The 144,179-nt window shown below is 47.2% G+C and overlaps 1 protein-coding gene across 1 annotated transcript; it reads right to left on the reverse strand.

Moving 5' to 3' along the window:
- Positions 1-13,438: 13,438 nt before the first annotated feature.
- On the reverse strand, positions 13,439-104,485 carry C1QTNF6 (C1q and TNF related 6). The gene is made up of 3 exons (XM_069653015.1): positions 104,360-104,485; positions 26,780-27,032; positions 13,439-14,674 (listed from the first exon to the last, which is right to left on the reverse strand). Exons 2-3 carry the CDS (start codon positions 27,024-27,026, stop codon positions 14,124-14,126), a joined length of 798 nt encoding a protein of 265 aa, XP_069509116.1. The 5' UTR covers positions 27,027-27,032; positions 104,360-104,485; the 3' UTR covers positions 13,439-14,123.
- Between the last annotated feature and the right edge of the window lie 39,694 nt (positions 104,486-144,179).

The following is a 144,179-nucleotide window of genomic DNA, read 5'->3' on the forward strand; positions in this document are numbered from 1 at the left end:
GTTTTGCGTTGCATGGAATTGAATGTGATTTTCAAGGCAACACATGTGCCAGGCAAGGATAATGGCATCGCTGATGCGTTATCTTGTTTTCAATGGCCGAGATTCTGTGGATTGGCTCCAGATGTGGAACAGGAGGGACAGAGGATTCCGGAGGAGCTGTGGAAATTAGGAAGCGGAGAGCGCTTTCATTGGTGGAGGGTTCGCTGGCTCCGGCATCTCGAGAGGCTTACAGGAGAGCGTGGGAGGATTTTATAAGAGGAGGAGCTCGTAGTTGGAAAGGTTGGGGGGATGCGGAAGAGCAGAGAAGGGACGATGTCACTCATTTCCTATTGAGGTGCATGGATAGGTGTTGGTCCAAAGCAACTATATCGGGAAAAATGGCTGGGATTGCTTTCTATGGGAAGTGGTTTTGGGGTTTTCAACCGAGCAGGGGAGAAATGTCAAGCAGGATGATTGAAGGTTGGGCAAGGGAAAGCAAGAGGGAAAAAGATAAGAGGAGACCGATATCGGCCGAATTACTAGTTAGGCTGTGTCAGGCCGCAGTGGGAATTTGTTGGTCGGCCTGGGAAGGTGAATTGTTTGCAACCTGTTTTACTTGGCTATTCTTTGGGGCTTTTAGGGTTTCTGAGTTGGTGGAGGGAAGAGGGGAGTTGGTGGTCTGCAATGGGAAGATGTTCAGTTCACTAAAGGGGGTTTGGGCATCAAGATCAAGAAGTCTAAAACAGATCAGAAAGGAAAGGGTTTTGCTGGGGCAAGGGAGTAAGGAGTTATGCCCGGTTCGGACAGGTTTGGCGTGGAAGGAGCGTTGTGGGGATAGGTTAGGTTTAGTTTATCGGCACGAGAAAGGAGAGCCACTGTTAGCGCAACAAGTTTTAGGGGTGTTAAGGACAGCTTTATTAGCAGTTGGTGAGAAGGCAGAGGATTTTGGAACTCATTCATTTAGGATGGGGGCAGCATCTGAAGGTAGCAGGTGAGGCCATTGTGAAGACAAGGTGAAAAGTTTGGGGCATTGGAAGTCAGAAAGATACAAAGGGTATGTCAGGGATTTGGGTAAACAGGATGTTTGAAAGAATAGTTTTCAGAAGTTTCAGGAGTGTTGTATTAAACATAATGTTGGTTTTGTCAGTAATTTATAATTTCTTTTTCTGGTGCTGCTCGGAGGCTATGGGTCATTCCATTGGTAAGTGGGCTGGGAAAGAGGCTGAGAAAAGAGTTTTTGGCAGGAAATTGGGTTGCAGCTATGGAGATGTTTTGGTAAGATGGTCAGGGTTAGGGGGGCTTCGCTGGGATTAGTTACTCACAATGTTGGCTGGGTTGAGGGAGCGTCACGGGACTCCAGGTGGGCTGATTATTCATGCTGGGGAAAATGACCTGGTAAGGGATACTGACGTGGCTCTTCTTAGAAAAATGAAAAGGGATTTGTTATGGGTTCGGGAAATGTGGCCACAAGCATCTGTAGTTTGGACCAAGTTGTTGCCTAGGAGAGTTTGGAGGGGAGCGAGAAGTGAAGGAGCGATTGAGTGAGCAAGGAAGGCAAAACAGGGAGATGGTAAAATTTTGTGCCTCTGTGGCAGTGCAGGTTTTAGACCACAAGGCTATAGTTCAGGAAGGATTTATGTTATTTAGGGAGGATGGTGACCACTTGTCTATGATTGGTAATACTTACTATCCGTCGGAAGTGATCTGGTTGGTGAGAGATATGTTAAAGAGTTGGAAGTAGGAAGGATTGGGGGGATGGCAGAAAGAACACCTCAGGGGAGGGCTTTTCTGGTGGCGGGGGCATGGCCCCTCTAGGTGTGGGGGGAGGGAAACACAATGGGGGAATGGCGCGGGAAAGGATGGGGTGGTGCTGTTTGCACAAGCGGGCTACCCCGGGGTAGCAGGTATTGAACCTGAAGGGGCATGGCCCCAGGGGAAAAACAGGACGCCTTGAGAAGTGGTAAGGAGACTGTTGGGAACAAGGGATGTTTAGGGAGCAAGTTGATTTCTTTATTTATTTAATTATTTAATTGTTGGGAAAATGAAAATTGTAATTGTTATTTGGTTGTTTAAATAGTTTGTTAGTTTGTAAGGCCAGGGAGCCAGGTAAGCGTTTATTTTGTAAGCTTTGACCTGTCACATTAAAGCGACCTTTTCCACTCTAACGAGTCTGGGTTTTTGTGTAATAAGTCAAAAGAAGACATATTTCCATAAGTGTTCAAAAAAATGATTGGTTGCTCGACGAGATATGCGCACACGAACGTCAACAAACAAGGAGAAGTGCCTATATTTATAAAGTCAGAAACATTCTACTTGTATTGAGAGTAGAGGTGGCGAGGGATGTAGAGCAATTAGTAATTGAAGATGTCTGTCATTTTACCCATAGAATCTGCTGAATAGGTCAGTCCCATTGTGGTTGCACAAAACAAAAATTCCCAGACTAGAGTGTGCTTGGATCTTAGCGAGGTTAACAAGATGTTTGGACAAATACCCGATAACCAGGAGATCTGAGAAGTTTCACTGCATCCACAATGCCACCTGTTCACATATTTGACCTGTTTTTCTGCTTACCACCAAATACACTTGACCAAAGAGAGCAAACCATTCACCTGATTCATAGTGCTGTTTGGTCTGTACGAGTACTGGACAATTTATTTTATTTTAGTTATTTGTAAAGCGCATATACATCAAATGGTGTTTCAATGCGCCACAAGACAAAAAAGTGTTGGGGGGGGAACAGGGGAGAAAGAGAACAAACACGGTCCTATTAGGCATTGTGACAGTCGGATAGTGCAATTGCAGTAACAAGAAATGCAAGGGAGAGGAGGTGGGGGGGTACCAGTCTGTGCAAGTGTGAAGTGCTAGGGTGGGAAAGGATGTGCAGGGTAAAGAGGAGAGAGTGCAAGTGAAAGGGAAGTTGGGGAGGGGAGAAGGGCAACAGGGGCTGGGCGACTGCTAAGGGGAGGGCAGGAGGGCAAGTGCCAGGGAATTGCATGGGGTGGACTGGAAGGGGGGTAAGGTGCCCTGTAGAACTCAGGGGGGAACCAGGCAGCCAGTCACTTTGGCAGTGTTAGCAGGGGAGGGGGAGGGAGAAGGAAGAACAGAAAAAAGGGTCTTGAGGAGCTTCCAGAACTTAAAGAGATCTGGCTCAAGCCTGAGAGGGGCAGGAAGACCATTCCAGAGGGTGACTCCTGCAGAGAAGAGAGATCTACCCCCACTCGATGCTTAGCGAAGCATCTGACCTGCAAAGAGTTGGAGCTAGAAGAGTGAAGGTCTCTGGCAGGGAGGTATTTAAGGAGAGTTGGATGCTGCGGGGTCCCTGGCCCCAGAAGTAATTTTGGATGGCACAGAGGACCTTGAATTTGATTCTAGCACCAACTGAGAGCCAGTGGAGAGATTTTATGCTGGAGAGATGCAGTCCCTGGACTTGAGGCCAAGGATAAGTCTTGCAGTCCTATTATGGTTTAGTTTAAGGGGCGAAGGGAGGATACAGGAAGATTGAGGAAGAGAGCTGTTGCAGTAGTCTATCCTAGAGAGGACCAGAGCTCTGGTTACATCGAGTTCCTGCCTGGGGAAAGGTGAGGAAATGAATGCCTCTGAGGAGGTGCAGCTGATAGTGGGCCTTCTTGCAAGATCTGCAATGTGAGGAGAGAAGAAGAGAGAGGAGTTAAAGATGACACCAAGGTTTTTGCCTCACAAGAGGGTGAGGGGGGATCCATAGAGAGTGGGCAGGGGGCAGGAGGGAGAAGGGGTCCTAATGAAAAGGATCTCAGTCTTACTGACATTAAGGCAGATATCACTGGCAGCACACCATGCCTGAATGTCTGTCAGATTGTCAGGGATGAGAGAGGAGGAAGAGGATGCAATAGAAGAAAGCTTGTAGGAGAGATGCGTGTCGTCTGCATAACACTGGAAGTGAAGAGAGAAGGAGGAGATCAGATGGGCCAGAGGGGTGAGGTAGATGTTGGAGAGCCACAGTGAGAGGATCAAGCCTTGAGGGACGCCGCAGGTGGAGAGTGTGATAGGAGAGCGAAAAGCACCCAGAGGAAAGAAGTCAACCAGACAAGTGCCAGGCCCGTGATGCCAAGTGTGTCACAGAGCCGATTATTCACGGTGGCATGATTGACCATGTCGAAGGCAGAGGAAAGATGAAGAAGGATAAGGGCAGATGGAGAGTTGGAGTCGAGATGTGAGAGCAAGTCTTCACGGGTGTTCAAAAGAGTAGTTTCCATGCCTCTGGCTGCTCTGAAGCCAGATTGGTGGTCGTGGAGACAACCAAGAGATTATGTGTGTTGGATCAGTTGAGGGATAACCAGCTTCTCTAGGAGTTTACACAGCAAGGGGGTTATGAAGATAGGGTGGTAGATAGCAGGACAAGAGGGTGTCCTTTTGGACTTGCATCACTAATAATCTTCCAGAGGCTAATAAGCCAAACCTTTAAAGAGATATCGGGGACTCTAGTGTACCAAGATGACATTTTAGTCTTCGGAAAAGGGCAAGAAGAGCATGATCAATGGTGGAACTCAGTCCTGAATAGGCTGAAGAAAAAAAGATATGATGACAGAACTTGCAAGTGCAAGTTTAGGGTTCTGGAAGTAGAATACTTGGGTCACAAAAATAGCAGAAAAGGGTAGAGGCCCAAGGAAGACACCATGAAGGCCATCAAAGATGAGCCCATACCTACCAATCAAGAGGAGATGCAAGATTTTCTAGGAATGGTGAAGTCATATAGTAAATTCCTTAGGAATGTTGCAGAGTTAAATCGCCCAGTAAGCATACTACTCAAGAAAGACATGGGGGGGTCATTCCGAGTCTGGAGGCAAGGTACAAACCATGCCGGTATTGATTTACCGGCATGGTTTTCCGCTCCATGCCATTCCGACCCCTCAGACTGTAAATTACGGCACCGTAAACTACAATGCCGTAATTTACGGTCTTGGGTCGCGCGCGCGCACCACCATGGCGAAATTAACGCCATGGCGTAAACCGGAGCTGATTCCAAGTAAGGACCACACGTAAATTACGTCCTCCTCAAGGCCGTAAAGTACCTTACCGGCATGGAGTACATACAGGCATCTCAGAGAAGGAGTAAAGAACCCTGAGCAGTGGGACCCAGAGCCACAGGTGCACACATGCAACACAGACGGAGGCCAGGAGTCTGGCATAGTAGAAAAGGAACACACCCACACACCACCACCCTCCCACACCAAGATGACACCAAGTGAACAATCAAGTCCACAACCACACAAACCCCTGCAACAACACCAGGCCCCCCCACTGAGGAGACACAGGGGTAGAAGGAGGGGGGAGACAGGCCCTGCATGCAGCACCAGTGCATCCTCCGTTACCACCCCTGCAGCCCCCATGCACACGTAGCATGACTTGACGCTCTAGGAGAAGGCCTACCAGACAGACACCCCTGACCACCTAGACTGTGACACCGTCACCACCATATTGCGGCACAGACACAAGACAAGCGAGCACCATACAAATGTACAGTGCCAACCCGGCACAAGTGATGGTGTTGCCTGTGCCCCACACCCATGCCAAAGGCACCCACCAGCACACAGTGGCATGTCACAACCGTCCATTATGCGGCCACATATCCAAGTGCCCTTACACACCCCCAAACACATCCCCAAACACACAAGGGTCCACCGATCCCCAACATGGACCACCCATGAGACACACAACAGTAAAGCTGGACCAAAAGCAAATGGAGGCATGGCAAATGACAATGTTGCCCCTGACAGCACCCACCGGTCGTATGTGGACCAGCTTGGCATGCACGTTGCGGACATCAACTGCAAACAATACCACACCCCCTACGTGCAGATGGAATGCAACACTACCAAGAACCGCACACATGGGTGGGCCCGACACCAAACAACTATGCATGACTCAAAGGGCCTGCTGAAAAGACATGATATGATATGATATGGCATTTGGAACGCGCCCATACACAAGTGTCTCAAGGCGCGATAAGGCAGGGAGGGGGGAACAAGGGGAAGACAGACAACGATCCCACTAGGCCAGGTGTCACACAGACCGCGCAAGTGCAGGGGTAGTGAGAATGGAAAAAGTGCAAGTGCAAGGGGACGGGGGAAGTGCAGTACAAAGTAAGTTGAATATCCAAAAATAAATTAATAGGGCCAGCTGGTGGCAAGTGCAAGGTAAGTGCAGACAAGAGCTGGGAAGGGGGGCTGTAGGGATAGAGAGACAGTCCCGCAGTGCAGGGGTTGCCAGGGAGGCAGTGCAAGTGGAGAATGGCTGGGCCCAGGACCGAGGTTGGCGAGAGTGGCCCAGATCCAGATCCTGTGCAGTTTCAGTGAAGAATTCAGCAGGGGAGAGGGAGAGAGAAAGCAGAAGCAAAGAGGAAGGTCATGAGGTGCTTCCGGAACCAGAGATGGATCTCCTCAAATATCAGGGATGCAGGAAGGCTGTTCCAGAGGGAGGCCCCTGCCGCGGAGAGAGATCTACCCCCAGCTCGTTGCTCTGAGAAGCGGCTGACCCTGAGTGAGTCGGAGACGGATGAGCAAAGGTCTTGGGAAGGAAGACATTCAGGAAGAGAGAGTAGAAGGTATTCATGCCCCAGGCCCCAGAAGGCCTTGTGGACAATGCATAGTGTTTTGAACTTAAGGGAAGGAGGGAGTGGGTGTGCCGATGAGGAGAATCTCAGTCTTACTAGCATTAAGGCAGTGTTCATTGGCTGCACACCATTCCTGGATATCAGACAGACAGTCAGAGATGAGGGAAGGAGAGGAGGACGCCGAGGGTAGGCTGAAAATTTGCCGGGTATCGTCCGCATAGCGCTGAAAGTTTGGGCAGAGGGTGGCGATGCGGTGGCCAAGGAGTGCCAAATACTGGTTGAACAGCCAGGGAGGGAGATTAGATCCCAGGGGAACACCACAGGTGGAGGAAAAGATGTCAGAGAGGAGGGCCCCAAGTTGGACCTGGGAGGGTCGATTGAAAAGGAAAGAGGTCAGCACGCTACCGCGCCACATGGCCCAACATGCAGGATGACCTGTCTGGCTGGCTGTTGAGTCGTCTGACTGTGTCATGCAAGTTCACTGGTGCCACAGGGTGGGTGCCTGCATGAACCAACTGCGTAGAAAAGATGGAGCCATTGTACGTTGTTCACCCTGACAACAAACCTGCCAAAGAACCAGGGCAACGGCACATATGAACATATTTTCACTTTGCCAGAATAAGGCACCCACATCACACTACATCTACACCAACTGACAAGGGATAGGCACACTACACCAGCACCTCTCATTGGCGGACACCACAACCGCAAGTGCATATCCGAGGGCACACTGCACATTCACATTGCGGCATCCCCCAGCCTGGCACCACATTGGAGACCCACCCCTGGAAGTGCAATTCACGGAGGACAGCAGGGGTACGATATCACGTCACCGGCATGGCAACCCCATAGGAGTGTTGGGAATCACCATAGAATGGATCAGAGCTGGATGATGGACATGATCCACAGCCAAATGAGAATGTACACAGTAAACAGCACCAGAATGATCCGACATCAGAACAGCAGCATGCGACAAAGGAACATGTACCCCAAGATGTCCACACCACCGTTCACGGACCATCATGTAGACACGACACCCCACAGCATTACATTGCATCGGACACATATTTGTGTCCCTGATCGTGCCGAATATATCTATGTACATGTACATATGGCCATCATCGAAAGCCTGCCATGACAGCCAAGTACTGTTCACCACCTTGACAGTCCACACACCCACCTCATTTTGCGACACATGCAGCTGTTGGTGGATGTACCCTAACAGCAAGCCACATGACCCCTGTCATGAACCCCCTGAACAGACCCATGGGGCAACCAGACTATGGCCATACCCGTGCATGCGTGTAGATGCAGCAGTCACCAGGTTTGTGTGATGCACATATGTGCCCGCGAACCAGGACTGGTGGCTGACCCCTCCACTGATATCTGGTGTCCAATGGGCCCATGCCATACGTGCAGATGGACAAAAAGTGCAATGAAGAATGTCCACAACGGTTCAACTTTGCAACACCAATTGTGTATTGAGATAACAAGAAATGAAAAAACAGTGCTTACTTCAGCAAATGCCCATGCCCTCTCCCCCTCCCCCAACCCCAGAACACAACATCACCCCCCTCCCCCCAACCCCAGAACACAACATCACCCCCCTCCCCCCAACCCCAGAACACAACGCCACACCCCTCCCCCCTCCCCCCAACTCCCGAGCAGTCGTCCCATGTAGGATCTGGGGACCACATGTGGCAGGAATGGCTAATGTCCCTTGGAGCCCATGTCTCGGGGAGGCAAATCCCGTTTGCGCAAGGAACGCCGGAGGCGTCTCTCCGGGCTGCCTTGCGTGGCCTCACTTGTCTCGGACGTGCCCTCCTGCTGTGGCTCCGTATTTTGACTCCCTGCCTCAAGGGCATTAGCAATGCGGTTGAGGACATGGCATAGCCGGGTTGTATTGTCAGGGAGTCGCACAATCTGGTGGTGCAGTCGTTGAGGGACTGGCGCATTTGATCGAGTTCCTCATGCAGTCCAGCCCTGGTCTGGCGAATATCCTCAATATAGTTCCCTATGAGATCGCTCAATTGCTGAACTCTAAACTGGTCAGGAGAAGGGGGGCCATCGGATGATCTACTTGCACCAGCATGCTGTGCAGGGGGTTGTATGGGTGGACTGGGGGGAATGACGTCACACCCCAGCGGGTCAAGTTCAAGGCTGTGCACTGGTGATGGTGCATCCCCGGAGTCACTGCATGACGCCAGTGTCACGAGGCATGGTTCCAGCATTTGCATGCTCTCCTGGTCGTCCTCCGACATGGGCCCCTGGATGGGTGGCGGGCTGGGCTCCCACTCATCTGGTGCGGTAGCGGCAGCCTCCCCTGAAATGCTCGATTGTGCTGAGGTAGGGGTCTGCTCGGCTGCTGCCGCGGATGTTGTGTGACTTGCTGGTCTGCCAGCTTCAAGTGGCCTTTCCGTAGGCTGAGGGGTGGTTTTCTTGGCTGCTGGCTTCGGCCTGGCCCTGCCAGTACCCGCGGAGGTGCTTGGCCGGCTTCCTTGGGGCTCTGTGCTGTCATGGTCTGTGCCTGTGGGGGTAGGAGAGAGGGACAACATTAGTGTATGTGCTATGTCCTATTTGCATACATGGTTGCATGGACATTTCAGTCATTCACGGGTTGTTCAGTTTGGGGGGTAGCTATGGCAGTGGTACATGTGCATGGTGATGACATATACACATGTTTGGGAGTGATTCGTTGTGCCCTGTTCATGTACATTTCAGCAGGTAAAATGCCTACCACGCTGGACGGTGTGCATGATGGGCTGTGCAAGTCAGTCCAGTATGGTTGATGTGCGTTATGTACTCGCACTTGGGCCAGCATTAGGCGGCACTTGCCTCAGCATTTGTTGGATGGGGGGATGCGTTGGATGGGGGGAGGGCAACACCAGAGGGTGCCTTCGATGGCCCCTGAGTCAGTTTGCATGATGCAATGGAGATTGCCAGTGTGCACTGTCAATACTCACCTCCTTCTGCAGAAGTCGTTCCACCGCACTCCATGGTCCCCACGCCCTCTATGGATTCCGTGCCAATGAGCTGCGCGCAGGTCTCCTCCCACGGCTCTAGTTGGACCTGTGTACTTGGCCCACCTCCCGTCTGCAGGGTCTGGCTGCGGTTGGTGGAGAGGAGGCCCCGCACCCGCACCCGCAGGTCGTCCCACCGCTTGCGGCAGTCCCTTGGGGTGCGGGGGGTGCTTCCAACAGCGCTCACCCTCTGTGCCAGTTCCGCCCAGATGGTCTTCTTGCAGAGGGTTGATTCCTTGCGCATGTCGCCACTGAAAACTACATCAGCATGCTCTGCAAGGTAGTCTACCATGAACTACAGTTCATCGGTGGAGAATTTCACCTTGCGGACGCGATCCGCCGCCCTTTTTGGTGCTTTCGGCATGTCCTGCGGTGCCTGGTCCGGTTCACGACTTTACTTTCCTCACAGGGCTGCTGGCAGCTGCGGATGGCAATGGATTGTTGTTTTAAAGATGGCCGCCGCTCTCCTTCCCGTTCCTGTGCGATGTCATAATTTCCGGATCCGTTTTTCAGCGGAGACCGTAATTTACGGTTTCTGTAAATTACGGTCACCGTAATTTACGGTCACCGTTATGCACTGTCGCTAATGCTTACAGGGCGGTGTAGTACTTTACGTGTGGGTTGCATGCCGGTAGGGGTTTTTCGGGGGGTTTTGCGGCAGGCCGCGCGGTCCTTTTCCGGCATGGCTGAAAGCGCATGTCCGTGAGCTCGGAATGGGCCGTAATTTTCGGACTTCAACCAGCACGGTGTCGTACTTTACGCCATGCCGGAAAATACAGATACTTACCGGCATGACTCGGAATGAGGCCCATGGAGTTCTTCTGGCATAATCAAAGTGGGAAGGATGCAAGAGTGATAAAAGAAGGGATTTGCCAAGGCCTCAAATGGGGGAGGTTGTGATGGCTTCCATTGTCACAGTAGGTGCTATCAGACAATGACTAGGGGCCTGATTCATGGAAGTGTTTTATAATGGCGCAATCCCATAGGAAAGTGTTCCATGAATCAGGCCCTAGGTGTCCTGCTAGCACCAAAGGTTAACGGGGAAGAGAAGGTAATCGGCCAAGCATCTAGATCAGTGTTGGACTCAAAATCTAGGAACTCAGTAATAGAGGAGGAACTGTTGGCATCTGTATGGGGAGTGGAGTTCTTTAGGTGGTGTATTTGGGGCAAGTCTTTCTGCATGCCAACAGATCACACATTCCTACTTAAAGTGCGCACAGTCACATGCATGTCGAGAGCTACTCCGAGAATAGCAAAGATGAGATTTAGATTATATGAATACGACTTCCTCATTGAGTATCTTTTGGAATTTCACAACAGAGTTGCAGATTTTCTGTCATGGTTACCCACTTATGTATGCAACTCAAGAGTGGTTCGGGAAGAAATTGTTGTGAGCATAATTGTTGAGCTCACCCAAGTGTTACATGGCCATATCACTAAAGAGGAGTGACACATTGAACTTGAATCATACCCATTGGAGGAAACAGATTGGCAGGCTAAACAAGGGAGATACAAGTGACAAGGAATTTCTCTACTCAGAGGCCAAGTACCAATTATCAGTAACAAGAGGTGTTTTGTTACACAGCCCAACAATTGGTCACACCAGCAATGGAAAGATTAATACAAAGGGCTCATGAGCGGGACCCTGTGATTACAGGAACTAAATGGAAAGTGCGAGAGAGGTATTGGTTGTTCGTGGGGTAGTCCTGTCCATGCAGCATGTAGTGATGGAGTGCTGGAAGTGTGTTAATCCTGACAAGAGTTTCAAGTAACAAAAGCAAGAATTGTGCCCCCTTGCCATTCCCTTGTTTCCCCCCACCCCCAGGGAGAATGGAAACATATGAGCATTGACATTTTAGGTACATATCACATGTTAGGGGAGGGATTTAATGCATAACGGTGATAGTTGTTTTCTTTTCAAAGTGGGCAGAAGTAAAAATAGCTATGTGGACCATCTGCATCAAAACCTTCAGGAGGGTAAGTGTATCCTCTTCAGTTTGTGGGTAACACAGGCCTAGATTTAGAGGTGTAGAAGTAGTACAATATGCCAAGAAAAAGGAATAAAGTTGAAGTTCCCTTCAAAATATCATCCAGACACTAATGGGATAGTTGAGAGGTTCAATGTAATAGTTGGGACCATTGAGCAAGCAACAAGGAACAACTTGAATGTAAATATAGCACTCAGACTTGGAAGGGATATCGGCTCCCAATACTTCCACAGGCATCCCACCATTCTGTTTCATGAGAGCAAGGAACCATAACTTCATCCGCAATGCATGGTAGGTGAACGCGTTACTATGGAATTTTAAGGTAATAGACCAAGAGGTCAGGTAACTATTGTGCCAGGCACAAGGTAGATACGAGATGTAAAAAGACTGAGGAGTTGTGTTCTGGCCAAGTGCAAGGTGAGTCCAGAAGAAGGAAGGTGGTTGAGGTTTTACCAAAGTAGGTTAGGTCCATATGGAATTTGAGTAGAGTGGTGAAGAACAAGTGTAGTGGAAGATTAAAGACTAGTTTCCACTTGACAAGACTAAGCAGAAGTTCGATAATCTGGTGTGATGTGAAGACGAGTAAGGGGGAACCAGGAAGGGGGTTGCAGGGCGGGACTGCCTTGAAACAGCTGTGTACCAATGGGGTAGCGGTGCTGGACCTGGAGGGGCCCGTTTTACATAGTGGAAGGGGCCGTCACCGTGTGCAGGAGCAGACCCGCCACAACAAACTGCCCTTACCTTATGGAGACGCCGGTGCAGACAGCTGATATACGCGTCTCGCCACCAGGACCTGATGCTGTGGGGAAGTGGTGCAGTCAGCCTGGCAGGTTCCTCTCGCGCCTAGGCGGGATCGCATGGAGAGGCGGCGCTGCCGGCGAGGTGAGCCTGTCTTCAGAGACGGAGCGGGACGCCGCGCTGGAGTGAAGAATCCTGGCACCAGGAGTCTCCAGGATGGGGCGGCCTCACGAGGCCGAGGGAATCCAAGCATGAAAGACTTTGAACACGCCATTTCAGATCACCGGGGCAGTCGGCCTTTAAGGGAGGCGGGATACAGCAAGGGCAACAAATGAAAGGCCTGCTAGGCGGTGTCAGCTTCGATTGTTGGGAAAGTGAGTCAAGCAAGTGGAAGAAAAGCCTGCAAACTCACCCGCTCTGTGTTGTTTATTTTAGAACGTCGGAGAGGACACAAGGAGAAGGAACGACTGGTGGGCCTATCCGGACACCAAGGAATAACAAAAAGCTTAGAAAAACAAAGTTCTACTTTCCAAAAGGGAAATCTGGACAGAGAGGGAACTGTCAGGGACTTTTAAGGACATTTCGTTTGTTGCTTTCGTGAGGAAATAAAATATAATTTCTGCAGCATCATGGGCTCCTGAGTCATAATTCCACATCTGGGAAGATTAAACCTGATTGAGCACTGTATCCTCCACTACACCTAGAAGTGTGATCAACCAGGGAGATCAAGAGACTTAAGCATGCCAGGTGGAGGTGCCAGTAAACTATGAAGGATGGAAAACGGGAGAGAAGGTAAACTTTCCCAAAAGCAGAACTCTAAACCTTGCCCAGACCTAGGCAAAACAAGATGATACGTCCATGTTCGTGATAATGACATGTCATGAATTGATGCTTTCTCATCTCATTGTTGGTGTATTTATCCGTATGTGGTTTTATTCTTCCTTTTTCTTGTGTTCCCTTTGTTTTCTCTTACCAGATTTATCCTTATATTTATTCTCTTTCCAAGAACTCCATCCCTCGTGGGAGTGTCAGTCTCTAGGAGAAAGTGCAGAGCGTTGTAATAAAAAGACACAATACTCGAGGCTAGGATAATGTGGATAGATGTTGAAGTGATCTGCAACTCGAACCATTAGTTTCACTTTAATTGAATGGTTTCAATCAGTCTTCGCTGTAGAACAACAAACAGATTGAAGAAAAATAGAGTACACAAAAACAACTGGATCACAGAATTTCAAATGGAAGATTGAGCGAGATGACATTGTCACAGTACAAATGTGTAAAACGAGTGAATATTGGTGATTCCGAAGGTGAAGTGATAGAAAGGTGATATGAGCAGAGGTGAATGAGGTGGAAAAACGGCGAGAAGCAGGTGGGGGAGAAAAGAGTAATAGTGAGGATGAATGCAATAAAGTGAGAGCAAGAGGAAATAAACAGTGCATGCAGTGAGAGAGAATGCAAGAATACAGAGGGAGATCAAATTGAGGTATTTACATATATAGAATTTCACAGGAAAAAAGTGGCTAAGTCCCTGTAATAAAGCACATGCTTTCAGGATCGGCTTGTTCTTATAAAGTGAAGGTCCTCTGCAGAAAATAGATCAGGTCTTCGGGTGGTTCAGAGGAAGGATTTATTGTTCAGACCTCCAGGCTGGACATCATCTTTATAGTGAGAAGGTAATCAGGCAGATGTGGCTCGGGGTTCAATAGTTTATTTTTAACCAGTGAGAGGAAAGAACCTCTGGGCACCAGGACACCAAACTATTTGTGATCCTTGGAGAGAACTGAACATGTCCAAACATGGATATTATGTTCATGGGTCTAAGCCGGGCTTGATCAGATAGCCACTGAACGTAATATAGGTGTCTACGTCATCACTGTAAATGGCATTCTCCCGTTCCTGCTTGAAGAGCCGCACCCAGACCTCATCATTTTCCTTGAGATCCAGCATCAGGCTCTGGCTCTGCATGATGCTGCGGTCACTGGGCTGGGCATAGAGTATCACCATTCCCTCCTCATTTCTCATAATATGCATGTAGGTTTCCTTGAAGTTCCAAGTATGGATGGTCAGGCTGAAAAAGTAAATACCAGGCACGAAGCAGTAGAACTTGCCCTTGAACATGCTGAAGTGATCATAGAGGTTGACAAAGACAGTGTCAAACACCAGCACCTGGTAGTACTCGCTGCTGTGCAACGCTTTCTTGCGGCCCACTGAGAAGGCAGCGTACTGTCGCTTGCAAGGCTCTCCAGGATCTCCAATTTGACCTTTGCTACCATTCTCCCCTGCTCGTCCACGTGGACCAGGTGGACCTTCTTTGCCCGATTTGCCAGGGGTACCTCGCTCTCCTGGATCGCCTTTGTCTCCTGTGGAAAATGGAAGAGATAATGTAATATTGAGACATTACAAGTTATGTAAGATGCTGATTGTGGTGGTAAATCAGAAAATTATACTTTTTAAATGTGAGGGGTAAAATGGTGAGCTTCAGAGGGCCCCCAAAATGTTTAGTGTGCTCTTTTTTCTGTCTTGTTTGGAAAGGCTTTCTGTAAAGAGTGGAGTTTTGTAGGACTCTCTATGGAATAATGTCACAATACCAAATCAGACATCATCAGTGTGACAGTAGCACCTTTACAACTAGAGGCAGCCAATCACAAAGGTAAGAATATGGGCATTATGAGCCCATGTTCTTAGCATTCGTAATGTTCTTACATCTGCCCCAGGACTATCCAGGAAAGCCGGTTGTGGAAGCCGGCTAGCTTCAAAGGTCCCTGATGTGTCTGGACAGGTAAGAAGACAAGGAGCAGGAATCAGACTGACCCAGATAAGAACAAAAGAAAAGGATGCTTTATTCTTCTTTGTTACAGCATAACAGGTTAGAGGAGGGTGAGAAGGTTACTAGCATCCACTCCGGTCCCCATCTTCACTCCAAATTCCAAACTGACTTTCTTTGAACCTCCAGGTCTCCCTTGTTCCACATACCTCATTACATTCTGCAAGGCCTCTAAAGGCAAACATACAGACACATACACTCAAGACACTGCGTTCTCCTTCTGTGGATTGTTGGGAAAGACTCCTAAGAACTGTGAGGTTGTTATTTGAACCCTTTTTTGTTAGTAAATTATTTTAGTCTGTTATGTTATTTACTTATGTTAGGAACATGTTTCAACTTGTTGCGTGAGTTATTTGTATTGGCTAGATGTTTTGCCAAGCCCATCATGGAGGTGACACTGCACGCCCCACTCAGTATGTGACTCTAGATAGCACTGAACTACTGATGAGGGCTGCTTCATGCTCTTGCTACACATTCCTGGGTGCCAACATTCTGGCCGGCATAGGACTTAGCCGAGCTGAGCAAACCAGATTTATTTCTCTAGGCATTTGGTGGCATAGGCATCAATCGCCTTGTTTTTTGCACCGTGAACATTCAGTGCTGAGGGAGACAGGTGCATAGAAAACTACATTTCCAAAAAGGGAGCGTCTTTGCTCAGCTGGCATCATCAGAAGGCACTTGACATTTGGCTCGTCCCAAATGCCAGGTAACCCATGGCATTCAGCTCCAGGACTGTTGTGCAGTCGTTCACACTAATGGGTTGCAACATTTCTAACCGCTATCCTTAAATGTTTTATAACCCAGAAGGAAAACTCAGCTGTATTAAGCACACAATTGGTTTAAAAAGAATTGCTGTCGCTCACAAAGTGCTACCTATACCCTTAATGCGCCAGGCACCTTTGTAAAATGAATGCGACAGGCTTGGCACCATGCAGGGCATTGAAAAGTAGAAGCTTCCAAGTAGGTCTCATAGTGGTATTTGCCAGCAATATTGTGCAACGTGATGCGGCAGCGGTGCGACGGCAATGAAGACGTCATGGTCTTTGCCTCTCGAAGTCTTTGTGGGGTTGAGGTAAACTACTGCACCATTTCCTGTGTCTGAGACATCATGTACTTCAGGTTCTTTCCGTGAGGGATACTTTTCAAAATGAATACCGACCACAAACCATTGGTGCAGGCTCTGTCCAATAGTTGAGCCCCTCATCTTCTCCCAGAATATGTTACTGGGCCCCTTCAGGGACGCAACTTCCATGTGGCCCAAGAACATAGTAACGGATTGCTTGTCTTCAGAGTTGGAGGCTGAAGGACAAGGACACCTAGGTAGCGATTGCCCAAGTGTTCATGAGCCCTGTCATAAAATTGAATATTTGGAAAGATGAAACCGCCGTCGATTTGGAGTGGCCTAAGGTCAAACTTTATCCTACTGACGGTGGCCTGTGTAGTCTGGAGAGGTTACTGAACAGTTCCACAGCTTTAGTGACAAACTGAGCTTGGCTGAAGAACTCTTGTTCAGGGGAGTAAAAGCAAGGCTGCCTAAGGCAGTGCATACTGTGATAATTGAGGAGGCACATCAGGGCCATTTGGGACAAACACAGAGTGCGTTAATGGTACTGGTGGACCTGCACGGATGCGGAAGTGCACTCTATAGTTATCTTCTGCCTAACTTGTTCTCAAAGAGATATGTATCACATTATTCATGAGCCACCCCTCCTTCCAGTCTCCCTACCTGAAGTTCTGTGTCAGAAGCAAGTCCAAGCACAGGGCTGATCTCTGGTATTGGAGCCTGACTCATGGTATGGCTTTGTGCTGATGGATTATGATTCCTTGTCGCTTGTTGTTGAGTGGTCCAGCGATGCCACAGCCACCAATGTGGTGCATTCCCTGCATCGTGTCTTCCAGGAGGAAAGATTTGCGGCTGTCATGCTGACCGAAAAAGTTGTACAATACAAGTCTGCTTTGCTCAAAAAATCGGGCTCAGGCTGGCATAGGGTATTCAACCATGGACCCAGACTGCCCTAGAAGAACAGCCTGGTGAAAAGATTGAACAGAGTAGTCAACGGAACCTTTTAGTTGGTTAACTATAGTTGGATCCCTACGCTTTCGTGAGAGACAGGTTAGAGGCATTCCGCACTAGGCCCCATTCTTCCAGCCGGGTCTCCCTGTTTGTATCTATTAAACGGCAGACATCAGTGTCCGCTTTGGCTCCGAAATAGTTGATCATATCTGGCCGTGTGCAGGTAAATCAGCAGGAACTATTGAGGTGGGCTGAGGAGTGCCAGGCAAGGTACGATCTATCTTTTGCCAAGAGGAAGGCAGTGCATGCGACCTTAGTGTGCGTTGATGATAGGGTAAAGACCCCGGAGCCAGGGGATAAAATGGCACACAGGTTGTCTGCAAGGGTGAGAGTCTATCGTGTTTTAAGTTTGGTAGTGGAGCTGGAGGATTGGTCCAGGTAGGGTTTGAGTCAGGTGGGTAAGTGTCAGACACGCCAGTGAGAGTGTGGCCCTTCCAATGAGCTCTGTAAACCTGTCACCAGTTGGCCCTCTGAGGGGAAGCAGATCTAGCTGGCATGCCACTCCCAGAGTGAGAAGGCATTCTGGGACCTGGTACCCTTCCCCAGCTCCCTGCCAGTGTTAACCGGGCAGATGATCCCAAAAAATAATGCTGTTGGCCATGATGGGTCAGCCATGCCAGCTTCATGGCTTGTCACTGCCTCCAATTCTTTGAGGCTCCATTGCCTACCTTCATGCTTCAAGAACTTTGTAATGGACTGTCTGTAAGTGTGGGAGGAATATGGTAGCCGGCTAGCTTCCCCTCTGGGTATTAGGGTTTTTGAGTGGTGGTTGGAGAGGTCATTGATAGTGTAGGCTGTGTGTTGTATTCTCATTGTTATTCTTTGTATTCATGTTGGCAGGCGCTCTCTTCAGTGTGCGGGTGGTGAGAATGTTATGATTGGAATGGAAGTGGAACGTGGAAGGGAGGAGTGAGAGTGAGGCAGTTGGAAGGTGTATGGTGGATGCGGAGTGAGCGCTGGGCTGTCTGCAAATAAAGACTCTTAAATTCCACTTGAGTCTCACCTGATTACTGGAGTAGATGCAACATTTGGCGACGAGGACGGCCGGCAAGAGAAAGGACCCACGTATGAAGCGAGAGCAATGCAAATAAGCAGCTCCAGAGGGAAAAAGCTTCCTCTGTGCGGATCCACCAGGTTCCACAGTCATTAGATGAACCCATCGTGCCCACAAGTAGGTATAGCAGCAGCGGCGAATAAAAGGAAGGACACTTTGCAAGTTTAAAGCATTAAAGCACTGAGCGCGCACGCCGGCAACGGGAGAACGCCATATTGAGTAAACATTAGAGGAAAGGACCTAAACGCATCAAATGAATGTGACACCATCTTGAAATTTCGATGCAAGTCAGGCAATAATCATCATAAGTTAAGCTCTTCCTCCTGTACCTGAGAATATTTGTTCTCTTTAGTTTTAATTGGTGTCTAACAAGGCTCATGTACAATAAGAAGAGATTTTAAACATTGTCAAGAGGGGAATTCTTGCAGAAAAAAATAAATATGCAAGGAATATCAGTACATCCACCAGCAGGTTTTTTGCCGAATCCGGGGGAACCAAGTGTGGTGTGGCCAGAATGGAGGGAGTACTGGAAGAATTATATGAAGACAGTGGAACAGGATGGATTTTCGCTGCAAAAGAAGAAGTTGCTGCTGTTACATGCATTGGGCCTTGAAGGACAGCAAAAGTATAGAGAGTTGCCCGAGTTGTCGGGAGATGAAACAGGTGATGTAGATGAGTATGGGAGAGCATTGAGACAATTAGAAAAGTATTATGCCCCGGAGGTGAATGTGGCAATAAACAGATACCATTTTTACACATGGGTACAAACAGAGGAAGAATCAATCGAGCAATATATGTCCGTTTTAAGAAAATTGTCTCAGACTTGCCGATTTGGCGCAGGTATCACACTCGATGACTTAATAAGAGACCAAATAATAATACACACCAAGGATTCACTGATACAAGATAGATTTTGTATGGTGGGCAATCCCACAATGACCGAAGCTATAGCCATAGCTAAAAGAGTGGAACACACGCATTTGTCCTCAAAAGAGATGAAAAACAAGAAGTTGGAAGCAGTTCAAACTCAGAGTGTCGGACAAAGCATGACTAAGCTAGCACAAGAATCAGGGATGCACTCCTCTGTAAGTGTGGTTAGGAGTAAAAGAGAAAAAGAAGAAATGGAGCATCTGAGCAAGAGGAAATATAAGCGTAGAGAACAAGACCACAGGGAAATCAACAGCAACATGAGAAGGCCGTGGTTAAAGAATGAAGGCACAGAAAAAGACAGATGTTTTAAATGTGGCCGGATGGGACATTATGCAAATTCAAAAAGCTGTCCGGGGATAAATTAGAAATGTGCAAATTATGGAATGAGAGGAAAGTTTGCGGTGGTGTGTAGGAACAAGAAAAGGGTGTCAGTGATACAAGATGATGAGGAGTCCGATGAGGAAAGGGTAGTGGTAGTTCGTGAACCACCTGGTGATGAATTGAAGTGTCCACAATGTGAAATATTATTGAAGAATTGGAAACTCTCAGTGATGGTGGACATTTGCTCACCGTACACCATAATGGCAAAGACATGGGAAAGGTTGGTGTATGAAGGACTGAAGGAAAAGATACATTCACCAGACATAAAAAATCTTGGAGGATTCAAAGGGTAGAAAATTCACACCACGGGTTGGTTTAAGAGCACACTTCAATTCAAGGATCGCCAGACAGAGGTCAAAGTTTATGCGTCCAAAAAGGGTGCGAATGTGCTTGGTTGGAACGGTCAAACAGCGCTGAGAATTTGGGTGGATACGTGTGAAAAGGAACCAGTGTTGCAAGTAAAGAGCAGCAGCGATACTGGACTAGAAAAAAACACAAAGGAAGACAACAGTGATGTATTTTAAAAGCGATTGTGGTTATTGAAAAATTATGCTCACAAGATAATAGTGAAGCAAGGAGCAAGACCTGTAGCGCATAACAAGGCTAGACCTATACCTTTCGGTTTAGTGGATAAAGTTGAACAAGAACTAGACAGACTTGAAATGGAGAATGTTATTGAGAAAATTGAGTCATTCCAATTGGTGAGTCCCATTGTGGTGGCAGTGAAGAAGAACAGCAAGTTGACGATTTGTATGGACCTAAGAGATGTGAACAAAAACAAAGTGGTGGACAAATACCCATTGCCCATCATTTCGGAGATGTTGAACTGTATCGAAGGAGCAGATACATTTACCATGTTGGACTTATCAAATGCATATCATCAAATTAGCCTTACTGAAGACTGTAGAGACCTCACTGCATTTATCACACCACTTGGTTTGTACTGGTATAAAAGGTTGTCTTTTGGTCTAGCCTCTGCAGCTGCAGTGTTTCAAAGGGTCATGACGCAAGTACTTAAAGGAGTAAAAAGGAACACTAGTCTACCAAGATGATATGATTGTGTTTGGTAGAGGGGAATGTGAACATGATTAGAGATTACAGAGTGTGTTGTCCAGGTTAAATGAGAAGGGATTGAAAGTAGAGAGAAGCAAATGCAAATTTAAAGAGGCAGACATTGAATATTTAGGACATGTTGCTAATGGAAAGGGGTATATACCTATGTTGGAGGCTATGAAAGCTATCAAAGAGACACCTGGTCCCAAAAGTAAAGAAGAACTCACATCAGTCTTAGGGTTTTGTGAGTACTATAACAAATGTGTACAGAATTTTGCCAGCATAGCAGAGCCCATGAAAAGGTTACTTAAAAAGGATGTCAAGTTTGAATGGGATAATGAGTGCGGAAGGTCAGCAGAATGCATTAGGAAAAGCATATGTGAGTCGATTGAGCTGGGTGGATTCGTGTTTGGAGCCAAACAAAAATAACTGTAGAGGCTAGTGGTGTTGTCTTAGGAGCAGTTCTTTCTCAAATGTTTTAATATGGATGTGAGAAGGTGATATGTCATGCGTCGCGAGCAGTAACAGAGATTGAGAGCAGATATTCTGTGATGGGGAAATGTTAGCTTGTGTGTGGGCAGTGAATTATTTCAGGAAGTATGTATAGGGAAGTACGTTTGTGGTGTGTACTGATGATAAACCATTGGTGGAAGTATTATCAGTGAGAGGAATGTGTAGGGCGTCTCCCAGGATAGCCAGGTTGAGTTTGAAACTATAAGATTATCACTTTGAAGTGAGACATGTTCCTGGGAAGAAAAACCAAGTAGCAGATTTTCTTTCAAGGTTGCCTGTCGACGTGGAAGGGGTAGTACAGAGTGAAGGTGTGGAAGGTGTAGCTGTGGTTTTGGAAGTCACTTCAAGAGAGAAATGGATTCAGGAAATTCAATGGGATGAAATGTTAGGTAAATTCATTGAATATACTAGAAATAGTTGGCCTGAAAAAAGATTAGTAGATGAAGTGTATTCAATTTTGGGAAATTAAGAATGAATGTTCCTTGGAGGATGATTTATTGCTGAGAGGAGAAAAATTAATACCGCCCCAGAGTTTGCAAGAAGAACTGATAGAGAAAGCCCATCAAGGATAGCCAGGTTCCTCGGGTACTAAACGCAATGTTCGTTCCAAGTATTGGTGGCCTGGAGTTGATCTCATGCTAGAGAGGTTTTTGAGATGTTGTTGGCCTTGCCAAAATTGTGATAAGAGTTGCAAGGTTTTGAAAACGGCACCTATAAACATGCATAAACAAGAACAGCCATGGGAGCAAATTGGTATTGATATAGTCAGTCCTTATGATAATTTAGCAAATGGAAGAACGTTTTTGATTGTCATGGTGGATTATTGATCTGGGTGGATGGAGATCAAATTGGTAAATAGAATTGCCACTCATGAAATTGTTAGATTCATGCAGCATGTGTTCAGAAGAGAAGGATATCATAAGGTGATAATCAGTGATAATGGGGTGCAGTTCAGAAGCAAAGAAATGATGGAGTTTGTCAGAATGGTAGGTATTGAATGGAGACTTTATGACAAATATCATCCCCATGGGTTAGTGGAGAGGTGTAACAGAATAATTGTGGAAACTGTGGAACAAGCTCTGAGCAACAATATGTCAGTTGAAAAGGCTTTAGATGAGAAGTTGTGGAGCTGCATAACATCAGTCAGGGTTGAAGCAGGCAAGTCACTGTTCGAGTTTATGAGAGTTAGGGTACCCAATACTGTATTGAGTCCATTATGGGTAAATCATAGGAGAGTGAAGATCAATGATGGTAAAAGTGGAGATTACAAGGAGACTCAGCGGTCCTGTGGAATGGGAGTTGTACCTGGTGATTTTGTCAGGATAAGGAAGGGGAGGATGGTGAGAAAGGGGGAGTGCAAGTATTCCAAGCCGGTGAGAGTCAGAGAAGTATTCAAGACTGCAATCAGGGCCCAGGATGGTTCTATATGGAATTTGGATTGTGTAAGTAAGTGGAGATGGCAAGGAGAGACTGTGGGGATTGAAGAAGGAAAGAGGAATGCCATTGAGTTATTTGAAGAAGAGGGTGGAATGCAGCCCTGGGCCGTCTGCAAAGAAAGACTCTTAAAATCCACTTGAGTCTCACCTGATTACTGGAGTAGATGCTACACTGTGTTCTGTCTCCCTGCATGCATGGGGCCCACATTAATGCCAATAAACGTACCTGAGACACCCCCTGGGTTTGTTCCTTCGTATGTCTCTCGTTTGGGGCCTTCCTTAGCTGAAGTCCATATTTGTGCAGGAAACATGTCAGTATGTTCCTTTTAACCTTAAAACATTTCTAGATTTAGTCACAATTTGACTGACTCAGGAAGCGGTCATTATTTCTGAGGAACATGAGTTGGGGAAGGGTCATTATCCCAAGCGATAATGACCCCTCCCGAGGTCTATAAGGCTCGAGGCAGGAGCAATACATGTTTGGGGTTTCAGTGGGGAAGTAAAACATTTCACTTAATAGTGGGGTAAGAAAATAGCCAAACTGTGTTAGTAAAGTAAATGTGGTTTTACTTTGAAGTATTTAGATAACATGTTGTCTTCATCGGTGAAACATTTTAATTGCAAACTTGGTTGAACTGAAACAGGTTTAACATGAGGTTGCATAAGGTGTCTTGAAAAGGAAACATTTTATCCATAAGAAAGTGAAAGTATTTTCCCATGGTACAGCTTTCTCTTTTGCGTGTTAAATATGATGTTGCAGCAAAAAAGGTCCTACTACAGAGGAAGTGGCTTGTTGAAGGAAATCTTACGTGGACATTCCATTATTGTTTCCTGGTCTGGTTTTTAAGACAGACTGTTCAGAATGCAGTCAATACCAGTAGTTTTTGACTGCACTCTAAACATTCTGATTGGCTGTGAGGAGGTCAATAGCAACCTTCATGTGCTAATACACTTTAAATAATGGGCCTCATTACGAGGAAGGTTGTAGCGGGTTAACAGGGCCAGTAGAGCTGCCGGCCCTGTTAACCCCCTACTGCCTCATTACGAGGTCTCCTCGCGGGACCCGCTAAGGACGCCTGGTAAAACCACTGTTGATCCCAGGAGGCACACTGGTCTGTGGCTACATTATTGCCCTCTATGGACATAGGTATTCCTATCTACGTCAGTTCTACTGGACGGCATGCATTCACTGCCTCTGTGGAGCCAAGAGGAGCATGGCTAGACTTATTGCAGTGGCAGGGGTAGAAGAAACCTGTTCTCGACTGTCTTGGAAGCCCTCTCCATGTGCACACGTCTGCTTCCCCTTTACCCTTTGGGCATTGCTGCTTTGGCCCAGTTTCTCAGCAGATGCAGTAGTGTCTGTTCCATACATCTAGAGCTGTCATTGGCTATGCGTCTATCAGTTCTCGCACAGATGGTTGCTGCTGCCTTCAGCACCACACAGTAAACACAAGATTCGGACCTACTCTTCCTCTTGCCTGTAGTTGTAATTTTAACAATCTGGGGGTATTTGCTATTCACTTGTCTTTTATGCATGTCGTTCACTTTTTCCATTTGTATGTATTGCTCCTCGAGTTTAATGCTGCTGACTCGGCGCACCTGCTTATCCAGTCAGAACCCTGCTGCCCAACTTGAATGTGCAAGACTCAGTAGAATGGCTGGAAGGCAGTATGAAGGCTGAGGGAGGCCCTAAAATGTCGTTATGCAGGCAGTTTACCCACCAGCCTACCAAGGATCGCAAGATGGAAAGGATGCTACTTAGTTGTGCAGGCTGTGCAATCAAAACCACCATTTTCCTCCTTCCAGGATCTGTCCCACAGCTGCCTTCGTTCTCACTCATGTTGGCTTCTTTGTTGGTCCCTTGGAGGGTCAAGATATCTGGTGAGGGAACTAAGAGTGTGAACACAGGAAGGGGGACTTCCACGTGGCCAGGAGTCCATAGGTGGGCGTGCCTCTACCTGAAGTGAGTCCATATTGCTCTGGTTGACTTCTTTGCTGCAAGAGTGGCTGAAATCGATGCGCAGCAATTGCCATCTTCCTGACCGTCCACTAGATAGGGCGCATCCCGCACCAACAGTGCACTGCAGAACAGTGTAAAACTATTTGCAAAATAACATTGTTTCAGTGCAAATTTCAGCTTGCTGCGAAAGGTTTCTGGAACATCATTTTCAGAAGTGCCCAAAGTGATCTGCTCTGAGCTCACAGGGCAGAGGTTATTTATGTTCATGTGCAGGAATCAATAAGAAAGTAAAGCGTAGTTGCCACGCGGCACCAAGGCAAGTGTGACTCCTTCTGCCCAGGGCCGGCATTTAAGGCAGCTGATCCTGCATGCTGGAACAGAGAGAGAGAGAGCGAGATTCTAGCATGTTCTTCTACAAGGGTAGACGCTTGTACATTGGTTATCCTATTTACAGTCAAAATTATTGTACATAACATTTCATGTGTACAATTATATCAATTAGGAGGTCAGCAATTCTACACTCCATTTGTCAGACAATGCCACCACCACTGCCAGAGTGTATGCCAGAATCTATCAGATCGTTTTGGGAGTTTCTAGCTTCGGAACGAAACGAGATGGAAATCTTCGCCTTATTTCTTTAGTTGCTGTGTAATCTATATATGAACACCTTTCATTTTCCATTTTACTGGACACCCTACGCAACCTGCACCTTCTATTTTTCTGATGATCATACCTCTGGCCACATAACATTCCTGGTTTCCAGCAGATTGAAATGGAATAACATAAAAGCCCGTCCATTTTCTTTGTTTGGAAATCTCTGATCCCATGGTTGTATAGTTTAACGAAGAGAGCACTTTTTAAAGAGCCTTGGCTAAGCCTTTGTCTCTTGAGTGATTGATAATTAGAGTTCCATTCACACAGCACTGCTTTTCTTGTAAGTAGCTGCTTAAGTGAAGTTATAAGGACCAATTCACTCTGACATTGATTTTGTCAAGTATGTTGATCAAACTTCAGAAAAGCTTTGCATTGAACTGACAGCAGGATCCGATTATGATGATCTAATAAACTGTTTTTGGCGGCTTTCTTAATTTTTAACCAAGTGGAAGCTTTCCTAATTTTTGGCAGAGTCGAGAGCAAAGTTAATTATTAAGTACTCCAGATTGTACTTGCTAATCTGAGTAGCCTTTCTTGCAGTGGCTCCCATATGGTTTCTAATCCACACAAAAGCAGTCAGACCACCTTCTGGTTATGTACCGTCATAATCGACAAAAAGGAATCCCGTTCAGATTATCCGCTTTAGGATTTTGCATGTTCGTTGAAACATGTATTACTATTCTTTGATATACTTTTGTAAAATACTCATTTAGACCACCAACTCATCTATTTTCCATATGGAGATGTGGTATATAAAACTCCATATGTGTCCTCCAGAACTTAACTCAATGCTTCAGACCAAGCCACCAGAACTAGGAATAATGATGTAGCCTTTAAACTCAGAATAATCGTGTAGATGTGGCCTCACAAACTGCACGCAGTATTTCAGATATGAGCTCCAGATCTGGACGCAAGGTAGCAGATTCGTCATCTAGAACTGGTAAGAATACTACAGATGTGGTCTCTAAAACTGTTTGTACAATTCCAGAGGAAGCAGCTAGAAAGGGACACAACATTCCGACTGTGGTCTTGAGAACCCTACTCAAAATGTCAGACATTGCCCTTCCAAACTAGAGACAATGACAACCCTTGCGCTAAAGAAGCAGGTGAATTCATCTAGTCGAAACATGTAAAAGTGGAAACCATATCCCAGTCTTGGTCTCCAGAATTAAGACTCATGCTCCATTTATGATCCCTGCCTGTGGTCATATTACACCAGGAGTGGCATACCAAACTGGAACAAACTCTTCACATGGGGCCTCAACAACGTACTCAGAACTCCTCATCAGACCTGCAGAAGGGGTCACAGTGCTCTTGATAGGTACTGTGGTAACACAAGGTCCCTTTTGCCTATGGGTATACCGCTCTCTATTCATCCCGGGCATCCTCTTCCACTCAAGGTGTCTACACAGTTCAAAAGTTGCATACTTTGGCCAATCCAATAAACACCACCTTCGGCCCAATACAACATATGCCAACAGTGCACTAACCACAGAAGCGAGAGTTGAAACTTAAACTGACTTTTCAAAGGAAATACTTGAGTTTTAATCCCCCAAATGCAAGAGGCCCCAAAGGTAAACTCTCACCCTTCAAGATGGTGATATTGATGTAGGGACGGACTTCTGGAACAAGGTAAGGGGGGCCGACATGGGCTTGTGACGTGGACTGTGTCGCGGGTGGAGTAGACGCGTCCATGGGGTCGCAGCAGCGTCGGCAGCCCCCTTGTGGTGTCATCAGTCGGTCTTCAGTGAAAGGCTCATTTGACGGGGCCCCACAGAGAATGGCTGGCAGGAGCAGGAGACTAAAGAGCCACAGCATAGCAGCAGGTCCCATGGTGACCTGATAGAAAAATGGAGGGTGGTTATTAAACATCTAGAACATGGTCAGGGAACAAGGAAGGGGAACATGGGATGAAAAAAAAAACAAATAAAAAATGTCAGTACAAAAAATGCACAGAAGAGAAAGAAGCAGACCTAAAAGAGGGACAACACTCTCGTTAGTGGGGGCAGATGTGCTCTCATCTATGCATCTCTGTCTCCTGAAGCACCCCATGCTGCCTGGCTGCAGATCACTCACACCCAACACACCTGAACACCACTTCTAATCCCAGCAGCACATCCTGCTGAATGGCAGTGACTGCTCGCTTGATGCATATTCTATGCAGAGCCCCCTACTTTCCTGTTTGTAGCTATGTATGCATGGCATTTATAAAGTGGCTGCCTAGATGGGAAGCAATGGAGGCGCTATACAAAGGGTACCCACTCATGAGGTTACATGTAAACTTCTGGGGTAGCAAAGGAGCTGCAATGCGTAGGGGAGCTGGGGAGTGATGGGGACTCGAGAGGAGGAGAAGTAGGGCTTAGTAAAGTGATCAGTGATTGCTCTCTTCCCTGTGTATTTCCAGCTTTCTCTAGCACCCACAGTTGGCTGTGACACAGCACACTGTCTCCCGCAATCTTGATCACAGCCACCAGTACGGCTCTCGCCCTATTTGTCTGGTCATGTACATAGGTGTCCCGAGTGTTCTCTGCAGAGATTCTCTTTTCTCATTCCTAGAGATGGTATCCTTTGATCCCCGCTCATGACCAATCCATCGGCCTCATATATCTCCTCACTTACTTTCCAGTACAGCCTCAATCCTTCTGGAATGGTCCTTTCACTGGGCGACCCATTTGGAGCCCATTCAGCTACTCTTCCCAAGGTCGTATCGTTAGCTGACTCTTCCCTCCAATGATTTTCACTAATTTCCAAGAATTCTGTGCTTCTTAAATCACTCACCGATGCTACCACACATTAATCTTTGAGGAATGTGGTTGCCGATTCTTTGTGTTCTGGCAGGTGGGACATGTAGTCCTCTTTTGCATTCTTCCAACCTGCTATGTGCATTATTTCGTAGGTATACTCTTGCAGTTTGACTTCTAGGGGCGCTAACCTCAGAGTGGATATCTTCGTGGCCTCAGGGCTTAACATGTGAATCAGTGGTTTATGGTCTATGACAAAATATAAATAAGTCCTGAAATACTCCACTGCCCAGGCATACACTAGCATTTCTTTTTCCACAGTGCAATAGTTCTTCTCTGCATCAGAAACTGCTTTGGAAGCAAACCAACCACATGCACCTCTCTTTTGGTTTAGTGTGGCCCCTAACCCATATACTCTGGCGTCAGTGATTATGTAATTTTTGTAATTTTTTAATCATGATTGGTAGAAAGATTTCAAACATGGGACATTTACTATTCTCTTCATGACTTCCTCAAATGATTTCTTTTGCTCCTGTGGCCCCTCATATTCCGCACCTTTCCTTAGGAGTTCTCTTAATGCGGCTGTTGTTTCTGAAAACTGGGTTATGAATGTTGCGTGGTACTCTGCCAGTCCTAGAAAAGATCTTAGTTCATCCTATCATTTGAGGTCAGAGCTGGGGCTTTGACTATGGCTTACAGGAAATTTCTCTTGGGCCTGATAACGTCCTTTGATATTTTATAACCCAATTATTCCACTTCACTTACTTCGATCTTGCACTTTTCATATCTCAGGCGTACTCCTGCCTCCTGAAGTTTCACCAGTACCATCCTCAGAATCACATAATGAGTCTCTGCATTTTCTGCATAGAAGAGGATGTCATTCCTGAAAGTATGATACATTACCAATGTTGTGCAGCAGGAAGTCCATCATCCTTTGGAAAGCTTAAGCGGCTGAAGCCAACAGGAAGGGCATGCAGGTGAATTGGTAGGTGCCAAATGGGGTGTTGAACTCTGTGAGTGTTTTTGTCTCTTTGTGCAGGCTTATCAGGTGTTAAGCGTCTCTCATATCTATAGTTTTGAAAAGAATTTGGCCTCTTTTATCATTTGTATTAGCTAATGTATGCAGGGTAGTCGATAACTGTCTATTATTACTTACACTTTGATATGATATATTATGGCATTTATAACGCGCCTATACACAAGTGTTTCAAGGCGCGACGAGGCAGGGAGGGGGGAACAAGGGGAAGACAGACAACGATCCTACTAGGCCAGGTGTCATTCAGATCGCGCAAGTGCAGAGGTATGGGGGAAGGGAAAAAGTGCAAGGGGAAGGGGAGGGGGGAAGTGCTGAACAGGGTAAGTAGAATAAAAATAAATAAATAAATAAATAGGGCCAGCTGGTGGCAAGTGCAAGGTAAGTGCAGACAAGTGCTGGGAGGGGGGAGCTGTAGGGATGCAGAGACAGTCCCGCAGTGCAGGGGTTGCCAGGGAGGCAGTGCAAGCGGAGAGTGGCTGGGCCAAGGACCGAGGTCGGTGAGAGTGGCCCAGGTGCAGGTTCAGTGCAGTTTCAGTGAAGAATTTAGCAGGGGAGAGGGAGAGAGAAAGCAGAAGCAAAGAGGAAGGTTTTGAGGTGCTTCCGGAACCGAAGATGGTTCTCCTCAAGTTTAAGACTGCTTAGGTCAATGCACACCCTGATGTCGTTTAACTGTTGTTTCTTTACAAGTACCACCAAGCTCAATCCTTCAGAGGACTCCACTGTCTTGTAGGTACCTTCTTTAACCATTTTCATTAGTTGAGCCTGCAGAGCGGCACGGGTCTCGCCTTGTGATTGACTGGTGACCTCCTCCCATGTGGCCAGGGGACGTCAGCTGCTACCTGATCCTGACTCTGGGGGCAGCTATATGAGGGAGGATCACATGGGGGGAGACAACCTCCATGAGGTAGTGATGGTAGCAAAAACTCAGAGAGACTGCTCTTGTGAGCGGGCTGCTCCTCTCTGTGTTTTGATGGACTGGAAGAAGGTTAGCGGAACCAACTGGCTCAGGATCCTGGAAGCAGAAGGCTGGGCTGAGAAGATAACACATGGTGGGAACGCCAGAAGCCAGTGTAGGACTCCTGTGCATTCTCTGGTGTCGGAAAGCTGCAGTTCACCTACCGGAGACCCATGCGAAGTAGACAAGCCCAGCTGGAGCCATGGGCAGCAGGTATGTCGAATGCGAATGGTCTCCAGGAAGAAAGCCCCCAAATACTGTTACCAGTGCACTCTGACAGGAATAATGAACGCCATGAAGAGCGGATGAGTCCACGAGGGAACACTGGGGCATATTTTGGCGGCCACGGCAAATTTGAATAATTAAACATAACAGAACTCAGAGTGAAAGAGAGCTGTTTAAAAAACCCAAAATAGAAAGTGGAAGTACACCTTCTAGAGAAGGGAGACTTTGAGGTTTGTGAGCATGTGCCACATATTCATATATTAAATGCTAACAAAGCAATATACAACGGACAGAGTGTATTAGCCAATAAGGCTAATGTGGTGAACTATGAAGAGTGGAAGTGTGAGCAAAGGCACACAAGTGGAAGGCCCTGGCAGGAGAGTATACCAGGCCTCTGCAAGAGCGTGAATCCAGGAAGCCTGGCAGGGGAGTATACCAGGTAGGGACATGTGTACAAAGAAAGTCCTGGTAGGGAAACATACCAGGGACGGACACATTGAGGAGCATATAATGACAACCAAAATGGTAGTGCAGGTCCCAGAAACTAAGGAGTAATAACCTGTCAGGAAAGTACACCAGGTATCCTCACAAGACAAAAGGGGCCAAACTATTTTTATGTATGATTTTGTTGTCGATCAAGACAAAAACCAAGTACTATTATTTGTAAGTAAATGTGAAGAAGAACCCAGGTGAAGGGAGGAGCCATATGTAGCAAGTATCCATATCCTTGAGAGACCTTTTGTTGGAGTTACCCATTTCTTTACCCATTTGAAAATTTCGAGAACACTGAAGGCCAAAGACATTGTCCTTTTCGCCTTATAGTTCATTCCTTTAGAATGTGAGGGTCAGAATAGTACTTTGGTCACATGGTGGTTTTATTTTGGACATTCTGACACTGACAGATCCTTAGTTTTGAGTTCTGGTCAATAAAAGTCTTTAGCCAAAATGATGTCTAACTTGTGTCCGAGTTTCATTTCTGACTCCTTACGGACTGCATTTGGTTTCACTCGGATCTTGTGGGCATAGTTCTTTATTTTCCCTGGTGCTTCAGAAAACAAGGTGGGGAATTCATCTCTCGACACTGACGCTCCTCCTGTTCTGATCGAGAACACCTGATCATCTGTGCTGGGATCCATCCTAATGTTTAACTTGTGCTAGTCATCTCACCCTAATACTGCCAGACCTTCTTTAGAAAAATAGACTCTGGTCGTAGTTTGTGTGCCTTTGAATTCAATGCCTGCATTCATGTGGCCCAAAAGTTTCACTGAGGCTCCCCAACCACATTGTCCTTCTTACTTTCACTCTGTGCTGTCCCACCAAATCCTTGTAGATTGGAATGGGCAAGATGGTTAAATCTGACCCCAAGTCGGCCATCACTCGAGTTTCATTGCCGTCCACCTTTATTATAAGATGTGGCTTTACCCTTCTCACTCTTGAACTGTTCCCCATGATGACTGCAGGCCTATCTTCCTCACCTGCATCATCTCTGTTCATGTCTGCATCGTTTTCAATGTAAGTAACTTTATTTCCCCGCCATTTGCAGGCTATCGGGATGTGGCCATAACTTCTGCAGTTTGAGCATTCTTTACTCCTTGTGGGACAGTCTTTGTCATTTGCCAGGTGGCGTGTGCTGGTACACTGGTGGCTTTTCAGATGTTCTTTCTTCCACCCCTTTTCAATATTGCACTCACATCAGGGTTTGTCTCTCTGCCCTTTCCATTGCACCGCATGTACATCAGGCGCCTGTGCAGTTCCCGCAATTTCTTTGCGCCTACACGAGTTCTCGTCCTCAGCTCTGTCTATCTAGACAGCTTTGTCCAATTTTAACTCCTTTTCCAGTATTAATTTGTCCTGCACTTTTCTGCAGTTGGTATGCACAGTCAACATGTCTCATATCATGTTCTCGTAATTCTCACCCAAACCGCACAGCGCCACCATCTCTCGCATTCTGGTGACGTAGTCATCAACTGGCTCTGCGCTCTCCTGTTTCCTAGTGTAAAACCTCAATTGGTGCAGCACCGTATTTTCCTTATTAGAAAACCTCTTCACAATCCTGCGAATGGCCTCTTTAAGCACGTCATCATCGCCCCCATCAGCCGGTTCGGGCTTCAAGCCAGCGAATATCCTTTGGACTTCAACCCCCATGCCATTGAGTAGCATGGCCTTCTTTCTTCCTGCTGTGTAGTCCATGCCACCTACCGCCTCCATGTATGTAGTAAACAATGGTTCCCTTTGTGGCCAAGAAATCACAGGCCTACCTGGAGACTACAGAAATGCCGGGGGAGACGTTGCATTGTGCATTCTGGATAAAATGGGTATCTTCCTTTATCCTCGTTGCCAATTATGTTGTGGCTTCACATAAGACGTGACACAATGTTAGAAGTAACTTGTTTAATCACAAACACTGACATAACACAGCAGTTGCTTCACTGCTCTCCTCCATCAACTAAATACATATGGAAGTTCCTTTGCTGCTCTTAGGTTCTCCATAAACAGTTCAGTTGCAGTCTAGTGAGCACACTGGTATTTCAGGGGCCCAGGCCTCATGGGCTGGAGGAGTGCCAGGGAGCGTCTGCTCGCTGCCTTGCACCCACCGTCTCTGTCTTTCTCCACCAGCGCATCGCATGGAAGCCTCGCGAGGTTTCAGCAGCTGCTGTTATCTCGTTAGACTGCGTCCTGCGTCCTCAAAGGTGTTAATGTATAAAAGCTTTGGAGACTCTCTGAACAGGATTTAGATGTGAAAGAGGATAGTGAGGTGTACACTGCAAACAAAACACGCACTGGGGATTAAGGCAAAGGTTAAGCTAGAGGATAAGGCCTTGAATCATTATTATGATTTTCTGGTGCTAACATTTTCATTTTTTGTGTGATTTAAGGCAATGTTGTTAAATCAACAAATAAGAAACAAGTGATCTTGGTGCAATATAAGCACTGTTATCTCCTCTTTAAGAATTTGAAAGGATTTATATTGGATGGACAGATGTATACATTAGATCAAAACTAGATTTCCTTAAATTCTTTGGGAAGCCTCTGACCAAAGAAAAGAGTGTGAGATTAATTTGCAATAATTTAGCTCTATAGACCTGGCCCGAGGGGCGTACCAGGAGATATGGGCCCTGAAGAGGGAGTTAAAGACCTGAGTGCAGCTAGGGCATTTAACAAAGTTTACAGGTCCATAAATCCAGGTACGTCCAGACCAGACGCCATTATGGCCCTTTGGGAGGAGGGAACTGGCTAGCACAGCATGGCGAGGAGGGGCGGGTGGGGCTAAGATTGCAGTCGGGCCACGTCTACTGGGTGTCTCCCGGCAAAGTGAGTGAGTGACAGTGGGGTGGTGATGTTGGAGAAGCTGCGCAACATATGCCAGGTGCAGCCCTGCGAAGATTCTGTATCCACCACCCCCACCTTAATAAGGTAAGGAGGAAAGGGTTGAGGGCAGGGGATTTACCATGCCTGGGCCGTGTTTGTCAGGTGTGGCCCGGGGAAAATGTAAAGGTGCTGGCAGGAGTGCTGAGTTGAGAGCCCTGCTGGCGGCGAGGCTGTCAGCGGTTTACTCCCTCTCATCCTAGGAGCGTCGTGCGGAGAGCCCTGCCAGCAGCAGTGAATGGCCGAGTCACACAGCTCCCCCTCTCATGGCCAATTTCTAGCACTTTTCTTTTTTTTGCAAACCACGCAGCTCGTATGGCCCGGAAATTGGCCAGTGGATTATAATAAGCATTACTTCATGGGAAAGCTAACGAAAAACAAGTACATCCCAGTGCATGCCCACAGTGTGTAAGAACATAGTCATGGACATCAAAAGTTCTAGCGGCGCCCAAATGCCCAGCACTTTGATCATGCGATGTGAATGCAGCAAAAGGCTGACTGATCCACTTGCCTAGTGAGTGCATGTCCAAATGATTATCTCACTCCTTTTGGGCCTGTGATCTGTAGGATACACCGTTTTCTGCAACATGTGCATTAACTAGCCCCAGTTCCCTTTGATCAGGATTGAAACTAATCATGTGGAAATTCCATGCAACTAACCCTATTCTATTTTATATGAAGACGTATGCTCTTACTCAAAAACATCTTACCCTTTCTCAACCTTTATTCAGATCGTTCTTGTGCTGTAATACAAATCAATGGGAAAAATACAATGTTCCCTCTTATTTCTGTACGGCCGCTCAGCCTCGAAGATGTTCATGTGTGGGACCATGCGTGTACCCCCACCCTCAACCAAACATGCGGATGCTGCCTGAACACACACAAGAGCCGCTGTCACCCTTTTGGATGGCACATGACACACATGAATAAGAGCCCACAAATCCCATGTGCATGTGGCCTGCAGCCAGCCACCCCCAGGTGCCAGCAACCAAAGAACCATACCCCAGAACCTTGCCTGGGAACACCTTAGAGCCATCGTTGCCCCTTTCTCACCACTACCATTGATTTCACCCATGCCCAAATGCGCCATTGCCCCACCCAAACCCAAGCCATCAATGCTGATCAGGATCCTGGAGCAAAGGACACCCCATAAAGGAGAAGATGTGATCATCATGCCGCACCTAGAAGTCCTGACCAAAAGCTGTGCCAGCGTCTAAGAGTGGTATGAGAATACTCCCTCATCTGGCGATGGGGTAAAAATGCGACTCGAGTGGTTCTAAAGTTGACAATGTCGCGAGGTTAAGAAAACACCAAGATGTCTTGTGTTTGCTGAAGACAGGATACAATCTGATGTAAAACACATTGGATGTCTGTTACCAAACTTAGAGACACAGGGACGAGCGTTTGAGGAGGAACAAAGTTAATGACTTTTGATAATCATCAATAATGATTAAACTAGCGGATGCCCAGCTCTTTGAGGGATTGTATCTGGGAGGTTATAAGACGTGAGTGGTGCTGGATGATCAGCAGCTTGACCTGCATAGTCTGCAAAGGTGACTTGGGAGGACAGATGTAAGAAATGTCCTCATATTTAGTATGTGTGTGTGAAGTAATAGTCAATAGTGTAAATAGAAACAGGTTTTGGGCAAAACTTAGCAGGTGGGGTATACCGTCAGACCAATTGAACATGATACGTTCCTTTTATACAAACACTTCTGTGCAAGTTCGTTTAAAGAGTGTAGGATCTCTTTCTGAACCGATTATGACTAATTGTGGGCTCAAGCAGAGTTGCGTGTTAGCGCCCCTGTTCTTTAATCTTTATATATCAGATTTTCCAGTTTCCCCATCTTTGTTCAATGCCGCCCCCTAAAAATAATTGCTAACGAGCATGTACAGTGGCTTGGTTATGCCGATGATGTGGTCCTACTTGATCACACTGTTGTGGGCCTGAAGCAGCTGCTTGACGCATCGTTGACTTATTCCAAGGACAATTATTTGCAGATGAATGCATCCAAAGCTAAGACTTTGTTATTCCATAAGAGTGGGGTGCTTTGAACCAGCAACCTGGAATATTCAGATTCTTTAAGCAAAGGTGTGAGTCGGATTCATATTTGGGCACTTTAATCTGTGCAAAGCAAATGGCCTCAAAAGATCTGAACCAAAGACAAATTATTTTCTCACACAAATCAGGGAAGATTTGTGAATTTGGCATCAAGCATGGAGGGTTTACATTGGAGGGCCTACTTATCATTTACAGACACAGGGCTCTATCAGAACCTTGGCGGTATCCTGGCGGTATATCAATATTTTTCGTATCTGTAGAGATCAAGTCTCTATTGATTCTATAAGGCATCTGCTTTCTTTCCGTGTTGCACTGGAAGATCTATATATTGGATAATATCATATTTATGTACCCTCAATGGCAGAGATCAGTACTAATTCATTCTGAAGTAACCATCAAATATCGTTTGTAATTACATTAATAAAGTTGGGGCAAGAGATTGGGGAAATATATCTTAAAGATATGAAGAAGGAAAATGTGATCTATTGTGAAATTAAATGTAATGGATTGTATGTGAATTGATGTAGCATATTTGGATTTTAATAGATTATAATGTAGTTAGCATGAGCATTGTATATTGTTCTTATTAATGCAAAGTGTGAAATGTTTGTTAAACTATGACACACAAACAAAGCAAGTATACAGAGTTTAGGAACTGTGCGTGGGTAATTAAGCTAAGTGTCAAAAAAGGAATGGGATGAAACCAGCAAGCAAAACCCGGGAAATCACAGCTGTGTGTGTGCAGTTTTGGGATGTTAACAGTAGGAAGGAGTAGTGACTCAGGTAGTAGAAAACAGAGGTTCTGGGTCAGACTCGACAGGCTGCAACAAATCCCTACAATCCGGCTAATCTTTGCTTAAAACCTGTTTTAATCTCTGTAAATCTTGAAAACAACAGGGAAAGCTTAAAAAGCTAAAGGACACGGTATAACCGTGATCATCCTTTTAACCGTTAACAAAGAAACGTATGGTAGCACAACAACAACGGTTTTTAGGAAGGCAGGTATTCAAGGTGCATCTTAAGTATGCAAACAAATGGATCAATTAGAGTGCTCACACTCAAACACAGAAGAGAGAGGGCCACCCGGCTCAGCGTACCTTACCCTAAGGAAGAACACCCTAACCCTGGCAGGGGTGCCTATCCCTGGATAGCGCGTGGTGTATCGCCTATCTAACAGATATAGAGGAGAGTGCTGTCCCTCAACCTTCTATACTATTGGCAGTGTCTGGAGGCAGACAAAGGTCGTCAAAAAGTGAAAAGGTCTAAAAAATGGTGTTCTCCAGAAGGTTGAGCAGTGTTCAACAAAGCTGAGGATTAAATCTTGAGGCTGCTTGATCTTAAGCGTGGGTATAACCTGCGAAACAGGTCAACTGTTTATGTTCCATCCAAAGTGTACAACTTTAATAGTGCTCGTAGGTCACCGTGGTTGGGGTGTGAAACAGTACAGCTGGAGAGACCACTGGTGGGTGAAGCAGTAAAAGGTGGGTCATGAGAGCCCTCATGACCGAAAGGGGTTGACCGGTTTCAATGGCATAGGAAATTCGAGCCATCTTCTTCAGGACCGTGATTAGAAATACAAGCTGGGTTGCCGAGGTTCAGAGAGATGCTGAACAAGTATAGAATTGCTGGTGTCTCCTGTGAGGAGACAAAAGGGAGGGCGGGGAGAAATGGAGAAAAACAATCAAGGAGGGGGAAGGGCAATTGAGGAAGACTAGCAACAATCAATGTATGCAAGCATTAGGGTGGAGGTCTTAATGCATTGGGGTGAGCATGTGGGAACAAGAACTAAATAGGTCAATAAATACAGGAGAGGTGAGGGTGCCTGAGCACCTGTGAGGAGTCTCACCGCCAAAGGGTAAGGGAAGTGGGAAAGTGAAGGAGAAACGTCTCTTAAGGTGACTGTGGGCACCGCCGAAAGGGGAGGGCGGCGTGCACACAGGTTGGTGGAAGGTGTGCAAACAGGGCAAATGCAGTGGGCCCCTGTGTGGTAAACAAAGAGGGGTTGCGGGGGCAGCAACCTCCCAAAAAAGGTGCAAGATGTGTGCCGGGGTGGAGAGCTGAAAAACCCTACCTCTGGGCAGGCGTCCTTAAAAGGAGGCGGGAGGCGATCGGTGATCAAAGGTTGCTCAAAGCACCGAAAACAGATGGAAAAAGCAGTAACTAGACGCACAGGTCAGGTATACCTGTTGGAAAAGCAAACCAAATCAAGGTGGTAGGATGGGCAGCAAAATACATGGCAGAGGCTAAATAAGAAATGGCCCATGATGCCTGGGTGTGAGCCGTACCTGTTAGAGAGCTGCTGCTTGCCTCCGTGTTGTCCGTGTGCTGTATCTAGCTGTACAGCTCAGGACTGGCGATTCTGACGAAAAAAGACCCATCGCCTATAAAAAGAGCGGGAAAACGCGCTCTCGTCGCAATGACGCGGCTGACTCCTTGGAAACGCCTTACGCGTTGGAGAAAAGGAAAAAGAAGCCCTAGCGCCTCTCAACACAGCAGAAGAGCGCACTCAGACTGGCAGCGGTCAGGCACTGGAGCGTGGTCTCCGTCGGTGCTGCGAAGGTCCTGGTCCCTTGTGGACGAGACTAGGGAAAAGGGAGGGAATAGGGGGGGTGGTTCAAGGGCAACAATTGGCAACGAAAAAGATGTATAAGGATGAATGGAGAGCAGATGGGAATAAGGATGGATCAGAAAAAATGGTGTAAATTTAGACAATCATGAGGGAATCATGGAAAAAACGTGAAATCATGAAAAAACACGAAAAAACCAGAAGGGTCAAACAAGGGAGGTGAACAGAGAACAGGGCACTTCCAAGGAGTGTGGATTCAGGACAGCACTGCTATTTCGTGCCACTGGATTTGTGCATTCAAGCCTTCAGAGTAGGTGTTGAATCTATAAATCCACATCTGTTCTTTCTTGAACAGCATATTGTGATAGTTGCCGCCTCTGCGGGGCGGTGTGACTTTCTCAATGATAGTCCACTTGAACTGATCTGCAGTGTGTTCTTTTGATGAAAAATGGGACACCAAGGGTGCAGTGAGCTTGTTCGTTCTTATGCATGATCTGTGTTCGGTCATGCGGGTTCGAACTGGCCTAATGGTCATGCCAATGTACCTCAAGTTGCAGGGGCAAGTTATCATGCAGATAACGCCCTTGGTGTTACAATTAGTAAATGTGTTCTGTATCCATGGTGTTTTCCATCCAATCTCTATCTGTGTAGTTCTGGCGGTCTGGGCGCACATGGAGCAGTTACCACAGGGCGCATGTCCCTTGATAGGTGGAGTATTCCAAAGGGTACCCTGGGTGGGCTCTTCCCTGTGTATGCTAGGTATCAGAGTCTTGACGACCTTATCTCTCACATTGCAACGTCTCTTAAGGGCAAATCGTGGAACAGAGATGTTGGAGGCGCCTGTGTTGAGAATAGGCCAAAGTCTTTTTACTTCCCGTTTGATTTTATTGAGAAGAGGTGAAAAACTGAACACAGCTGTGTTCATGATGCATGATGCATGATAACTTGCCCCTGCAACCTGAGGTACATTGGCATGACCATTAGGCCAGTTCGAACCCGCATGACCGAACACAGATCATGCATAAGAACGAACAAGCTCACTGCACCCTTGGTGTCCCATTTTTCATCAAAAGGACACACTGTGGATCAGTTCAAGTGGACTATCATTGAGAAAGTCACACCGCCCCGCAGAGGCGGCAACTATCACAATATGCTGTTCAAGAAAGAACAGATGTGGATTTATAGACTCAACACCTACTCTGAAGGCTTGAATGAACAAATCCAGTGGCACGAACTAGCAGTGCTGTCATGAATCCACACTCCTTGCAGCACCATAAGTGCCCTGTTCTCTGTTCACCTCCCTTGTTTGACCCTTCTGGTTTTTTTCGTGTTTTTTCATGATTTCACGTTTTTTTCATGATTCCCTCATGATTTTCTAAATTTACACCATTTTTTCTGATCCATCCTTATTCCCATCTGCTCTCCATTCATCCTTATACATCTTTTTCGTTGCCAATTGTTGCCCTTGAACCACCCCCCCCTAATCACCCCCCTTTTCCCTAGTCTTGTCCACAAGGGACCAGGTCCTTCGCAGCACCGACGGAGACCACGCTCCAGTGCCTGATCGCTGCCAGTCCGAGTGCGCTCTTCTGCTGTGTTGAGAGGCGCTCGGGCTTCTTTTTCCTTTTCTCCAACGCGTGAGGCGTTTCCAAGGAGTCAGCCGCGTCATTGCGACGAGAGCGCGTTTCCCGCTCTTTTTATAGGCGATGGGTCTTTTTTCGTCAGAATCGCCAGTCCTGAGCTGTACAGCTAGATACAGCACACGGACAACACGGAGGCAAGCAGCAGCTCTCTAACAGGTACGGCCCACACCCAGGCATCATGGGCCATTTCTTATTTAGCCTCTGCCATGTATTTTGCTGCCCATCCTACCACCTTGATTTGGTTTGCTTTTCCAACAGGTATACCTGACCTGTGCATCTAGTTACTGCTTTTTCCATCTGTTTTCGGTGCTTTGAGCAACCTTTGATCACCGATCGCCTCCCGCCTCCTTTTAAGGACGCCTGCCCAGAGGTAGGGTTTTTCAGCTCTCCACCCCGGCACACATCTTGCACCTTTTTTGGGAGGTTGCTGCCCCCGAAACCCCTCTTTGTTTACCACACAGGGGCCCACTGCATTTGCCCTGTTTGCACACCTTCCACCAACCTGTGTGCACGCCGCCCTCCCCCTTCGGCGGTGCCCACCAGTCACCTTAAGAGACGTTTCTCCTTCACTTTCCCACTTCCCTTACCCTTTGGCGGTGAGACTCCTCACAGGTGCTCAGGCACCCTCACCTCTCCTGTATTTATTGACCTATTTAGTTCTTGTTCCCACATGCTCACCCCAATGCATTAAGACCTCCACCCTAATGCTTGCATGCATTGATTGTTGCTAGTCTTCCTCAATTGCCCTTCCCCCTCCTTGATTGTTTTTCTCCATTTCTCCCCGCCCTCCCTTTTGTCTCCCCACAGGAGACACCAGCAATTCTCTACTTGTTCAGCATCTCTCTGAACCTCGGCAACCCAGCTTGCATTTCTAATCACGGTCCTGAAGAAGATGGCTCGAATTTCCTACGCCATTGAAACCGGTCAACCCCTTTCGGTCATGAGGGCTCTCATGACCCACCTTTGATCTCTTCTACACCAAAAAAGAGACTCTATTTTCTGAAAATCATTCGCTGTAGCACACTCATTACCACCGAGTGAGCTAAATATTTTTATAAGAGCCATTTTTTTGCCCTCTGGCTGTGTTTTACTGCTTCACCCACCAGTGGTCTCTCCAGCTGTACTGTTTCACACCCCAACCACGGTGACCTAGGGGCACTATTAATTTTGTACACTTTGGATGGAACATAAACAGTTGACCTGTTTCGCAGGTTGTACCCATGCTTAAGATCGAGCAGCCTCAAGACCTAATCCACAGATTTGTTGAACACTGCTCAACCTTCTGGAGAACACCATTTTTTAGACCTTTTCACTTTTTGACGACCTTTGTCTGCCTACAGACACTGCCAATAGTATAGAAGGTTGAGGGACAGCACTCTCCTCTATATCTGTTAGATAGGCGATACACCACGCGCTACCCAGGGATAGGCACCCCCGCCAGGGTTGGGGTGTTCTTCCTTAGGGTAAGGTAGGCCGAGCCGGGTGGCCCTCTCTCTTTCTGTGTTTGTGTGTGAACACTCTAATTGATCCATATGTTTGCATACTTAAGATGCACCTTGAATACCTGCCTTCCTAAAAAAACGTTGTTGTTAATCTCTGTAAGGGTACCCCGCACCCAGAACTCAAAATAGTGCTCCTTTGACGTCCTGCACATAATTCCCACATAAATGCCGATGATATTATCATGTTCCTGTAAACGTTGTAGATGTTTTTATAGAGGATATTTTCAGATTCATACTAGCGCCCATCTTTTAAATATACATGATTGTGAATATGTGCTAATGTAGATATGTCCTGATGATGCTTATACTGTTTAAAATCAATACAAATATTTTAATACATATAGCAGTTCATTTTCTACTGTTTTCCCTGTATTGATCCCTGCAATTATCCTGTTAATCTTGTAAAGCTCACTGCCCCAACATACATATCCATGACAGACCTCACTCCTACAGATATTTCCGGGGTCCCATCCCCAACAAATCCTTAGTCTTCCTTGCTCAACCTTTGTATCGCTTGCAGTGGTGACTCACTACTCCCCCCCTTCCTTTTCACACTGGGGAGAGGTGGCGTAGCCGGAACCTCTCAGCAGCCATTGCACATTCCTAAAGGAAACAGAATCCACTTCCTGGACAGTGGGAGTACTCTTATGGGGTGGGCTTTTCCAATGAGTGTTAGGGTGGGACCAGATCACTTTCTTCCCAAATGTCATCAACCTTCATTGACGAGGTAAAAAGTTAGAGAAAAAGTCATGCAAAGTTAACTAAAACCAAAAAAGTGATGGGTGGAAGGTTTTGAATGAATCTGAACCACTGGCATTGCTCTGGGCAACCTTCCACACCACCGTTTTTTAGGCCGTCTGTGCCTTTGCAAAAAGGGTCCAGCCATATGCAAATCAGTCACGTTCTGCCACCAATGGGAACAGCTCTACCCGAATCGCTAGACCAGGTCCCCTCTGCACGGAAACACATGCAACCCCAGACATGTTTCGGCCTTGTTGGGCCTCATGAGTGAGGCTCAGCTTGGTTCCCTATGGCACAACGAGCAAGGGACCTATGTCTGGGAATACCCTCCCTTAGATAGGGAGACAAACTGAAAGCAAAAAAGTGATCGGTGCAAGGTTTCAAATTAATCGGAACCACTGGCATTGCTCTGGGCAACCTTCCACACCACCGTTTTTTAGGCCGTCTGTGCCTTTGCAAAAGGGGTCCAGCCATATGCAAATCAGTCACGTACTGCCACCAATGGAGCAGCCCTGCCCAAACTGCTGGGCCAGGTCCCCTCTGCACGGAAACACAAGCAACCCCAGACATGTTTGCCCTGAGCAATGCCAGAGGTTCAGATTCATTCAAAACCTTCCACCCATCACATTTTTGGTTACATGTAACATTAACTGTACTGACTCTATCATGGCAATGTAGTATAATGTACATGAGTAACATTTGGACATATCGCTCTTTTTTTATCACTGAAAATGAACTTATCATAAACACATTTTGGCACTGTTTGGACATAAAATATCTCTGCTACCTGGCTGCAGCGGCCATGCGAGACACTATATTGTTTTGACGCTACGAGTATCCTCCCATTCAAGGAAACTAATTGCAGTTGCAGAAGGCCTTCACATACTTGATCTACCCACAATACACTCATGCTCATGGGGTGAAAGTAGGTCTGTATTTGCTAATACAGCCATCATTGGCAGAGCTTTGGGGACCAGTGGTCACAACACAAGCTTAGTAATTGAGCAGCTTGTGGAGCTGTGGTTTCAATCTTCCCCACTGCCAATCTCACATTATTCATGCACTGTTATTAACTGGAATAACGTGTTTGCACTATGAACTGATAATACATAGTTATTTGCTCCTTCAATCATTATTTTTCAGTCGACAATTGGCTAGTAAAACCCACACATATTCATAATATTTCGTCACCACAGAGAAAAAAGTATTCATGATAGATAGACCCTAGAATTGGTCAGGCATTTAATACAAATAAAAAAGGCCTGTTTTACAGTCACTGCTGTACGTATTTAATTTAAAGCATGACATGTAGAGTCAAGAAGCCCTTCAGTATTTTAGGGGAACTGGGCCTCATTAGGACTCCGGCACTAAACCATGGTGCTATTAGCACCATGGTCCATGCCGGAGTCCGCCATGGCGGAATGGGGAATTACCACCCCATTCCGAGGTTGGTGGGGAGGTAATTCCCCATGCCGCCATGGCCCTTCCCCATTCCCATTTTTTGCCCCATAGGGCTCAATGGGAATGGGGAAGGCGCTAATTACGGTACCGCAAATTGCGGTACCGTAATTAGCACCAAGGTCCCTTTGCGGGTCCCTACTTTAACGGATGGTGAAACCAGCCGTTAAGGTCGGGTCCCGCAAAGGGACTTCGTAATTAGCCTTTTACGGTGCCGTTAAACACTTAGCGCCTGGGTCATAATGAGGCCCACTGACTTGAAGCTTAACTACTTCATTTAATATTCCCATCGCCCAGTTGATCCCTCCTAGGTGACCAATGCTGGTAGAGCTAACGGGTGAACTCGGGCACTAGGTGAAGAGAGGAAAAGTGCAGTTGCTTCTAGATGGCCAATGCTCTTTTCCTTTGCCTTGTTAATAGCTCTGCACCTCAGCCTCTAATAACTAATCTTACATATTTTGTATGGGTAATGTCTATTCTAGTAGCTTCTGTTCAGGAATTACTGTACGGCACGGTGACTTGAAGGTGACAACCTCCAGCCCATGCAATGCTATCCCTGAATGGGCATCTTGCATGAATATTGCTTAACAGCAGCATCATTAATAGGTACCCCTCCTCTCCCTTCTTCCTCACACCAGAGGCAGTGCCCAGAGCTTTGTGCACAGCTCTAGTATTTGGTCTCTTAAGAGTACTTTGCTATCGAATAACATAATAAGAAGACAGGCGTGCCTTTCAGCAAAGTGCTAATTGACAGCCTCAAGGAGCACCCCTGTAGCATATCATTTAGAAAGAAAAAAGTAATTCATTTGTGCAATAGAACTTCTGCTGATGCCACATTGGTCTTCGTGGTACTTAAAACTGAGGGACAGATTCCAAGTGGCAACCATAATGCAGATTCAAGTCTGAACACAGTATCAACCAGTAGCTTCATTTGCAAGGGTAAGTTACTGTGCTGCACAATGGGCCTCATTACACGGATGGCGGTAGGGATTTACCGGTACCGGTAAATCCTTACCGCCCTACTACGAGGTCCCTTTGCGGGTTGGGGGATTTAACGCCTGCTTTTTGCAGGCGTTAAAATCCAACCCGCTAAGGGACCTCGGAGATAATTACGGCACCGCAAAATTGCGGTGCCGTAATTAGCGCCTTCCCCATTCCCATAGAGCCCTATGGGGCAGAAATGGGAATGGGGAAGGGCAATGGTGGAAGGGGGATTTACCGCCCCTCCAACCTTGGAATGGGGCGGTAAATCCCCTTTCCGCCTAGGCGGTGCCGGTATTTTACCGGCATGAGCCATGGTGCTAATAGCGCCATGGCTCACCGCCTACCGTGTAATGAGGCCCAATGTCTTTTATTTCTGTCTCATCCCCTATCGTTAACCACAACATTTTCTGTGGGCTTTGGAAGCTTTTGATTTGGAGTTACAGGACTGTGTGCATTGCTCTTCATAATCACAAGGTTGTCAAGACTCGGTATCTCTCTCCCGCAAGCCCCATGAATCCTAGGGGAATCACCCTCCTACCCTCACAGCAAACCCTAATCCACCTCCAACTAACTGTTCATTTCCATGGCCTATCAAATTGTATCACCATGGTCACTACACAAACAACATTGCTTTACACTCTTATGCTTACTTACTCTGTCAACTGTAACAATTGTGATCCATGTTCATGACAATAACATGCTTTATGTTGGTATTATTCAGCTCCAACACCGCAACTGGTGGAGCGGGGGTCGCGGGGGTGTCCACCGCTCCCCATGTTTAGTAGTGATTGTCTTTGGGGGCAGCGGGGGTCTCCCCCGCTTCCAGAGGTATGGAGGCAGGGGACAAAATAAAACGGACCCTGCGGCATCGCATCCAACCCGCATAGGAGGGACGGATCCAAGCCACAGGGTCATTGAAGGCCCAGACAGTGAAAAGGTAAGTGGGAGTGGGTGGGGGGGCTGTGTGTTTTTTTTAAAACAGGGCAGTTTTGGCCGCGGCAAAATTGGCTTTGTGGCCGATTTGACCACAGTCAATTTGGCCGTGACCAATTGTGCCACGGCGAAAACTGATACATCTGTGAGCGGGATGTGGGTGGCATGGGCAGAGAGACACGCATGGAATAGGGAGGATAGAAAGGGGCTGGCCTATGGGAGAGACATTTCCCAGTGAGACGTGGCGCGCGTGGGTAAAGAAGGAGCACAGATAGGGAGTAGGGAAGGGCAGAGGATGAAACTGGATGAATGAGTAGCCCCCTTGCAAGAAGTAGAGAAGGACAGTGATGGTAAGTCAGTAGTGTGGATCCCTATTCCAAGGAACAAAATGGTTTGGGCCAAGGGTCGCACTGAAGGAAAAGGAGGAGATGGACGGATGGCTCCATAAAGACCTGTGCAGAAGACAAATGGGCGTGAAAGACATGGGTGGGTCTCCTGGGCTCCCCGCTCAAGCTGCCTTGTGGTCTCCCAGCACCCCCACTATACATATAGAGAGAGACTATACACTTACTGGCCACATTTAGCACTGTTGGGTAGCAGAATATCAGCGGGCAGAGTAGCAGCTTAACATAATGAGGTCGGCTCATGGGCAGAATGGTGTACGAGGAAGTGAGCAGGACAAACCTATTCCCCACCGGGTGTTGTACATGTAGCACTGAGTGATTAACGCCATCCAGAGTCATGATAATGCTGTGCCATAGACAGGCTGCCTGCCCATAGCTGTACAACGCCAAAAGCTGCATTACTGTTTAGTTTGGCAGTGCTCTATCACTCCATTATAACTTAGAAGTGAAGTTTAAGATCTCCTACACAGTACAAGTGTAGTATTAGCAGGTTTTCCATGCTGTCTCTGACTGGTACAATATCACTGAATAACTCTGGAAAGGTAAGACACGATGGCCGGTGCCATTTGAGGGCTGTGAGAAGAGGCTAAACACAAGGGAAGCAGAGGACACAAAAAGGTAGGTAAAGAGCAGATGCTAGAAAAGCTCCAAATAAGAGCGAGCAGCCCAACATAAGTGGCTGCAGACAGAAGCTAGGAAGAAGGAAGAAGGCAGCTCAGCGGCAAGCCAAAGGTCAATATTAAGTTGCCAGCAATGGGACTCGGGGAACAGTCAACGGTGAAGTGTGGACTCAAAGGACGGCCAGATGAAGATCAGTGGAATGGATGAGGATGAAGGCCACAGAAAAGCTAAGCTTGAATTAGGAGCAATGGAATGAACAGGCGTGCAGCAGTACATAGCCACCATCTGTGGGACCCAGCTACCCGGAAGTGACATCAAAGAACTCATGGGAAAGAGAAGGTCTGCTGGAAAATGTAGTCTCGTGGACGGGAAGCCGAGGAGCGGATCTGATGGGAGCGTCCCTGCAATAGACTCTCATTTACTCTCCAGTGCCAACTACCCTTTTGGTCAAGGGTGGCTCTATCCCGCATGGTGCAAAGGAGGGCAGCCCTGGAGGCATGACAGAACCTTGCATTATTCTAGCCACAGTAGTCCTGTGTCAGTAAATGCCTGAACACAAGGCAACCGGGACAGCACAGAGCACCACCTTCCATGGCAGAATACCACATGGGAATCAGAGTCCAGAGCATGATGCGCATTCTGACAAGAATCAGCACAGCCACTGTCCCTTGTGTTAAATGCGTACCCGTGCCTGAAGCACAATCGTGCAGCTCTAATTTGGCCTTGGACCAAGGCATGCATGCAGTCATTGAGTGCTATGTGTGGAAGTGTAGCAGCCCCTACTGTAAACACAAATGCAATTCATTCTTTCACAAACACCCCAAAATAATTAATTGTATGAACCAACTTGCCACGCTTCTTGGATCCCCCTCAAATGCTCTCTCTCTCCCTCTCTCTCTATCTCTCTCTCAACTTTTCTGTCTCTCTCCTTCTCTCCCGTTCTCTTTTTCTCTTTCTTGCTCTCTACTTGTCTATCTCTGTCTTTTGATATGTCTGCCCCTCTCTCTCTCTCTCTCTCTCTTTCTCTGTCCCCCTCTCTCTCTGTCTCTCTCGCTCTCCCCTCTTTCTCTCTTTCTCGCTCTCTTCTTTTCTATCTCTGTCTTGCTCTATCTCTACCTCTCTGTCTCTCTCTGTCTCCCTCTCACTCTTTCTCTGCCTCTCAAGCTCTCTCTCTCGCTCTCTCTCTCCCCTTTCATCTCTCTCTCTATCTCTCTCTCACCTTTTCTGTCTCTCTCCATCTCTCTCGTTCTCTGTTTCTCTTTCTTGCTCTCTACTTGTCTATCTCTGCCTCTCTCTCTTTCTCTCTCTCTCTCTTTCTCTGTCCCCTCTCTCTCTGTCTCTCTCGCTCTCCTCTCTTTCTCTCTCTGTCTCGCTCTCTTCTTTTCTATCTCTTCTTGCTCTATCTCTGTCTCTCTGTCTCCCTCTCACTCTTTCTCTGCCTCTCAAGCTCTCTCTCTCGCTCTCTCTCTCCCCTTTCATCCCTCTCTCTATCTCTCTCTCACCTTTTCTGTCTCTCTCCATCTCTCTCGTTCTCTGTTTCTCTTTCTTGCTCTCTACTTGTCTATCTCTGCCTCTCTCTCTCTCTCTCTCTCTTTCTCTGTCCCACTCTCTCTCTGTCTCTCTCGCTCTCCTCTCTTTCTCTCTCTGTCTCGCTCTCTTCTTTTCTATCTCTTCTTGCTCTATCTCTGCCTCTCTGTCTCTCTCTGTCTCCCTCTCACTCTTTCTCTGCCTTTCAAGCTCTCTCTCTTGCTCTCTCTCTCCCCTTTCATCTCTCTCTCTCTCTCTCTTAGTTCCTTTCTCTGAGCACCCCTCTTTCATGGTGTCGGGCTGATCATTGCAATACAGCCTGCTCTGACTTGTAGCTGATAATTGTGCAATGTGTAGTTATAATGTGGCGGGAGCGTTGTTTGTACTGGATCCCCTTGGTAATAGAGGGCATCTAGTTCAATACATCAGTTAGAGAGGCTGCTTAATACATCTGTGTTTAATGAGCACAGAGAAGTGTTTCAATACTGTACCACAAACTCATCCTAATTACGGCAATTCCGGATCCTCTCTCAACCTGATTTCACCCTCACTGGTGGATATGGAGTTCCAAGTCAGGTCATGCGTTTTTTTAAAAAAATCTATCGCATTCACCCAATCTTGTAGAGCCCCACAAGGCCCATTCTCTCCTCATGGTTCCCAAATCAAAGAATTGAAGATTGACAACTGCCTCTGCTTCAAGGCTCTGTACAATGACATATCATCTACTATGGCATGTGTATCCCCATTGCCTCCCGTTTGTTTTGGATGCTCGTCTGAGGCGAGGTTAAGACCCTCCTGACAACAAAGGGGGCGTTAGTGGCTTCTTCTGGAGTCTGTAATTATGACTCTGATTTCTCTTCCTGCCGTCGCGTCAGCTAGACCACTGTACTCCGAGCAGCAGGTAAGCCCAGGCCTTTTGGCCTGTACCTCTGCCAAAAGCCTCGCCCCATAAACTTAATTTTAGTCCAATCACCTTGTCCTTAATTTTAATTAACTCATTCTGGCCCCTCTTCCCTTAATTTAATTAATTAATACCGACCCCTCTACTCTTAATTTTAATCAATTAACTCCTTATCACGTAACCTTATTGAATTTAACCATTTAAGAAAAGAGGGGAAAAAGAAAAAAAGACCCCACTCCTGCTTCCTGTTCCCATCTCGAAACCCTCCCCCAAGCCTCCATCACAACTCCTGATTGGTGCTGCTGAGGGCCACGCGACCCGACAAGCAACACTAAGGGGAGAAAAAGAACCAAACGAGGCAAGAGGAAGCCTCGCCATGTAGACCCCTGCATTCCGAGGAGCAGGTAAATCCAGGCCTTTTAGCCAGTACTTCCGCCAAAGCCCCATTCCCATTAACCGAATTTACCCCGACCCTCTGCCCTTCATTTGAATAAATTTATCCTGACCCCTGCTTTTAATTTATTTATCCTGTCCAGCCTGCCCTTAATTTTAATTAATGAATGCTGACCCCTATACCCTTAATTTTAATTATTTCAGACCCCTCTGTCCTTAATTTAATTAACTAATTCTGACCCCCTCTCCTTAATTTAATTAATACCGACCTCTCTACCTTAATTTTAATCAATTAACTCCTTGAATTTAACCCTTGATAAAAGAGAGAAAAAAGAAAAAAAATACCCCATTTCGCTTCCGTCCCCAGCCCAAAACTCTCCTAGAAACCTCCCCCAAAACCTGATTGTTGCTGCTGGGGGTTACGTGACCAAAGAACCAAACAAGATAAGAGGAAGTCCTCCTGCCTTGCCAGGTAGCCCCCTGCACTCCGAGCAGCAGGTAAATTCAGGCCTTTTAGCCTGTATCTCTGCCAAAAGCCCCCAGCCCACAAGCGTAATTGTTCCTTGACCCACTGCCCTTCATTATAATGAATTAATCCTGACCCCCTGCCCTTAATTTTAATTAATTTCTTCCAACCCCTCTTCCCTTAATTTACTTAATTAATTCCGTCCCCTCTGCCCTTAATTTTAATTAAATCCGACCACTTGTCCCTTAATTTAATGAATTAATTCTGACACCTTTCCCTAATTTAATTAGTAAATTCGGACCCTGCTGCCCTTCAATTAATTAATTCAGACCCTTCTTCTCTTAATTTAATTCCAACCCCCTTCACTTAATTTAATTAATAACTATCCTCCTACCCTCAATTTTAATGAATTAACCACATATCCTGTAACTTTATATTGAATTGAAACCTTAAACGAAAGAGAGAGCAAAAGAAAAAAAAGAACCTACTCCTGCAACCCGTACCCCATCGTGAAACCCTCCCCCAAACCTTCCCCCCAACCTCAGATACGTGCTGCTGGGGTTCATGTGTCCCAACTGGCACTCTTACTGGATGCTCCCAGGGCACCCTAGCTCAGGCAGCCATCAAAGGGCAGTGGATAGGGAATATCCTGTTGGCCTGTTTCCCTGACACACTGCTGTACAGCCCCCTCTATCCAGAGGACTACAGAACAGAGGCAAAGGCACACCTCAATATAAGTCAAGCCAATGTGGTTCCTGACGCTTTTGAATTTAGCCACACTAGAAGTGTACTGATTTAGTTAACACTGCTTTAGAATATAACCACACTAGAATTGTACCCCGCTGCTTTTGAATTTAGCCACACTGTAGAGCTGTACTAACTTTGTTCCCACTGCTTTCGAGTGTAGCCGCATTAGAATTGTAACCCACTGCATTTCAATTTAGCCACATTAGAATTCTACTAACTTGGTTTCTGCTGCTTTTGAATTTAGCCACATTACAATTGTACTGATTTAGTTTTGAATGCCTCACTGGAATTTTACTAACTTGGTTACCAGCGATTTTGAATTTAGCCACACTAGAACTGTATTAACTTGGTTTCCGCAGCTTTTGAATATAGCCACACTAGAATTGTAAGGATTTGGTTATCGCTGCCTTTAAATTTAGCCACACTAGAACTGTACTGACTTGTTTCCCGCTGCGCTGCTTTGAATTTAGCCACACTAGAATTGTAATGATTTATTTATCACTGCTTTGGAATTTAGCCAATCTAGAACTGTACTGATTTGGCATCCACTGCTTTTGTATTTAGCCACACTTGAACTGTACAAATGTGGTTCTCGTTACCTTTGAATGTAGCTGCACCAAAAACTGCACTGGCTCAATGTCTGCTGTTTTTTCATTTGGCCACTCCAAAATGGTACTGGTTTACACCCTGCTGCTTTTGTACTGGAGCACCTGTGCTGCTTTTACATTTTGGCCACATTGATTCTATGCTGGTTTGGCTTCCTCACCTTTTGAACATGGCCACTTTGGAGCTGCATTGACTTGGCCCCTGTTTTCCCCCAGATTTATCCACTCTAGAATGCCACTAGCTGACTTCCTACTGTCCTGGACTCAGCCACTTTAAAACTGATTGTTTTGGGCTCGGCAGCTTCTGAACTTGACCAGTAATGGGGCAGTGCTGATCTGATTTCTGTTAAATGTAGCCTATTTGAGGCCGTACTGACTTAATCTCATACGAATTTTGGCCACTTTGGAACTTTACTGGTCTACCCTTCAATGTCTAACCATGCCTTCTTGAACTATGCTGCTTTGATTGCTACTGATATTAACCTAGTTGACATTGAATTGTACAAGTTTTAATTTCTGCTGCTCTGAATTTTGGCACCCAATCTCTGCCACCTTCTGAATTTAGCCAATTTGGGCATACTGGCTTCTGCAGTGCTCCTTACTAATTTTGCTAAACCTGAACCCTGACTTGTGGCTCATTGCCATGTTGAACTTCAACACTCTGTTATTTCAACACATTGACGCTTTTGAATTTAGCCACCCCAAAACCTTGCTGACAGGAAATCTGGCCCTCTGAACCTTAACATTGCTGACTTCTGCTGCTTTCGAAATAAGCCATCCTCAACCCTGACAATCGGAACTTTGTCAACTGAAATCCTGTCACCTGATCTCACTACCTTTTGGACTCAGCCTTTGTGAACTTTGAGTCTCCAAATCTTTACCTCTCTGAATGTTCCTGCTTACCGCAACCTCTTGTGCTTCAACCCTCAGAGCTTTCTTTTTCCAACCCCTGCTACATCCATTCCCACAGGTCTTAACAATTCTAACAAATAGGATTTGTTTTTTCACAGCAGACAGGCGTTAGCATTTGCCACCCTGCTGTATTCTAACTCGCAACTGCTTAGTGGAAGTCACTATAATTACTACTTTCATGTGATAAGTGCTACTTTGTTGACATGATTTCTTATCTGTATGCATCAATTCAACTCTCTGTATGACTAAAATCATTTGGAATGTAATTTGCTTGCCCCCGTAATTTGTCATCTAAATTCAAGTTTTGTGCAAGTTAAAATATTCCTAAGATTCAAAACCCAGCCTGGGCACTGAATCTCCCTGTGTGCTTGTGATCATCTTGCGCTTTGTTTTACCGTACTTGGTCCTTTTGCAGAGAGAAAAAGCGCTTTCAGGAGGCAGGGCTCTGCAGTCTTCCATATTGTCGGAAACTAAATTATCTGGCTCTCCCTGCCTTTATACCGAAACGTCAGGCACTTCAGGGCCAGCGCTTCTGGGACAAGCCGGTCTATGCCAGTCCACACCGTAACACGGCATTACGGCATAGGATTATGGTCCTATCACTTGGCTACAGGTAAACCTGTTCGTTGTTTGGCAAATACACTTGTTGCCTCCCCACAGCGCTTGGTACCCCCTTGCCGCTGTATCTCTTTCTAGACCCTGGCCATAGACCAGGCAGCTTACATTTCGGAGAGCTCTCTCTCTGTTTACCACCTGCCACCTTTGTCTTCAGTTCAGCTCCATGGTCCAGTTTCTCTCAGACTACATCACTCGAGTGCAGTTAACGTGTCTCGCGTACCTATACTATGAGCTTCCGCCACCACCTAAACCTTTTTCTGGCAACCGAGAGAGTAAATCACTAGGCAAATATATATAAATATCTACACCTGAAACTCAACGATTCACCTGAATCCCTACCTGAATCCCCTGCTGGTCCAAATAACTGCAACCTTTCCTAGGCACCGCCCGCACAACATGAACAGCCTACTTCTTGTCTGACAGCCTCTGCCAGAACACTCCCTGTAAAAATAGAAAACCTGACAAGTTCAGAGACGCAGACTGGATTTATGCCCGCTACGAGCACATGGGGCCCGATGAACCACGACGTAAACCACCCCACCTCCCTCAAAGATATATGATCTCTGCAAGAGTGAAAGACATGCAGAGTTTAAAAATGCAATCTAGTTCTATACCCGCACAATTACTGAGGGACATGATAAGGGCTCTAATCCCATTGATACCCCTTATGTTGGGAATCATGATGATCAAATACCAACCCCCTGGCAGCCAACGTTGGTAAGTTAACAAATGTTAACATAACAAAGTCTGATGACCAAGCCGCATGCCCCCTAGCCCCACCTACTAGATACTCTGTGAAAACTAGCACCCAAAGTGTAGGAGCTCATTCCCGAGACCTGAAACTCCATAATAAAGCAAATATGGAAAGCCCCTCGGATTCTATGGCAACAGGGACTCACTCTTAAATTGGCTTTGTTGAATACAAAATCCCTTAACAAGCATGCTTTCGACATCCTTGATTATATCACCAACATGGACCTCCACATGCTGTTCTTGACTGAAACCTCGCTCTCTGAGGCCAGCGGCCCAATGATCAGCCTGGCAACCCCCGATGGATACACTATTACTTGTCAAAACTGGGAGCAGGGACAAGTCTGCGAAATCCTTCCCTTGAAATTGACACCCTCACATCATAGTTGTGTCAATTTCGTTCTGCTTCATTGCCCCCCTTCTGCGATGCCCAACCTTAATACAGAAATTACCCAGCTTTTAGGTGACCTAAGTGGTCCTAATATTCTCTCTATTACTTGGTGACCTAAATCGATGGCGTTGTAACACCACCGACAAGGAGGTCATCGCACTAGAATCAACCCTTAACAATATCGACTACCATGTCCTCAACAGTGACCCCCACAACTGCAAAGGGTAACATACTGGATTGGGTTGTTGCCAGAAACTTTCCATAAACATCAAAAACATCACACCATGTATATGGTCGGACCACTTTGTGATACATTTTGACATTCATTTGCCAGACCCCCCATGAAAGTCAAAACCCTCTAAAAAAAGTCACTACTCTCAACTTTAAGAAAGTTCAGACGGCTGATCTACAGACATATAAAAAGGAGATAATGTCCAACAGACTTGAGCTTGATCCTCCCAACACCCATGTCACCATTTACAACTCCAACTTGGGTGGAATGTTAGATAGATTGGCTCCACTCAGGACCAAATCAGTCAGGGGCAACCCAGGACACCAAAAATGGTTTACTCAAGAACTTAGCCTACTAAAAAAGAAAAAAAGGAAATCAGAATCCTGTTGGCTAAAGTGTCCCACTGATGCCAACCGAATCAGTTGGAAAATATTGGAGACGTCTTACAAATCCATTATCACAGAAACCAAAAATAACTTCTACAATACACAGATCGATGAGGCTAAAATTAACTCAGAAAAAACTGCTCCAGATTCTGAAGCTGTTAGAAAAGCCTAAAGCTCAACTGGTACATTTTGCCCCAACAACCAAGCTTGTAATAGAGCACAGTTGGCTTTCAAAGCAAAGGTATCTAAAGCCCGGGTAAAGATCAAAAAACTTCTGATCAATGCTCCGCCCATCAAATCTTCAGTGCCTTTACCATCAGACACAAAAAATCAAGGGAAATCTACATTTAAATCCATCACCACGCTGGACATGGTTAATACCTTAGCTTCAATGCACCCATCCTCCTGCCCAGGAAACATGTCCCCCGTCCCACAATGATTCTGGACAATAAAGAAAAGTTCACACCATTTCTTGCCAGACTTGTTAACTCCTCATTTTGTAACCACCAGATCCCTGAGATAATCCGAATTGTCACGTTCACTCCCCTGGTTAAGCAACCAGGGCTAGACCCGAATGACACAAACAATCTAAGACCCATTAGTAATTGCAACTATCTTTTGAAGATCTTAGACAAAATTGATATGTCTCAACTCCAAACCTTTGTGGAAGACATAGGTATCCTGCATCACAGAGAGTCTGGCTTTAGGCAAATCCATAGCACTGAAATAGCCCTCATCGACCTTAAGACTCGCATGCTTGGATACAGCAAGGACTGGACTACTGTTCCTGCTGGATCTATCGGCAGTGTACGATCTTCTCAACCATTAGGGCCTCCTTCAGATCCTGGGAGACACTGGCCATTGCGCACAAGAAACTATCAAGTGGGTCCAGTCCTTCTTGATGCACAGGGTATCCAGAGTTTGCTGGGGAGAATCCTCCTCAACCTCAGCCCCCATTGATTGCGGTGTACCTCAGGGGACCTGCATGCCACCCATTCTGTTCAACCTATATTGGTCCCCCCACTGTTGCTTACTTTAGGAAATGGGGTTGTTTTCACCAACTATGCTGACGACACCCAGCTAGTCTTGGAGATAACTGGAGATTAGGACATTGACGCTGCAAACCTCGGGTATACTGATAGTGCAATTGAATCCTGGATGACCAGCGACTGGATGTGCTTAAATGGAGGAAAAACGGAACTACTACTTTTCGGATCTCCTCAAGCCAGGGCCAGGGCCAAACTGAAGCCTGACTACCCGTCTTTTTCGATCAAGGACTGCAGCATTCCAGTATTAGGAAAGGTCAAAATATTAGGCACCTACCTTCATTCATCTCTCAGTGCCAATGCCCATGTCAATCTGGTCTCCCGAAACTGCCCCTACTACTTCCGCTTGTTAAAAAACATTTGTCCCTTCCTCTCTGAGGCTAACAACATGTCCATTGCTCTGGCTATCATACTATCAAGGCTTGATTACTGCAATGGCCTCCTGATTGGTGCTAACAATATGTGCAATAACTCCAAATCACCCAGAACGGCGCTGTACCTATCATCAAAGGGATAGAAAGGATGCAACATGTCTCCTCTAGCAGACAAGCTCTGCACTGGCTTCCTGTCCTGGCCCGTGTACATTTCAAGGTGGCGGTTCTTTTTTTCTGTTTACAGATGCTTTTATGAAAAAACTCCAGCTTACCTGAAAAGCTTGGTATCTCCCTATGAGCCGGCCAGAACTCTCCGATCCTCTAGACAGGCACTGGTGAACTGCCCCAGTTTCAAACGGGCAAATGGCCTAGGCAAATCCTTCCCCGTCTGTTCTTCCCCTATAACTCAGGCAAGAAGGAAATACAAGAAAGTTCTGCCATCTGCTAAAAACCTCTCTTTTTAAGTGAATCTACCCTTAAACACTGCAATTTCAAATTTCGGATCCAGCCATCGTCTGTTGCTTCTGTTCGTATGTGTGTCATTGTGCGCCATGATGCCTGAGGGCTTCAGTGCCATATAAATAAATACATTAAATAAGTAAATAAAAATAACAACTCCACCACTGAGTTTTGTCACCTCGAACCCTGCAACCTCTGAACCTAGACACCTGGAAATATACCTGCTATAGCTTAGCCACCCTAACCTCTAAGGCCTTGAATTAGCCGCCTTTCTGAATCTTCACCGCCACTGACTTTAGACACCTTGAACCTAAACACCTTGGACTGTGTCCTTTGGACCTCCGCCCCCTGGAAACCCAAACTTTCCCACTGCAACCTCAACTGCTTCCAAAGCATATCACTACAAACCTCAGAAAACTCCGGAGACCAAGAAACAACTCACCATCGGAGGGCTTTTGCCACTGTTACCAAAAAGCATATGAGGCCCAGTCAAACTTGGGTATTCTCCACCCTATAACCACAGCGAGACTTGTGCCACTGTGTTAAGCTATCAAACACAGTAAACACGGTTTTGCACATGCTCAACAACATGGCATAGCTGGTGTAATTGGAACCTACAGGACCTATGAACAACAGCGAGCTCCCCCCGCCCCCGCCCCACAGCCAGGAAGGCTCCCACTGGAGCAGCTTGATACACAACCACAACATCAATAGACCACTGACCCACAACAATCACGAAACATCCACAAGTACATAGATGCCCCAATACAAGAAGGGCAAATGAACAAGGACTGAAAACAGAACAAAAATGACAAAGGAACCACACTCCCACCAAATAACCAGAACAGCCAACCGGAATTCACAACACCTCTGAATCCTCACCAGCACCCACGAAACGAACAAAAGATCCAGACTAAAACTCGAACAAAAACATCATACATCTCCTGGTACCTCTCCAACTACAAGCCAGCCACACCAGAATTCAAACAGCCACCAACGAAGGGACCAGGGAACACTAGAGGAGACCCAAGTATACTTTCAAACCACAGACCACAACACACAGGATCCAGCAACAGAAGAAACAGTATTGGAAAGACACCCAGAAGAACAAGAGGTAGAATGGAATCTCTTACTAAACCCACCACTTACATATCCAGAGATTGGAAAAAAGACCACCAAGATAACCAAACATCTAATTACAATGAATCGGAACAGAGAAACCCAACTCCTCAACGAAGGGACAGATGAGACAACGGCACACCCAACAAAAAACAGGGCAACCCACCAGAGAATAGAAGGACAGATGAACGCCGCTCCCACTGAAACACCGAAATAACTCCTAACAAAGAACAAGCCAACCCACACACACAACACTGCAGCCTACTCAATGTGCGATCTGGGTTAAAGCACAAAACAGAAATGTACGACCTCCTAAGCGAAGGAGTATGGACACGCTATTCTTCACAGAAACATGGCTCTCTGACAAATACAAAGTAATAGCCCATGGAGCCATACCCGAAAATCACAAACTATTAAAATCTAGCAGAGAAACTGGAAGAGAAGGAGTAATCGCTGTAGCGCGCAAAAAGCAAATCAGCTCCTCAACACTACCCTCAACAGACATAGAAGACTGCAAATCACTCCTAGTCAACCTCGAGCTCAATGACCAATTAAACACACTCTTGCTTCTGATCTACAGACTACCCACCTATAAAGCTGATTGAGCCGTAAAACTCACTGATGCCATAGCTAACCTTTCTACAAATCACAATAACAAAATTGTTCTGGGAGATTTTGACATTTGGTTCGAAAGAGAAAATTAAACTACAACAAACTCACTCTGCGTCCTACTGGAAACTCTTCATCTCAAACAAATCATGAACGGACCCACTCACAGAGCTGGATACAGACTAGATGCAAATTTCTGCAGAGATGGACTTTCAACTGCTGCCCATCCAGTACTAATCGTATGGAGCGACCATCATATGATCCCTTTCAACGTCAAAATTCTGAGTAGCATGATGCCCACAAACACACAACTTCCGGTAACACACAGAAGAAACAGGAAAAGACTTGACCTTGAAAGTTTATTACAAATATTAGAAACTACCAGACACCACCCACTTAAATGAAATGACACCCAACATAGTTGAAGAGAACCTTCTCACCTGGATCACAGAACCATTAGACCCACTAACACCCAAGATGGTTCACAGAGGAACTAAGGTAATTGAAATTAACCAGAAACTATAAAAGCAATGGATGAAGCACTACAACCAAATAGAAACAATTACCTGCCAGCAACAAAACCGACGTAATGAGGCCCAATATCTTGAACTGACATAGTGTTCTTTTCTTCTGCATCTATAACATCTGTTCCATCCAATTTCTTCTGTTCCCTTTCTTGTTTCTCATATAACTGAGCTGTTCGTTTTTATTATTATTTGATCTCTTATCAACTCTTCTGTGGTGATGCCATTGTCGAATCTACATTTTATTGATAGAGTTTTCAAGGAAAAACATATTCTTTGATTGTCTCTCCTTTCACCTTTTTGTGAGAGTAAAAACTAAAACTGTTAATTGCCACATTTGTTTCCATAATGTAGTGTAATCCAACTGCCTAATTCTCCTTTCACGTTCATCCATGTGTCCAGCCTCAATTTCACTCAATTTTGGTAGCTTCCTGTACTTGTGCTGACCTTTTGGTCCTGTGTAGCAACAATGGCATTTTCTTCTGCGCATTTAATTCTTTGTGATCTATTGTTTTTATATAGTTCCTCCAATATTCTTTCCATTCATTCCAAGGAATCGGGGTCTCTCCTGGACTAGATAAAATGTTTGTTGGTGGATGTATTGTAATGGATTGCATTTCAGCGTTTAATAGAATGTCCTGACAACTTCCTTCTGTTTGCCTTGAATGCTTTCAACACCTACAATGAAGGGTAAAATAATTCCATTTCCCTTTTTTATTTCTCCATAGTGTTGCTGACACGTTGCCACAGCAAACCCAAAAAATGGCTGCCGTTCGTTGTCCCACATTGCCAAGTTCTTTCTTTGCCTCGTCGCCAAAGTGTGTTTCGTTCTCGATCAAGGAATCTCCGACAAGCATGTGTGAATTACCACTTTATTAAGTATTATGAACATGCCTGCGGTGCAAGCATTGCCAACTTCATCTCCTCACTTCATCACCTTTGCTCTCATTTCATCTACATTCCACATTCCGACACCTAGGTGGTATGGAATGTGGAATGTAGCAACACCACAAGTGATAAGAGGGGTCCTCCCTTACCTCAACTTCACACACAGAACCCTCACAATCATCTCCTTGGTGTTATATTATCAAGGATAGACTACCCAAACAATATATACATGGGAATGTCGACTGCCTCACCAGAAACTACACCACATCCAAAATACTGCAGTAAGACTACCCCTGAGATTAAATAGAAAAGACCACATCACACCGCCCTTATGAAATCTACACTGGCTACCAATAAAGAAACTTAACCATTTCAAAGCCCTCTGCCTTGCCCATAAATCACTACACGGACAAGCAGCCCAATTCATACAAAACAAATCACCCAATAACCGAGGAGAGACTTAAGATCTAGCAATGACCTCCAAATAGTAAAAAGACACTACAAAAAAAGAACATTTGGAGGAACTGCCTTTTCCTATCTGATAGCCGAACTATAGAACTTGATACGTAAGGAAATAAGAACGATGGAAGACCACCTTACATTCAGGAATAGTCTAAAAACCTGACATTTCAACTCGCCAAGATTACCACATATTAACCATTTAACAAACACTACATTATTGGACCCCCCTAACATATACAATCTCTGCATCTGCACTCTATAAACCAGAAACAAGGAAAACCAGAGATAATTTTAGAATGGAAAACAATAACATAACTACAAATAACCAAAGATCACCCAAAACCCACTAGCCACTTCTTCTCTCCCACACAGCCCACACTCCTCACATACAACACACAAAAAGAGGGCTAGTTAATTTACCCACCAAAACACGCAAAGCACACATCACTTGAAACAAGCTACAAACCCATGCATCTCAGACAACAAACACATCAAACAATGGGCACCGCACTTCCAGGACACAAGCCCAGTGCACAAAACAAAGTGCATCCGAAAGCTCACACACAAGGTTTTAGGTGAAAGGATCGAATACAAAGGATCGAAATGCAATAGTTTCGAGTCAAAAGGACCGGAATAAAAAGGTTGCATTTTATTTGGGGGGTTCCCCCCAAACCGCTGTTTTTTGTTGTAAAAAAATATTTTTTTTCCTATACGGAAACCAAAAAAAAATATATACATTTTAGAAAAAGGCATTCAACCTTTTTTTTCGGTCCCTTTGGACTCGACCCTATTGTAATCAATCCTTTTGTTTTAGATCCTTTGACTGGACACCCACACACAAAGATGTCAGTTGCTCCTGGCACTGAACGCATTAACAGATGAGCCCATCATCTATCCTATCCCTCTCTCCTTCTCTACCCTACCCATTTTTCCTTGCAAACCCACGTGAGCACCTGGAGATCATGTAAACGGCAGTGGTGCCCGGTATAAATCAACTTATCCTAACATCTTCCCTTGATTATTAGAGTACAGGTTTGGCTATTGTTTTCTAAGGGTAGGTGTTGCCTTCCCCTGGTGCGAGAGCATTATTGACAGTCTTTAAAGATTACATCTTAATTCAATCCAAACATGGGCCAAATAGTTTCTTTTTGAGGAAGGAAAGCTGCCACATGCTTTTGGGACACATCCATTTTCCACTCTCTCACATGAATGTGATGCCTGGCTTCTACATTGCTAGTCTCCTAGTGGGCAGTTAGTTATAACGTCCATTACATCCATAATTAACTATGTTGCTTGTTCCAGAATAATGGTCACCCTCGGCCTGAGCGAACCTTAAGATGGTCAAGCCAGTTACATATCATGCGGCCCATTCCCCCTTATTTTATTTCTGTGGTAGTTTCCCCAAAAATGTCTGCAGAAACATAAACGTAATCACTGCTGCGCCGCCTTGCATTGCAACGCTAATCGTTCCTACAGTAAGGCAGCATTTGCCTATTACTGCAGTAATGGGAAAATGCATGAAAATTAAAATGTCTTCCCATTCCCGACTGCCATCCTCCATGTGCATCCCTCCTGCTTGTTAGGGCCCTGACCTCCAGCCCAGCACTATATATGGCCCTCCTGACCCTCTCCTATTATTCAATTTCGCCTCCTATTTCCCATGATGCATTTTTTTTACCATGTCTTCCAATGTTCTCGCGGGAATCCAAATCTGACGCACAACGAGCACTCCAGCCCTCCCCACAGTGTGCACCTAACTAGTTGGTCTTCTTTCTTCATCCCCATCCTTACCCTGATGTGAAACCATCCTTGTCCCTCCTTCAAATATTGAATTATTTATTTATTTATTACATTTGTATAGCACACAGGCACCCCGTGGGCATCACGGCGCTGTTACTTGTGAAGAGCTTAGTTACAAGGAATGGTTGTATGGATACATGGTATTGCTGAGAAGACAGTGAGGTTACATATAATGCGGAAACAGTTTTTAAAGAGGGTATACATAGCGCTACATATCATACAATATTCATATTGGTACATAAGTCCCAGGTTATGGGAGCGCTGTGTGAAGAATAAAGGAGTATGTTGAGGCAATCAGGTGAAGATCAACGTTTTTAGAGCTTTTCTGAATGCTAGGTGAGAGTTTTCAGCTCGCATGAGTGGTGGAAGGGTGTTCCAGTGTTGGGCAGCTAGGTAGGGGAAGCTCCCCCCTCCTACTGAGGCTCTTTTGATTTTGGATAGTGTGAGCATGTTTGTGTAGTGCGTTCTGGTTGGTCTTGTGGATGTAGAGAGGTGTATTCTTGCGGATAGGTATGGAGGTGCAGTGAAGTGGATGCATTTGTGGGTAAATGCTAAGGCTTTGAAAGGTACCCGCTCTGTGATTGGGAGACAGTGTGCATGCTTTCTGGCGGCAGTGATGTGTTCCCTTTTGGGTATGCCGATGGCTGCACGCAGGGAATTTTGGATAACTTGTAGTTTATCCATGTTTTTTTGGGTTTTGCCTAGAAAGAGGGCATTGCAGTAATCTACTCTTGATCCTGTAATGGCACTGGCAATGGTGATGCAGTTGTCCTTGGAGAAGAATGGTCTGACTGAGTTTAGAATTTTGGCATGGTAAACTGCAGATGAGGCGATGGCGTTGACATGCCTAGTCATTGATAAATTGGAATCAAGGTAAACTCCTAGGGCCTCATTACGACCCAGGCGGTAATCTTCCGTCATTACCGCCATAACGTAATGAGCGTTTACGCCGTGGGCCGATGGCGTAAAGAGCGCCACATTACGACCCATCGCGCACGAGCATTATGCCATGGCGGTAATGCAATTAACGCCATGGCGGAAAAGGCCCGTACCGGCATCGTAAAGCGAGCAAGGTGCACTTCCGCCACCGTAAGTAGCGGGCACCGTAATTAGCGGGCACCGTAATTAGCGGCCACTGTAATTTGCGGTGGCCGTAAAAAGCAGGACCGGAAATAGCGTCATCGCGCTGGAACGGGAAACAGCACGTCGGCCATCTTTAAAAACACAATGCATTGCCATCCTACCGAACAACACCAGATCCAACCCTGACACCTGTCCCAACCAATCACCCACCCATCCAACTACCCAAAAATGCCTAAAGCTGTTAAGAAGGCATGTGACTGCCAGCGCCAGGAAAGATTCAGCCGGGAGGAACTCTGCATGCTTGCGGAGACCCTGCAAGACAACGCAGCTGTCGTTTTCTCCCCTGAAATGACCAGGACAGCGATAGGGAAAAAGAAGGCCATCTGGGCCCTGGTGGGCGAGCGCGTCAGCGCGGTGGGGACCGTACCCCGCACCCCACAGCAGTGCAGGAAGCGCTGGGACGACCTCTGCATACGGGTCAGAGCGGTCATCTCTGCGAACCGCAACCTTGCAATGGGTACCGGTGGAGGGTCGGAATCCCCACTAAAACTCCAACCGTGGGAGGAGATTTGTGCAACCACGATTGGCATGGAAGCCATTGAAGGCGTCGGAGGGATGGAAAGGGGAGCTCCGACATCAGGCGATGAAGGTAGGTGCCTCAAACAAGATATGCCATAGTCACTGCAGTCCATTCATGTGTAGCACAAGGTTGCCCTAGAGTGTAAATGCAACACATTTCCACACTGCCCATAGCCACATGCGAGCACCAACCTGTATACACTGCTGGCACCCGCATACCTGCATCCACATTCCACACTAAAAGGAGACAACCTGCATGGCCCTGCCTGAAATCTGCCTCATCTACTGACCAGAATAATGTCTATCATTGTCATTCCAAAGTCCGCAGACCCATCAATAACGCCCTCCCTCCTTTGCTCCACCACAGGCACAGATTCACACCCCAAGGACCAGGACACCCCTGCGACGAAGAGAGCCAAGAAGGCCAATTATACCGTCCCCGCCCCCTCGACCTCAGCTGCAGTGAGGCAGACCCCACAACAAGCAGAACCCACTGCAAGCATACCGGACGTCCCACCGGCAAGCACCCCTGTAGTCAGCAGGCCAGCAGCAGCTGCTCCACCTCTACCAAAATTGCCTGCCACAGAAGGCACTGGGTCAGCGGCCAGCAGCAACATGGGTGAGACAGCTGCAATAGCTGCATGTTCAGACTCAGACATTGAGGAGCACGAAGTCCGAAGCCCCACTGACCTACTACATTCCCCCTGTTTGTCAGACGCCAGCCCCCATGAGGATCACACACAGGGGCACACAGAGGTAGAGGAGTGGCCTTCTACCCCATGCCCAGTCCTCAGTCCACAGGAGGGGAGCAGCCCCTCCAACACACCACCAGCACTGGCCATGGGCCAGCAGGGGCAGCAGTCCCTCGAGGACATCACAGAACGGCAGCAACAACTGTCCACGATGCTGGCTGAGCATGCCACGGAATGTGTGGGGGCTAGGGCAACCATTGAAAAGGCCACGGAGACCCTAAGGGCCGAAGTTGCGCAGAGCACTGCCACCCTGAGGGATGCCATGCAGGCCATGTCTAGGGACATCTGTGCTGAACTTGCCGGCTTGCGTCGTGCGCTCACTGAGCTCATCCACACCCTACAGGACGGGCATGCACGGGGGCAGGCAGGGACATCCTCCACTGCCAGTTCTGCACAGAGCAGCCCCGTCCGACGTTCCGGACGTAACCTGCGCTCCACAGCCAGGGGTGCCCCGGGGGTCGGGAGAGGGGGCTTGTAACAGCCTGTGCCTACTGTCACAGGCATCTGTTGACACCTACATGGGGTGTGTTGGGGTGTGCAGGGGGGAGGGGGGAGGGGGTGTGTTGGGGTGTGCAGGGGGGAGGGGGTGTGTTGGGGTGTGCAGGGGGGAGGGGGGAGGGGGTGTGTCACGACGTTACATAGTTTAAAAACACTTTTTTCTTTCCCAAAATGAAATGTGTGGACATTTTCATTGCGTATGTGTGCTTTATTGGTGTACAGTCCACAGTGTGCATGTCCCAGAGACACACAGTGCCCCAAGTGCAGTCTCCATGTGATTCACACCAGCCGTGTGTGCTAGAAGCAGTGGTCGATGATACTTAGGCGCATTGCACGCCCCTCCTCTGCGTCGCCTCCTCCATGGGGTGCCGCCCCATCTGCACCCTCCTCATCCTCATCGTCAGGTGGTTGCACTTCTGCGTCAGGGGGCAGGGGCACATTCCGTCTGACGCACATATTGTGTAGCATGACACATGCCATGACGATCTTTGCCACCTTCTCATGGTGGTACAGGAGTGCCCCACCAGACCTGCTGAGGCTTCGGAACCGTGCCTTCAATAGGCCGAATGTCTGCTCTATGACCACACGAGTACGTGTATGTGCACGGTTGAAGTCCTCCTCATGCTGGTTCTGCGGGTTACGGACTGGTGTAAGGAGCCACCTCTTCAGGGGATAGCCTGCATCACCTGTATGTAGGCGAGAATGTATGTGTCAGTCATGTCGTCTGATCAAGAACATGATGTGCCAACATGGCTTGCATCCAACTGTTACTTTGGCTCACTTCTGCATGCACTAATTGATTCACACAATGGAACCAGTATATGCTCATGGCTCCCATGGCCTGTTTTGCATGCCATCACCCAATGTATGCAGAGGGGTTGAGTGCATTGTGAGTGCCCATCCTCTGTATCCGTTCTCTGTGTTACTCACAGCCAGGTGGAGTATGCATCATTCCCCCCCCCTATCAGCCAGGTGGAGTATGCATCATCCCCCCACTTTCAGCCAGGTGGAGTATGCATCATTCCCCCCCCCTATCAGCCAGGCGGAGTATGCATCATCCCCCCCCTTTCAGCCAGGTGGAGTATGCATCGGTATGTCATTCACCTGCCCACTTCCATGACATTGGACTCACCGAGTAGCCAGGATCTTGGGCCTGCATGTCGCTCCATGTAGCGTGGTATTGTGGAGTTCCTCAGGACCATAGAATCATGGGTTGATCCGGGGAATTGGGCACAACAATGTGTCATGATCTTGTTGGAGTCACAGACCATTTGCACGTTGATTGAGTGGAACTGTTTCCGGTTGCGGTACGGTACCTCCATGGCACGTGGAACCACCAATTCCACATGGGTGCAGTCGATGGCACCAATGCAACCGGGTATGCCGGCTAGTGCATGGAAACCCACTTTGGTGTTTGCAATGTCCTGGGCAGTCCGTGGTAATGAGATGTGGTCGTCTGTGTGCTTGAGGAGGGCATCGAGCACTTGGATGAGTGTTCGTGAGAATAATGGTTGTGAAATGCCATGCAAGTGCCCCATTGTGTGCTGGTAGGTGCCTGTGGCCAGGAAGTGGAGTACAGACACTACCTTCAGTAGGGGGGGGTGGCGGTTGGAGTTTCTATCGTGCTGACGATGTCGTTGTGTATCATGTCTACGATGGAGGTGATGGTGTCCCGGTCCAAACGGTACAGGGTGTGGATCTGCTCAGCAGTGAGGTTGAATGGATTGGCTCTGATGCGTGGGATTGGGGGCTGCCTGCGTGGTGGCACTGGCTGTGCTGGTGGGGCTTGCTGGGCCTGCCTTGCCCACCTTCTCCTCCTGCGTCTCCTCTGTGCTGCCTGTTGTTGTTGTTGCTGTTGTAGCACATGCATTGCTATCAGGTCCTCCAGCCCCAACATTGCTAGTCGTATTGGTATCATTGTGGAGTGTGACTGGGTGTGGGAAGGGGTGGGGTGTGCTCTTTTTGTACTTCCTGAGTCTGTATTGCCTTCACCTGTGCTGTTTCTGTGCACCTGTGGCAGCTGCATTCACTTTACATGGCCCTTTACGGTTGGTTCGCAATGGCGTAATTAGCACCATGGCGGTAAGGTACTTAACGGGCTGGGTGATGGCGTTAGGTGCATGTCCGCTTGGGTCGGCATTTGCGTACCTTTCCGCCATGGCGCTAAGTACGGTGTGGCCGGTCGCGTGCGCGCACCCTTAGCGCAGTTAGCGGCAGCGTTAACTACGATGCCGCTAATGGCATCGTAGTTAACGGTCACGGGTCATGATTGGACCTGGCGGAAAACGATGGCGGTAACCATTTACCGCCATCGTTTTTCACTTAGCGCCAGGGTCGTAATGAGGCCCCTAGAGTTTTTACTGAGTCAGTGACTGGGATTTTGATTCCGTCAATGTTAAAATGACTGAATTGGGAGTCGAGTTTTTTGAGTATTTCGGTAGATCCTATCAAGAGTATCTCGGTTTTGTCAGAGTTCAGACATAGTCTGTTTGTCGCCATCCATGCTTGGATGATGGCATGGATTTAATTGAGGGTCCTGCTGTCAGTGTCAGCCTGTCAGTGTGAGAAGGATTTGTGTGTCGTCTGCGTAGTTTGTGTATGAGATACCAGTGAGTCCAGGATGTAGAAGAGTGGGTGTGTAAAGATATTGTAAAACGCTGCAGAGGATGATGGTCGGAGAAGCGGAGGATAGGTCGGAGAAGACTTGCATGGTCCTTCCTTGAAGGTAGGATGAGACCCATGCAGAGGCTTCAGGTGAGAATTTGGATGTGGCAGTTAGGTGGTTGCATAGGACCTTGTGATCTACAAGGTCAAATGCCGCCGATAGGTCAAGGAGAAGCAGAGGGCCAGAGTCTCTTGCATCATTCATCTGGTTCTTCAGGTCAAGCAGGGCTGTCTCAGTACCGTGTTCTGTGTGGAAGCCTGATGGGCAAAGCCCAAGGAGTTTGTTGTCCTCAATAAATTGTTGCACCTGTAAGTAGACAGCTCTGACCAAAATTTTTAGCAGAATGGGGACTGACGTAATGGGTCTTTAGTTATTGGGTAAGGTGGGGTCGAGGGTGTTTTTTTTTATCAGGGGGCGTACCCAAGTTTCCTTAAGGCGGGACAGGACTTTTCCAGTGGCAAAGGAGTCATTGAGGAATGCACTGAGGATTGGGGTGAGGGTGCCGACCCCTTTTGTTTTTCCCCTTTCTGCAGGGATCACTCAAATTGGGCAAAAATAAATTGCCAGCTTTTAATTTCTGATAAGCCTCTGCGCTGGACTCGGAGCACCCACTTCTCCCTCAATAAAAAAAAAAATACTACAGGATGGATTTACACCAAACAAAAAAACAAATAACTGTGACGCTTTGAACTCAACTAGTTTCTTATTTGTCGTAAATCTATCCTGCGATTTTGGTGTTGCTTGTGTTCAAGCAAAGTACATTTTCTCAGAGGGAAAATGAATGGGAGTAGGCCAAAAACAGCTTTTGTTTTTTGCCTAATAACTTTTGAACTTTTTAAGGAATTTTCCCCAAAATGTCCATCTCAAGGGAAGGGGGCAGGGTTGTGTGCTTCTTATTTGGAGTAAATCCATCCAGAGACTTTTCGCTGAGCGCATGTTTCAAAGATGTACAGTTTTTCCTATTTGAAAATTAATGGTAGCAGCCAAAAACTACTTTTTCTGTGCTTAACGCTTGAACCATTGGACGAATTCTCCCCAAAATGTTCATTGTGGAGGGGACAGTGAAAGGGGTATTAGCTACTGAATTTCTGGAGAAGTCTGTGCAAACATATAGGGCATGATTTACAAAGCTCTTTTCAGTGGGACTGCGCCATTGTAAAATGCATTTGTAAATCAGTCCCATAATGTTGATACAAAAGAAAACAAGTCAATGCCTTAATTAGGTTAACAAAGTAATTTATTTGTGAGTTTAGGTTAGCTGGACCACTTCCTCAGGCAGAGATAAAATGAAGCATTCCTATTCCCGCGGGATTCACCCGATATTCCCCGATAATAGCAACAAACTACACATACAGCTGCATTGAACTATCCATGCCCGTGGGATTCCGCTGGTATTCCCTCGATAATGCTTGAAAATCCAAAACTCTTCCCTGTCCTCACAGGCACATACAAAGTACACTGTCCTCTTTCCATGGTCCCTCATTCCCCTAAACTGCTTTTTTCCTCCCTGGCCCGCTCCTGGCCATTACCCACAATCACTGTTTCGTTTGTTTGACACATTTACTTCTCTGAGGTGGACTTGATTGAAATGCGAGTACTGAATTTCAAAGGGTTTGTTGTGTTAAATCTCATGACCTTAACTATCTCTTAACAAATGTTTTTTCACTGAATTTCAAGGGTTTTGCTATAGCTTAGTTTCCACTAGCCTTGGCCTAGTGCCATGGACTCTGTGCATGTTGTGCCAATAGTTTTCTTTTGGGTCCACTGACCATGGCCTTCAGCCATGGACAGTGCATACTGCCAAACATGTTGTATATTTTCTTGAGGTCTCGTTAGCTATTGCCGTCGGCCGTGGCCTCTATACCTGTTGCACCAATATCATTCTTTTTGGCCCACTATCCATGGCCACTGTCCTTGCTACACCAAATACCCATTTCCCCCTGCCCAGTACATTTAGGCACTGAAGATGTTAAACCTTTTTTTCTAACTCCTTATTCCTGCAATCATTTCACAGTCATCATTTCCAATAACAGAAATTCCTGTGGTAGAGGGGCGGGTCAACGATTCCCCGATAATGGGAAAAATAAAAAATGGTCAGAATTAAAACTCTTCCACGCTCTCACAGGCACTCAACATGTGTCCCCCTTCTTTTTTTCCAGGTCTCCTCACTCCACTAAATTACCCCCTATGACTCATTGCGTTGTGTGATGCACATTTTGTTTCTGAGCGCATCTTGTGTCATTGGTGCTGTAATCTTGTGAGATTTACGCAGCCTTCTCCTGCTAATCTGTCTCCCCAACTCCCCTCCCAAATCCCCAACTTCAAATGGTGTTGTCTTTCCCATTCCCGACCTCTAGCCTGATGTGATTGCTATTGCTATTGGTATTTATATATCAACTATGGCCTGGCCATCTAAGCGCTGTCATTCAAAATAATCAATGTTTCCCTAGGAGTGACTACATAAACAGAAGCATTTTGAGTCTCTTTCTGATGTCTAGAATGTTATTAGACTCTGTAAGGTCGTGGCAGAGTTAATTCCAAAGTTTGATGGCATCCTTTTTCATCCTCCAAATAGCGTTTTAAGGTCTTTCATTTTCAGCTTCTCCTGGTAATATCACAGGAATCACTTGCATTGAGCAAAATAAATGGTGGCTTTTCATTTCTGAAAAGTCTCCAAGCCTCTCTGCTGCAAAGTACCAGAGCTGATATATCTAAAGATTTTAAGGGGTATGGGGCACCCCTTTTTCTGTTGAATATTTTAGAAACTAGTTGATAGATTTATTTTAGAAACTAGATGAAAGATTTACCCCAAACCAGTAATTAAGTCAATGCTTTCTGTCCAAATTGTTTCTTATTTGGTCCAAATCTGCCAAGCTGTTTTCACGCTACAGCTGTTCAAAAACTGCACTTTAATGGGCTGAAAACTGTGGTGTTTTGCCTTCTTCAAAACATTTTCATTTTATGTAATGTAATGTAATGGCCATTTGTATATCGCCTTTCACCATTTCTATAGTCTCAACGCACTGTAGCTTGAACGCCCTTGGGGACCAAAGTCCAAGTATGGGAATTTTGTCAGTGTGTCATAGAATACAGGTAGGCATTTTAGCCAATACGAAGGTAGGATGGGGTGACCAAGTTCCTGTTAGTCACCCATGTTAAGCAGGCATGTGGGAGAGTGCAGAGAGGTAATCTGGAGAGTATGCGCAGGAGATATTTTGTGTGTAGCTAGACCGAATTTGTATCATGGGGGATAGCTTCATTCTAATGGCAGAGGTGTTGTGCAATGTATGTGTAGCAGGAGGCACATTATGTGTGCAGCTAGATAACCTTTTATTTTGGGGATAGCCACATTCTAAAGACAGAAGTTTTGTGCTAAGTATGAGAAGCAGGGGTCACATTGTGTGTGCAGCTAGACTGAATTTTATTGTGAGGATATCCACATTCTAAAAACGGAGATGTTGTGCCAAGTTGAGAAGCAGGAGACACATTATGTGTGCAGCTAGACCGCATTTTACAATGAGAGATCGCTGTATTTTAATGGTTGAGGTGTTGTGCAGAGTGTCATTGAGTAGTGCATGTAGTGGAAGGGTGCAGAGAGGTAGTCTCGGGTATGATAGCCTTAAATTTCATCCTACTGCAACAGATTGCCAGCACCCAAATTCTTCTAAGTGCAATACATTGGCTACCCCCAAAATCCATCTAAGTGCAACACATTCCCCACCCTCAAAATCCAAGTGCAACACAGTGGCCCTCATTACAACCTTGGCGGAGGACCATGGTGCTATTAGCACCATGGTCCATGCCGCTAAGGCTACGATTCCGCCATGGTGGATGGCGGAATTACCGCCCCATTCTAAGATGAGTGGGGCGGTAATTCCCCATTCACCATTTGCCCTTCCCCATTTTTGCCCCCATAGGGCATAATGGGAATGGGGAAGGCGCTAATTACGGCACCGTAAATCACGGTGCAGTAATTAGCTCCAAAGTCCCTTTGCGGGTTGGATTTTTAACGCCTGCTAAAAGCAGGCGTTAAACACCAACCTGCAAAGGGACACTTGTAATCAGGCGTTAAGGGTTAATGGTGCCGACGGCGCCGTTAAACCCTTAACGCCTGAGTTGTAATGAGGGCCATTGCCTCTGCAAAAAACATATAAGTGCCATACATTGACCACCCTCCAAATCTATCTAAGCGTCACATTACTCCCCGCCCTCCTCAACATCCATCTAAGTGCAACAGAGTGCCCACCCAAGAAACCATCTAGGAGAACCACTTACAGTACTATGTTAGATTTGGGGGTTTTAGAAGTGACAGGGTTTTCTGGAACACTGCAATGGCTGTGTTCCCCACCCCTACCACCTTACCTGGCTGTAGCAGCAGAGTTGGTTGTCGTCAAGCTTCCAAGGAAGAACAGGGGAAAACAGGGTATGGGGGGTGCCCTGGGGAGCTGCCTTTGCCTTTGACCTTTAGCCAGATGCCAGGGCCAGGCTGCCCCGAGGAGGTCGGTAAAGAGGGGCCATTCCGGTCATGTGGGGGGCCACGTGCCTGTCAGGAAGAGGTAGGGCAGGAAGTGTGAGTGGGGATGGGCGGCAAGTGCAATGGGGCGAGACGGGAAGCAAACACAAGAAATAAGAAAGGAAAGATACTGCTAAAAGCACAAAGGACAGAAAGCCAAAGAGGGACACTTACCATAGGCTGCACACTGTTCGGAGGGGTTCAAGAAAGGCACAGTGTGTGCCGAGCAAAAGGATAAGATCCACAGTGCTATGGCCATTTCGGTCATGTGGGGGGCCACCAGACTATGAGCAAAGGATAGGAGGGGTGGGGATGAGTGGGGTGAACAATGGAGACGAGAGTGGCAGCAAACATGAGGCAAACGATATGTAAGAAACTGCAGAGAGCGGAAAGGACAGAAAGCAAGTGAGGTACTAATACAGTAGGCTACACGCTGTTCAGAGTTGTGCTGGTAAGGCCCAGTGTGTGCCGAGCAGGGAGATAAAATCCCTGGTGCTCTGGGCCATTCCAGTCACTATTCTTCCCAATGTTTGAAGTTTGGGGTGGGGGCCTTGACAAGCATTTTGTTTTGAGAATTACATCCACATCCATCCAGCAAGTCAAACATTATTAGCAATAGAATTTTCTGAAACAATTGCTGCTTTTTCAATTCTGAAAAGCCTCTCAGACGCTCTGCTACAAAGCACAATGGGGGCCATAGCTATGTTTTTGGGCTCTTGGGGGGGCCCTTCCTCTTTTAATATTTCTAAAGCCCCTGGATGGATTTACCCGAAACCCATCATGGAAATCGAGTCAATGCTTCATGCCCAAGTCATTTGTTCCAATTCCGTCCAGCAGTGTCTGTGCTTCGGTTTGACATTTTGACTTTTTATCTATGGGAAAATGAATGGGGGTAGGCAAAAAAACACATTTTCTGCTTTCTTAATAACATTTTATTTTCTTAACTAATCTTTCCCAGAATGTCCTGTGTGGGTGTCCTGTGACAACCCTTTTGTTTGGAAAATATAAGCCAAATCTGTCCTGCAAATCAAAGGTTATTAGCAATACCATGTTTGCATTCCCTATGGATCAAGTCACTCACCTTAACTAAAGGGCAGTGACCACCACCCTATCATATGTATTTATATGTATATTCACTGAAGAAACTTTACTTAAGGTGCAGTTAAGGTGAGGAGATTTAACGCAACAAAACCCATGAAATTCAGCAGAAGTGGGAAGTCATGACCAGCTTAACTTGGCGCGCTTCCGCTGGTGTCCCCCATAACGCCACTTTGTATGTCACTGAATCTTTTCTCTTATAATGCGTATGTGTGCATGGGCTTTGCAATGGGTACGTGCTGAGTTAAGCTGTTCATGACTTCCCACATCCACTGAATTTCAAGTGTTTTTGTTGCGTTAGATCTCCTCAACTTAACTAAAGTTTCTCAGTGAATTTCAAGGGTTTTATTATACCATTATTTTTTTATGCCCCACTAGCCATGGCCTTTGGCCATGTCCACTCTACATGTTCCCCCAATATGTTTCTTTTGGAAAAAGGTGGCCACGGGTCTTTAGCCCATGCCATTGAACACAGCCTTTCGATGTGCCCACTGTATATTTCAAAACACTACCGGGCCACTAGCCATGGCCTTTGGCCCTGTCCACTGTGCATGGTGCCCCAATATGTTTCTTTTGGACCTACTTGGTGGCCACTATACATGTCTTTCGGGCCCACTAGCCAGGGCCTTTGGCCACGGCTGTGCCCATTGTACATATTCCCCCAATATATTTATTTTGGATCCACTTTTTTGTATTAATCACATTTTTCAACTCTCTTTTTTAAAAATCTTTTTACATTTGCCCATATCCGCAGTTATATTAGCAATGCAGTACAAATAATTGTGTCTATCTGGAAATGCCTGCAAATAACTGCATCTATTTTCGTGTGACACACTTTTTCCCCTATTGTATAGCTTTGGCTATCCACCAAATAACCTATAACATGCAAAAACATTCAAACCTGGAACATGGTCTCCAGCACAACACTCCCAACTCCCTAATTTCACATGGTGTCCACTTTCCCCCTCCCCACCTCTAGCCTGATGCCATGTCATCCTTTTTCTTACTGCAAATGGCATTTTTTCCACTATTCATTTTCGGCTAAACCCGGATGTTCCTGATATAGCCACGATATCTCGTGCATCGAACAAAAGATAAAATGGCGAATTTTCATTTCTGAAAAGCCTCTCTCCTGCAAAGCAACATGGGCTAAAAACTGCATTTTTATCTTTTCTTAATAACCTTTTCATTTGTTGACATACTATTCCCAAATATCCAGATTGGGAGTCCTTGACAAACCCTTGGTTCAGAAAATGTCATGCAAATCCATCCAGCAAGTGAAAAGTTATTACCCTCTCTCAGCCTCTCTGCTGCAAAGCACCAATACCTACATAAAGGTTTGAAGGTGTAGGAGGCACCCCCGTTATTAGTTGAATATTTTAAAAACTACTGGATATATTTACCCCAAACCAGTCAAGGAAATTAAGTCAATGCTGTGTGCCCAAATTGTTTCTTATTTGGTCCAATTCACACTACAGCTCTTTGGGAAAATAAATGAGCTGAAAACTGTGAAACTGTGATGTTTCACTTTCTTAATAACTTTTTTCATTTTGCAATGTTTTGTTTGCAGTGTGGTGGGGGCTCGTGACAGACTTTTCTGTTTAGAAGAAGTAATTCAAATCCATTCAGGAAGTCAAATGTTATCAGTAATAGATGCTTGTGAGAAAATGGCTGCTTTTTCAGTCCAGTCAGCCTCTCTGCTGAAAATCACCATGCGAGATATAGCTATAATTTTGGGAGTAGGGTGCACTCCCTCATCCATCAAATATTTTAACTACTGAATGGAATAACCCCAGACCCACACCCCCTGGAACTTGAGTCAATGCTTTGTACCCAAGTTCATGCTTGGTCCAATTCCGTCCAGTGGCTTTTGGCCATGCGCTTTAGCAAACATTTGACTTTTTCCTCGATGGGAAAATAAATGGGGACTAGGCCAAAATAATGATTTTTGAATTTCTTAATAATTTCTTCAACAGATCTTTCCCACAATGTCCAGTTTAGGAAAAATCCTTTGTGGGGCTGTGAGGCGAAATTATGGCATACACATGAACATGGATTACAGAAGAAACAACACGTCTGAAACCAAAGAGGAATGTGTGGAGGATGGAGACTGCCCCACGTCCTTGCACCATTTAGGCAGTTTGTGCACCATCTGCCACAAGGGTAGAAAAAGCTACCTGTGCTATCCTCCATGCTTTGCTTCTGAACTTGTAGAATTTCCTCATGGACATCATTTAGGGGTCAGCAGGGGTTGCAACTGCGACCCCTCAGGTCTCCCTTGCTACCCCTGTGGTCTCCCTTGCTACTCCTAAAAAAAAGATTTAAAAAAAGATTTTTAAATTATTTTAAAAAAAATCTTTTTTTTTAAAATTGAGGCTCTTGGGCTGTGGCCAGCAGCATGTGGGTGTTTGTTTCTGAAGTGGCTGGTTTTCTGATAGCTATAGCCGGTAAGATAGCTCAGTGGGTTGAGTGCTGGCTGCTGCAATGTGTGTGTGATCTGCAGGTTGCATGTTCGACTTCCAGGAAGGTCAACTCAACCTTTCATCCAGCTGAGGTTGATAAATGAGTACCAACACAGGTTGGGTGACATTGTATGTATATTTCTTCGATATGAAGCGCTTAAGGGGAAGTGCTACATAACACATCATTATCGTTAGGCCTTGGACTTCTGCTTGCATTCACAGTGATTTGGTAATATGGGCCTATACACACTGATATTAATGATACATATGGTGATCCATCCTTGTATGAAATGTATATCACTTTAAAGTGATATTGTAATCATATTTTTCAGAGTGTACCTAGAAACAATGCTATGTGATGGCACTTCCTGTTTTGTCGAGGGGTGAATGGTAGTGTTCCATCGCTTCCCGTGATGACACTTAGGGGTGGGGGTCAAATGCCATCACTTCCTGTGATGTCATGAGAGGTCAAGAGTCATGTGATGTCACCTCTGCTACCCGTGGCATTTTGGTGAAATGACACTACTGACTTTTCCCTGCTCTCCTTTCCCTGATGGAGAGCGCTGACAGATGCTTTTCCTGTCAGATCACTGTTGTCTGCTGCTGCTTCTGTCCCCTGCTGCTGCTCTCCATTATTGCTCTGAGGTTCCTCTTCGTTGCATGTCTAATAGTCTTTCCTTTGACAGTGACTCGCCCTCATCCAGGTGGCCATTTTGCAGCCGTGTGTTCCCACATCATATACTAGCTTCACTTCAGTCCTACAAAGACGGATTCTCCCTGACCCTTCTTTACGACCTGCCGGTTCCTCACTGGGCTTCTTTGAGGGTCACAGGATAAGGCACTGCTCTGAGTAACATCACTTACAAGGCCAGAGGTCACAGCATTGAAAGGAGCCAAGAGCTGCATTAATACAGTTCCAGGTAAAATCTTTTGCTTCACACTCAATTCGAACAAAGGGCACCTACTCACAAACTATTGAAAGAGAAGTGAAACGCAGGTTCATATTCCTTCTACAGTGGCGCTGTTTATATACAGTCAATACAGTCAAATGCTTTGACTTAATTCCTTAATACAAACAATCTAAAATGCATTCTAATCCAAAAGGTGTGAATCTATTAACTGCAACATTAACTTGGACGTGTGTACGCCCCACTTCAAGCTAAATCAGTGAAAACAATGCAGACACTGCAAGGCAGTACTAGCATGCAATCCTAAACACTATGAAGCAAGCATTGGTAAAGCCAACAATATGGGCTCTAATATACATGGTAAAAAGACCTCTATTCACTGTGGTTGACACTATGTGCATTGATAAGTTGTGTGTGTGCAAACACTGACTTTCACACATGTTCACACTGTTAAACGTAATTACTGGCTCTGCAAGAACAATGTAATTGTCTTTGGTGAATTTACAGTGGAATTTGATATGAAATATAACAATCTCAGTCACCATTTCAAAGTAGAGCTGAGGTACTTCCTAGCCCAGGAAACAGGGTGACCAGATTTTCAAAATAAAAAACCAGGATGGGCCACTGACACAGAAGTAGGACTACAGTTTCAGCGGACATAAAGACAAAGGGACTAAAACGCACATTGGACTCCAATGAAACTGCAGTGCTACGTCTATATCGGCGGCCTTTTCCACGCAACGTACATGCTTATTAAGAGCTCATAGGAGGTGAGAAACCATGAGGAAAAGGAAGAGTGTGAAAAACAATGAAACACTATCAAGAAGAGCCGTGCCCAGCCCAGTTGTGATATTTATTCAAGGATTACTGTCAGAAACAGTGACATTAGCACGCCATCCCTCAAATCTCAGGACATGGTTTTAACAGTTAAAAAAGTCTCGGGACACCGGGGCCAAGGGTAAAATACTCGGATGGTCTCGGCAAAACCGGGACATCTGGTCACCCTACCAAGAATGGCTCACCGCGACATGCATTCCAATGACAAATGTGTGGGCCTAAAATGGATGTTCACCGATACACAACGGTAGTGCAGACAACCACGTATATTTACTTTTGCCTTTGAAATGCCAGATATCCTCTCTACACATCAACATTATTTTTGTCTCACCCAATCAGCGCCAACTTAAAATAGCCAAACTAAATATGGCAACGCAGGTGTGCATAATACAGAGAGTGTGGGTTACCAAAGCTGGGGGAGGTCTGGGAGGGTTGGATCTGAGTATTCTATGGATTGAGGAATGTGGGGCTTAGGGGAGAATCTAGGGTGGCACAGGGGGGTTTCAGGTTTAGAGACATGACGTTTGGGAAGGCATGCAAGGTTGTTGAGGCATTCTTAAGTGTCAGGCATTGCAATGGTTGCTGCCCCACTGGTGCAGTGAAGAAATAGTAGGGACACTTTTTTGGCATGGTCTACAAAAAACTGTGACAGCCCCGGCTTGGACAATAGCCATCTCCCCTGCCCTTTCATTAAAAGCGCAAACAACCCCTCATGGGTGAATGGCTGCAGGAGCATGGGGTTCTAGTGCTGACAGAGCGCTGAGTTGCTGTGGCAGGTTTTCCTCCCAAATAGAACCTCATCAGGTTATGATGGGGTGCTTGAATAAAAGGGCTTCGCTTTTTGCACTGGTACATAAATGTGGTCCCATTTCTGAATTAGCACCAGCGTTTTTCAATTTTAGGACATTAATGAACCGAAGGCAGGCCCCATCTTCTGCCCTTGTGCCAGCTGCACAGCAATAGAGGTACTCGTTCATGCCATGCTCAACTTGCCCCTAAGTCCAAGGAGGTGGCTCTAGGGTACAGAGCGACCATGGAAAGTTCTGGCATAGGCGGCAGGCTTCTCCTAGGTGGAGTGTAGCCTTCAACTGGCCACAAGGTAATACATCAATTCCCAAAGAGCCAGCCCACCTGCCCAATTTGAGACACTTTTTTGGGTCAATGAGGGACAGCCCACCTGCCCAGTGTGAGACACATTTTTGGGACAATGAGAGCCAGCTTGAGATCATGCAACTTGCAACTAATAGTTTTGACCAATGTTAGTGATCTAAGGCGCATTAAAAACTACTTTTTGCCACAAATGTTACTAAAAATAAGCCTCAGATGCTACTCACACATTTTGTGGGAAAACGAAACTAAAAGAAAATGAAAAAAAAAGAAAAATGAAGAGGTGTACATCACTTGTTTTATTCTAAGAGTATACTACTTACAGTAAATATTGTTGGCTGTTTCCTTGGCGAGAAGATATATCACTTTTGATTAGGAACTGACACTCTTGATAGCTGTGAAGTTGCCTATAGTGGTCCAGATGCATAGAATTATCATTTTACTTGTATACAGGTTTGACTTGCCCTGATGAAGGACAGTGATCTGAAATGCATTGGCGAAACAAGGGGTAACTGGATGCATTGCCCGGATAGAAATTGGATATTAAATATTTTTTGGACCACCTTACTATTTTGGAGATTACCTTTTTGTTCTACCCTGGCAGCGTAGTTAAATGGAGTTGCCCTTGCTTGCATCCTGAATATAAGAGAGCTAAGTGCACAATATTCTGGCAGAAATAGGAGACATTTCTCTCCCACACCGCCATGTCGTTTAATGGCAATAAGTAGCACACTGTATGTTAAGACCTGGATGCGATTCAGGCAGCTTTCATGTAACATCAAGTATTTCTTTAGGGTAAGGCGCAAAAGGCTGGGCTGCTCATGAGTTATCTGTATAGCTCAGTTTCAGCACGCCTCCATAGTTCATATTATCACCCTTGGCGGGGGAGCCAGCCAATCAGGAGGCTTGAAACGTGGGCTGAATCTCCCAATGTTCAAAGCCACCTGATGACCGCCTGCCCCGCCCGCCATCTTCCTTCACCCTGGAACCCTTTTTAAATAATCCCCCCTCCCCACTTACCTCATTGCGGCACTCGAAGGCGCTGCTGCTGCTTCCTACTTCCTTTCCTCATGCATGAGTCTGCCATGGAAAGGGAAGAGGGGCTCCGTACAAAGCCCTGCATTCCCTTTTCATTGCAACCATCTTTGAACAGTCTTTTTGTTCCGTGAACGGGCTGTCGCAATGCAACCCGTTCACAGATCAAAAATACTTTTATTTAGCACCATCCCAGCCGATGGGTCGGGTGCTAAATGGCGTTAAGAACCTGTTCCAAGGGCTGGTTAAATGCCCTTGCTTCACTCAGGCCTTTAACTTGGGCCGCCGGGCTATTTCCACTGGTCCCAGCCCTTGGAAAGGGTGCTTAACGCCATAATCTACCTGTCTCAAACCTTTGATACATGTAACTATTCTGTTCAACTTTTACATTCGGAAAGAGAGATGCAGCGGCATTTCATGGCTTCACTCCATTTCAGAAGTCACATCATCAAAGTACAGCATAAAGAATGCACCGTTAGCCAGTATCCTGGACTTTGTGTCCCTGGACATGGCCGGTAGGCTGCTTTTGGAGGCTTTTGTGGAGTAAGAGGCTCCTAGTGGACAAGATCCTGGTCCTCAGCCCGAGGCTCGTGAACAACAGCATAAAGGCCAGATACTCATAAAGTAACGCAAATTAAAGGAGCAATGAGTGCACTCATTTCCTTTGCGTTACTTTCAGAAATGCTCAGGTTACCTAATTCTCAAAGGTACCCACCCCGTCCATACATTAGTGTCAGGAACGCACTCATGACACTGATGTATGATCGGCTCCCAGCAACCACGTCATTCCTAGGAGTGCATTTCACCAGGACAGGCCGTTAAAAGGCCACTCTCTGTTAAATGCAGAGAAAACAATATATTTTCCATCATTGTTTGGGGGATGTAAATGCAAGTGTGACAGTCACGGTTAAAGCCGCGCACTTGTCAGGCACTGACGTAGCTGTGTTAACTGGCCATTGATGGTAGCAGCTGAAAAATGGGGCGAGTACCTGGCCATCTCATAGCAGTGCCTGGAAAATGCCTAATACTTATACACAAGCCAAAACTGTTGGATTTGCCAATGCATGTTTATAACAGAACTTAAGTGAAGGACATGCGTAATGCTAATAATTCGAGTGGCTGAAGGCAGACCTAGTTAAGATATTGTTATTACACCAGTTGCATGTTTACAGGTCCAATTAAATCTAACTCTCAGAAGGCTGTTTTGAAAATGTGAGTTCAAAGAGTTCCTATGCGGAGGTGTTTTGGGCAGGGAAGGGCAGGAACTGGGCGGGGATGGGCATAGGGATTAAAATGGCCATCAGCAGTCAAGGGGTGGAAAAATACCCAAACAACACCTGCAAGCTTTGTGTCCCTCCACAAATGCCATTTCTCCCAGTCGGCTCTGTACTGCAATAGTTTTTGGCTTATAGGTGTGCATTAGAGCCACCTAATAGCCCAAACTGAAAAGATCATGCCCAGTTCAGAATTGACCCAGTCATGATTTGCGCCTCCCCTTGTTCCTGTTTCAGCAGGTGCATCAGGAGAACCCTCCTTTCTGGGCATTTAAAAGTGTATCCCATTTGTGAATTCAAGATGTGCTTTTAAATGAGCAGGCGCGCCCCTCATATGCACAACTGCTTAAAGGGGTGACAAAGCATATCTGAATGAGTGCATCTAAGTGGCGCTCCTTCTGGTGCCCTTTGAGAATGGGCCTGCACCTTTTCTTTTCTTTCTTTTTTGGCACAGCGCATCTCATTTGTGCCAAAAGATTTGGGGGGAATCTGGCCCCATGTGTCTCATCATGACAAAGTCATCGGCATGTTCTTGGATATTTAGTGTGCTGTAATTTTGTGGGGTCAGTTGGTCAACAAAGACATAGGGACTAATTATGAGTTTGGTGGTATTACCCGAGGTTAATAAAAATGGCCTCATGCGATAACACTAGAAATTGGAAGGGTTCACATGGTTTAGAATCATACAGGCACCCAGGGACGTCATTTGGGGGTCGCCAGAGGTCGCAACTGCGACCTCTGAGGTCTCCCTTGCGACCTCTGTGATCTCCCTTGCGACCTCTGTAAAAAAAAAAAAAAAGTTAAAAAAAATGTCGGTTTTTTTGTAATTTTTTTTTTCTCTTCCGTTTTTTGTAATGCAAGGTCCTGGAGTGGCTGGCTCTCATGTTCAGGCCCTTTAAAAAAAAAAAAAATAAGAAAAATAAAAACAGGAGTGCCACAAGTCTAACACTTTCAGCACTGACCCTAAATAAGAAAGAATAGGAATAACAAATAATGTGGGCCTCATTACGACTCAGGCGGTAAGTTACCGCCTGGGCCGTGACTTTACCACCATGGCGTAAACTGCGTTTACGCCATGGTGGTTGGCGGACTTACCGCCCCATTCCGAGTTTGGCGGGGCGGTAAGTCCCCAATCCCCATTTACCCTTCCCCATTCCCATTTTTGCCCCATAGGGCATAATGGGAGTGGGGAAGGCGTTAATTACGCCACCATAAATTACGGTGGCGTAATTAACTCCATGGTCCCTTAGCGCCATGGATTTTAACACCTGCTAAAAGCAGGTGTTAAATCCGCCATGGCGCTAAGGGACCTCATACTCAGGCGGTAAGGGTCGGCGCTGTTTACGGCGCCGTAAACCCCTTACCGCCTGAGTTGTAATGAGGCCCTGTGTCTTTCTGGAATTCTGTACAATAATTGCTAGACTCTTTAAAGGTTTATTTCAGGCACACTTCAGGGGGTGACTCACTGATTTAGTCTGTTCTTAAACGCCTCAACTCAGCCTTTCATCCTTCTGAGGTCGATAAATGAGTACCAAGACAGGTTGGGTGATATTGGGTGTATATTTTTTCTATATAAATCGCTTAAGCGTAAGTGCTATATAATAACACATCATTATCATTTGGTCATGAACGTCTGCTTGCATTCACAGTAATTTGGTAATATGGGCCTATACACACTGATCTTAACGCTACATATGGCGATCTATTCTTGCATGAAATGTGCATCACATTATAGTGATATCGTAACCATATTTTTCGTAGTGTACAATGCTGTGATGTCACTTCCTGTTTTGGCAACTGGTGAAAGGTCGTGTTCCATCGCTTCCCGCAATATCACTTCGGGTGGGGTCAAATGACATCACTTCCTGTGATGTCATCAGGGGGTCAAGGGTCGTGTGATGTCACTTCCTGGCATTTTGGTGAAATGACGTCCTGCAGGCACTTCAGTTATCTCACATTTTACAGTTCATAGGACTCTATTCTAGACATCCAGTCTTAATACGTGGTTTATACTCCATGCAGTAACACATTTGTTTAGAGGCAAGCTTTTTGGATGAGCAGTTTGAATGAGCGGTAACACATCCCAATGTTTTACAACCACCGCCAAAATTGTAATGAATGAGGCCCCTAGTGTTTTGGTCTGGCAGCTAGTTCATTGTACGTTAGACTAAAATAGGGGCTACTAGCACACCTTAAAGAAGTCCAAAAAGAAGGGACATTTTGAAACAGCTTTTGCTATCTATCAAATACTGGTGGTAAAGCAGATGCCTATGTTAGCAAAAAGGCGCAGCCTTTAAAGAGAAGCAAGATATGGTAATTAACTGGCCACCTGCACCACTACCCTATGATTTCCTTGTCTTTAACAATCACAGAGATGTTAGTCCTCATTGAACCATTTTAATTGAACACGTTTTGCACAACCAGCCGACACGTGTTTGTACCTTTCAAAAGGCCTTAATCAGGGCTTAAGGCACACACTTATTTACTGAATTTTTTTGATAAGTTTGAAAGCCAAACTCTATTGTCCACACAACCATCGGTCTATTGTATCTTATAACTTTGCTGTTACTTTATGTCAATTTAGCCCATCTATAATTGGAATCTGCTCAAAGCTCATCTCTATATCTTGATTTTTTCAAATCTATTTTTCAAAACCTTTTAAGGCGCTCATCAATGTGGATGGTTTTTTGCTTCCTTGAAGTAGGTGGATATGTTATGCTGTCCAAATAAAGCCAACCCGATTTATTGGTCAACTGGACCTCATCCTATATTCTTCTTCGCTTGTGCTGTCCCACGTGGCTTGTGTTCATAGTATATATGCTGAATAAGGTGAACAAGCACTCTGCAAAGTGTCTGCAAAGTGCCTGCAAGGAGTATCTGTTCACTCCACTGCAAGATTTTTTCAATGTTGCAAGAATGTTATTGAGCATGCTTTCTATCAGAGATTAGTGCAAGAAGCGGAGGAGGGGATGACACTGTTCCCACCCAACCTTGGAATTTTGGGCCCCACAACTACATTTCCTAGCAGTGAATGCCTTGTCGGAGTCACAAAAGCTAATTATGAGATTCATATCGATGATTCCAAGTTATGGTACAATTTGGACATTGTATTGGCTAGTGGAAGACACAGTGGTGGGTGTTATCCTCTGGGCATGGGAGTAGGGCGATGTAGATACTAGACATAAGTAAGGGTTGCAGAAGTAACCTTCAATGAAAAGGCTTGGGGCAAGCAGTGGCTCCCCAATGGTCTCCTGGTTAACAAGACAATGATTGGGTTAAGATGGGAGAGAAAAGCAGGACAAAAAGGACCAAGATAGCTTTGGCTGTTCTGGAAGGACTTTTGGTCTCGAGTGAAAATGTCTTTATTTTAGACAGAAAAAAAGACTGATTAAGAAAGAAGAGCAGTCTTTCTAAATTTAACTGTCATGCCCCTGACGCACACGAGTGTGCACAAGGGCTGACAGGCGAGGGCGAAACGAGCAGGGCAGTTTCTAGACAATGGTCAAACAACAAATATTGCGCCCCCCTCGTGCGTTTGCGGCTCACCCCTTAACCCAAGCAAGGAAAAACTTAATTTGGAAGGTACTGAGTAGCAAATGTGCATCAATACACATCCGTCATGTGCTATTATTGTCTCCTTTGTATGTTTCGGCCTTTGTGATTTTACTTATGGATAGTCTGTGTGCACATTAGTTGCAATTGGTTGCCTGTGTTGGCCGTCTGATGAAGAGTGCTAGATGTCCAAGACATGGCAGAAAAGGGGTTGTTTAGCTTCACCTTTTATGTTTGATAATTGTGCATGTTTTGTGTTAAATATGATAAATGTGTGTTATCACTTTGTAATGGTGTAAGCTTTATTGCTGTGCTTTAGTAATGGCTTAAAGCTCATTGGTATGTTTTGTTTTCTTTAACTGTATGCTATCTAGTAATGCAGTCCTGATGCATTACTAACAATTTGCCTGGGCAGGATCTGCCATCAGTAACTCGGTTCAGAGTGTAATGCCTGTCGTTGGAAGGATTCTATTAGTAAGCAGTGCTTTAGTGAACAGAAAGCACTCTATCATTAATATTTTCATTTATGAAGTCCATCTTGCACACGGGTGTCTATACCAGGAACATGATTTCTTTAGTAGATCATTTGAGGGCTGACATGGCATATGTTGGCAGCACCTGGACATGTGGGGTTATGCCTTTGATATGGTGGTTATGCAAACCTTGTACTGACATTAGGGCATGAGAGGCTGGCTTTGGCCCATGATGGCAGCTTCTGCTTAAGTATGGTGACTTACTACACCATGTTAAGAAAGTACTAGGGAGTTCAAGACTGCACTTTATATTGTGATGGCACCTGCACAGGTGGGGTTATACAGTAGCCTAGGATGGCTTTGATTAGGGAGTTTAAGACTGCACTTGACCCATGACCGACAAAGCCTATTGACTTTGCAATTGCTTGTTTTGTTAATGCTGGGCACGACTCCCGTATCCACAGGTGCATAAAGCAAGGCCAGTTTGATTTTAAAAGTGGTGTTAACTATGCAGTCCAGAGAGGGCCAACATGTCACGTGAAAACTTGTGTATCGGCACATTATAAATGCCATATCATATCATAAACTACTTGTACGCTTACACATAAGCAAATTGAACAGGGGTATGCAGACTGTGGTTCTCCAGTTGCTTTTGACTGCAACTCCCATGAGCCCGCACCATGCACTATGCTGGCAAGAGCTGATGGGATCCAGAGCATTTTGTAGTCAAAGAGGTCTTGACAGCCAATGGTTGCAGAACCCTGAATTAGAAACATTATTTTCACCTTTTGATTATTAGCTGGGGATTTGTATGATAGCAACAGCACTCCGCCATCGTGTGTCATGACCTCCCGGGCACTGCCACTCTGCTTCAGTAATTGGGCATTAAGGTTGCGTACTGCCCAGTCTCTGGGGGAAAACGCTGCGAAAGCGTAGGGAGGGGCGTCCGAACGGCAGCACAAGAAACAAAAGCCCAGGAAGGGCTGGAAACAGCACCTGGGAAGGTGCGAAATGTAACAATAACGGGTCGGGGGGGGGGGGTAACCCGGGCCGCCCCCAGGAAGGAACAAAGGGCCGGGGGGGTATAAGTAAGCCTGGAAAAGGAGAGGCGGCACAAACCAGGTAAGAGCTCACCTCTCTCGGGTAGGCTCTTAGTGCCTGGAGAAGGGGAAGGAAAAACGTTTGCTCTTGCGGGCTCACACATTTTGCTACCTCTCTAAATTTCATTCTGATCGCAGTGGCTACAACGGTGCCGGAGCAGGAGCAACCCAGAAGTACCAGCTGCGAACGAACAAAGGACTTTCGCCGTGGTCAAACGTGAAGTGTGACCGACAGCATTCCGATGAGAAGGATGGCGGAAGGAAGAGCGAAAAGGGCCCAAGAGTTCTCAGAATGGGCGAGAAAGGCGGAGAAGGAGTATGGGGCACAATGGGTGCTGGAAGTAATGCAGAAAGAAGAAAGAGCAAAGGCAACGTCACCTCTGCTGTTCATAGAGCCCAGCAGCAGCGAAGGAGAAGACGAGGTACCGCAAGGACAGAAAGGGGAAGAGAGGAGTCGAAGAGATCAGAGGGACAGACGGAGGCACCGACCAAAAGAAAGAAAAAAGATAAAAAGAAAGGTACTGTGAATAATAATGTGGGGGATTAAAATAGTGAAAATGGTAAAAAATTGCGTCACGGTTTCAGGTAAGTCACCCAGAACCAATGACAAGAAGAGCAGATGGGGGAAGAAATCCAGGGAGGAGCAGCAGGGGAGTTCATCAGATGAATCAAGCAGTGATGACGAAGAAAGGGATCATCTAAGGGCTTGGGTAAAATGGAGGGGAGTGGTGAGCAGGGAAAGACAGAGAGGGGCAGGGGGGGAAGGGGCAGAACCCAGAGAAGCCCCGTTCCCGGCACCACAGGGGGCACCAGCAGAGCCCAGGGAAAGCCCGGTCCCGGCGCCACAAGGGGCACCGGTAGTCCCGGTGCCGCAAGGAGCACCAATGATCCTGACACCACAAGGTGCACCGGCAGGGCCAAACATATGGGCAGGGGCCACACCACCGGGGGTAGCACCGACGGTGGCAGCGGCAGAAAATGAGAGGCCACTCATGACGAAATATGTCCTCTAGGGCCACATTCATCCCCCTCATGACGAAATATGGCAGGCCAACCATGGGTAAAGACGCACAGGGCAGGTCGATGAAAGCGATGGCTTGGTACATAAATGACAAAGTAAAGGAAAAAATATGGAGGAAGGATTTGATCGATATATTTACATTGTTAGATTGTCAAAAGAGGGGGATGAATGTGGCCCTAGAGGACATGAAGGAGGACGAGAAAAGCTTACTAAAAAAGGGGCCAGTAGTGAGGAGTTTTGACAACTGGATGTCGGCCTTCACCATAATGTCTACAATTATATTACAAAAATTCCCGGAAGATGGGGTAGCATTAGTTGCGTATCAGCAGAGGGTGCTGAAGGTCCACGCAGCGTTTGGAGGAGACACATGGCTGGAGTATGACCACGAGTTCAGAAAGGAGATGGACTGCTTTCCGGATATGGGCTGGGATGAAGAAAACTTTAACCTCTACATATTTAACGTGCTAAAGGAGAAATGGGATTCCAAGGAGCGGAGCACAGGGGACAGCAGAGAAGGCAGAATGATTACAAAGCGGATTATAGATCCAGTAGCAGAAAGTACGAATCCAGCTATGACAGAAATAGAGACCAGAGTTATCAGAGCAGAAATTACGGGTCACAAAGAGGGTGGCAGAGCAGCCTGCCCCCGACAACACAAGGGGGGGCCAGTGGGAGCACAGGGTCAGCACGAGCAAAACCAGGTCAATGCAGGAGCTTTGAAAAGGGGGTACCCTGTAGCTGCCGATGGAAGTGCAAGTTCAGCCACAAGTGCGAGAGATGCAAGGGTTTCCACAGCAGCTCCAAGTGCACAAGGGCCGCAGCTCCAAGCGGCAGAAGAGATGAGACGCGGAAATAAGAACTGGGGCGGGAAAGGGGCCACGCCGGTAGAAATCGAGAGGATGGAAAGGTGGCTCCAGAAATACCCCGACCAAGAAACGGAAGAACAAATCAGACAAGGCTTTAGAGAAGGTTTTAACATCCCGTTTACCGGGAACGGAGCACAAGACATTCCTAGGAATCTAAAATCGGCAATCGAAAACAGGGATATAGTGACCAGTAAGATCAGGAAAGAAGTAGAACTGGGGAGGGTAGAGGGCCCTTTCACGCCCTTACCATTCGAAGAATTTATATGTTCACCACTAGGGCTGGTGCTGAAAAAAGACGAAGGGGAATACAGGCTGATACACCACCTATCCTACCCCCCGGGGGCCTCGGTGAATGACGGCATCGCCCAGAGCGAGGCGACGGTATCATATTCAGACTTCGAGGAGGCAGTGGAACTAGTCAGGAAAGCGGGGGAAGGGACATGGATGGCGAATGCAGGCATTAAATCAGCATTTCACCTGTTGCCAGTCTACAGCAGATCACAAAGGTGGTTATGTATGCATTGGGAGGGGGAATACTTCATCGACAAATGCCTCCCGATGGGGTGGGCCATCTCATGCGCATATTTCGAGAGGGTAAGTTCATTTTTACAATGGGCAGTAACACTGGAGATGAGGGAGTCCATGATGGTACATTATCTGGACGATTTCTTATTCGTCGGGCCCAAAGGTTTGGAGCTATGCAGGGCAACCCTGGACAAATTCATGGAAATAAGCGAGTGGGGTTTCCCTCTGGCGGAGGAGAAAACGATGGGCCCAACGCATATTATCCAATTCCTAGGTATAGAAATTGACTCAAACAAGGGAAGGTGTCGGATCCCGGAGGACAAGGTGACAGAGCTTCTGAAGACAATAAAGGAACTACAAGGAAGAAACAAAGCGACAGTGAGAGAATTGCAAGCGCTGGCAGGGAAACTGAACTTCGCATGAAGAGTCATACCGCAGGGAAAGGTGTTCCAGAGAAGTATCGAGTTGAAAACGAGAGGTGCTACCAAGGGGCACCACAGAGTCAGGCTAGGGGGAGGAATCAAGAGAGATCTGGAAGTGTGGGCAGAATTTCTGAAAAACTTCAAAGGGGCGGTAATATGGCACTCACCGGTGAACGAGGAAGGTAAAAGGGTGTTGTTCACCGATGCAGCAGGTGGCTTTGGTTTTGGCGCAATACTGGGGGAAAAATGGTGTGCAGGCAAGTGGCCAAAATCGTGGCAAGTGGCGGAATGGACAAAGAACATAACGCTGTTGGAGCTCTTCCCGATATGGGTCACGTTATGCGCATGGGGGGAAGAGCTAGGGAACAAGGAGTTGGCAGTATGGTCAGATAACATGGCGGTGGTGCACGTGTTAAACAAAGGAAGTGCGTCATGCATGATAGTATTAGAATTAATGAGGGCAATCACACTGGAAAGCCTAAAAATGAATACATGCATAAAGGCGAGGCATATTGCTGGGGAAGAAAATGTGGTGGCTGATGCAATCTCTCACTTTCAGTGGGAGAAATTCAGGGAGCTGAGACCGGACGCCGACAAGGAAAGAACGCCCACGCCGCGGAAGGCATGGGTCCCGTTGGAGGCACTAGAAAGGAAAGCACGGTTGGCCACAAGGTTGACTCAAAAGAAGTGGGAGAAGAACGGAGAAAAGAAAGGGTCATCGACAAGCTGACCAGAAATGCCCTGACGTACAAGACGGGTAAGCAGTACGAAAAGCATGTAAAAGATGTGTTGGTGGAAACAGGTGTAAAAAAGGTGGAAAATATTTCAACGCAAAAAATGTGTGCATTTCTCGAAGGGGCTTTTGCCAAAGGGAAAAAGAAAAGCTGGGCAGCAGCGCACCTGGCGGCGGTGGCATACACCACAAAAGTGGCGGGCATACCGGACCCGACCGACAGCGCTAAGATAAAATACTCTATGAGGGGATGGGCGAAGTTAGAGGAGAAGAAACCAGATAGCAGAAGGCCGGTAAATTTTGGTAAATTGATAATTCTGTTAAAAGTGCTGCAAGACACATGCAGTAGCATGTACGAAACCGCGCTGTTCAGGGCAGCATTCGCGCTGGCATACTATGGAGCTTTCAGAATAGGGGAACTGGTGGCCAGGAACACGGGTGCAGGAGACGGCCTGGCAAGGAAATATGTTAGTATGGGTAGCAAGGGGATGTCTATAATGCTAAGGAAATCTAAGACAGATCAAACGGGGAAGGGGAGAGCAAAATATCTCAATTGCATCAGAGAGAAGGACCACTGTCTCAGATGCATCACCCAAGAATTTCTAGATCGGCGACCAGATGTCGACGGACAGTTATTAATGCATAGGGACGGCAGCGCTCTCAGCAGGTACCAGTTTCAGGCTGTATTGAAACAAGCGGTGGCGAAAGCAGGAAGGGATCCAGCCGAATTTGGGACACACTCTTTCAGGATAGGGGCAGCAACCTCTGCGTGGGCGGGGGGGCTGGGAGCAAAGGGGGTGAGAAGAATTGGCGGATGGAAGTCGCAATGTTTTAAAAAATACATAAGGGAGGAACTGATATGACACTTAGCTCCCCCGTTTCCACAGGGGCCGGACCATACAAATCGGCATGGATAGTGGGGCACTCTTTCATGACCCGGGCGGGCCGGTGGCTGGAAGAGGTGAAGCAAGGACTACATTTCAGGAACACAATTACGTCCTGGTGGGGCCTCCCGGATGCACTGGGAGGACATCCACAACAGGTTGTCGGACCTGATAGGTTTCAGGGACCCCCCCCCCCGAGTACCTGGTTATACATCTCGGGGGGAACGACCTGGTGAGCACAAACAGGGGTAAATTACAAAGGAACATCTGCGAGTCGCTGCATAGCATAGCCCGCAGCTGGTGGAAAACCGAGATTTTTATGTCAGAGATAATACCAAGAAGGGTCTGGTATGGGGCACAGAAGAGGCACGCAATTGAAATAGCCAGAAAGAAACTAAATAAATCAGTAGAAAAGTACTGCAAGAGCACAGGGCTGCATTTCATAAGACATGGCTTACATCGGAACAATCCGGACATGTTTCACCAGGATGGGGTGCACCTATCAAGGAAAGGGATGGGGGTTTTCTCCAACAACATTTTTAGGGCACTCCAAGAACGGGGTTGTAGGTAAGGTGCTTTTGGGGGGGACCTGAGCGGGCGTAAGGAACACCTCCTCAGGTGTGGCGGAATGTGCCCAGGAACGAAGGCCCAGGGATAACAAGGACTCAGGAGGAGCCTTGGGCAATTTCGGGACTGGACACAATGTGCCCAAAAGCATATGGCAGTGTAATTATTTTGTTGTGTTGTATTTTCTGTAAAAAAATAAAATGCCTACGGCCTACAACTTTTCCATACACATAAGTTGTCTGTGATTTATTATTTAGGTAGGGACCTGGTAAGAGAAGCAAAGTGAACCCACACTACTCAGCCTTTAAAGCTATATACCACAGCACCTTGGGCCATCAGGGCTCTCCCGCTAGCATTCGTCGTCGCTCTCTAGAAACACATGCCCTGGAACATTTGCAGATGCAAGGAGGCCACTGTAAGCCCACAAGATCTACGGTAATTAAACCCATCAGAAAAGTCAAACATGTTTACGATGTCACTGTGACAACGGTTCAGCAAAATACTTATCCTTACAGCAGCCGAGACAAGCCACCTTCTTTACAAAGAAATCACAACGTTTTCCAGCTCATAAATGTGCCTTTGCAATATTTAATGAGCCATGATCATGTGCTGAAGAAAGAAAGCGAGACTAAAATAACAATGCCGTTAATGAGACACTTTATTGCACCTCCTGAAAGCTAAGAGACAATGCTTCATCAATCTGTGTGTGTTTTGACTGCATTTCTGTATTCCCAGAGGCGTGTCATGACGTGAAAATGGGACAGAGTGATGGAACAGTGAATGGGGAGGGTGCGGATGAGGCGTAGCTCGGTGCTGAGCGGAGCCATCATGCAGACAGTTACACCTCTTACTTCCTGCGAGCTGCTGAGCCTGCGGGCCCCACCGCATGCAGCTTTAGTGTGTTCATTAGTCCCTCTTCTAACCCACTCAAGCCCCGACTTCCCACCTGACATTTCAGCACGCTGCCCCCTTTCCATAATCACTGCATAGCAATGGTGCATGTGTTTATGGACCGCCCTTCTCCACAGTGCCAGGTGCCAGATTGACACCTGCCACTTTAGTGCCCCCGCGCCCCGGGCAACCACCCCCACTGGCCTGTCCGTAGAAACAGCACTGAGCACGGGAAGACGGAAGTGAGGTAAGTGTGTGACTGCATGTCCGTTTGTAGGTTAGTGTGGGTCGGGGTCTGGGGGAAGGTGTGTGTGGGTTTGGGTGCATTTATATGTGTGGGGCGGTAGCTTAGGGATGAAGATGGGAGGGTGCAGGATTAATGGGGTGGCTTGGGGGGTGAACCTCCCCCCCCCAATTTCAGAGGTGAGGCGGCAGGACGGAGGAGATATTTGGCAAATATTAAAGGCTGCACAGGTTAGAAGCTCATAAGGTAAAAAAAACACTTTCTTTCGTTTGCGTCAAGGAGCATCTGCAATGTATGTGGCAGCAGACGTCTAAATAGGAGCATAAATAGAAACATTTGTTCTTTTTGTCTTTTTGATACCATTAGAGCAACAAGGCTGAGAGATAAAGGTACAGTGTAATTTAAATCACACATTATGAAACCATGTGACATAATTGAATACATGACACTTACGTTAGCTTCTTCTTTTGTCGTGTGTTTTGTTTTTCGACACTTAATTCATTTTGGAACTGCAAATGGACATGCATGGTATGTACTTTCTAATGTATTGATGATTTGCACTCGGAATTGGAAGTGACATGCTGATTTATGCATATCATGGCATGATTAAAGCCCTGGAGATGGAGAATCTCCTCCGAAATGCATAGGCTCTCTAGCCATGTGTAGGCTTGGGAAATGCGTCCAACTAATTAACTTCTAATCAAAGGACCCATGATGAATACATAGAATTCATTTTTGTAACTAAGGAAACACAAGAATCACTTGTTTTTTGACTATAGAAAATGGTTGCATGATAAATGGAATGAGTGAACCTGAAGGAACTTGCATGGAATCAAGTATAAGCTCGATGTGAGCATTGTGAGAGCACTGGCCTTAGCTGGGTGAGTGAGCCCATCCAGCTTTTTGTTAGGCATCACTTCCTGTGATGTCATCAGAGGTCAAGTGTCGTGTGATGTCACTTCCACTACCCCTGGCATTTTGGGGAAATGACATCCCTGCATACCAGACTTTTATGTAGTTTATAGGAAGTCTTAAGGGGGCCTTTTGTAGCGGTGTTATACAAATGCGCCTTTTTTATTTGTTTTTTGGGGCCACTAGAGCTAAAGAAGTGGAACTGCCTAGGAAGGATGCGTTCATCGCACGTCTGCCAAACGCTCATTCCTGACAGGCCGCCTTTTCCTGAGCGGCGGCAGCCTGTCCGGATTAGTGCAAGCGTGAATACGCACATGCCTCAGGGAGATCCAAAAGCAGCAGCAGAGGCAGAGGTGGGCTGAAGGGGTAAGGGGCGGCTGGGGGCAAGGCAGTGAGAGGGAGGGCGTGTGGCGGGCATGAGCAGGCCTGGCACGAGTGCTGGGATTGACGAGCGGTTGAGTGGGGGAATGGGGTGGCAAGCCTCGAAGGGTTAAGGGGATGTCCACTGCATCAGAGAAGAGGCAGGGGGGCAGAGTAGACACAGTGAAGTCCTTCCCTGGTAGGCCAAAGTCTGACCCAGGAAATAGGCTTTTGGCAAAAATGTCCTGTGGGGAAAACATGTGGCTCTGTAGAGAAGTGGACTGTAGAAGATGTGAAAGGCAGGCCAGAGTGGCAAGGACGCTTGGTCTCACTGAGAGCGAATGCAAAGGAAGGTACTTGCTTATCCAGCGCTAGTGACAAGATATGATTTGTAGGTGTGGTCACAAGGCAGGGGACACTTACTCCTTACTCGTTGCTTAGTGTCGACCAACTAACTAAGTTACTGAAGGGCGGCCAGGCTCCCATTGGGTTGGACTCAAGCCAGTTATGCAACACACTTGTTTTGAATTTGATCAACATCGGAGGTGACGGCAGCAGGGCTGGGGGGCAAAGCTACTGTATAAGCAATACATGTGCTCACTAGCCTAACCACAGCAGGGCAGCTCACCCCTAGCAATGGGCATCAGGGAATTTCTTCTCACCTGCTTTCTTATAAACCCCAGCTAGTCGGCGGGGGTGCCATCCAGCTAGGGCCAAAGGCCCCTGACCGTCCCATAGGGGGGGGGAGATAGAAGGCGGGGGTGCCATCCAGCTAGGGCCAAAGGCCCCTGACCGTCCCATAGGGGGGGGAAGATAGAAGGCGGGGGTGCCATCCAGCTAGGGCCAAAGGCCCCTGACCGTCCCATAGGGGGGGGAAGATAGAAGGCGGGGGTGCCATCCAGCTAGGGCCAAAGGCCCCTGACCGTCCCATAGGGGGGGGAAGATAGAAGGCAGGGGTGCCATCCAGCTAGGGCCAAAGGCCCCTGACCGTCCCATAGGGGGGGGAAGATAGAAGGCGGGGGTGCCATCCAGCTAGGGCCAAAGGCCCCTGACCGTCCCATAGGGGGGGGAAGATAGAAGGCGGGGGTGCCATCCAGCTAGGGCCAAAGGCCCCTGACCGTCCCATAGGGGGGGGAAGATAGAAGGCGGGGGTGCCATCCAGCTAGGGCCAAAGGCCCCTGACCGTCCCATAGGGGGGGGAAGATAGAAGGCAGGGGTGCCATCCAGCTAGGGCCAAAGGCCCCTGACCGTCCCATAGGGGGGGGAAGATAGAAGGCGGGGGTGCCATCCAGCTAGGGCCAAAGGCCCCTGACCGTCCCATAGGGGGGGGAAGATAGAAGGCGGGGGTGCCATCCAGCTAGGGCCAAAGGCCCCTGACCGTCCCATAGGGGGGGGGAGATAGAAGGCGGGGGTGCCATCCAGCTAGGGCCAAAGGCCCCTGACCGTCCCATAGGGGGGGGAAGTCAGAAGGCTGGGGGCAGGGGGGTAGGAAGAGGGGCACTCCCAGGGGGAAGGCAGCCAACAGGCGCAGTCACCAAGAGGTTGCCATGGCAACGTGACAACAGAAAGGTGTCCAGGAAGAAACACCAAAGAAAGGTGCGAAAATTACAAGAAACATAACAAGGGCAAGGAAGTGGAATAAATAGGGCTCCCAGGAAGATGGTAAGCACAGCATAAAAGCAGTTCGGGCAAGCTTGCTAGAAGGAAAGGAAGGGAGCTGTTTGTTTTTATTGCAAGCAGACTCTCGTGCCTCATTGGCAAAATTCGTTCGCTTGCGGCGACTTACCTGGAAGCCACCCGGTGGGGCCAGTGTGCACAATCAGGAAGGTTTCCCAGCGGGACGTACGGGGGAACAAACCGCCAGCATAAGCCTGGAAGTGCAGAGTGCGGGGAAGTAAAATAAAGAGCAGGTAGGTGTAGTTAGTGACCAATCCATCCCACTCCTGACATAACATGACTTGGAATAATCGCAACTGGAAACCAGGTAAGGTGGAAAAGATTAGGCCGCAAGCTATATTACTCATAACCAAGATACATATCACAAACAGAAAGAAAGTGTTTTGGGGGACCAGGGATCAGGTGAGCGGGGGCCTTGCTCCATTGTATGGCCAACTCGAGGCTGATCCATTCCGCCCTTTAGCAGTTTACGACAAACCTTGCCCAGCGTTCCTTCTGTGCTCTTCTCTTTTATGTCAAGACCTACTTTTATCCGATAATCAGCCCAGCGTTCTGCTGTGCTCTTCCTTGCCCATCTCCTTACTTGTGATTGTGTATTTTGCGGCTTGCTGATTGCCCCTTTTAGTCTTTGTGTTTGGGTGGGAAAGGCGGGTTTCTTTTGTGCAGATTGTGTATGGCTTGTGCCACAGTTACACCTCATCTTATGGGCTAAAACTGGCCTGGGGCAAATTAGCATCTCATTGTCTTACTTGGCGCGCCCCCCTCCCCCACCCCCCACACTGCCCAGAGTGGCCGACCTTTAGTTTTTGCCGCCTGGATGCCAGAACCATTCTGCAGGTATTTGTCACCTGCCTTGTTCCCGGCTAGGGCACCCTGGTGTCTAATGACTCCACTGATGTTGCAGGCCCTCTGCCCCAGGCCCAAGACCCTATGAAATACGGGACGATAGGACGATAGAGGCCCTGGGAGTTTAGGCGCGGGGTGGGGGGGAAATGGCACGTAAGCGGTAGGGAGGGGCGTCCAAATGGCGCCCCTCAGCACAAAAGGAGCAGGAAGGGCAGGAAATGGCACCTGGGAAAGGTGCGAGAAGTAACAGCAGGGGGCCTGGGTAAGCCCGGCCCCCAAGGGCAGAACAAAAGGGCTCAGGGGTATAAGTAACCCCAGGAAAGGAGAGGCCTGACAAACCAGGTAAGGAGCGCACCTCTCTGGGGCAAGCTCCTAGGACCTGGATAAGAGGAAAGAAAGAGTTCACTCTTGCAGGTTTACGGTTTTTGTCTTTTTCCTTTTGGTTCAGGTCGTTTTTCATTGCAGTCAGCCAGAGTTTCACTTACCTACGAAGCCGTGCAGCGAAGGACGCCGAGTGAAGTGGAGGAGCTGCAGCGAGGGAATACGAGGCTGAAGCCAGAGGTCGGTGTGGAAGGTTCGGCCGGCGTACTCTGAGTGAAGGATCCGACAGAAGCGGGCCGCGAAGTCGAGGGAGCCGTGACGCGCATTTGATCCACAGAAGGTGAAACGGGCTGAACGGGGAGTCGCCACTTGAAAGGAAAGGCAGCGCAAAGATCGGGAAGGTTGCCGTCATTGCAAGGAGGTCCCCATCACATTTGTGTGAAGGGGAGATGGGCCTTTTGGTTTCCTGCCGCCCCTCGCCTCCCTCTTTGTTGTGGGGGAAGGAGGCACTTCCTAACTTCAAGGCCCCCTCTAGGCTTATGTGCATGGGTCTTCCACCACTGGAGCCCAGTGTAAGTAGGAGCGGAGCTGCTGGAGGCCCCCAGCAGACCAGAGGGTGGCAGAGGATTTTTAGGGGAGCTGCAGAGAAGGTCCGGGAAGAGGGGAAGCGGGGCGAAGAACCCAGCCCAGCATGGCAGAGGAGGAAAGCGACCACAGCTGAACCCAGGCAGAGCGGTTACTTGTTGCAGGCGGGGCATGCTGCAACCATGTGTGTCTTGCAGGGGAAAGCTTGAAATTGACTGCCGGAGAGCGGGCGAGGCACACTGCGAGCAACGCTTTGGCAGACATATCAAAAATGGAAAGAGTGGGCTCATTAAGCACATCTGACTGTACGCAGAGCTTAACACTTTCACATTTTTACATGAGGATAAGCAGGCTCACAAGCTGGCAGTGCACTAGGAAGAAAGTATGACTTAGCCTAAGCGTTTGCAATGGCTTTGTAATTGTGACCGTTCCAATTGAGGGACCTGGTGACACCAACTTCTCAGAACTCAATAGGACCTTATTTGGCTACCTACCTGGTTAGGCAGGTTGAGCTACTGGAACTGAAAGGTCACGTTGCAACAGATCTGCTCCTACTGTGCCACCTCCCTTGGTCTGCCCAACGAGAGAAACATAAAATAGATAAGTTGGTAAGCTACTATTGTGTCAAAATGGAACCCTCTGCTTGGAAAAGCGACTGACCCTCAGATAGTTGGAGGTGGATGAGTGGAGGGCTTGAGAAGGGATATATTGAGGGAGAGAGTGGTGGAGGTAATGTGGTCTCAGGCCCCAGAAAGCCCTTTGGCGATGAAAAGGGTATTGAACTTGATCCTTGCCACCACAGGGATTCAGTGAAGAAATTTCAGGGCTGGAGAGATACGATGCCTGGACTTTAGGCCAGGGACAAGTCTTGCAGTCCTGTTCTGCATAAATTGTAGAGGCCAGAGAGTAGCAGCAGGAAGATTTAGAACGAGGCTGTTGCAGTAGTTCCACCTAGAGAGGACCAGAGCTCTGGAGACAGTGAGCTTCTGGGGAAAGTGAGGAAAGGAAGCATACCTCTGAGGAGGTGCAGCTGATAGTTTGACTTCTTAGAGACGTCAGAGATGTGAGGAGCGAAGGAGAGGGTGGAGTCGAAGATGACCCCAAGGTTCTTAGCCTCACAGGTAGGAGCAGGAAGAGGGCCCAGAGTGGGCAGCCAGAGAGAGAGAGGAAAGCAGGGAGCTGGTGTTCTGATGAGGAGGATCTAGGTCTTACTGGCATTAAGGCAGAGATCACTGGCGGCACACCATTCCTAAATTGCAGCTAGACAGACTGGTTTAAGAGAAGGAAAAGGAGCGGCTGAAAGGAGCCTGAAAGAGAGCTTGGTGTCATCCGCATAACACTGAAAGTTGGAGTAGAAAGTGGTGATGCGGTGGTCAAGAGGTACCGGGTAGTGGTTGAAGAGCCAGTGAGTAAGGTTAGACCCCTGAGGGACACCACAGCTAGAGAGAGAGAGGTAGAAGAGAGGAAAGTCCCCAGTTGGACCTGAGACGGTTGATGAATGAGAAAGGAGGTCAGCCAGCCCAGGGCCTGATCAGTGAACCCAGGTTATCATGGAGGCGATTGAGCAGGATGGCATCGTTGACCGTATCAAAAGCAGAAGAGAGATAGAGAAGAATGAGGACAGAAGGAAGGTTAGAGTCAAGGTTAGAGAGCAGTTTCCATTCTTCTGGCAGTTCTGAAGCAAGACTAGTGGTCGTGGAGACAACCAACAGATTCAGTGTGAAGATGAAGCTGGGGGACGGCCAGATTTTCAAGAGTTTGCACAGGAAAGGAGTGATGGAGATTGGGCGATGGTCAGCTGGAGAGGAAGGATCGGCAGAGGGCTTCTTAAGAGGGGGTGCACAAAGGAAGCTTAAGGGGGAGGGGAGGGTTCCAGTGGCAAAGGGGTGATTGCGGAAATCCATCAAGGCTGGAACCGGGGTGTCAATGTGGTCCTTGAATTTTCTGGATGAGCAGGGGAGAACCTGCTTTGACGAGACTTTCATAGATCGGACTTGTCTAAAAACATTGTCTGGGGTGAACAAGGGAAAGGAAGAGAAGGGAGGAGGTGCAGTTGATAGTTTGACTTCTTAGAGATGTGAGGAGGGGAGAGGATGGAGTCGAAGATGACCCCAAGGTTCTTAGCCTCACAGGTAGGAGCAGGAAGAGGGCCCAGAGTGGGTGGCCAGAGAGAGAGAGGAAAGGAGGGAGCTGGTGTTCCGATGAGGAGGATCTTGGTCTTATTGGCATTAAGGCAAAGATCATTCGGGGCGCACCATTCCTGAATTGTGCTAGCCAGATTGGTATAAGAGAAGGAGAAGAAGTGGCTGAAGGGAGCCTCAAAGAGAGCTCGTATCATCCGCATAACACTGTTGGAGCAGAAAGTGGTGATGCGGTGGGCAAGAGGTGCCAGGTACTGGTTGAAGAGCCAGGGAGAAAGGTTAGACCCCTGGGGGACACCACAGGTAGAGAAGACAGGAAAGACCTAATTTGGGTCTGAGAGGGTCGATCAGTGAGAAAGGAGGTCAGCCAGGCCAGGGCCTGATCAGTGATACCAGGGTTATCATGGAAGCGATTGAACAGGATGGCATGGTTGACTGTATCAAAAGCAGAAGAGAGATAGAAAAAAATAAGGGAAAGAAGGATGGTTATAGTCAAGGTTAGAGAGCAGTTTCCATGCTTCTGACAGCTCTGAAGCCAGACTGGTGGTCGTGGAGACAACCAACAGATTCAGTGTGAAGATTAAGCTGGGTTCAAGAGTTTGCCCAGGACAGGAGTGAAGGAGTGATGGAGATCGGGCGTTAGTTACCCGGAGAGGAAGGTTCGGCAGAGGGCTTCTTAAGAAGGCACTGCACAAGGGAGTGCTTAAGGGGGATGGGAGGGTTCCAGTTGCAAAGGAAGGATTGCAGAAATCCACCAAGGCTGGAGCCAGGGTATCGATGTGGTCCTTGATGGTTCTGGTAGAGCAGGGGAGAACCTGCTGTGACAAGACTTTCATAGATTGGATTTGTCTGAAATCATTGTCTGGGGTGAACAAGGGAAAGGAAGAGAAGGGAGGAGGAGGGACAGCCACAGACAGGCCAGGAGTGGAGGAGGAGGAGGAGGTAGAAGAGAGGGTGGACTGGATGTCCAGGGTTTTAGTGTTGAAATGAGAAGCCTAGACTGTGCAGGGGTCCTGCGAGGGAACAGGAGAGGTAGAGACTGCAGCAGGGTTGGCCAGCTCCTTGCAGTCAAGAGTTTGACTGAGTTGTTAGATGCTGCAGAGACACAGGCTTGGATGTGGGCTCTCTTCTTGGCAAGGACAGAGAGTCTGTATTGCCTTTGGAGCAGGTGGCAAGCCAGTTTGTCAGAGGATACGCCCGATGCTCTCCACTTCCTCTCTGCCACCCTACACTTGCATTTAATGGTGACGAGGTCAGAGTCATACCAAGAGTTGCACTTGGATTTGGGCTTCAAGCGATCATCATGACAGGGGCAAGGACATCAAGAGTGTTAGAGATAGAAAGATGAAGGTTAGAGAGGGCTGTGTCTGGGTGTGAGTCAGCCAAAGGTGCAGAAGGAGGAGAGAACGTAGCGGCGAAAGCCTCAACTGACACACGCTTCGTTGGTCAGATGACCGAGAAGGTAGGTGGCAGCGCTGGAGTCAGCTTGACATGCAGGTAAGAGAGAGAGGTGGGAAGAAAGGAGAAAATTATCACTCCAATAAAGAGGAGTGGTGAGAGGGTTAGAGAAGGGGAGGTCTGAGAAAATCCTAACATCCAGGGTGTGCCCTGTAGAGTGAGTCGGATCAGATGGAAGAAGAGAGAGAGAGAGAGAGAGAGAGAGAGAGAGAGAGAGGGTTGCAGAGGTTGCGAAAGAGTCCAGAAGAAGGGCAAGTAGAATCCAGGTGGATGTTCAGGACTCCGAGGAGAAGTTGAGAGGTAGAGGCTAAGAGGGAGGACAGGAGGTCAGCCCACTCAGACATGAAAGGGGCGGCCTGGCCCGGTGGCCTATAGAGAGTGGCCATATGGAGAGAGAGGCCATGAGAGATAGCTTTCAGACCAGGCGTTCAAATGAGGAGTAGTCATGTATTGGAATGATAGAAGCAGGGATCCACTCCGGGAGGATCAAGGCTCATCAAGGAGATCAGTCAATCTCATCAACTTGCCAAACACGTATGGCTCTTGGAGTATCGAGATTGTCCATCTTCCTTTCCCTCTTCCCCATTTGCCATTTCCACATTACTACTCTGCCAACTCTTGCTTCTGGCATTTCTGTCAGGTGGCTTGCACCACCGGATTATCTGCCTGATTTACTGGAAGGGATAATATAAACGTCCTTGTGAAGATGCCTGAATGCTTCCAAGGCATGCATGAGCACCCTTCGAGTCAGTCATACAACCATAGGGTAATTCTAGTACCAAGAAATCCCTGCACTGGAAACTGACCTCGCAAAAAAGTGCTTGGCTTCAGAGGCAGTTTGTACTCCATTTCCTTCCGGCCGTCAGCCGTTTAATCCACTTCAAATGATTACACATGCACCCCTACTACCACAGTCATGCTCCTTCCTCTTCAGCCCCCTCCTACCTTTCTATTTGCCTGTTTGTTCTTATCCTACTTCTAATTCTCTTATTCTGTCACTCTTTCCCTATTTCCCTTCTACCACAGACCATGGTCACGCTCACCCCGGCTACTCTCGCGAAAAGGTTTGGCACTTAAGACCATTATGGTGTTGACAGCTACAATAGAAAAGCTTTTCAACTTAACAAAACATTTAAAGAATCGTATCTGGTGTTGCCATGTAGACATTCCAGTAGGGTTGTCCTTGGATCTATGTCATTATGAGGAAAGTGGGGAAGTGCCCTGCAGTGGGCGCAAATACCCCCAGACAGTGGGCATCATCTATGGAAAAATGACATTGGAGTAAAATATTGGGGGAAGACATCCAGGAATTGGCGACAGTGATTTGATTGAATTGGTGTTTTATGGCACGCCTAATACCATACCTGAGTTTGGTTTCTAAGCGCAAATCCAGGATTTCGAACCACTGTTGCTCTGCGTGGTCTTGTTTCCAAGAGCAGTGTGTTGCCCCTGTGCTATCCTCCGTTGAACTCTGTCAGAAAGTCCTCCAGCAGGATTTGCTTTACCTGCCCAGCCCTTGGCATAGGGCCTGCGCTCTGTAGTCTCCACTTGCTACCCAACATGAGCAGGGCACTTGGGTGGGGCACTTGTCTTGGTCACAGGGGTGCCTGCCACATGCCACTCCGTTTTCTACTCCCTCTTTCGCCATCCAAGACCTGCGGGTGCCCCCACTGCCACCTCACTCCCAAGACAGAAGTCAACGAGCTATCTTAATGGTACACATTTCATCAGGGTCAAAAGGACAAAATGCTTTCCTGGCTCATCCAAGATACATGTGTATGCCCTGCGGCTTGAAGACAGACCTCTCTAGTAGGGGCACCAGCCTATTGAGAAACCTTACCAATGACTTTCAAAGTATCTATTTTGGGGGATTGCCTGCTGGAGCATCGGTGGAAGAAATATGTAATTTTGGAGGGGAGAGCCAAGTAAAATAAAAAGGCGATAGCTGCAGAGTCTTTGACATGAACCATTGGCTCCGCCATTGCTCTGGAAGTCTTCCATAGCATCACTTTTGAGCACATGTGCACCATTAGAGAAAGCGGCCAGCTACAGACAAGAGAGTCTGTGTCCTGCCACATGGCGCAGGCATGTCCGATTTGCTTGGCCACGACCCCCCCCGCCCCCTGTACTGGACCAGAACACCCCTCCCCCCCAACCCCCCTGCCCTGTTTAGGCCTTGTCGGGTAGCAGTTCCAGCAGGATGCCCACACTGGTGGCAGAACCAAGGGTGGCTTAGATACGATGGCATGGAAGGATGCCCCGAGAAATGCCCCTGGCTATAAGTGATTCAAGCCCTTCTGGCCACTGCATTTTGTTTTCAATGTGTCGCCCTAAGCGGCGGCCTATAGGCGCAGAGGCCTTGGTTCCTTGTAGTGAATGGAGCCGCCTCGATTGACCAGGCCTGGCACAGCAAGAGAAAACATCCTGACCAGAGCGTTGCTAGGGGGTGGCTGAGGGTGCTATAGCCCCGAGTCTTTTGGTTGTTGCCCCGGATAGAAGCTTGGGGGTTACAAACAAAAAGGCTAGCCAGCCTCCAGTCCCAACAGTCCCAACATTAGCGTAGCCCCAGATCTTTTCCAGACCTAGAAACGCCCCTGATCCTGACCCTCTCTAACTTTCTCGTTAGTGTTCCTCTCGCCTTCCATAGTTCCCTCTTCTAGCCCCACATTTCTCTCCATTTCCATCTTCCTACGTACCCTCTCATTCCCCCCTTCCTCCTGGCTTCCTTGTATCCGGGTCCCTTTGCACGCTCCTTCCTTGAGCACGTCCATCCCTTCCTTCACCTCAGACCCTCCCGTTGTCGCGCTCCCTCTGTTTCCCAACCTCCCCCGCACTTCTCTCTGCTTCCCTTTCCTTATCCCCCATTCGTTCTCGCCTCCCTCTATCCCTCTCGCGCTCTCCAGCTCTCCCCCCAGATGCGTTCTTGGCCTCGGCCTCCTCCTGGCAGACGTCCACGCGCCTGCGGTTCATGTCGAGCGAGGATAATGGCACTTGAAGTTTACAAGGCGTTTAAGGGGACGGGGCGGCCACCCAGCAGCCCCCCCCCTCAGGAAATAGTGGCACGTGGCAGCTTGGGGATGTCAATAGAGAGGCGAAAGCGAGGCCTCAGCGCTGGAGCCCGCGGAATGTGCGGCCAGCGTTACAGGCGACGTGTCGCGCCGGTATGATGTGCCCTGCAGCTGCCTTATTCTGAATCGCGATGCGCTCACCTGGGGGCGCGGTACGATACTCCTGGAGGCCCAACGCAGCGCTCCATCTTTTACCAGTGACTAACAACACTCCTTAGATGTGTGAGGAATCGCGCAGGAAGCGTTATATACATCACAGATTTATTACCAGGAAACCTCAAAGGGACCCATGCCAAGTGAGTGTGACACAAAAGTTGAGGGGCACCCTTGCACCCCCCCCCTAAAATTACGCCCATGCTCAGGGGTGTTGCTAGGTCTGGAAAAGATCAGGGGCTAAGCTAATGTCGGGACTGGTGGGACTCTGGGCTAGCTAGCATTTTGGTTGTAGTACCTGAGCTTCCATCCGGGGCTACAACCAAAAGATCCGGGGCTATAGCCCCATTAGCCCCCCCTAGCAACGCCTCTGCCCATGCTTAGCACCACAAAACCGTAGTTTAAAAAACACAAATGCTTCCAATGCATTTTTGCACAATTCCCCTAGTGTTAATACCAACCCGTATATCAGCATACAGGCCAAACTGCATTGAAACAATAGTGCTAATACCGTGCAAAGGTGCACTTTCGCACCGGGGCAACTTTTCTGTAATCTGACCGCAGGCGAGTGCAGTGAACTCAAGCGCCATCCACTTCAAGCTACTTCTACCTCGCCACCCCCCCCCCCAACACCTGACCCCCACCTCTTGCACCGCTGCACAGTCTTTCTTTCACTCTTTCTTCTCACTTTCCTTTTCCCCCTGCGTCCCGTTCGTTCTCCCCTTTCCGTGGCCCCCTCTGATCCCACAGTCGCCCACCTCTCTGCAGAAGTTGTCCTGTCTCTTTCTGCCTTGTGTCTGCGCTGTTTCAAACTCTCAGAGCCGCACTTTCTATTTTTCGCTCCTTTTCCACTTCTCTACCCATCGCCTATCACCCCTTTGTGCCCCCGTTCCCTCTGCCCCACCCTCCCCCCTTATCTCCCACCTCTTGACACTGCACTGTCTTGACCACCTACTACTGACCCCTGCTGCCTCTCCTTTCGGGGGTGTCCATTAGTTTCGCAGTTTATGGTGACGTCTGAAGCAATGGGCAACCCCCATCTCCTTCCCCATACCCCCCCATCCCGACCCTGGACATTTGGAGGTGCTGGGAGGTCGGCAAGCTCCTTACCTCTCCGCCTGCCCCAGGACTGCTGCCCGCCTACATGCAAGGTCCTGCTCCTCTGCTCCGCGTTATCCGCTGCAGGGCTCCCAGGATTGGAGACAGATGTGCTCCAGCTGCAGAGCGGGATCCCCGGCCTGCCGCCCATCCCCCCCTCTGGCGTACCACTACCACTCTCTCCCCCACAGCCCCCATCCTCGCCGCAGCGCCCGAAGGGTCCGCCAGCACGGGGTGCATTCCTGCTCGCCGCGCCAGGTTGCAGCGGCGATGGCGTAGCACAGACGAATGCAACAGGGTGCGCGCAGCACAGACGCGGGTAGCATATGGGATACAATAGCGCAGAGTCGAGTAGCAGTGAATAACGAAACTGCCTATCACAACCCAGCCAAGAATACCAGACACTCTGACAAAACTCGTGCACGAGACATCGAAGAAAGCGACGAATTTTTATTTCAAACCTAAGCAAAAGATATTCCACACAACCGCTTCTCTCACCTAGCATAATGCTGCGCGTAACACATAGTAGCGTGCGATAACAAACACGCCACAGACCGTACACAATGCAGTGCGGTCACAGACGCTATTACAGAAGCTGCCCCAGCGACCCCAGGTCCCCGAGAATGCAGGAGACAGTGGCTGTCTTCGTTTAACAGCATCAGGTGACATAGGCAACCCTCTTGAAGGCCATTTGAGATTGGGCCCAGTGGGACTGGACGTCCTAGGCTTTGATGCAGTTTGATATAGCGTTGGGCCGCGGCCCTGGAGGTAGAGGTCACAGGTAAGTAAGCCTGTGTGTGTTAAGGCAGGTGGAGGGTGACTGGCATAACAAGGGAAGTGGCTGGTTTCAGGAAAGAAAAGAGACCGTAGACACCGGGCACCTGAGAGAAGGAGTCGGAGCAGCAGCCTGGACACGTACCTGTCAGTAACACACAGTTACAGAAGAACAAAGAAAGACCAAAGGGAGGCCGCCAGTTGGTTAGTTTGGGGCCTCGGGTCTAATCAGTTGGCCACTGAGGTGTCTTTCTGCCCTCGGGCATCTTTTGGGCTACAAGGAGATGGACAAGAACACCACACAGACCAAGAAGAATACTAACCTACGACTACACTCTCAACCCGAGAAGATGGGAGTAATGAGACTCAAGCCTCGCTATCCAAAATCACAGCTGATGGATAAACATCTATCAGTAAGGAGAAGAAGAAGCGCGCCACCAGCCAGCATTGTTTTTCCTGTGGCAAGATCAGCCCGGGCAGTATTGTTTTCCCCCTCTGCATGGAGAGGGAACACACAAGAGTGCCAGAGGAAACCGAAACACCTGCCCTTCCCGCCCGTTAAAGAAGAGGACATTTTGTCAATAAAAACAAAGGACGAGGCCACGAGCACACAACGCAATGTGAGTGCACAGAGAATGGAAGGGTCCCATGATGCCCAAAAGCACATCCTGAGGTTTTCCAATTTTTTGTTTTTGTTTTTGTATAATAAAGACTACGGCCTTATGCTTTCCCCCATCTATCACTCTCTGCGTGGTAACTTTTTGGATCTCAGCCTCCGAGTTCTCAATCTGGCAAATTCAGGATCTGCAAAACCCAGAGCCCTAAATAATTTGGGATTACAGTTTATAAAACTATTTTCTAACTGAGATGAAATGTAATTAGAGCACCTACTTTCAGGGACGTCATTTAGGGGTTGCCAGGGGGCACAACTGCCACCCCTGAGGTCTCCCTTGCTACCACTAAAAAAAAGTTTTTTTTTTTTTAAATTGATGCCCCTGGACTGTGGCCAGCAGCATGTGGATCCTTGTTTCTGGAGTGGGTGGCTTTCTGATAGCTATAGCTGGTAGGATAGCTCAGTGGGTTGAGTGTTCGCTGTCGCAATGTGTGTGTGATCTACAGGTTCAACTCCCGGCCAGGTCAACTCAGCCTTTCATCCTGCTAAGGCTGATAAATGAGTACCAACACAGGTTGGGTGATATTGTATGTAAATTTGTTCTATATGAAGCGTTTAAGCATACGTGATAGATAATACACCATTATCGTTTGGTCTTGGACGTATGCGTGCATTCACAGTAATTTGGTAATATGAGCCTATACGCTCTGATATTAACGCTACATATAGTGAACCATTCTTGCATGACATGTATATCACTTTACAGTGATGTCGTAATCATATTTTTCATAGTGTACTTAGAAACAATGCTATGTGATGCTATTCTTTGCCGCCCTATTTACGAGATGACCAAACATTCACCAAAGTCAGACAGAATCTTATCTTATCATCTGTCTTAAAGATAAGGACCAGTAAGCCTTAGTACCTCTACTATTTGTACATTCCATGTCTTGTATGCTTATGTCTATTATATGTTTCTGCTTGTATAATGTCTTTTGCAGTAGATGCATCTATGTACTTACCATGCATCCACTATATTATGTTGTATATTATGTATTCGCATAACCTGCATATTTTTGCCATTTGTAACCCAAGCTGAAAGACCTCTTGTAACTCATACACCCCGATACCCTCGGGTCTGGCGCGCATTATAAATCAACAAACAAACGCCCTGTTTTGTCAAGTGGTGAAAGGTTGTGTTCCATTGCTTCCTGTGACGTCACTTCAGGTGGGGTCGTCATCAGAGGTAAAGGGTCGTGTGATGTCACTTTCGCTACCCCTGGCATTTTGGTGAAATGACATTCCTGCCTACTTTGTTGCATTCTGTGTTAACAGGCTTGGTTCCCAGCAAAAACAAAAAAGCAAACTCCCAATCTCTCAATGTTTAGTATTTGATTTATACTAGACTGTAAAGAGAAATACCACATATTGAGTACAACAATTATGGGAACTTAAAGAACTTGGGAAATTCAACCAGACTTCAGAGACCCAATCTCTTCTAATACACAGAATCATTCAATCTTTAATACATATAACATACATCTTAAAATCATTATAAAAGTTCATCACAGGAACCTCACAAATGTTCACTAAAGTGTCCCGTGCCTATCGCTTTATAGATGAGCAAAAAAGTGCAAATGCATTGCAGAACAATAAAACAAGCAGAACATGCAGAAGTACACAATTTCAACACACACATTATTAAAAAACACACATTGTATAAGAGTGACAAGAGGCTGTGAAATTACGTCACATCCATGTCTACATTGAGAAACCACGTGTAGAAACATCACATGAAAACTGGTTCACTCGTGAACGAGTTTTTTAGGAACACTTTTCTTAAACTACCACACATTAGACCAGTTCGGTCAATTGTACTGTTTTTTCTACCCCTGACGAAGTTCCCATAAAGTTCTGAATTGGTGTGAGGAACGAAACATGTTGGGTCAAATGAAAACATTAGATTAAGTGTTGCGATGGACACTGAGCGCGTATCATATGTATTGTAGGCATTTAAGCCCATACATAGTTATCAGAGTGATTTATCCATTGAGAACGCTGCATTGTGGAAAACAATTCTGGGTGGTTATACAATGTGTGTTTTTTTAATAATTTGTGTGTTTCATATTTTAGTGCACAGCCATAATATTTGGCGCACCATGGTGGGTCAAGGAGCTAGAATGAAGGGATTGGTGGATGCCAGGGGGCTGATGGAGACCCTAGAGAATATTAGCAGGGCATCTAAGGCCCAGCTGCATGGGGCGGTGGTGGAGGTTACAGGAGAAGGGGAGGTAGGTTGGGGTAGGCCACAGCGTAGGGCAGCGGCTGATGGGGCTCTTGCGGCAGTGGTGTCTTGCACCCCTGCGGCTGGTAGAGGGGAGGTTTGGGAATCCAGGGGCGGGAAGATAAGGAGGGAGATTGACAGGAGAGCATCCAAGGGTGAAATGCATTTGTTTGGGGAGTCAGTTAGGGGGGGTGATTAGTAATGACCATGGGGAGGTAGCGGATGCTAGGGGAGGGCGAAAAGGGGTTGGTCAAGGGGGCAAAGTCGGTGAGGGTGATTGGGCGCAGAGTGGGGTGATAGGACCAAGGGGCAAGGGGGGTAAATACCTGCGGAAGAGTGCAGGTGGGGGAAGGAGAGAGAGGTCCCCATCAATTAGTGAGATTAGGGAGGGGCGCGGAACGGCCCCCCGGCTAGGAGGATTGCAGGCGGAGGGTGATGCGCAGCCCCCGCTGTTCCAGAGGATGATTATGGAGAGGATTTAGAAACGGTGCCTCCTAGGTCGGTGCAGGACAGTCTAGAGGACGCAGCACAGCCCCTAGCGATGAGGATCACAGGGTGGAGGAGAGCACACCTCGCCCGAGAGAAGAGGACCAGGAAGGGGTTTCTGCGGCCCCGCGAGAAAACGCCAAAGGAGTGGCGGGGCCGACGCCCCGGGCTCACAAGAAGAGGATCGACTCAACCCGAGCATGAGCTTGCATCAACAATGGTATTCAAGGGGTGATGAATTTGGGATGGAGGAATATGTGGGGCAGTGGGAGGATGAAGGTTATAGGGCGGTAAGGAGGAGGGAGAAGGAGAGAAGGGGGTTTAGGTGGGATTGTGAAAAGACAGCAGCAGGAGGTTTGGGGGGCAAGAGGTCGGGGGAATAACTGGCTGGGTGAGACTGCTGACATGTTTTGTCCCTGCAGTAGGAGCCCAGTAAGAAAAGAGATGAGGAGCATCTGAGTGGAGGCAAGACCGCAGACGGACGATGGCAGTTTGGGAAGAGGTGAGCAGGAAAGGGTCTGGTCAACTGCATGGCAGAGGGGGTACACGAGAACGGGGGGTAGGAATTGAAGGGTCGGGTTTGCAAGGGGTAAGGAGAGAGATTGGTGTACAGGCATTTGGAGCCTTGGCAGGTGAAAAGGGAATTGGTTGGTGGAGGTACAAACCGACAAGATGATTGAGCCATTGGCGCTCGAAGTACAGGTTTTAAAAGAAAAAGAGGTTGAAGTGAAGGGCAGGAGAAAAAGTTACCATACATGGGTATCACAAAACCTTTGGGTGCACATTTGATGGCAGCGACTAAGGATAAGATTCAGGCAGGGGAATTTGTGGATGTTTTTAAGCTGCTTCATAGGGAAGCGAGAGCAAAGGTGGGCTCTAAGGAAGAGGAGAGAGAACTGGCCTCGCGCCCAAGGGTCCCAGTGACAATTGAAAATTGGACGTCGGCATTTATTATCTACGCCAGTGTCTATTGCGAGAAATTTCCGGAGCAGTGCGTGGCCCTACTAAAGTACATGGACGTGATTAGAAAGGCATTTACGAGTTTTGGGGGCTTCGCTTGGGTGCGGTATGACGAGGAGTTTAGAGCAAGGTTGGCGGAGGACAGTGTGGCGGTGTGGGTGGAGATAGATATAGATCTCTGGTTGCAATGGATGGTGCCGACGAGGCCAGCTCCAACGGTACACACGGCAAGCGGCTTACCCGTGCCTTACCGGCCCTTTCTTGATCGCCCAGCCCCCGAAGGGGCGGGGGCAGGAGGCAGGGGTCAGCCCTCAGCAGCATGTTTTCAATAAAGAAGGATGCAGGAGGATGATGTGAAAATTTAAACATGAGTGCAGCAGGTGTGCGGGTCGGCATCTGATTACACAGTGTTTTCAGGCAGGGGACAGTGGGACAGGGCGAGGAGAGGGGCAACGAGGTAGGGGGGAAGGACCGCATGCCAGTTAAAGGAGGGGTGCCTATAGGTCAGGCTCAGTTTATCGGAATAGGAGGGGGGCACAATGTTTGGTGAGGGGTTTTGGGGGCGATCCCAAAGGGGTAGGAGAGGGGTGAGAGGAAGGCACTTAGGTAGGGTGGGGGAGGGCCTCAGGGGGGGAGGTACCTGTGAAAATGTTAAGGGGTGGTGGCCGTCGTTTAGAGGACATGGACAACAGTGACAAAGCCCTCAAGCTTGCGCACGACAAGGTGAGCAAGCTTTATGGGGACGGGAGAAGGGTGTTAGCGGCACAGAGTAAATACAGAGAGACTGACGGAGGTTAAGAGGATAGGGCAACTTTGAGAGAGCGGTAGTAGCCCCGGTTCGCAGGAGACAGGGCACAGGACAGTGCAGGAATTGAGTATGCACAGCACGGGAGGAAATTGGCTCATTTGAACTTTGGGGAATGAAGAGAGGTGACTGCATGGACAGGGGTGAGGGGGCGCCCCTGGTGACGTAAGGGGAAATGATGAGTGGGACTGCATGTACGGGGTGCACTAGGGCCCCTGGTGCAGGTGGGAAAAATGGGGTAACGGACGCAAGGTGCTGGAAGAGTAAGTTATATGGATAGGACTGCATGAACGAGAGCGCAGGTTTGGCCCCTGGTGCAGTGGTGGAGAGGAGTAAGGAAGAAAAGGGGCCTGCATGGACGGGGGTGCACTAGGGCCCCTGGTGCAGGTGGGAAACATGGGGTAACTGACGCAAGGAGCTGGAAGTTTAAGTTATATGGAGTGGACGGGGGCGCAGGTTTTGCTCCTGGTGCTGTGGCGGAGAGGAGTAATGAGGAAAAGGGCCTGCATGGACAGGGGCGCACGTGGGCCCCTGGTGCAGGGTGGGTAACACAGGACCATAGTAGGAAGGTGAGGTAAGGTGGGGGCAAGGGGGAGCAGGATGGTAATAGGGTAGAGGAGAAAGGGGGTCTAAGTGGGAGTAGGTGCATTATTTATAGGTTGGAGTATATGGGGACAGGTAGGAGAGGAGCGGGGGTGTTTCCGTAGAGGGAATAAGGAGATGTCCAGGTGAGGATGGGTTGCCTGAGGAAGGTGTTAGTAGCGGTGGGGGAAAAGTGGTGGAGTTGGGAACTCTTTCATTTAGGAGGAGTGCAGCATCTGAAGGTAGTAGGTTAGGCTTATCGGAGGATAAAGTGAAAAGTTTGGGGTGGTGGGAGTCAAGGAGATACAATAGGGTATGTCAGGGACCTGGGTAAAAGGGACGTTTGAAAGAGGTTTTCGAAGGATCTCAGGAGTGTAGCATGTGGTAGGATGGTTGTGATTTGTAAGTGATTTTGTAATTTCTTTTTCAGATGTTGCTCGGAGGCCAGGGAGTTGGCGTAAATCCGGATTGTGGGGCACTCGATTGTTAAGTGGGCAGGGAATGAACTAGAAAAAGGGTTTTTGGCAGGCAATTGAGTTGTAGCTATAAAGAGGTATTGGTAAGATGGTCTATTTCAAGGGGGCTTCGCTGGGATCAGCTACTTCCTATGTTGGCAGGATTGAAGGAACGCTATGGGGCTCCCGAGGGGTTGATCAGTCATGCAGGGGAAAATGACCTGGTAAGAGATACAGGTAAATTATATATATATATATATATATATATATATATATATATATATATATATATATATATATATAAAAAAGTCAAGGGTTTTGTTATGGGTCTGAGAAATGTGGCCTCAAGCATGTGTAGTTTGGGCTAAATTGTTGCCGAGGAGAGTTTGTAGGTGAGCAAGAAGTGAGGGAGCGATAGAGCGGGCAAGGAAGGGGATAAAAAGAAGAGATGCAAAAAATGTTGTGCTTCGGCACGGGACAGGTTTTGGACCACAAAGAAATAGTTTAGGAAGGGTTCATGATATTTAGAGACGATGGTGTCCATTTGTCAGGTTTTGGGACTACTCATTATTTGTCGGAATTGACCTGGTTGGTGAGAGACAGGGTAAAGAGCTGGAAGTTGGAAGGAATGGAGGGGGTGGGGGGGGATTGGGGCAGAAAGAACACCTTGGGGGAGGGCTTTTCTGGTGCCGGGGGCATGGCCCCTTTAAATGTGGGGGGAGGGAAGCACAATGGGGGAATGGCGCGGGAAAAGGATGGGGTGGTGCTGTTTGCACAAACGGGCTACCCCGGGGGAACAGGTATTGAACCTGAAGGGGCATGGCCCCGAGGAGAAAACGGGATGCCTTGAGAAGTGGTAAGGAGACGGTAGGTACCAAGGGATAGTTAGGGAGGAAGTGGATTTATTTTATTATTTAATTGTTGGGGAAAATGAAAGTGTCGCATTATTAATTGGTTGTTTAAAATAGTTTTTTTTAGTTTGTAAGGCCAGGGAGCCAGCTAAGCGGTTATTTGTAAGCTTTGGCCTGTCACATTAAAGCAACCTTTTCCACTATAAATGAGTCTCGGTTTTTGTGCATTAAGCCAAAATGGGTCCCGGTGGCACGTAAAGGTCCATCTACAATGAAGGGTGTCATGGATCCTGCTCACAAGCTACACAACTCTTCCAACACTTTGCAATCTGGCAGTAACAGTCCGGTTAAAAGGCACAATCAGATAGGCAAGGCGCTGCCCTTAAAGGGCCATAACTCGAATAGCAAAGCAGGAAGCGGCAAGCAAGGGAAGCAGGATACAAACTGTTGGGTCGTCGTTGACATCTTTAAGGATTCGAGAAACCTCATGCTGAATAGATCTTCCATGTTGGTGCTTTTCTCTGATATTTCACCAGTCGTTTAATAACTTGGCAGGAGCTGGAACAAGTGGAATTTTTGGACAATGCAAGAAATGATTATGTGGAGGTACATGTACAATTTAGATTAATTTTTGATTTGATTCTGAAAGAGACGGCTCAATTTTTGCATTTAGGTCGCAAAATATTCCCCTATATAAACTCATTGTTAGCAGAGGCTCATCTGACTCGTGCGGGGGATGTGGTGGCGAGGGGCTCCCAAGGCAGATTATAGTCGCTCATTATTGATGACATGTTCCATCACAAATGAAGGCAATAGGAATGTTTACTGGAACGGTTCAAAAGAGCGCCTCAGTGGAGATGATGAGGATTGGTCGTGGGTCTCAGCTGTTTCAGCACAACCTATTAAGAAAAGGTCGAATCAATCTCTTTAGACCCTTGACATGTAATATACTTTCCTTGAACAGTCGGGGAAACATGAGCTTTATGATTTCTGCCAAGGATACCACTAGATTATCTAAGTATGATATTTTTGCCCTGCAGTAGGAATGTTTGGAAATGCCAATTTTAGACGGTTATTGTATGTTTTTAAATTCGGCAAAGCGGGGCAATCTGGGCCAACCATATGGGGGCTTAATTGGCATCAGTATCCCTTCAGTGCTTTTATAGAAAGGAGGGCGTGTAACTCCCCAGACATACTGGCAGTGACGCGCGACACACTTTTTCATTTTCTCATTATATCTATTTACTGGAATGTGAAAAGGAGCAAAGAGGAGGTCTTTTCTTCAGCTCTAAATGATCTTTTAAATGACGAGTGCTGCCAATATGATTCAGAACATATTTTTCTAATGGGGTATTTTAATTGTGTTTCCCCGGTTTGGGACTCTAAGATGCCGTCTCACCGCTTACACATGAAGGGGAAGGCAGAGAGAGACCGGGCTATGTAACACCTAGAAGGCTTGATCCATTGGTCTTTTTTTTTTAATTAAATGAGAATGTAGAGGGGGAGATGCCCAGAAAATCCAGCTCAGCTGGAGGAGGGGTCGTAGTGAATCCATAATGAACTATGTTTTGTATCAGAATTCCTTTTGCCAAATTGATTGTGGACCATTCCCAGGTCAGTGATTACTCTTATTGCATGGTGTCATTCATTTTAAATGTGTAAACTCGTCTGAGAGGAGAGGAGGTCCAATTGATCTAGTACCCTCAGCCCACAAACATCGAGTTATTTTGTCAAGAAATGGCCTTCAAAACTACATTAGAGCCCCAGCTTGTAGGTGGGAGCAACACGTTAGTTTAGATGCCATGAATTTTGCCGAGTTCTGCATTCTGCTGCAAGAAGTTAAAAGAATGTATCGACTAAGCTCATACATCATCCTGTACTAAAATAGGCAGTGTAGTTTCCTTCAACCAGCCTATACAAGAAAGGAAGAAATACATGAGAATTGAAATCAAAAGGAATAACACAATCTCTGAGCTCGGGGGAAAATCAAGTTTATTAAGCAATGTAAAGAACACTATTGGAATTGGCTTACATCTTATCGATATCATATAAACATTACCCGAAGCCAAGCTATGCTGGCTGTCACCAATACACTCAAACCCAGTATATTTTGGAAGATTATCAACAATACTGAGGGAAACAAAGGAATCACCATGGATAATATTATTCCATTTGGTATAAAAGAATGACGAAGATTTAAGCCGAGATTTGGAGGGACATCCTTATCCTCAGGAGGTGCCTCCCTCTGGAATAGCCTCTCTGCCACCCTCCATCTTGAGCCTGATCTTCTTAAGTTCTGCAAACTCCTCAAGACCATCCTCTTCTCCTCTTCCTTCTCTCTCCCTCTACCCTGCTAACCTAGCTCTCTGCTCTTTCCCTCTCACTATCCTCTTCCTTAGAGTTTGCTGACTGGCTGCCTGTTTTACCTCAGAGTCTCACAGATCCCGAGCACCCCCGCCAGTATTTCCTCGCACTTGCCTCAGGGCACTGTACTCCCCCCCACCCTCAGTGCACTTAAGAAATAAGCAAGAGAGTGTCTCTCTCTGCACTTACCCCAGTCTCCACCGAGCGGGTGCACTTGGACCTCCCCCTCCTTGTGACCGTATGTGCACTTGCATGATCCAAATGCACCGTGCCTGATTATTATCTGTCTGTTTCCCCCCTGTCTTCACCCCTTAATTGCACTTGGTAAAACTGCAGAATCGTTGCAAGACCTATTTGCTTTGTCTCAACTGTTAAATGTATCATATGCATTTACTCTGCCTGTGCAGACTATAATCATCTCAGAATTTAAAGGGCTCTGAGCGAATGTTGTTTTCCCCCATGTTCCCACCCTCCTTGACTGCTTTGAAACACTTCCCTTGTGTATAGGCACTTTATAAATAAACATTACCATTAGCATTAGCATAGCTTGTCAAGCCACAAGATTGTTAAGAATAAAATATTTCTCTCGTTTTGTCAGAAACAAGTATTGGTTGGACATGGAAGATTTTTGGATAAGACTGTCAGCTGGATATGAAAAGATTTAATATTAGAATTACTGAGATTTTTGAATGAACAGTGCTTCATAAATCTTGACATGTCTCAACTGTATGAGAATTTAACGGGTTTGTAGGGTTGGTTTAATGACATTTTCTAATTATGTTTGTTAAGAATGACTTGTCTATTTAAATTGCTAATTTGTATTAATGTGAAAAGTCGAAATTATGACTAGTTGTGAAATTATATGTAATGTCTTTTAAATCTGTATGTAAACAATTGTGCTAAAAATAAAAAATAAAAACTTATTTTCCCCAGTCCAGGTGACACCTGGCTAGTCATGTAAGAATATCTGATTGGTCGCAGTATTCCTAGTTTTTTGGGGTACACACATGATTGCACCCAGGCTCTAATGTCAGCGCCCCCAAGACCCAGCCATCTTTCCCTAGAAAACAGTGCATGAAGGTACAGATTTGGCTATTCGTGGGCTGTGCATGTCTGTGAGAAACCGACCCTGAACGGATTTGGGGAGAAGTTTGGTAAAAGATAAGGCAGAGTACGGGAAGCCTTAAATCTCTCTGTATATATAAAAGGGAAATTCACGGGTAAGTGTGTGTGTCTGTTCAAAATGTTCTGCCTACTTCACAACATGCTACACACCAGAAAGTCGGCATGTATGTAGGTTCCATGGTGTAGACAATGTAAAAAGTATAAAATATACATTTTCTAAATTCTTTTTTTTTCAAATGGTTTACGGGATTCAAGCTTTTCTCATTGTCCGCTTTATGTGGTTTGCTCCAGAGCTGGAAACAAAGACAATTTGTTCACACTAGTGCCAACCGGAAAGACTAGCAATATTGTCTACCAAGAAGCATTGTTTTAGTTCATTAAATAAACTTCAAACTAGGACTGAGCTAGTAATGACCTGTGCGAAGCAAGGGTACACCTGCCAGTATAGTATATTTATGATAGTGGCAACCTATGTGGCATTCACTATGTTAAAGAAGATGTCGTCTCTGAGTTGTGGGGGGACACGTACAGGTGGCTGCAGTTTAGACAGTCTGCACAGTTGTTTTGGGGTCTGAGAAGCCAGCCATAATGTTTTTAGTGATACAGTCGTTGTTTATGATTAGGTGCGCTGGAGCATTTTGTTTGCAAGGGTATATTCAGTGCAACCACAAATCTTTTTAAAACATCTTTTAGGTGTGTATCCAATTTGTATTCTTCGTTTGAAGTAGTCTACAAAGTGTTTCGTCCCAGAAAAGGTGGCACTTCTTCAGGACTGTGACCTTAATTAAAGTGTTGGTATCTCCAATACCCAAGAGACAGTATGATGAGATTTCTGGTGTCTCCAGAGGAAAAACAAGTGGATGACATCAGACGCTGCACAGAAACAGAGCCCCTTTTTCCTCTGAAGACACATTACAAATGTGTATCTTAAAAATGTGTACTTAGACTGAATATCCCCTTGCACCCTAAATGTGCTTGATCACCTAAACTTAAACAACGACGACATCATTAAAAGCATCATGTTTGGATTCTCTAACCCAGACAAAAACGTTTGTGCCCAGACTTCCTAAACTGCAACCACCATCTATAGGGGGTATTTACACTGTCTAACTTCTTGGAGGAATCCACGTAACACATGCAGGTGTGGGAGCCTGGAAAATCCTGAAAAGATTAATGCTGATTCATGGAATTATTTGCCGCGAAAAACGGTAGATTTGTGCGCCATTCCGCCCGCAAATCCCTGTTTAACAAATAGAGATTTGCAGGCAGAATGGTGCACAAATCCCCGTTTTTCTGTGCACAAATTCCATGAATCAGCCCCTAAATGATGATGCCTGGCTCTGATTGGCCAGCATCGTGTGTGTTAGAACAAAGCCATCTCTCTTATTGGTGCTTAAGACCCCCATCCCAGACCTAACTCCCCAAACTACTGGACGACTTGCATCAGTCCTTTGAAGAAAGTCCTAAGAAGAATAGGTTCTGGAGAAGTAAAGCACCAGAGGCGCGAGAAATCTACAGATGAGTCATGACAGCAAACCTCTATTTCACCATGTGGCCCTGCTCCAGAATTACTTCCTGTCCGAGAACACTAATGCTATTCTTAACTCCCCCCTGGCAGAACTTGCATACTATTGGACCGCTAGGCAGCCTGCTGGCTATTTGAAGAAATGACAATACTGTACAAGGAGAGCACATCATCTAAGAACTTGGATCCCACCTCTGACTGCTGCAGTAGCCCCCAGCAGCATCCACCAAATCAGGATGAGTGTACAGTGTACAGCTGAGAGCTGTGGTGTACTCTACACATCATTGAACTAAGAAAGTAATGAAGTGTCCCGAACCTCTGAACTAGCCCCATATCCAGCAAAGGGGCCAATACCTGATGCCTTGTGCATTCTCTCATTCCTGCAGCCTCCTGTATATCTGCGGGCAAGCTCAGACACTAGCCTGCATCCCTGCTCCAGTGCCACGTGCCAATGATGACCCTTCCATAGGAGTATACCACCAAACTGTGCGCGCTGGTGCACAGGTCTATTGCCACCTGACACTGGCCTGTGGCTAAGAAGATCCAGAGAAGGGGTCGCCAGGCACAACCTTGGACAGCAAAAATTGCAACCACAAGACAACCAACCCTAAAATAATCCAGGGTAGCCTATAAAGGCAGATTGTACATTTCTGATGGTAACTTTTTGTGCTATGCTTACAGACTTGTTGTTTTATGTACATTATTGTTTTGGTGCCTAAGCATTTTAAAAAAAAAATCATTAGTGTTAATAAAAAGCAATTTTCTTATGAAAGTAAATACATTTGCAATGTTAGCCTACATGCTATGCGCCCTGTGCCATGATAGGACCTGTGACTCGGTGGGCGGGCTCTTACACATTTATTTAATGCGTCCCCACCTCCAATAGGTCTAAAGCCTTACTCCACCTTTCCATTCCCTCCAGCCTGTGGCCCTGGAAGCACACCCTGCTGCCTATGTGCAAGGTCTTAGCCACACCTAACCTATCCCATTGTTGCCCTGGAGGGTCGGCACTCAGCCACATTCTCAAGGGGACCCGCAGTGCATGCTAGGTTCCATTCTGAGCTTTGGTCTGTATGTGCTCCCATGCACTTCATGAGCATGCATGAGCACGCACATTGGTAATGTAAAGGTTTGAACACGGAACCTGAAAAGGGAGCATGCAGTGGAAAATATTTTGAAACTCTCTGAAAATTCCTTTATTTCATTGTGAGATGTTTCAGCTGAAGTGGCCTTGTTTGGCCTACAATTAAAACAAAATATTAATATGACCATATGCACAACATATCATTGTACATCTTAACTAAGTAATGACGAACTATTTACTTGTATTACTGTACTTACTATCACTATACAAAGTCTTAGAATAAAAAAAAAACTGCTTCATTGAAATGTGCACTATTGTATGCTAACAGATTGTCTAAGTACTAACAATATGATCAACTGTGGACACCTTTGTGTCAGTGCCTGTCTGCAAGGTTGCATGTAACATATTTGCTGGTTTTGGTTATTTATTTTAAATTATTAATGTTATTGCTTTTATATTATCTGTAATGACCTGAAATTAAATCAAAAGGTATACACAAAGAGGCCCATTCCAAGAAAGCATCCAAGTGTAGCAATCATGCGAGGGCTCAACCTACTCGTCCAGTCCCATGCTTTCTTTTCATAACGCCAGGCCCTATTCATGGATGATTGGTCAGTGTCATACATTGCCCCAGTGCTGGCTGTGATGTCTTCCTCCACATTGTTGTAATACTGAGTGTGGCACCCCGCCGATTTGGGGTCATGAGTTAACCTCCAGCAAGATGCATGTTGTTTGGTGGCTTCTGGATTCACGCCCTTCTGGTAAATCATTCATGTCACACTATCTAGGATGCAAAGGCCAATTGACCCCTATCAGTGAGGTGTGAAGCTGAGCACTGATTGCTTGGCTCCACCTGCTGCTCTATTGAAGCATTAGACTACACACTTTGGAGTGACCTGTCACCATTTCCTCCTATATTTAAAGCATCTGCGTTTGAAGAATCCATTCTTTCCTTGTGTATTGCAATTTATGAGGCACCTCACTCTGATGATCTCTCCAGTTTTCTTGTACTGCAAAATCCCTAAAATGATCTGCCCATGGATGCACACCATTCTGAAGGAGCTTTTCTCCACTGTTTATACCATTAAAGAAATACAGCAATAGCTTGTAACTCTTAGAATTGCCCTCGTGTGGTTTGCAATCTACCAGACCAAGGGCAAAGCACTCCCACCGAATAGGATAATTAAACATCAGGATGAGTTAAGGCTGCAGGGAGGTCTGCAGGGGTGTGTGCGGGTTGTAATGTACTGTACTGCATACGGAAAAGCAATGTCTTCTATGGTTTTGAACACTCCATGCTATTTCCCTTAGCTTTACTGCACCTTTAGGTGCCAGTATGATATCATACACTCCCCACCTCAGTAGGATGATGAAAGAACTGTGGCAATGTTCACATGTCTACTGTTCTCAACTCACATGGTTGAATTAAAATGGAGTAATAGCCCAATCGCAGTAAGCTCTTTCTTGGCAATGGTGCACTGTAATGCGAGTATGCACGTCCCGGAGGTTGCCTTGGAAACAAGGCGACACAAAGCAACACAGGTTCGATCCCGGGTCCGCCCTTAGAAACCTCTGGGTATTTAAGCATGTTATAAATATGCAACTAAGACAACAACAAAAACAAATTCTGTAAACGCCCCTCCATGCCCCCAGGCTGTGTGAGCGCTTTAAAAATGCAAATAAATAAACAAAAACATAAAATAAAAGTAAGACTTTACTGTGGGGTGCAGAATTACAGATGTCCAGGTGGACTGGGGTAGCTAGACCCAGTGGCAGATTTAAGGCAAAAGGCCCCGTGGGCAGCACCTGACACCGAGACCTAGGTGGGCGGGTCATGGAGGCAGAGCTTTGGGTGGGCGGAGTTAATTGTGGTCACAAAGCACAATGGCTAACTGTAGGGACAGACAAAAGCAATTTTTTATTAACTTGTCTTCATTACAGTTACCTAGGGGTCTGACTAACTGGAAACAGCTGGGCCTCCTCAGCAGGCTTTGCTATCAATGCTAAATATTGTAAACCTAGAGAACATACGCGCCCTTGTAGAAGAAAAGTGATGTCATTCTGTTTGTGCAGGCGTTGCTGCAGCCATGCATTGCAAAACAGCAGAATTGCATAGTGTTATGCTTTTGCTGCACGGGTTGGAGAGTGATAACCTCGGATCTGTATAAGGGTGTACTAGTATGCAATTACAGAGCCCTTTACAATACTTTGTATCTGCGTGTACTTTACAAGCAAAACAGATCAATGTGGACGGTGTTAAAAAACAAACAAGAAGATTTGATGTTTGTGACAACAGTGTGATGAGCTGCTTGTGATCGCTGCAGGACCAGATGCTGTATCTATTTGTTTTAGTTATGTGTTCTCTTTGTGTGAAGTGTTAATGTACAGTGCAGCAATGCTCTGTTTCTGGAAAGTTGTATCACCTGCACCTACTGCCTTGGTGCACAGCAGGCCAGTGGAGCTTCCATTTTGTTGCAGCCTGTGCAGTGATTGTCTGCATTGTTTTTGTGCCATAGAGTAATTATGTGTTTTTGTTATGTTTTAGGTTGTGGAGCCTACCATCTGTGACGTGAAAAAGGAGAAGCAGGTGTTGCATGCCAAACAAAGGATGGAAACAGGAGTGCTCCTCACAGGCATATTTCAGGTCCGATAGATGTTTCGTCTATTGGACCTGAACGGCTCAACCGTATGGCTTTTTGGAAGAGAGCATATGTCTAGTAAACCAAAGTTGAAATGTCCTTTTTTAATTTAATTGTTGTATTTATTTGTATTGATTTTCAAACAAAACTTCAATCTCACCCCAACTCGCCCCCACCCTCTCTTCCCCCCACCAAAGAGAAACACTTCCGATTAAGTATCTTCCATATGTCTCAAGCCGTTCAAAATAGGTCAAAAAGTCTCAAGTTGTCTGGCCACCACTGTTGCATATAGTCCCCCTCTAGAAATGACAGTACATTGTCCCGATCTCGTCTGAAAAACTCCTGATCCCCTTGAGTTGTATAGGTTGCCCACTCCAATGGCACAAAATGCCATACTTTCCGCAACCAGTCTAAATCGGAAGGCGGCTGACTACTTTTCCAATTCTCGGCTATCGTCAACTATGCCACTACTAGGAGAATCATAAAGCCCCTCAGTTGACTCTTACTAAGCCACTTGCATCTTTGGTCCCAGAGGCCACAAAGCCACACCTTCCCATCCGAGATATCCACCCATGGAAACATGCCCTTCAGGTGCTTTTTTTACTCCTTCCTAAAAACTCTGGAGGACCGGACACCCCCACCAAATAAGTCTCCAATCTCCCTTAGGATTACAATTACAGCCCCTCCAGCAGGTCGGTTGAGAGAAGGGGTACATTGTATGAAGCTTGGCCGGGGTGTAGTGCCATTGGTATATAATTTCATACCACATTTCCCATACCTGAATCATCGAGTGCACTCATTTCGGTATATTCCCCCACAGACGCTCCCAAGTTTCTCCCCTTATGGTAGTGCTCAATGTACTCTCCCTCTTCTTTTGATATTGCCAATTTGTCGGGGCCGTGCACTCATTGAGTTATCTATAAATAGCTGATACCCACTGTTTCGACCCTGAGTGAGTTGTAACTTAGAGTTCAAAGGGAGTTAACTGGCACGTTGCCGCCACCGTAAGGGTCAGATCAGACAACCAGTGATGCAGCTGCTGATATCGCAGCCTGTCGGATTCAGTGAACCCCAGGGTTAATTTACATGATTCAAACGTCCTTATTTTCTGCCCTTAGAACATGTCCTTCTGCTTCAGACATCCTGCCTCTTTCCAGGCCCTAAATGCGCCCCATTCCATTCCCGGTGGAAAATGAGAATTCTGAAACAACGGCATAAATGGGGAAGGGGAGGTTGACAACATGCCTCTAGTGACAACCTTAGACCATACCTTCGCCGTCAGACCCACTATCATACTTCTGCCTAGATTTGGGGGCCAATGCTCTTTCTTCATCCACAGTAAACTGGATGGGGTAGTACCAGCTACATCCCTGTCTTGTTTCACCCGCGTTTTCTGCATGTCAACCGAAAACCATTCCCTCATTATTCTAAGCTGCGCAGCTTCATAGTACGTCTTGAAATGGGGAAGCTCCAAACAACCTTTATTTCTGAACGCCGTCAAAATATTCATGGCCACCCCGGGGAGATTTTTTCTGCCATATGTAAGAGGACACCATTTTATTAAGGGACCTAAAAAAGGACTTCGGGCCTGGGATAGGGTGTGCTAGAAAGTAATTTAAAACTTTAGGTAAAACAACAATGTTTACAACTGTGATCCTCCGCAACCACGCGATCGATAAGGGGCTCCACCTTTGTAGATCTAATTGCATTTTCTGCAGGAGAGGGGGGTAGTTGGCATCGCACATACCCCATAGTCTTAGCTAGTACCACCCTAGACAAGTTACTCCCGAGATCGCTTCCCTTACCTGAGTGGAGCACTTGACCGGGTCCATGGTGTCAGAGTGGCCCATTAAGTTTAAGATTTCTGACTTCTGCGTGTAAATCTTTAACCCTGCTATCGCCCTAAACTCTCCCAGCTCTGATATAAGTGCAGGGATTGACCTCTGACAGTGCCATCAATATGTCGTCAGCAAAAGCTATCACTTTGGGATTTTCCCCTGCCATCTCAATCCCTTGGATACCCTCCAGAGAACAAAGTGTAATTAGCAAGGGCTCTAAGTCTGTGGCATATAGCAATGGGGAGAGCGGGCATCCCTGTTTGGTACCCCGTCCTATGGTAATTCCTCTGGATAAACAGCCATTTATCACCAGCCAAATAGACAGAGTCTGATAATTAGCTCGTACCCTTCTAAGTAATTTCGACCCAAACCCCATTTTTTCCAAAGTATGAAACAGGAAGGTCCATTCGACCCTGTCGAAGGCCTTCTCTGCATCCAAGGCAAGGAGGAGTTCTGGCCGTTGTGTTATTTCTGTTTTTTCTATTAAATGACAAACTCTACACACATTGTTGTGCTTTTGTCTTAACGGTATAAAACCGGACTGATCCAGGCCTATTATTTTGGGCAAAAGACGGAAGAGTCTATTCGCCGGAAATTTCGTGTATATCTTAGCATCTCAATTCATCAGTGCAATAGGTCTGCAGGAGCCTGAAAGGGTCAGATCTTTACCCTCCTTTGGAAGTACCACCACCTTGGCCTCGTTAATGGAGCCCGTGAGATTCCCTGTTTTTTCAAAGGAATTATAAAGCTTCGTAAGCCACGGGACCAGAGTGCCCTGACTTTTTTTTAATAAAAGTTCACTGTATAACCATACGTTCCTGGAGCTTTGTTAGCGGAAAGATCTTTAAGCACTGCCAACACTTCGTTTTCCTGAATATACACATCGAGGCCTTCCCTTTCTAAAGGGGACATTTTTGTAAATGGGACAGTATCTAAGCATGCTATTTGCCTGTGCTCCTCGGGTCCCCCTGAGGCATAGAATTTCACATAGAAATCTTCAAATACTGCCACAATCGACTCACTCTTCTTTATCCTTCATTTTTAGAACGGTACAGGAAAGGGCCTTGTTCTGCAACTGTCTAGCCAACAGCCTGTCTGCTTTATTTGCACCCATATGGAATCTTTGTTTGTAAACAATAGTGCTCTTCCCATGCTTTTTGTAAGTAACAAGTCCACCTGGCCCTGTGCGTTTTTCAGCGACCTCTGAACCCTCCTATTTGGACCCTTCTCTAATAACTGCAAAGTGACCCGCACCTAGGTCTCAAGTTCCCTTTCCAACTTGCCTTTTTGCTTATCCCTCACTGCTTTCATCGCTATAAGGTGCCCCCGTAATACTGTTTAAAGGCATCCCAAATTGATGCCACTGCCATTCCAGGGGTCTCATTTTCTACAAAGTAGGAGTCAATCTTCTTCTTTATCGAATGTACCACCAGGGGGTCCTGCAATAATTATGTTGGAAATCTCAATTTCCATAGCCCACCTGCTTTCCCTTGCACTGCAATAGCTAATTTCAATGGGGCGTGATTTAAGAATGCAATGGTCCCCAGCTCAAGATCTTTTATTCTCCCTACTAGGCGTGTGGAAACCAAAATATAGTCTATCCTCGACAATGAGGAGTGAACATGTTAATAATATGTGAACCTTCTCATTTGGCCCTTTGTTACCCTCCATGTGTCATGTAGCAACAATTTCGTGATTACCTGCTTAAGAGCTTTTGAGGGAGCTGTACATGGTGGGCCGGACGCAAGCTTCTATCGTCCTTAGGCACCCAAGCCATATTGAAATCACTTGTCAGTACTACTTCCCCCTTTGTGAACCCCTCCAGGTGCAATAGTATATTCTTCAAGAAACCATCTTCACCCACATTTGAGACATACATTGTAGCTAGTGTGTAGGGGCAAACATATAGGCACACATTAAGAAAGAGAAATCTCCCTTCTGGGTCTACCTGAGTATCTTAAATCCGAACTGTCAAACCAAATCTTATAGCTATTAACACCCCCACCATTTTTCCCAATGCATTCGCCTGATAAAGCTGACCATATCTCCATATTTTATCTCTTTTCCTTATGTGGGTTTCTTGAAACATCACTAGATCTGGTTTCCTCACCCGCAAGAATGCCTCCAAATTAGTTTTCTTAACAGGGTCATCCATACTCCTTACATTATATGTCAAAATAGTTAGCCTAGCCACCAGGACTCAATAGTGGTTCCTTTGCCCCTCTCCTGGCCTCTGGACCTCTCCCACATGTCCCTCTCTAGCGGTTCCCCGTCCCCAACCCTTTTGCATTCACCCCACCCTTTCCTATCTTGTTCCCACATTCTTCCTCCTTCCTGGCCCCGTCCCCTTCCCTGAGGAGAGCCAAAAATCCCTAAGGGTGCTAGGACGTAATGCTCCTCTCTCTTGGCCCTCAACCTAATCCAGGGCACCTCGCAGGGAATCTAAAACTCCACTAAGGATTCCAGAGACGACTTCCCACTGCGTTCCCACCAGCTGCTCCACCTATCAACCTGCCACTCGATTCAAGTAATTGTCTGGGGAAAGCACCCCAAATCTCATTTTCTACTCCTTTCCCACTGACTCCTATCACCGTATACCTTCTTCAGCATCCCACCAATCGCAGAGCCGCAAATGATTCGGGTCTCTCCTTTCCCCTCTGCCTGGAATTCCTCATCACTGTTTTCCATCCCCACAGTTTACGGGTTGGCCTGTCGATCTTTTTGCTCTTGTCGCCATCGTCCTCGGTCTTCTCCTGAAGGTTCAATATTTGCATTCCCTTGTCGCACATTGTTATCCTAGGATGTCGGTCATCCATTGTGAAGAGTAGACCAAACAGAAACGTTGACTTATACTTCACTTGCTTCTGAACCAGGAATCTGATCACTGGGTCCATCGCCCTCCTTTTTTTTGTAAAGTACTTTGAGCCTTATCCTGAAATAACTGAATTTGCTGTCCATTGATCGCTGTAGGACCTGAGATTCGCTCGGCCATAAGTATCCTCTCTCTTTGTGCATAAGAGTTTACTGCCACCAGTATGTCTCTCGGCCTCGTCCCGGTTTAGCTCGTTGTGGGCCCACTCCATGTATGCGATCAAAATTGATTAAGCTGTCTCTCTCACTTGTAAGAAGGTCTGCAAAAACCTGGTGTACCATATTTTTCAAGTCCTTGTCTTCCACCGATTCCGCCAGTTTCTTAATCTGAATGTTAGATCACCTGGATCTGTTCTCCAGGACCTCGCACTGCAGTTCTAAGTTGTGAGTTAGTCTGCTGACCTGTTCTAGAACCTCCTCTGACTTTTTTGCATCTTCCGACAGCTCCTGTTGGGCTCGTTCAGTTGTGTCCACTCACTCCTCAAGCTTCACAACATTAGACTTGAAGTCCTGAATAGATTGCTTCATCTCTGCCTTCAATTGGGTAAATTGGGTTTGAAAAGAGGACATAAATTGGAACTCTTTGAGCCATTTTTGCATGTCTTCCCTGCGGACTGGTATATTTGATTCCCCAAGGTCCTCTGCCCTCTGTCTCTGCATGTCATCCTCTTGTGCCCACAATTTTGCTAAACTGTCCCACAGGCACTTCGGGAGGGATGTCAGGCATGCAGACACTGTTTTACCTCTAACCTTGGACATGGTGCTCAAGTGGTCAACCCGAGGTACAAAGATGCTGTCTGTGCAAGGTACTTCTTCACTCCTGGCTGATGAAACAACGTAATGAATGAAATGTTAATTCTGCTTTTCAACTCAGGACTTTGTCTTCAGATGATGAGGGGACGTATTTTACGATGAAGGATTGCTCTGTGCGCCCCCAGGCACCGACCCGAGATGCATATAATCCCCTCCCTGTTCTTCACTATCCTCGGGAGGCGAGGCTCCTTGATGCAGATACCTTATGACCACTGTTGTTACCTCTGTGGAATAGGAGTATGAGGATGTGTCACCTATATATTCTGAGGTATCCTTGGGTCCCCTGATGCTGTCAGACCTCAACTTTATGCATGTGGCCCCCCCTTCCCTCAGCACCACTGCAGCTCCAAGTCTTGTGGCCTTCCTCTGTTACAGCACCAGCCTGCTACTTTAATGCTCTTCCCCGGGGTGGATTGACCAGGAGGCCGTCACTCCAAAGTGTCTGGACGCCTAAATTCCAACACCTCCCGCACTCCGCTCTTCCCACTGAGCCACCACTCTAGTACTCGGTCGCCCCCCAAGCAACCTGGGGCTTTTGCATCCTGGTTCGGCTCCTGCTCCAGACTCTCTGCCATGGGCCTGGAGGTTCCACCTGAGAGTGCTAGCCCTTCACTGCAACTTCCCTCCAGGCCTCCAAATGCTCAGCAGCGGCAACTCCTACTTGCGTTGGGGAAAGCTGGACTGAGGCCCGCCCTCCAGACCACCAAACGTTCTGACTCGATCTTCTCTCTGCAGTTGCTGGACTGCTCCTCCACACCCAATACTTCCGTCCGGTTGCCACACCGTGCTGTGAACGCATGCAAATGTCGGGTCACTTTGGCGTCATAAGTCGCAGGCCAATCTGTGACAACTCATGATGCAGCGGCCCGGTGGGGACGAGGACAAGTTACAAACGTCCGTCTCCGCCGGCCGGCATCTTCGAAATGTCCTTTTAATGTCCAAGTTTTGGGGGGGCATCACCAAACCTAGCCCAAAACAGCAATTAATGTTTGAAAGCTGGATAGACAGTCTTTTTCAAGGAGAACATTGCATGTCGGGTACTGGTCCCATATGCGAAAATGTTGTACACCTAGGACACCAGAACATTCCAGATAATTATGAATAACCTCTGCTGCAGCATTCATGGAGTGCCAGTGCATTTCTGGGTCAGGACATTGCCTGTGACTCTGAACCTACATCCAAAGTAAATGGACTGGGTGTTGCTTAACATCGACCAATCAGTCATTTGAACCATGTTCTTCATCAAGCCTAAGCTGTTGGATGGCATCACAAAGTTTTGGTCTGACGTACATAGCAAGGACATTTGCTGCCCCCAGGGTCAGACTGGGACAAGAAATAGCCCTAAAAAAGTGGCACACCCTACGAACCAAAAAAAGTTGCCCTCAAACCATCATCCGTGAATCACGTCAATTCACGACTTTACAGAAAATTCTACTTATGAGGGTTAATGTGTCTGTTACATTACAACACAACTCATAAAATAACATAACTTTGCATACTGTTCTGTGACAGGGGGCCACAGCTCCCTGAGCCTCCATCCAGGGCCATAACAAAAAGAAGACCCGGGGCTACAGCCTCCCCAGCTCCCCCCCCACCCTTTCAGCAATGCCCCCGCTCATGGGAACTCCCCGAGCTCACCCCAACCAGGCCCCACCAACAAACCTTTCACCAGAAGTGCCCCCGCCAGCGCGTTCCTCAACGTCATCCTCAGAGAGCCAATAGCTCAATTAGAGTGGCAAACCGCTACTGGTGCAATAAAAATGTCTTAACCAGGTCATCCCAGAGCCGCTCGACCCATAGGCATTCTGTGTGACCTGCTCTGAAGTCCTGTCAAAAACAAACACTGGCAAAGCCAACAGCCCTGACCTGTGGCACAAGTGGCATTTCTCAGGCACTGCTATTATATGCCCAGGTACTCGCTCGCACCACTTTGCACCTGCTACCATCAATGGTCAGTTAATACCACTATGACCACACCTGGCAAGTGCCTTTGCCATGCCTAAACAAAAGCCCAAACTGTTGGCATTGCCAATGTCTTACACTTGCATACAGAATGCGGCCCAGAACTATTCCCATCCTTCAAAAGGCCTTTGAACATTTCACTCAAACCCAAGACTTGTTACTTTACTGGCTGAAGCCCTTATGAATACGATTGGCAATGGCATAAAACAACTTTAAAAATTCAAAGAAGCAACACCCTTTGGGCCACAAGAAAGGAAGCGCCCTCCTGCCCCCTAGGTCACAACATCCGACCACATCACCTTCAGAATATCACAAAGACAAAAGCTTTGTCTTTAAAATGACTGTCTTTGTCAATGGGGGTCTGAGTAAGTATTTTTGTCCGATCCAACCACTTTATTCTCATGTTATCTCTTCACTGCTAGCACGTCCCGAGGCACCAATGGTAGCAACCACTGGCACCCAATAACCCACTTGTTGCCCTGTCATTCCCCCGCGTATCACCTCCACTGTACAAAGATACATGCCACCTTCCTTTTGCCAAAACTGCTGCACCCACCCCACTTCTGCACGTTCTCCACGCAAGCGCGTCACCCCACAAGACGCTCGTATAAAACCACAATAAACAAATACAACGTGGGATTTTCAGCAAGCACAGCTGCACTTACTCCGGTGATACCATGGTAACTACTAGCTGCATTCCCTCTAGTGATAGTGAGTGGCTTACAACGGCAATCACTATAGTGGCACCAGAGTGACACACAGCTGCACTCACTCCAATGATACCAGAGTGACCCACAGTTGCATTCAGTCCATTAATACCCAAGTAACACACAGCTGCACTCACTCGATTGACTCACATCTGTACTCACTTCAGTGATACCTGAATTGCTCGGATCTGCACTCACCACAGTGGTACCTGAGAAACACACAGGTACACTCACTACAATGATACCAGAGTGACTCTAGCTGCACCCAAACCGTGATACAGGGGTGACTCACAGGTGCATTTACTCCCAGTGCTCAAGTTTTCCGTGGTCATGCATGAGAAGGCAGTCCAGAACCGGTTTTATTTGGAATGCGAGGGATTGTAGTTTTCCATCTTTCAAATTGGAAATGAAAAACGACAAGTTCCACAACTCAATGGGCAAAAAATGGGACTGGATGGCCTCACGCAACGGCAGGGGGATTTTGAGAGCTCTGGGTAAACTGCAGTGATGTCCCAATAACTTCAAACTCACTGGATGTCTGAAGTGACAGCTGATCACACCACTAACACAGAAGTGACCCACAAATACTCACACTAGTGCCCCCTCCCTCACCTCCCACAGTAGTGCCAGAGCGTCTCATAGCTGCGCTCACTCGTCCCAGTGATTCTGAGGGGACTCGAAGCTTCCCACAGTCTGCAGTGATTTACAGCAGATAGGAATATACCAGCGGCCCCCACCCACCAACGCTACACCCCCCAAGCTTCCCTCACTGGCACATGAAGGCAGGCATCAGCTGAAGGCTGACTCTCTACCCCAGTGCTGCTCCAAGTTGGTTTGGCAAAAGTATGCAAAGAAGCTGCCTGTAAATTCAGCTCAAGCCACAATAGCACTCACTCAAGATTCAGTTCCTTACAAAAATAAAAGGCACCTCTAAAAAATAATAAACAAACACACACACAATTCTCCTGCTCCGATCTCCTTGACTCTTTGGAAGGTGGAGGGCAATGTTAATTGAGGGCCTTACCTTCTCCTGGCTGGTAGCCTACACATCCAGGAAAGAAGCAGGCCCAGGAACAGCAGCTGATGCCCCCAGCCCAGCCCAGACAGGCAGGCATCAGCTGAAGGCTGACTGTCTGCATATGGGAAGGACCAAGGCCAGACCCTGGGCTCCTGGGTCCAGGGTCCCTAGGCTGAAGGCTCGACCAGCGCTTGATCAGGCGAGATATGGGGGGCCCAGCTGAGAAGCCTTGGATCCTGACATACCATGCAGCTCACTGCTGCAACTTGTGGCGGGCACTGGCGGCGGTCGCGGAGAGCAGACTCTGGGCCAAATGGGGAAAATTTACGCTATTACCGCCGGCGGATTTCCCGCCGGCGGTAATACCGCTAAAAATCTGCAATTTTGCAGCAGATTTCCCCCCAGCTTGGAGCTGGGGGGAAATCTGCTAAGGCCATGATCTGGCAGACCCTTAAATGCGGCAGTAATAGCGTTACTGCCGCATTTAAGGGTTACCGCCAAACTCGTGATGAGGCCCTATGTCTAGATGTGTAGCAATTCTGCCACTGTGAACAGCAAGTATATTCGAAAGAAGGGGTGGGTGGCATGTGGCTCTCCAGAGGTTTTGGACTCCACGTGACTCACGTGCGGAGTACCACAAGGATCATCCTTCTCGCCGCTTCTATTCAACATCTACATGTTCCTATTAATCAAACTCATCAAAAAATATGCCCTCACATGCTACAACTACGCCGACGATACTCAAATAATCTTCAACATACAAGACACCCGAGAAGAAAACACTACACTACAGAATTGCCTTTGTGAGATATTCAACTGGATGAACCTCAACCACCTCAAAATCAACCCAGGCAAAAGAGAGATAATGATTGTTTCAAAAAAGGGAGGAGACATCAGCTACATCCTCTGGCCAAGAGAGCTCAGCACCACACCAGAACCATCATCAACTGTAAAAAATCTAGGGGTCCTGATGGATAACAACCTCACCCTAGAGCCACAAGTAAACTCTCTACTCAAGAAATGTTTCTTCCTCCTGCGAGCAGCAAAAAGGATCCTACCGTTCCTGTTGTTTGCCAACAAAACACTTACCATCATCGCTTTGATCATGTCCAGAGTAGACTACGCCAATAGCCTATACCTGGGCATGCCAGAACGACTTCTAAAAAAACTACAACGCATACAAAATGCAGCAGCCAGACTCCTCCTCAAGGTACCAAGAAGAGAACACATCACACCTGCGCTAAAAATACTACACTGGCTACCATTAGAACAGCGAATAAAGTTCAAGTCCATGGCCATCACGCACAGAGCAATCCACAAACAAGGCGCAGAATTCCTAAGCAATAAACTACGCCTACATCAACCGACAAGAACACTGAGATCAAGCACCGACATCCGCTTGGAACCAAAACCCTATAACAGAAGAAAACTCGGAGGATCCTCTTTCTCTCACCAGGCACCGAAAACCTGGAATGACCTACCTAAGAATATACGGAACACAACAAACCACCTAGCATTCAGGAAACTCCTCAAATCATGGCTCTTCACAGCTTAACCACAACAGCGATGCACTAGAATGCACACCCCATCGGCCACTCTCAAATGGACAAACACTGAACGCAAATAACCGACCACACAACAGACCATGAGATATCATGGGAAATAGCCACAAAAGGAGGCCTCCAGAGACTGATCACATACTCAGACCCAGACGACAGCCCTAAATGACTCACCCACTCCCCCCGGATGTACCATATCCAAACTGGCAGATGCATTTAGATAGAAAGTTTGAGAGGAGTCCGCCACACCAGCCCAGCACCCAAGGAGGAGAACAGACACCCAACCCACATTGATCAATCCATCGGCCTTAGAACACCTACAGAGCTGGCTAGAATAGAACGGCGAGGAGCAATCATAACACTTACAAAGCACGTTAGAACAGCACAGGGAGCGCCCCACACAAACCAAAACCCTGCCAGGCGTAACTTTTTTGGCCACCCCGATGAAATTGGGACGATTTGCGAGTGCCACACTCGGACCGATTTCTGAACTTCTGTTAACCTTCATACAACCGACTAACAAAAACTCAGCATTTCTGCAGACTTATCTCACTCAAAAGCTCACACAACCATCTCTCGCACAACAACCCGCACAAACTTCACAACACTGCAACAACACATAAGCAACACCAACAGCACACAAGGACTGACATCGATCCAATACTCGCACAGAAGCTCAGCACCCGGTGTATACCGAGTTGAAGCTGCCAATAGAACACCACTTCTCTCACTATCCTACTCCCGCTTCACCTACTAACCCATCCCACCTTCTCATTTGCAGATCCACCAGACCGCCTGGGGATCAACTCCGTTGGTGACGGTGCGCAGTACAAATACCTTTAACATTTAACATTTAACATTTATTGATGATACCGGCTGAGACTGATGGCAGCTATTGGCAGGAACATCTGTGGAGCTGCATGTTGCGTACCCCTACAGTATCTGACTTTGATGATGCACCGAGTAGGGCTTTGACAATGCAATATTTTACTAGGCAGAGGGGGTAAGCATTTCATCAGCTGTTTTGACCTCCAACTCCCATTGTCCCTTATCACTGGCTGTACTGGCTGGGGATGACTGGCATCATCAGATTCAGCATCAATTGAGCCAAATGGTCGCCTAACCCTTATGAGTAATAATTTTAGGTGACATGTCCTTTCTTGATTTTCCAAACAGAGTTATAAATAATTTTATAGGTACATGAACAACTATATGAATACACATCAATCTGGGCGCTCAGTTTGGAGGCTGTTTTGTGGTGTAGCTTTAATGTCTGGGAGAGGAGTAGAATGTTCAAGTCATGCTGGTTGGGAGGAGGTGGATGAGACCGAACCTTTCCCGACTAAGTTGGGAAGTGGTGCTGATGAGTGGGGCACATTGGTGGTTGGGCATGGTGTTTCTCAACTCTCAAGAATTCCTTCATCTTTTTCATGCAGTGCTTGTTGTGATCCCCTATATAACATGTGTGGAAAAAGTGGAAAACACTGGTCTGCATATTAAGAGGCAAGGAGGAATTATTATCCATCCTACCAAATATAGTTTCTCTAAACCATTGTTGATACTGGTCCGAACAGACCACATGTTTGAACCAACTGTATATCATCTCTCGTGGAGAGTGTTACAAGTGATAACAATGACCTGCTTGTCTTCCATAGTAATGGCTGTCAGTAGGGAGCAATGCAATGTCACACCTGTGCTGTTATTCATTGAACCATAGGGTGGGGTGAGGTACTTGTGCTACCACAGGCACCAACAGGGACAGGAGAGTGAAGGGAGGCATTGGGGTTACCTATGTGCCTATGATTGGTGCATAGGGGTGGTGTGGTGTGGGAAAAGCTGATATGGGCAATGCTCTCAAGAGGAGAGTTGTAATGGTGGTTTACAGTCATGTAAGCTGGTTAGGGTATAGAGGGGAGTATAGGGGCACTGTAATGGTGACTGAAGGTGTGTAGGGCAAATTCGAGGAATGTTGGCAGTAATATTTGAGGGTGCTTGGCTAGAAGGCATGAAAGGCTGGGGAAGAGGTAATGGGCTGTTCTCTCTATGGCTCTTCCTTGAAGATACTATATATATATATATATATATTTTACACGGCCCGCGGTAGCGGGTGTGTAGTTATGGTTAAGTGCCTGAACTCATTTTTTCGCTAAATTGGGTGAGGTTTCGTGTAGAGGGACAGAGCTATAGGGGGTGTCCCAAATTTCTTGTTTTTTCCATAGACTGAATGGGCAAAAACGTGCACAGCTACAGCCCGAACGGCTGGACAGATTTGCACCAAATTTGCAGCAGGAGAAGGGGCTTGGGTCAGAAAGTGTGATTTTGTGTTTTTGGTGGAAATCAGAACAGCACTTTTGTTGCAAAGAACTGAAATGTACGTCCCAAAAAATTAGTGATACGTGGGTCCGCTCCGCGGACCCATTTCCCTGTTCGCCCCATGGACCGAAGTCTCATTGTCCTGTGGTACGCTGTGCTGGTGGCGAACATTGGACATGGCCAGTGGTTGGCTGGAGGGAAGCGTGCTGTGCGTCAAAGGTGTTGGGATACGCCGCCATGGTGTATCGAAGGACAGTGTTGTGGTGTGTGTGCCAAGCCCCTAATGCATTCTGATCATGGCTGGGCCTCTTGTATGTAACTGTGTGGGCACTAAAAGTACTCATATCTGCCTCTGCTCCGGTGTCCCCTTTCCCTGTTCGCCGCATGGTGAAAAATGTGATTGCACTGCAGTGTACGGTGACGTGTTGTGCATGAATAGTTTTCCTTAACGCTGGCATGTTGTTTCCGAGGGCAGGGCGGCAGCGAACGGGCCTGGAAAACATAGTTTACGGCATCTGGTGGTGGGAAGAAGGAGTGGAAAGGGTGTGGGAGTGAGAAGTGCTGCAAGTGATACATCTTATTAGAAGAAGACGGCAACAATCTTGTCTGGTCATTGCAGGCAGCCTTTGTTATGGCATGCCAGCTGCAGCAGCGATGTTTTTCTGTGATGAGTGGTGGCAGGCACATTTGCGGAAGGGGAGTGCATTCCAAAAGACATGCACATTTACAGATAGGGTATACTATGGTGTGCTGTGTGTGGTAAGTCCGTAGCCCCTTTAATGCATGGCTGCAGCCCTTGCACAGAAAAGTATGTCCACTGGTTGAAAAGGTATGTCGACTGGTTGAAAGTCAGTGCCACATTGTCGCTTTGTATGTGTGGTTTGGCTGCATTGCACACATTGTTGGTTGCATGGGTATGGTGATTGGTAGAACATTGTACAGTTGTCGGTGTATGGGTGGAGATGCTGCAGTGACCAGTTGTGTACTGTGTCCACTGGGTGCACTAATGGAATAGTGTAAATATGGAAGAGGTTATGGTGCAACTGGTTCTTACATGTGCTTGCGTAGTGTGCATTGCGCAAATTAGTAAGTGTTGCAGCACACTATGCAGTACTGCTTGTGTGCAATTAGTACAGTGTGGAGAGCAGGACCAATGTTGCGACGATTGTGTTATTTGGTTGGCATTATTACAATGATTTCTGAATGTAAGTGGGTAACGGTGCCAAACCCTGTGGTATGATGGTGCATTACCATAAGTGGATCATGTGTGCATCCATTCCTGCTTTAGGGTGCGTAGGTTGGGTAGACGTGCTGGTGCCTATGTTGCCTTTCTGAATTGTGGCACATGCCTACATGCTTGCCTGCATGATATGATATAATATGGCATTTATAATGCGCCTATACACAAGTGTTTCAAGGTGCGGCGAGGCGGGGGGAACAAGGGGAGACAGACAACGATCCTACTAGGCCAGGTGTCATTCAGATCGCGCAAGTGCAGGGTGGAGGGGAAGGGAAAAGTGCAAGGGGGAAAGGGAGAGGAGAAGTGCAGTACGGGTTTAGTAGAACAAGATAAATAATAAGGGCCAGCTGGTGGCAAGTGCAGGATAGGCGCAGACAAGTGCTGGGAGGAGGGGCTGTAGGGATACAGAGACAGTCCCACAGTGCAGGGGCTACCAGGGAGGCAGTGCAGGGGAGAGTGGCAGGGCTGCAGACTGGGATAGGTAAGTGGCCCTGTTGCAGATTCAGTGCAGTTTCAATAATATTAACAGGGGAGAGGGGGAGAGAAAGCGGAGGCAAAGAGGAAGGTTTTGAGGTGCTTCCGGAACCGGAGATGGTTCTCCTCAAGTTTCAGGAAGGCAGGAAGGCTGTTCCAGAGGGAGGCCCCTGCTGCGGAGAGAGATCTACCCCCAACTCGTTGCTTGGAGAAGCGGCTGACCATGAGGGAGTTGGAGGTGGATGAGCGAAGAGCTCGAGAAGGAAGATATTTAGGAAGAGAGAGTTGAAGGTATTTTGGCCCGAGGCCCCAGAAGGCCTTGTGGACAATGCAGAGGGTTATGAACTTAATCCTCGCAGCCACTGGGAGCCAGTGTAGCGATTTCAGTCCTGGAGAGATACGGTCCCTGGGCTTGAGGCCAAGGACAAGTCTTGCAGTCCTGTTCTGGATGAGTTGCAAGGGCGGAGAGTAGAGGCAGGCAGATTCAGATAGAGGCTGTTACAGTAGTCCAGCTTCGAGAGAACCAGGGCTCTAGAGACAGTGAGCTTCTGGGGGAAGGAGAGGACAGGAAGGATACCTCTGAGGAGGTGAAGCTGGTAGTGTGACTTCTTAGAGACGTCAGATATGTGATGAGAGAAGGAGAGTGTGGAGTCGAAGATGACCCCAAGGTTTTTAGCCTTGCAGGTAGGAGCAGGAAGAGGTCCAAGAGAGGCCAGCCAGAGAGCTGCAGGGAAGGAGGGAGTGGGTGTGCCGATGAGTAGAATCTCAGTCTTACTGGCATTAAGGCAGAGGTCATTGGCGGCACACCATTCCTGGATAGCAGAAAGACAGTCAGAGATGAGGGAAGGAGAGGAGGAGGCCGAGGGTAGCCTGAAAATGAGCTGGGTATCATCCGCATAGCACTGAAAATTTGGGCAGAGAGCAGCGATGCGGTGAGCAAGAAGTGCCAAGTACTGGTTGAAAAGCCAGGGAGAGAGTTTAGATCCCTGGGGGACACCACAGGTAGAGAAAAATATGTCAGAGAGGAAGGACCCCAGTTGGACCTGGGAGGGTCGATTGGAGAGGAAAGAGGACAGCCACGCCAGAGCCTGACCAGTGATACCCAGGTTATCACAGAGACAGTTGAGCAGGATGGTATGGTTGACAGTATCAAAGGCAGAGGAGAGATCAAGCACAATGAGATCACAAGGCGTGTTTGAGTCAAGGTTTGAGCAGGTCCTCACCGATGTTCAGGAGAGCAGTTTCCGTGCTTCTGGCGGCTCTGAAGCCAGACTGATGGTCGTGAAGACTACCAACAGATTCAGCATGGAGATTAAGCTGGGAGATGGTCAGTTTCTCCAGGAGCCTGCCCAGGAAGGGAGTGATAGAGATTGGGCGATAGTTAGCTGGGCAGGAGGGGTCGGAGGAGGGTTTCTTAAGAAGGGGGTGCACAAGGGAGTGCTTGAGGGCGGATGGGAAGACTCCAGAGGCGAAGGAGTGATTGCAGAAGTCAGCCAGGGCAGGAGCCAAGGAGTCGATGTGGTCCTTGATGGTTTTGGAGGAGCATGGGTGGACCTGTTTTGATGAGACCTTCATAGATCGAACTTGTCTCGAAACCTCGTCAGCAGAAAAAAGGGGAAAGGTAGAGAAGAGGGAGGAGGGGTGGCTGCAGAAGGGCCAGAGGAAGAGCATGGCTTTGTTATGTTGTGGTGGGTGTGGGCAAGGCCTAGACTGCTGGGTGCATGGCTGAAGGACGTAGGCCATGCACCCAGTAGTCTAGGCCTTCATCACAGCCACCACAATGTAATGCAGTCATGCACTTGTCAGTCTGCATACATGTCAGGCTGGTGACTTGTACACAATGGTTGTGGATGACATTGTGCACTTGGCAGAGCAGCAGAAGTGAGCTGCTATGCTTACATTTGGATACGGTGCACATCATTGCCCCGGTTGCACAATAGGGAGCCACATGTCACCATTTGCATTTGCTATGATTAGGCCCTTAGAAGACCCTTGCTGTAGGAAGTACTGTAAGATATGTCAGCATGAATGGACATGCTCAGCATCACACATGTAAAACATGGACAATGCACACAGCCTCCTACATACCGTTCACCACACCTGCACCCAACAGCATAGACCTTCATAACAGCCACCACAACATATTGCAGCCATGCATTTGAAGTTGGTGTCTTTCACACAATGGTTGTGGAGGACATTGTACACTTGGTAGACCAGCGGAAGAGAGCTGCTATGCCTAAATTAGCATATGGTGTACATCATTGCCCCTGTTGCACAATAGGGCACCACATGTCACCATGTGCATTTCATATGGTTTGCCCCTTGCTTTATGGAGTGCTTTAAGATATTGCAGTATGAAAGGACGTGTTCAGCTGCAGACATGTAACATATGGCTAATATACATGGCCTCCTACATATCGTTCGGCACACCCAGCTCACCTTTATGCAGCCATGCATGCAAATATGTGCCCAGGGTGAAAGCTGGCAGGCTCAATTGAAGATGGGGAGTGCAGTGCACATAGCATGAGCATTTAAACATAGCATGTACGATGGTGTCTGCATGCATGTGAAGTTGGTCACTTTTACACAATGGTTGTGGAGGACATTGTAGACTTGGTACAGCAGCAGAAGTGAGCTGGTATGCGTACATTAGCATACAGTGTACATCATTGACCCTGTTGAACAATAGGGAGCCACATGACACCATGTGCATTTCCTATGGTTTGGCCGTTATAATCCCCTTGCTTTTGGGAGTGCTGTAAGATATTGCAGCATGAAAGGCTGTGCTCAGCAGCACACATGTAAACTATGGCTAACATACACGGGCTCCTACATACCGTTCAGCACACCCAACGCAACGTTAAGCAGCCATGCGTGCAAATACGTGGCCAGGGTTAAAGCTGGCATGCTCAATTGCAGAAGGGGAGTGCAGTACACATGACATGAGCATTTAACCATAGCCTGTCCTATGGTGTGTATTCTGTGGGGAGGCCCTAGCGCCTTGCATGCATGCCTGGAGTGGAAAGGGAAAAAGGAGTCTCTGGGATGCGGCCCTCCCGGTACTTGGGGAAGCGTACGTGCCACATTCTGCATTTCTCACCATGCTGGCCAATGGACATGGGACTATGGCCTTTGTCCAATCAGGTGCTCAGGGTGTGCGTCACAGGCAAGAGCACCAATAGGGAGAAGGACTCCTCCTGCTTCACTGGGGCAGCCCTCGTGGTACTTGGGGAAAGGCACGTGTCACAATCTGCGCTTCTCACCATGCTGGCCAATTGAAATGGGACTATGGCCTTTGGCCAATAAGGTGCTCAGGGTGTGCGTGACACACAAGAGCACCAATAGGGAGAAGGACTCCTCCTGCTTCACTGGGACACGGCCCTTGCGGTGCTTGGGGAAAGGCACGTGCCACATTCTGCGCTTCTCACCAGGGTTGCCAATGGATATGGGACTGTGGGGAATTTCCAATCAGATAATCAGGGTGTGCGTCACAGGAAAGGGTGGCAATCATTTCTTCAATTAGTTTGTGTAGTGCAACTGGCAAACATGGCAGGACGCACAGTTTTCGTCATGGGTGATGCCTTTGTGGAAGATCTAGTAGTGTATGCCCCCCATGAAAGCTTTTTTGGCAATTTTGGTTTGGAGGGAGTGGAGGCTTTGTGGCGCAGTGTAGAAGCGTGCTGTTTCGGTGAGTGCTTGTAGAATGTCAACACATGGCCACTTCCAGACCTGTACATGTTGTTGTCGTGCACTTTGGAGCCTTCTTTTTGGGTTCCATGCCTTGTTCCTTTGTGTACCGTCAACTGAAGAAGATGATGAAAGCAGTGCAATGCATTTTTCCCACTGCCAAGGTGCTTTTCTCATGTATACCCCCGAGAATAGTGTGGAACTATTCAAATGATTCCTGTCGTCAGCCGGCGGTCGGAAGGGGTCTCATCAACAGAAGGATGTGTGACTTCTTGAGTGCTGCTGGGATGTTCTCCTATGAGAACGACAACATTTGTTCTCGATATATACACCTTTTTAAAGGAAATGCCATGTCTTTGTGAACGAGTGGCAATGACATTTTCGTTCACAATCTACAGGCTGCAGTGAAGACTCTATTGTAAGAATGTGAGCTGACGTAGAAAACACAGAAATACTTATAAAAACCACACAGAAAAATGTTTCTATTGAAGCACCTTTTAAAAAATAAAAAGAGACATTTTCTTTTAAGAGCCGCCACAAATAACAACGTCCCCTAACCTGGTTGAAAGTTATTCCCCCACTCCCGCATGCGCACAGCACAAATAGTCAGTGAATATCGCGATAGTTGCAGGGTGGCATGTGTTAGATACGCCCCTTTTGCAGATGACAGCCATAGAAATGGGTCTCTAGAGGCTACGGGATTGGTCAATAAGATTTCTGGGTGTGGTGTGTACTCACAGACTGTGTATACATGGTGTATTTGTGGACAGAAATGCAGAGGGTGCGGTTATGGCTGTGTGTTTCAGGAGCCACAGCGGGCGGGTTCTATGGGAGTTCGAAATACATTGATTGAAAGTGAATGGAAAACACTGTGCAGTACCTGCTCATTTTGGAATCTATCATGTGGATGTGTAGTGCTATGGAGTACCTACAATGAAGTGACTGATTTTGATTTGTCTGTGTGACACTTTGATGGCAAGCAATAATACCAACATTATTGTTCTTCATTGTGGAGGGGAAATATCACAGCATGTTACATGCGTTTCAGTGCTGTTTGCGATGAAGGCGGCACTTGCCCAGGTCATGCATTTGTTTTCGATCTCTATTGCATTATGCAGACACTGATGTGGCTGCGTCATTTTTTATTTGGTACGTAATTGAAGAAAGCGCGGTACATTGCGAAGAAGTGTATTTGTGCCTTTGTACGACATGTGCCAATGGCGTACTTCACACATGGGAAAATGACGTTTCACAGCACAAACAGTTTTCCCCAGCTATAATGTACATTTTACTAATCCTGCCATCCCGATTTCTGCACAACCCATCCAAATTGCCTTAGTGCCCATCTTGAAAGTAGTGGAATAAATTTAGTAGTAAGTGTTGTGCACTGACAAACTTCAAAATGCTGTGCAACACGTAAAGAAACCACTTTCTACAGCGACTCCCTTTCCAACCGATTGAACTACAGTGCTTTGCACAGTGCCACGCCTCCCGCCTTGCATCAGTTAATTGGCAATTCTATTGTTCATCTCTGAAATTTGCTTTTTTTATTTCCCTTTTTTCCTTTCCCAGTTCATTTCCATTTATTATGGTCTTCTGACACACGCCACAGAAGCAACGTTAGGAAAGGCCTGGTACAGAAGGGGCAGCAACTGCAAGGATACCATAGGGGACATGCCGAGAGAAGGAATCATTGGGTGGCGCTCACCTACATAGGCGCCAGTCATTGTTATGCTCCCGGACACACCTTTCCCACGCACTTCCAAGTACCTTTACTCTTTAGAGTAGCACGTTGCAGTGCATGCACAATACAATGCCCTTTGTTGGGTAAGGGTCTGTAGCATGGCATATGGTCTGCAAGGATGTTTTGTAGCTCCGTTGCCCTACAGGAGTGCCCCTTTTGATGCCCACAGCAGATGTGGCAAATGCTGTATATGAAATTACCCTACTGTTGAAAGGGTGTAGACTGGCCACTGGTCCCTTGTGCTTTCATTTCAGTTGTCGTCACATGCCGTAAAAACACTTCATGCTACACCATTAGTCTTAGGAGTAGCATTCACAGAGATGCATACATTCTGGAATACAAGAATGTTTACAACAACGTGAAACACAGCTTCATTACTTGAAGGAGGAAGGCATTTATTCGGTGCGACCCATGCTGGTACAGTACTTTTCTAAGCACCACTAACATTGTTTGCACTCTGCACATTCTGCTGTTTGCTTATTTGCCTTTATATGCACTAGTATGTGAGTGACCAAGCCACACCAGCTTTGATATTTTATAGACCCACTAAAAACTGCTTTAGTCACACATTGGTAGGTTTGCAGAGCCACCTACTTAGACGGCAGGAGTACTTGCAATGCGGTAGCCTACTGTATGAATCCCTAGGGCTGGCGACAGGGGAGGTGTTACCAGCACACAGTGGATGAGCTATGCATGGGTAACTGTACGACCCGCAGGTGACCTCTTGACACGTTCCGTCACACTGATCAGTGCAGACACTGTTTCACGGGTCATGGAAAGGCAAGCAGCACATCAATCCAATTAATGTGACATTTAACACACCTCAATCCAATTAATGTGACATTTAACACGCCCATGTTACACTTCGGGTTGCTGTTCCTTGTTTACCAGTGGGCGTCATACAGTCAGGCGTGCTTCAGTCACACATTGGTAGGTTTGCAGAGCCACCCACGTAGTCGGCAGGAGTACTTGCAATGCAGTAGCCTACCGTATGAATCCCTAGGGCTGGCGATAGGGGAGGTGTTACCAGCACACAGTGGATGACCTATGCATGGGTATAGGCGTGCAATGGATACACATGCGCTTCCGCAACTATTTAAAAGTGCATTCGAAGATGCGGGTATGCGGCCACTAATGGAGTCCTCCGGATACTTGCAGTGTGATTGAACATATGCTGCCCCGGTGCAGTCTCCCTTTGAAACGTCCATATTGCTCATCTGTAGTCATCTCGGCCAGTACTGTGCGGCACAGATTCACCATGCAATGGTAACACAAGAAGAGAAAATACTCAAACACTCACTAACACTTACCATGTTCATCTGTAATTGCTAAAATACACCAACACTATTCGGAAGGGGTAGCCCAAATATATACATACACCAGACAATTTGCCCTTTCCACACGTTTAGCATGAGGGCAGCCAAGGAATCAGTAACAAACGTTGTCAACGGAACGTTATGGTTCCGTTGCAGTACCAAACAGCTATCATCTTTACAGAAAACACTATGCTAAAGCAACGGTTTGGTTACAGTGCCCTGCTGAAAACCTATGAAATTCACTAACAAAAACATTGTTAAAAGGACATTATGGATAATTTGCGCTACTAAAAACCTATGAAATTCAATGGAAAAACGTTGTTACAGGGACGTTATGGTTACAGGTGAAACTGAAAAACCTCCAAAATTTGTCAGTTATGGTAAGCAGTCAGTGATGTCATCAATTACATTTGTGATGTCCTCTTTGATGTCCTGGGTGTTAGTCTTAGCAGTGCACGGTGGTGGCGCGAGTGATGGTAGATTAGCTTATCATTTTCGGCTGCCCTCCCGGTGTTGGGGTTCTTCCCTTAGACCCTGTGAGCCCATTCCACCGTGAAGAGCTCCACGAGTCCCTTCGCCCCCAAAGGTTTCAGGATGAGATCCTCCACAAAAAGTTTGATGCTCGGTCCTTCCTCCCTTTCAGGGGTCCCCACCAGCTGAATGTTTGTTTGTTTGCTTTTTTGTTTATTTGATATAGTGCAACCAAAACCATTCGGTAGCTGGGCGCGAGCATTACAAGAATATTTATAGCTTAGTTAGCTATTTTACAGCGCCAGGACCGTCATTCTGCATCCTCCGCTCTTGTTTCGAGTGTCCTGGTAGCTCCCACCAGCCCTGCAGCCTGATTTTTAAGTTGTTGCAGGTCATCCTCCACAGTGCTCACCCTCTTCTCCACCTCTGTGACCCTCTCACACACACCTTCCATAGGTCCGCTCTCACCAAGGACACGTCCACCCCTATTTCCTTAATGCTTCCCTCCAGGGAGGTCTTGGTGGCTTGTATGGCCTCCATTAGGGCCTCTAGAGTCACTCCTCCATTCCCTGCTGCAGCCGACCCTTCAGGTCCCGGATCCACCCTTCCTGCTTTTGGGATCAGTAAACTTGTTGATCTTCTGCTGGCTTGTCACCATTTTTGCAGCCTCTGATGTCTTTTCCCTCAAGCCTGAGCCTTTACCGTCCTCTCCCTCCACCTGATATACCCTCACTCCAGGGCACATCACTGGTGTGGCTTCACCAAGCTCGATCCGGCTCCCTACTTCCCTGCTTCCGTGTCCCTCATTGGTGGTGGGCATCGCTTTAGCACCCAGTCCTTCTCTCCAGCTCCACAATGTGTGCCTCAACAGTCCAAGTTCCCACTAGGCCCTCACAGGACCCGCAGCCTAAATGGCTCTTTTCCAATTGCTCCAGCCAAGGCTGTACTAGAGTGGCCTCCTCACACCCTCCTACAAGTGCACACTGAGGTTGCCTTGGGCCCCGTCCCTCCAACTATATGTTCACTGACCCTTGAGGGAGCATCAATGTCCCCCTCCTCCACCCTGCTGCGCGTGTCTCCAGGCTGGGGTGCCACCAGCAGCCAGCGGTCCTCACCTTGCTTGTTCTGGTCACGCTGCGCTGTATCCCTCATTGTGTCTGGTGGTGTTGCATGTGTGGCAGGGGCCGTTGTGCACCTCTCTGCTCCACTGCAGTTCTTTGTCACTTTCTGGATGCAGCGGTTCTGTATGTCTCCCAGCTCTGCACCTCACGG

The sequence above is a fragment of the Ambystoma mexicanum genome, chromosome 3q, assembly GCF_040938575.1.
Source record: "Ambystoma mexicanum isolate Mex_15411 chromosome 3q, UKY_AmexF1_1, whole genome shotgun sequence".
In the NCBI taxonomy this organism is placed as follows: domain Eukaryota; kingdom Metazoa; phylum Chordata; class Amphibia; order Caudata; family Ambystomatidae; genus Ambystoma; species Ambystoma mexicanum.

Coding starts and splice junctions, on each gene's coding strand:
- C1QTNF6 (XM_069653015.1), bottom strand. CDS start 27,026: ATGGGACCTGCTGCTATGCTGTGGCTCTTTAGTCTCCTGCTCCTGCCA. Junction 14,675..26,779: donor CAATATCACCATCTTGAAGG/GTGAGAGTTTAC, acceptor CATTTTCCACAG/GAGACAAAGGCGATCCAGGA.